A 131,485-nucleotide genomic window follows, 5' to 3' on the forward strand; every position below is an offset into this window, starting at 1 on the left:
TTCTTATGCACTGCATATATGCTCTGAATGATTCATAGTGTGTACACTAGTGGTGTCCACATGTAAGTACATCTGTTAGCAAGTACAGCGCTGAGATTGCCTTTTCATGTTGTATACCATGATTATTTGTGTGATATTTAATTAGGGATTTTTGCCAATAGCTTGTTATACTTTCTTTAAGCAAAACATTTGTTACTAACTTTGTAACTATTTGTACAAGCATCTCTGAAACAAAATGATTTTCACCAATTGTTTTAAATGAGGGATGTAACTTCGATCTTTTTCATCCACAAATTCATCCATTTCATATTGGAAAACATTATTTTGCATTTACTCTGGAAGAGTACGAGGTTATTGTATCTGATTTAAAAATGACTTGAAAGCTTTGATAGCTTTCCAAGTAACTGAAAAAATTTCCTAACAGTCAAAGGGTAGTGGGTAAGAGACAAAAGAATTGCTGGCCCTATAAAATCCAATTTTTAGGTATTCATAGTTGTACTTCCTATTTACATTTCATTTATTTTTTTGCTGCTTAGATGAACTTCCACATTTAAAGACACATCATAATTCACATTCTATATCTGCACTGCAGTCTTGTTTAATAGTTAGCTATCTTTACTACATAACTTTGAATTGAAATACTTTTACTCCCCCCCCCTCCCACTTCCATGTGCTTCTGAGTGGATGATTTTTCTCTTTTTGGTGAATTGGAAATATAACACAACACAACGGTAACAAAGAAAATTTTATTTTTAGCAAATGTAAACAATAATAAACAAATGATGTTAAAATACCTCTGCTGAGACAAACTGTACAGTTAACTAAAAGAGAAATGAATCAATGTAATCTTTGTGGTATACATACAACCTATAAAGATGCAAAGATGCTCAATAGCATAATGGGATTTGTTAAAATCCTAATTAACTGTACATTAAACATGTGAGAAGATAGGACCTCTTAGTGTTAAAACAGGGGGATGGGTGGGGCATGTTCCCAGAGTCCCACTCCTTTGGTGACCCTCCCACACCACTACTTACCAGCTGCGTTCCTCTTGCTTACCCGCTTTGCTTCTGCAAAATGGAAATAATACAGTAATAGAATCGACCTTCTATTGTGAGGATTAAGTGAGTAAATACATATAAAGCAGTTTTAGACAGTGTCTGGCCCCAAGTGTTCAATGCTTCCTATTATTAGAAAATAAATCTGTGCAGTATTCATCTTATCACTTCCCTACCAAAAACCCGTCACTATATCCCTTTCTTTGACCGAAGGAAGTTAACCCACTCCATCAAAATACCTTCTTGCCTTATGTTTTTGACTGTCGGTATCTCCCTTACTAGACTGTAAGCGCCCAGATCCTCTTGCACTACCAGTGCCATAGCAGATATTCAAGAATTACTGAACTTTTTTCACCAGGGACAAAGGTCCTTAAAAGAGGAAAAACTGTAGAAAGTATTACAAATCATCATGTGACGTTTAAGCATTAAAGTACCTAAAGAGGATTTTACAAAATCAGTCATCTGCCGAGTGTCCTACCGGGCGAATCCACCACCAAGCAAAGCTTTTTAGCAAAATTGTTTTTCACTGACGTCTCTCATCGCTGACCTCTGACGCCCAGGAGGTGGGATTAGCGAGACAGCTGACTTCTTCCTCGCCCTCCCTCCTCCACTGGACCGGCTGGTTCAGTGGCCAGCCGGCCTGTGGTCGATCTGGCGTTCCCATTGGTCAGTTTCCCCGAGGAGGCTGGCGGTGGCTACGACTCCGCCCCTATGGGGGCGGGTCTCTCGGCCGTAGGGTCTGGGGACGGTGGGGGGTTGTTGTGGCCGCCATCTTGGATTTCACGGTAGCTGTGGCGGCCGTAGGGCGCCGCGTCTTGGGAGTGGCTCGCCCCTCCCGCTCCCCCCCGCCCCGTTCGGTGGCAGCGGCTCCTCCCACTGGGGGGGTGGCGGGACGGTGGTGGCACCTACGGCTATGGCGGCAACCACTGCTAATCCCGGTGAGGAGACGGAGGACTGGGGCTCCTCTGAAGGAGGAGGGGCTGAAGGGGTTGGCAACTGAGGTGGACCCCAGGGCTGAGGGGCTGTAGTTGGAGCTGAGGGCGCGGGGACGCGCTGGGGCCGTGAGGGGGTTATGGGGGAGGGGATTGACCTGGGGGAGGGGCCCGACCCTGGGGACCTGGGGAGACCCGAGTTGGAGAGGTAGGCAGCGGGCGGGAGTTGGGGGTTCTGTGCCCCGAGTTCTGTTCGAGTTGGTGACGTTCTGGTGTTCCTTATGGTCCTTTTTCCACTCTGCCCACCGGAGGTGCTTGACGCTGAATAGCTGGGGAGAGTGGCTCAGTTTACTGTAAAAGTAGTTTGGACTCATAAACGCTGAACCACGTTGCTATTTGAGGGGCTACTTCTAAACGTTTAAACGTTTAGATTTTAGTTTAAGTGTTAAAATATTTGAATGTATTCTCACAGTTTCTCTAGGGTGTACCTCCGCTCTCCCTCCCCCTCTGCCACGGGCTATCCTTTGAAACTTGGGTTTATGTATTAAGAGGCGCCTCTTAGTGTCTTTAACTGCTGAGGGCGGAGGTTTCTGAAATGGTTGAAGGTTCAGGGCAGATCTTAACAACAGCAAGCATCCAGAAACTCATGTTTTAAATACTGTTAGGTGTTCGTGGAGGCATTTCCCATTTTTAAAGAAAAGTTCAGTTCCATGCCATTTCTCAATGAACATCTCTTCAAAAGGGAGAGCATGGACATTTAAAAAAAAAAATCTAGCCAGTCATGTCTAAGAGATGGAGCGAGGTGTATGTAGTGCATCAGGTCTAGACAGATCAGGTCTTCAAATTCCTAGTCCCAGTCCTCTTTCCACTATATTACAGTTATTTACCCATAGGAAGTAATTCATTTTAGGGGTCCTAGTTTATCTTGCTGACCTTGACCATTCTCTTGCAAAATAAAATCCCTTTTTAGAAATCCCTGTCTTTAATACACTTTTTTTTGTTGTTTAAAGAAGTGAGGATGAATTTCTTGAAAATGTCGCAATGGAAGGGATTCAGTTCTGTCCCCACATTGCAGTTTAAATTGGATTTCTTTCGTGTCTCCAAAGTCTGTTATTTTGCAATATCCAGGTTTTGCTATTAGAGTTGAATCACTGAAATTTACTATCTTTCCTAACCACATTTCTGGGAACAGAACTATTTAAAGAAGTAATTTGTCACACGTCAGTATCATATTTTTAAATCTTAAGAGTTTTTTTTAGAGGAAAAGGAGATAAAATTCCATTGCAGGAAGTGCCGAGTGATGGAATCAAACCGGAAAGATGCTATTATTATGGCCTTGTAGTAAAATAACATAATTCCTAACTGGGGAGTAAATAAACAAGATTTTAAACTGATAAGACATTGCAAAATACTTATATAACCCTAGTCAAGTTGCAAAGCATTTCTGTTATTAAGAGGTGGCCTGGGTAAACAAGTTTAGTGCATATGTCAGAAGCTTTTTTTTCTAGTAGTGGGTGGAGTTGCTCTATTTTGTTGTGTTTTTTTTCCAACAGTAACCAGAATGACAATCACTTGACCACATTTTCATTAGCTGATTATTACCAGCTTAAATCTGTAAGCAGACATATTGTATATTTGTGCCAAATCTTTGCTAATGAAACAGTTGATTTTGTTTATTGTCCTTTGGCAGTACACTTCTGCAATTTTTAGATTTCTTTTTTGATGTTGAAAAATTCTTCAGCTCTTCCAAGTTATTGATCCCATATTCAACACATTATAATTAAATTATAAAATGTATTTTTTCTTCATTTCTTTTGCCACTTTGTATCAGAAGAAAGATCATAGATGCATTGTGGACTTTTAGTAGCCTGTTGCATTTTGGGAGATGAAGACCATGAATGGAGGGACACAGGGTGGAAATGTACTGTGCTTAGTGGGGGGAAAAAAGTAAATGGTTTTCAGGTCAAAATTATTTGTTGCATGGTCAAACCTTTTCTTAGAGCCATTTTAGGGACTAGCGACGTCATACCTATTTCTTTGATTTTTTTTCCTACTTTTTTTTGCTGCTGGTTGTTTCCCTACAGTTCATGTTAGTTCTATCTTTACATATGTCTGAAAAAGGTTTTTGTTTTGTAATAATTATTTAACTGTTCTCTTTAAGCTTCATTTAATTCTTAGCATTAATAACAATGCTTGATCATTTTAATTGTACTTAGAGTATGATTTAGGGACAGTTGGTGGCCCTTTAGTTGCAGGGGACCCGGTTTCTTTGCATCTTCATTGTCTTAACACGATGCTGGATTAAGGGAAAGAGTAAGAAACAGTTTATACTCTACTCTCTTAAGAGTTATGCTAAAGTAATACTTCTAATATGATGATGGCTTTTTTTCTTCATGAATTGATAATTCTTTATATTCTATTATTTTTTACTAATTCTACTTACCATTGGCAAATAGGAGTGGGTGGGTAGGTAGTCCAGGAAGTCTTAGGCTGTATCTTTGTCAATAGAATACTAACAGTTTTGAGGAACACTTTTAAAATTGCATGCATGATTTGTAATGCATTGACTACGATGCTGGTAGGGAAGAGAGTAGGTATTTGATTTACAACAGTATTCAAACCAAAGATGTGAATGAATTTGTAAGAGTATAGGTTTTTCCTTTTTTTTTTTTTTTTAATATATCTTTATTGATTTCAGAGAGAGGAAAGGAGAGGGAAAGAAACATCAATGATGAGAGCTTCATTGATCGGCTGCCTCCTGCAAGCCCCCAACTGGGGATAGAGCCCGCAACCTGGGCATGTGCCCTGACCGGGAATTGAACCCTGATCGCCTGAATCCTAGGTCGATGCTCAATCGCTGAGCCAAGCCCGGCTGGGCGGTTTTTCCTTTCTTAATTCTTGTATTCTCTTTAGTAGAATTCTCTTTTTGTGCTACTATTAGGTACCATTTATATGTGGATGGAGAATTAGACAGCAAAGGAAAGAATTCTGTTTGAGTTTGTAAGGTTGATATTTAGGAAAAATTTTCCTTTTCACATAATTTCGCCTATATAAATTGTAGTTTTAAAAGCATCAACAAAATTCTTACCCATTGTCTTTACTTACCTTTTTTCAAATATAGGAAAATAAGAATTTATGCAGTGTAAAATTAAGATACTAAGATACTTTTTTGTTATATTCTATTGCAAAAAAACTTTTTTTTTTTAATCCTCACCGAGGATATTTTTCCCATTGCTTTTTCAGAGAGAGTGGAATGGGGGGAGAGAGAGAGAGAAATATTGATGTGAGAGAGACACATCTATCGGTTGCCTCCTGCGTGTGCACCGACTGGCTGGAGCCTGCAACCAAGGTATGTGCCTTTGGACCCTTCAGTCCAGGGGCCGACACTCTAACCACTGAGCACGTGGGCGAGGGCCAAAGAAACGTTTAAAAAAGTGCTTATATTTTCAATTTAACAATTGAAATGTAATTAACATTTTTTAAAAAGAGCCTTAATCTGCATACTTTTTATGCTATCAGATTTGTGGCATCAACCTGAATCTTCTCCATTTTCTTAGAAATTAAGAAGTAAATACTTCTGCTTTTTTGAAACTCTAGTTTTCTTGTTGTTTTGAAATAATGGTCACTCAGCTTAGTTTTTTGCATTCCAGCTCTACCCCTCTATCAGTTCAACAGATGAGACTAATAAGTTGTCTTATGGTCGTTTTGTGAAAGTTTTTTGTGATTCTCTGCTATGGATGGCTACCTTCTAAAGTAGTAACAATAGGAATTTCCACAGTAATTGATCTTCAAAAACTAAATTGCAACACTCAAGGAAACAAAACCTTTTTAGAAATTATTTTACTTACGCCATGACATCTTGGGGGTATTTAATTCCCAAACTAGTAAAATTTGAATTAAGCTTTCTTGTATTTTCATCTATTTAAAAGATATCTTTAGTTGAATAATCTTTAACATACTATTTTTTTATGTGCTTACCAGTATGTCCTTTATATCTGTTTCCCTTCTTAACTTTTCTGTATTTTTCATGATGATCATAGTTTTGTATTCTTTTATGTATTTATCTGGTTATCACTTTTTTTTTTGCATAAAAGCATTTTTAAACATATAAAAATATTAAAACATATAAAACATTTAAAACCATATAAAAGAAATATTTAAAATAGATATATTTAAATGTTTAAACATCTATATTTTTAGTTATTTTAATCATAATTATCCATGCATATATTTGACTTAGTTTTTATATGACTTGTTACAAAAACAGCAGTCTTCTACTCCCCTCTCTGTTTCTTCCCAGTGACAACCATTTTTATATATTTTAAGCAAACTTTTTGTTTAAATAAAATGTCTCTGATGTAAAAGACTCCAGTTTTCAAATTGAAGGGACCAGACCGGTGAATGAAAACACAGCCGTATCAAGGCACATTATCATGAAATTGCAGCATCAGATGCAAAGAGCATACTACAAGCTCCAGAGAGAAGAAAAAGTCAGTCCAAAAGAATCAGGAATCGTCTTGTCTTGTTTCTCAGTGGTCACACAGGAAAGTAGAAGAAAATGAATGCCTTCAAAATGCCTCAGAATGCCTTCAAAATTCTGAGACAAAATAATTTCCAACTTAGAATTCCCTATCTAGGCAAACTATCACTTAGTGAAATAGAAGAAAGATATTTTCATACATACGTCCACAGTCTCCCTTATACTCTTTTTTTTTTTTTTTTGGAACTCTAGAGGATGTGCTTCACCAGTAGGAGAGAGTAAACCAAGAAAAAAAAACAGAGTACAGGAAAGAGGCAGGACCTTAGGAGAAAACTGTTTGCACGTTGCAGTTAGTTTCCCAGGTTTCAGTTTGGACCCTCACTTTCAACTTTTCCTGGTGTTCTCCAGACCAGAAGCCCTCTGGTTTACATTCTCCAGAGAATAAATCAGTCGTTTGACAGAGTGGAGGAGGGGCAGTTTTTCTGCTAGAAGGAACCAGGGAGAAGATCTGGGAATCCACCAACTGCTTAAACAGATGTTGAACCAATCCTATTAATTTTGGCTTTTATTCATCCTGCACCCCACCCCAACCCCCACCAGTCACCAGTTCCTGAGACTTTGGAGAATTTCAACATGTAAATTGGGTTTGGTTTTCTTGTTTTTTCCTTGCTGGCTTAGGAGTGAGTTCCTGTGGGTCTACCAAGGCAGTTGTTCCCAGTTTCCAAAAATTTATTGTTCTGTTCTTTCTCCCATTTTTCTATCCATGTTTTATATTGTATAAAATTGTTTTTCTTTTTTATATATATTTTTTGGGGGGAGAGAAGACAGTAAAAGTAGTTGTATACATTTAACCTATCATCCTTATTCAGAAGTTGCATAGTTTACAATTTTAGAGGTTCCTTTACCTTTTCATCCTGCTATCATACTAATTTAGGCCTTTACCACCTCATTTTTTATTAGTCTAATTTGTCTTCCTGCTTCTATTACTTCAAACTTTAAATCTGTCAGATTAATCTTTTAAATTACATTTTCTTTTTGTCACTCTGACTTAATGGTATATTTTGTCTTTCAGTTGTTGAATCAGATCTAAGATTTTATCTTGGCATTCAAAGCCTTCTCACAGTTGGGTAGCACTTGACATCTCTTTTTTTCTCCCATAGATTCTCTCCTCTATGCAGGCCTGTTTCCCTACAACTTTTCACAGCTATTTTCATACCTTCCTTTAGGATTTGCTCATGTCTTTTTTTTCTATGTGGAATGCCTCCTTTATTTTTTTTTGAGGCCCCACTTGACCTACCTTTTTGAAACTTCCTGACTGGCTGCCTGCCTGCCTTGTTTCCTTTGGGTTTTCCTTCCTATCGAGGGCCTTCTCTGTGCTAGGGATTGTGCCAGACCTTAATTTAAACCATGTCAGAGTCATCTTTTCTTTTTCTAAATTCTTCTAACTCTTAGATCCTATTGTAAACCTATTACTAAAAGTATGAACTTTATTTCTTTTATGGGAAAATTTTGCTTTTTCTTAGGAAAGTTACATTAGCTATTTAAAATTTACAGGATGAAATAGAAAAATATACCTATAAAATTAGTAAACATTTGAAGGATTGCCAAAACCCAGAGCTGGTGGAGGTATGGATAATTTGATACTGGTAAGGCTCTTAATTGATACAACCTTTTGGAAGGTAATGGGCAAAGTTTTAAATGTGCTCCCTTAGACCCAGCCAGTCATTCAGAAATTTGTTAATATGGAAATACTGTTGGCACCAGTGTATAAGGATACACGAGGATATTCATTGAAACATAATGATAGTGATAGTTTGAATTTCATAAATACAGGTGTGGGCAAAAGTAGGTTTGCAGTTCATATGGAAAATAATATAATACTTAAATAGTAATACAAGAATAAACTGTGTTTCACGTACTTACAACTGTATACCTACTTTTGCCCACCTTTTTTTTTACATTTGTACTATGAAGTACTGTATAGCTATTAAAAAGAGTGAGCCAACTTTGTATTTATTGACATGGTATACCTTCCATGGTATACATGGAAAAAATAAAGTATTTAGAACAAATATAACATGGTCTCTCCTTTTTTTAAAAAAATATGTCTTTATTGATTTCAGAGAGGAAGGGAGAGGGGGGAGAGAAAGAAACATCAATGATGAGAGAGTCCTCATTGACCAGCTGCCTCCTATATGCCCCTGACTGGGGACTGATCCCGCAACCCTGCATGTGCCCTGACTGAGAATCGAACCTTGATCTCCTAGATCCTAGGTTGATGCTCAACTGCTGAGCCACACCTGGTCGGGCATCTCTCTCCTTTTTTATGTAAAAGTAACCAAAATGCCTATAATATATTTATATAGGGAAAGGACAGAAAAGAGTCATATAAAAATAATAACAGCAGTTACCCATAGGGTGAAAGTGGAATTTGGGTATGTGTGTGGAGGATTTTACTTTTGACTGTTAATTCAGTATTATTTGACTCTCTTTAGAAACTTCTACATTTGATTTTCTGTATACCCATATTGCATTTTAATATTTTACTTTTGTAATAAAATAATAATGGCAAAATCAGTTAGCGTTTTGGTATTTGATATATTTTTATAAAGCTCTGTTTAAGGAGTACTTCAAGTATGTCAGGTACTATCTAAGCACTTTTCACATGCCATATCTAATGTAATCTTCCTCAAAGGTAGGGTACTGTTATTACAAAGAGATTAAGTAATTTGTCCAAGGTTGTACAAGTGCTACGTGGTATAACCCTAGGTTTGGAGTCCAGATTTATCTAACTTCTGAGTTTGATCTGTGTTCTCTCAGATTTTCAGTGTGTGACACACACACACACACACGGATACATTCATTTTTTTGAAATTGGGATCATGCATTTTCTGGTTATAAAAGTAATATATGCTTAATGTGTGGATATACAGAAAATCAAATGTAGAAGTCTCTAAATGCCATCCCAGAGATAACCACTGTTAATAGTTTATTGTATAACATTTGCCCACTCCATCCCAGAGATAACCACTGTTAATAGTTTATTGTATAACATTTGCCCACTCCAAGATATTATCCATACTATTTCTAGAATTTAATAGGCATGCTTTTACCTCCTGGCATTTGCTCTTTTTCTAGAATGCATTTTCCCCAAATACCTTCATGGTTTATTCCCTTAAGGTAATCAAAAGTGCTGAGTATTGACACAGGAGCAGGAAAATATATTAATATAGAAGTATAGAAAGAGATCAGTTATCTATAGATACTTAAAGTGTAATAAAGGAATCACTTCAGATAAGTGTGGAAAGGATGGGCTTTTCAGCAAATGATATTAGAATAATTAGCTATCCATTGGGAAGAAAGTAGAGTCCTATTTTATGCTAGGTAGGCATATGGTAGTAAATTCTAGATGGGTTAAAAATCTAAATGTGGCCCTGACTGGTATAACTCAGAGTGTTATCCCTTTCACTGAAAGTTCCAGGTTCAGCTCTTGTCAGGGTACATACCTAGGTTGTGGGTTCAATCCCTGGTTGGGGCTTGTGTGGGAGGTGGCTGATTGATGTCTCTCTCCCATCAACGTTTCTCTTTCCTCCCCTTTCTAAAATCGATTTAAAAAAAATCTAAATGTGAAAAACAAGCATAAGAAAATTTGGAAATACGCTGGAGGTTAGGGAGCTTTCCTAAGCAAGACAAAAATCCAGAAATTATTTAGGAAAACATTGATAAATTTAACAACATAGAAATGCAAAATGCATATAGTTATTTGTAATACATAGTAGACAAATGACTCAATATATTTTATATACTGATAGATCCTATAATTAGAAAAATCCATATTCAGCATAAAAATATTAAAGATAATGAAGTCAACTCATTGATTTCAGATGACTAATAAATATACAAGGAAACATAATGCAAATTAAAACTGTATTTTTTTATTGACTTTTTGGGGTGACACCGGTTAATAAAGTTACAGGTTTCAGATGTAATAATGTACTATTTTTATCTACCAGGTTTGGTAAAATTAAAAAGTATAATATCCAGTGCTGGTGAGGGAAATAGTTACTCTTTTATCCTGTTAGTGAGAGCATAAATTGTAGCACCCTTTTTGGAATGTAATTTAGCGGTATCCATCAAAATTTTAAATGCTTACGTACTTGGACACAGTGAATTCCATTTCTAGGAATCTATCCTAAAATAGCAAAAGAGAATTTAAAGTATAGGTAAATGTCCTTGGAGCATTATTTATAATAGTAAAATAAAAAGTAAAAAAGTTATAGGTAGAATAACATATAGTATATTTATATAATTGAAATAGTAAAAAAGAATGAGGTATACATGTGTGTGATTTTGTTTGTGTGCACGAATATCCATGATGTATAGAAAACAAGTTACAGATCAGGGTTCCATTTTTATTTTAAAATGTGCCTGTTTTTGATTAGAGAGAGAGGTATATATAATCTGAGGTAAAAATAAGAGACAAGATTAGCTTAACTGTTAACAGTGGTTCTTTCTGGGGAATGAGATTGAATTGGAAGGAGAGGGGAGGGGTAAAGGGGACAGGAAAGGGGGCCATAAGGAGGAACTTAGATTTTTACTCTATATAATTTTTTTGAGTATTGGAATTTAGGTAATATTTATTTTTGGGTTTTCTGTATTTTTTTAAATAAAATAAATGAAAGTAGTTAATGAGTGCAATTTGTGTGCATGTTTTAGATTAATATTATGTAGCTATTACAAGTTTTTAAAAGGCTGTAGAATACATAATAGTACTCCCTCTTCCAAACTCTTTTGAAGTAGGGGGAACTGAAGTATAGGGAAATCTTTTACCCATGTAAGAATTCAAGAAGAGCCATTTGGATATGAGCATTTGTGTTTTCTAGCAAACTACTGTGATTTTTATCTATAGCTTGGGCCTTTCTTCTGGACAACTTGATGATTATGATGGTGATGGTGATTATAAGCAAGGACCATCTTTTTTAAAACACGTGTTTGTTTTTCACCGACAGAAATAACATCAGATGTACCATCATTGGGTCCAGCCATTGCCTCTGGAAACCCTGGGCATGGGATTCAAGGTGGAGGAGCCATTGTCCAGAGGCCTGTTAAGCGGCGACCAGGGTAAGTTTGGGGTATATTGTGTCATGAATGTCTCTCCTAATAACCAGCCTGACTTACTAGTTGCTGAACCCTTTTGGCTATTCCTAACCCTCTCGCTTCAACTGGTTGCTTACCACACTACTCTCAAATAACTCTTTTTAGTCCCTGGACTTAAAAAAAAAAATACAAAATTGATGTTTATGTCTAAGTTTCTTATAAGCAGTTTGTTTTTAAAGCCAAAAATTTCTGCAACTTAAAGTACTACAACTGTTGCTGATGTTTTTGTTAGGCTTTTTACTTTTATGAACTTAGAGAATGCTGAACCCTGGAATATTTCTTTTCTAAGTTATTGATATGTTGCTTGATTGGGAATGCAGAGTCTATTCAGTTCCAAATGTAATTATGAAATGCCTGATTAGCATAAGGCTTTGTGATTGCTAGTAGGATATGAAGATAAATAAGACACAGTCCTTTAAGTTGCTTATGTTCTGAGAGGGATTATCATTCCACTAATACAAGATAGAATATGCTAAGTTTGCTAAGAAAGGTACAAATACAGTGCTGTGTGTTTCACCGTATGGGAAGTATGGGAATACTATAATTGGTTGGTAAAGACTGGAAAAGACTTCAGAAAGGAGATTGCTTTAGAAAGGCCTGGCAACATGGGTAGTATTTTTATCTTTTTTGACATTAAAATTTCCTTTTTTCTTTTCTTTTTAAAAAGTATGTGGTTAACATTGTAGCTAGTCTTTAAATTTTATCCTGCCAATAGTAATGCAAGAGTGATTCCTGGATTAAGGTGGTAACATGAGTAAGATTTGGTATATCTCCATGGGCTTTACACATTTTTACTTCTTTACTGAGACATAGGGTGAATAAATAACTCACCCAGGGTTCTAAAGCAAGTGGAAGATCCGTGATGTGAACCTTGGGAGGTTAGCTTTAGAGTCCACTCTCTCAAACATAGTGCTATGGCTATATCTAATCAATTGCAAACAGTTAGAAGCAATATAAATATCAAAATTAGGGGCTTGGTTAAGTTATAGTATATTTTAAAATGGAATACTGTATAGCTATTAGAAGTGACAAATATGTATCAGTACAGAAAAATGTTCTTGAGAAAAGAGGTTACAGTATATGTAATATACCACTATCAGAAATATATATAACGTGCATAGCAAAAACACTGAAAGGATACTTATCAAATTTCTGGGTTATGGGTTTATGGGAGACTTATTTTTTTCTTTTGTTTTTAATTATTTCCAGATTTTTGAAATGAATGGTGTGTGTATTGGTAATCAGGAAACGATATTAAAAGAAGCAATACACATTCTTCTTTTTTAATTTTTTATTGATTTCAGAGAGAGGAAGGGAGAGGGAAAGATGGAAACATCAATGAGAGAGAATCACTGATCAGCTGCCTCCTGCATGCCCCCTACTGAGGATCGAGCCGGCAATTGGGGCATGTGCCCTGACCTGGAATCAAACAGTGATCTCCTGGTTCATGGGGTGACACTCAACCATTGAGCCACACAGGCCAGGAATTACACATTCTTTTAAAGAAAGATTGGAAAATACAAAAAGTTAGAAAGAAGAATAAAATAGCAATAAATAATTCTACTACCCAAAGTCACCTCTCATCAGTTTTTTAGTGTAATTCCTTTATTCTTTATATGTAGGTCTTTTTTAATAGTTATGTAATTATATAGTTTTATATAGTCTGGTCTTTTCACCTAATCATATATAATCTCTCTTTTTCATACTGTTTCATGTTCTATGTATACATAATTTTTAATAGTTACATAAAGGGATATATTTAATTCCTATTTTGAAACATATAAGTTGTTTTGAAGATTTTGCTATTATATGTAGCAAAGCTCAATGAATATCTTTGTACAAATTTTTCCTCTACTCGTTATTTCTTTAGGATAGATTCTTAGAAATGTTGTTATTGGGTAGATTTATACAGGTATTTCGGGACCACAGAGAGAAAGAGGAACAAACATTTTCAAGATTGATTCTGCATACATATATACCCATCTAGAGGCCCATAATACCAGTTTGTCACACTAGTATAGATGCCAAGAGATCACTGGGTTAAGGTAGTAATGTGTGTAATGTTTAAGTGTAATAGAGTACAGAGATTAATAGGAGACTGGTTTACCTTGTTACCTATAATCTTTCCTAATTCCCTGAAAGTCACCTCTGCCTTTGGTACTTTCATTGAACAACAGTAGCATATTGATTATGCTTCTCACTCAGCACTTTCCCATTCTCACTTGTTTTATATTTTGTATTTGTGTATTCAAAGAGTCTCATTTTCACCTCATCTAGCACAGTGTCTTGAGTGTAGCATATATTACATGTTTATTAGAAAAATGAAGGAAAAAAGCAGTATTTAACAACCTTTTGAGGTCTTAAATCACTCTTATGTAATATCACTGTTTTGAAAGATGCTTCAGAAAGCTGGTAACACAGCTTAGAGTAGACTATAGAAATTAAAAACGGGCCTGAATTATTCATATACTTTTTTTTTAAGTGGGTTCCTACTCCTTTTGTAGAGGTTGTATTCTGATGTAAAACTTTTGCAAAGGTTAACTGCTACCCTAGGAAAATGTAAGGTAGCAGTAGGTACTCTTTTCTGATTGCCCAATTTCTTTATCCATTTTGATACAACGAGAAGAGGTAACGTAGCTTTGTTTGACTTTACTTCCTATTTCCTTCTTCCATTTGGGTGGGTGTTCAGGTAGCTTGTAGGTTGAGAATATTTAATATCTTAATGTTCTGTATTATCAGTAGGCTTACACTATTTATTGTTGGCTTTCCTCAGGTTGGATTTTGATGATGATGGAGAAGGGAACAGTAAATTTTTGAGGTAAGATTTTGAAAAACTTTCTCTAGATTTCTAATACTAAAAATTAGTTTATGATCTTTATATTTCTGACTTGTATTATTTTTGTCTTTAGGCCTAAGGACAATACTTCATTCTAAAACTAAGTTTTTCTATTATATTGTACCCTGTAAAATTTTCAAGCATTCTTTTAATAGCTGCTGAGGAAGGAGCTCTTTGAGAGGAAAGCAGATAATTTACAAGACCATTTGTGTCAGTTATCTATTGCTATGTGTGTTGCTTAAAAACAATGATTTCTTATTTCTCAGAATTCTGTGGATTGGCTAGGTGGGTAATTATTCTGCTGATCTTTCCTAGACTCGCTTATAGGACTATGTTCAGCTGGCTGGTCAGCTGGGAACTTGACTCAGCTGATGTGGCTGTATATCTCTTTCTTTGTGTTCCTTTATCCTTAAGGAAGCCAGGAGGTCAGGCTGAATTTCTTTACATGGTGATGGCTACAATCCAGAGGGTAAATCCTTATCCTTTGGGTTGCAGGTTTTATTATACCTTACGATAAGTAAATGCTTATCAAGCCTGTGCTCTGTATTGACATTTGCTGATCTTCCATTGGCTAAAGCAAATCATATGTCTAAGTCTGAGTCAATGTAGGGGCCCTACATAAGGAAGTAGATACTGGGAGGTGTAACTCATTGGTGGGTCATTCTCTGAAACCCATTGATGAGAATTCTCCTACAGAGCAGGAATTGGAATTTTTATTTTTGAGTATTGACTCTGGTGAAGCACTGAGAATGCACTTTTCAGTATATTGATGGAGTTCATTTAGAGATGGGAAATATTTATTCTTGCAGAGACCAATTCCTTGGCTCTGTTTTTAAGTAAAGAAAGCAGTAAGAGTCGAAAAAAGGAGGATAACTTGACTGCAACCTACCTTTTTTCTTTTTCTAAGATTTTTAAATTGATTTTTAGAGAGGAAGGGAGAGGAAGAGAGAGAGAAACATTCATCGGCTGCTTCCTGTATGCCCCCCCCCCCCCCCGCAGATCAAACCCAAAGCCCAGTCATGTGCCCTGACTGGGAATTGAACTGGCAACCTTTCAGTGCATGGGACGATGCCCAACCAACTGAGCCAGACCGGCCGGGCAACCTGCTTTTTTCTTTCTAAAGTTGAAAATACAGGGCTGGGCAAAAGTAGGTTAATAATAAGACAAGGATAAATTCTGTTTCTCATATACATCTGTAAACCTACTTTTGCCCACCCCTGTATGTACATGCATTCAAGTTTGAGAAGCACTATTCTATAAATTTATTTTTCTTTAAGAAACATATCTTTATTGATTTCAGAGAGAGGGAGGGGGGTAGAGAGAGAGAAAGAGAGAAACATCAATGATGAGAGAGTCATTGATTGTCTGCCTCCTGCATGCCCCCCACTGGGAATCGAGCCCGAAACCTGGGCATGTGTCCTAACTGGGAATTGAACCTCGATCTCCTGGATCCTAGGTCTATGCTCAACTGCTGAGCCACACCAGGCCGGGTGAGAAGCATTATTCTAGATACTAGTAACTCTGACATTGTACCTAGAGTTTCATAGCCTTGACATTCTTAAAAATTATTTCATAGATGTTTGGAGAATATAACAACATGATATATGAACAAAGTGATGACGAGATAATAAATTACAACTTTTAAAAGTAGCATGCACCAGAGATTGATTTATAGATATAATGCAAGTAAGGCCAGAGTAGAAAATTCCAATTATTTAAAAAAATGTATTGACTGTCAAAGAAATTTTGCAATACATCTCTCAGGCATACTGACCCACTTGGTAAGATGAATTGTGATAGCCTTTTTTTATGGTTGGGGAAAGGACAAATGCACTTTTTTAGATTTGCATATATAGTTGACTCTTGAACAACATGGGGGTTATGGGCACCGACCCCCACACAGTTGAAAATTTGAGTATAACTTTTGACTCTCCCAAAACTTAAGTCATTCCTTGGTATCCACAGAGGATCTGTTCCAGGACTTGCCCACAAATACCAAAATCCATGGCTGCTTAAGTTCCTTACATAAAATGGCATAGAGCAATGCATACCTTAAGCCCGTTGCATCATGAATTCCAAACCACGAATCTAAAATACTACTTCAAACATAGTTGGTTGAATCTGCAGATGTGAAACCCAGGGATTTAGAGGGCCAACTCTATATTTATTGAAAAAAATTTACATATAAGTGGACCCACACAGTTCAAACCTGTGTTGTTCAAGTGTCAGCTGTAGTTTGTGACTACCAGATTTTATAGAAATAAAGGCAATGATTCAAGGCTAGAGCTAATTGATAGATATATATAAGACTAGTGGTTACCTCTATGCCATTCATATATACAACACAATTCCACTAAGAGTGTCTACCATTATAATTAGGGATTCCCAATTGGAGGAATTCCCAGAAGAACAGTTTGAAAAAGCCTATCTTCCCCAGACATTAAAACCTCTTATTGATACTCAATTTCTCAAGAACTGTAGAATTATTTTCTCCAGTATTTTGCAAATATTTCTTTATGGTGGCCAAATCACAGCTGTTGTTTTCGAGACTATCTGAAGAGTTCAGCAACTAGTCAGTAGCTAGCAATATAAACCTTAACTTTAAACATTACTTAAAAAAAAAAAAAATCACTGACAGAACTCAGCATTATAAAACTAAACAATGGCAAGCTATTTACAACATGAGCATCCTCTGTGTAAAAACAAAAACTGAGATGATGAGTGTGTGTATGTGCACACATATACATTTAAACATATATGCACTGAATATTTCTGGAAGGATACTCAATAAACTAGAAACTGTAGTTGTCTAAGGGGAAAGGCTCTGAAGGTCTGAAGTAAAATGGAGGTGTATTTTCACCTCATATAACTTTGCACTGTTTAAAATTTTTGCAACAAAATATATTACTTTGTAAATAAAATAAACTAATCAAATCTGGGCACTCACATAATAAAATAATTATTTAAAAAAATAGGGCTCCTTTATTTCTTAAGTAGTTGTTACTCTGCAGTGCAGATACTACCTAGATAATACTATATAAAGAACTCCTACAACTCAATAACAACACCAACAACAAAAATAAATGATTAAAAAATGGACAAAGGCCCAGCTGGGCGTGGCTCAGCGGTTGAGCATCAACCTAGGATCCAGGTGATGAGGGTTAAATTCCCAGTCAGGGCACATGCCCTGGTTGCGGGCTCAATCCCCAGTGGGGGGCGTGCAGGAGGCAGCCAATCAATGACTCATCATTGATGTTTCTATCTTTCTCTTTCCCTCTCCTTTCCTCTCTCTGAAATCATTAGATATATTTTTTTTAAAAAATGGACAAAGGATTTGAATGGATATTTCTCCAAAAAAGATATACAAATGGCTAAAAAGCATATGAAAAGGTGTTCAACACCACTAATCATTGTAGAAATGCAAATTGAAACTACAGTGAGATATCACTTCACACCCATTAGGATGGTCACCATAAAAAAATAATAACAGCCCTGCCTGGCATGGTTCAGTGATTAGAGCATCAGTCTGAGCACTGGAAGGTCATGGGTTTGATTCCCAGTCAAGGGCACCCACCTGGGTTGCAAGTTCAAGCCCCACCCCTGGTTGGGGCACATGTGGGAGGCAACTAGTTGATGTGTTTCTCTCACACTAATGTTTCTCCCTATCTCTCTCCTTACCCCTCCCCTCTCTCTAGAAATCAATAGAAAATATATCCTTACTCCTCGGGTGAGGATTTAAAAAATAATAATAAATAATAATAACAAATGTTGGCAAGGATGTAGGGTATTTGGAATTCTGGTGCACTATTGGTGGCACTGTAAAATGGTGCAACCACTATGGAAAACAGTGTGAAGGTTTCTCAAAAAGTTGAAAACATTTACCATATGATTCAGCAGTCCCACTTCTGGTTGTATATCCAAAAGAATTGAAAGCAGGATCTTGGAGAGATATTTGTACACTCATGTTCATTGCCCCATTTTTCATAATGGCCAAGAGGTGGAAGCAACCCATATGTCCATTGCCAGATTAATAGATAAAGGAAATGTGGTATATGCATCCACTGGACTATTATTCAGGCTCAAAAACGGAAGGAAATCCTGTTACTACTACACGGATGAACTTTGAGGACATTACACTAAGTGAATAAGCAAAAGAAGACAAATATAGTTGACCCTTGAACAACTCAGAGCTTGGGATGCCAGCTGTTGGTACAGTAAACATTTAAGAATAAGTCAGCCCTCTGTATATGTGGATTCCTAGCTATGGATTGAAAATAGAATTGACCCTTGAACAACACAGGTGTGAACTGTATGGGGTCCACCTCATGGCATATATGTGGACCCACACAATTCAAACCTGTGTTGTTCAAGGGTCAGCTGTATTGTATGATTCTACTTATATTAGATATATAAAGTAGTCAAAATCAGAAACACAGGAAATAAAATGATGGTTGCCAGGAGCTGGTGGTGGTGTGGAGGTTTGAAATGGAAAGATGGTGTTCAGTGGGTATAGTTTCAGATTTGAAAGATGAAGAAGTTCTAGAGATCTTTTGCACGACAGTGTGAATATAGTTAGCACTATTGAGCTGTACACTTAAAAATGGTTAAGATGGTAAATTTTATGTTACATGTTTTTTGCCGTAATTTAAAAAAACCTCAAAAACAACTATCCCTAACCGTAGAGTGGTGCTGACAGGGCAGTCAGCTGTGCCCTCATGATGTCATCTTTTTTCCCCTTTTTCTTGAGTGCCTGATAAGTAAGGGTTAAGGAGACATCAGAAACTTGAGCACTTGTAATGGGTTTTTAAAGTTCTATGGGATACTGTTATTATCTCTCTGGATTTATGGTGCTTTTCCACTGGCTTTTTTCTGTTGAATATTTTTAACCCTTTCTAGTTTTCAGTTCAGAGTGAAATGGATATAACAAGTGTAATGCTTTTGGACTAATCCTTTTTTTCTCCTTCAGGTGTGACGACGATCAGATGTCTAATGATAAGGAACGGTTTGCCAGGTAATACAGTAGAACATCTTGGTCCATGTAGTAGGACCAGGCAATTCAAGCATACTGAGTTTTAAATTTATTTCAATGAGAGATAATTTCTCTGTCCAATCTCTTTTCTGTTCTGAAAGCTAACTTAGTATTATAATAATTACCGTTTATGTTCAGGTAACATGGCTTCAAACTAATGGTATATTTCACACAGTGTTTTTTTAAATGTATATGATCCATAGCTATGCATTGTGTTTGTTAGGTGTCCACAGGAACACAGTCCATATGGATTTCTTGGTTGAATTTATTATTAAATAGGTCTACAAAATAAAATGTTTTTATTTTATTAATCTTCATGTGAGGCTATATTTTTATTGCCTTTTAGAGAGAGAGGAAGGGGGAGAGAGAGAAACATCGATGTGAGAGAGCAACATTAATCTGTTGCCCCCCACGTGCCCTGACAGGATCCAACCCTCAACCTAGGTATGTGCCCTGACCGAGAATTGAACCCACAATTTTTCAGTGTACAGGACGATGCTCCAACCTACTGAGCCACCTGGCTAGGGCAGTTTTATTTATTTATTTATTTATTTTTAATATATCTTTATTGATTTTAGAGAGAGGAAGGGAGAGGGGGAGAGAGATAGAAACATCAATGATGAGAGTTATTGATCAGCTGTCTCTTGCACGCCCCCTACCAGGGATGGGGCCTGCAACCCAGGCATGTGCCCTGACCGGGAATCAAACCACGATCTCCTGGATCCTAGGTCAGTGCTCATCTGCTGAGCCACATCAGCCGGGCCAGTTTTTTTCTTTTAAAAATGACAACAGAGAAACAGTTTTTGTGGAGGCAAGTTTTGATTGAAATAAAATTGTTTAAATTATCTATCAAGATGAAAAATACTTTGATTTTTAATAAACAATACATCTGTTTCAACTCAGATATTGGTTTTATTTTTAGAAAATTTATTCTGTATATTAAGTAGTAAATTATTTCTTAAAAGTTGAGTTTACAGCTACCCCAGAAAAATGAAAAATTCAAAATCCAGTCCTTAACTGCACACTTAGTACTGTACTTATTGTTAATGCTGCTGTCTGGGGACTGTACTTCGAGAACCACTGATGTAGAGGCTAAGAAGTATCAGTCAGAGTAGTTTAAAACCTCTCTGAAGCAGTAAAGTGTCATCATAGGCTGTGAGTGAGAGGATACTATATAAAATGCATATGGGATTTTTCTGTAGTGTCAGTATATAGAATTGATAAAAGAGAAGCACTGAAGTCAGGGAGGTAGCTAGGAGGCTATTGTAATAATAAGATAGCTATAAAATCGTGAGGGCCAGGGATAGAGTGGTAGCAATGGCAATAGGAGAGGAGTGAATTTAAGAGGTTTTTAAAGAATTTGTTTATCGAAGTAGATACTTGTAAACACTTTAGGATGTGAACCAGCTCTAAAACGAGAAGTTAATCAAGTATTTGGGAAATAGTTTTTCAAGCTGCATTAGAAAGTTAAGCCATCAAATAGTGGTGGTATGGGTACATGGCCTTGTGACTGAAATTCCAAAAAGCTATGAAAACATGACCTGAACTATTTTAATCTTATTTGCCCTGCTTAATGTGAATATTTATACATTTATATATTTTATTCAGCAATATTAGAGTGGATAAGGGATTTTGGATCTGTAGTAGGAGGAGGTAGTAATAGGAATTTTAGATATTTTAACTTTCAAACAAAACAACTTATTCCTCTAAGATATGGTTTGTTAAGCTAGTTCATCTCACATATTCTTGCGAATTAAGTAGAGGATCTTCAAAAGCTGAAAATGTATGAATTTTCTCAACTTTAAAAAACTGATTTGTAGTTTAAGGAACTATAATAATACAACAAACATGAAACTTTAAGCTACGTAATATCACTCAATTCTCTTTCTCTGCTCATTAGTATTTATAAGTTTTCACATACATAAAAGTTCTCATAGCTGTTATGTTATTTGGGGACTCTTTTTTCCTGCTCCTGTTTTATAGAATCTTTATCATATATTGATAAAGTCATTGTGCTTGTCATTTTTAATAGCCTGTTAATGCCATACTTTACTTAGACATTTTATTTGAGGCTTCTTAATCTATTTGTGTGTGTGTACGCGCGCGCGCGCATTGGAATTGATTTCTGATACACTGGCCTACCAACACCTTGGTGTTTCTTCAGTTGCCACCAATCCGTACAGTATTTCAGTTTTCCACACAAATTTAGTAGCAATCCTTTGTAGCCCTCTCCAAAGGAGGGAGAGTTCGTACTGGAGATCCAACAGTGTGTGGCTTTATTGCAGGGAAGCAGGAAAGTGACTGAATAGAGATTTACTATTTCAGGATCAAATCAATCATAGGTGAAATGCCAGAAACCTAGCTCTTAGTTTGACTTACATACTTTTCCAGTAATACCTGGTTGGTTTTTCTGTCTGTGAGTATGTGTATGTGTCTGTGTGCTATAGAGAGATTGTATTTGTGATCACTTGTTTGACATTGTTGTCATGATTTTCTGTTTGATTATTTGGATATCATTTTCTTTCCAGATTTGGGAACAATGTGTGAGAATGGTACTCCCTTGTTTGGTTCTTTTTCAAGCTGTATATGCTTGGTTTCTATAGAGATTCATTGGCAAAATGCTTTCTGTGTTCAGATTATATTAATTTATAGTAAATATTGGCCTTGCTTTTGTGTTGACCTTTGTCCTATAAGATACTTTTTCTTTATTCTAACACATGGCTTTGTAGAGTTACAGGCAAGGTTCCTCTCCTTAGTTCCATTTTACCTCTGTTCTATGAATCTATTTTGTTCTAGTTCCTTTTCCCTTTCCTTTCCTGTCTTTTCCTATCTTTTCTTCCTCCTTCCTTCCTTCTTTCCTTCCTTTCTCCCTTCTTTTTATTTAAATTTTAGCTTAGTTCATTAATTCTGTTTTTAGGTCGGATGATGAGCAGAGCTCTGCGGATAAAGAGAGACTCGCCAGGTAGGAGAACAGTTACCTTTTAGCATGATGAAGCAGATAATGCTGCTTTTTCTATCCTTTTTCTTACTCTGCTCTTTTCTTCCCCTTTCTCTTTGTGTTTTTCCTTATCTGTGGCAAGAGGGGACAAGATTTTTTAGAAGTTTGTGCGTAATAGGGACGTTGGCTTCCCCCATCAGAAAGTGAGTGGTGAGTTGAGGAAATTTTACTTAGGAATTTAAAAAATTGCTATTAGTTTTATAGTTTTCTCTTTTCCTCTTTTTCCCAGCACTAAGTTTCAGAAGAAAAAACCTTTAGAAACAGTGTAGCTGTGCCAGTTGGTGCTCTAACAGGGAAATACTCTTTTATCAGAAAATTAATAAATATGCCTGTGTTTGTAATTAGTTCGTGGCCTTTAAGCCTCAGCCTTTATTTCACACCTCTGGAAAGCTCACCCTTATTTTCCTGTGTACACTCACAGCCTTGATTACTATTGTCACAGCAGTACTGGTGTTGCTCTGGCGATTGAATCTTTTGTGGTTTCCCAGAAAAATTTCAGCAGCCTTGATGTGGCATTTAAAAGATCAGTTTTCTGGACTTCAGTGTCAGAAATCTGTCAGATACTAAGAAGATAGGTGCTTTAATTTTGAGAGCAGAATTTCATGTTTCTCAGATAAAATAACTATATGTGGACCTCTGTGGTGAGACCGTTTTTCTGTTTTTCTGTTTTCTGGTCTCTGTGATTTGGGAGAATGCAGTAGGAGATAGCTCATTGATCCCAACACCTATTTTTACTACTTTCCTTTCTTATATGTCATTACCTGTTTCCTCTGGGTCACAGGCTTATTTTGCTGCCATTTCAACTCATGCCTCCTACTAACTCTTTCACCCTTCTGAAAACTGATTTGGCATGGTATGGTGGGAAGAGCATTGCATTTATTGGTATGAAGGCAGCCCTTGGAAAAGTTGCCTAATTAAACTGTTTCACCTTAGTTTGCTCTTCTCATAAAAAAGAGATTTATGTTAGATTAGTTCTATTTTTTCTTTTTGTTTTGATAAAGAACTTTTGTTCAAATAGAATCCTTACATGATAGTAGAAGTAAATAAAGCTGCCGAGGTAGCAGAAATGCAGTATGTTGTTTGGTTCTCTCTTTGAGGCATCTCCATGAAAACTCTGAGGAACTATTGGGCTTTTCAAAAATCCAATTTGAAAGTATTGGATTATTATTTTTAACGATACCATCCTATCTTGATTTTGAGGATGTCACTATTAGAGAGATGACCTCCTTACCCCAATGAAACACAGAAGGTCTGTTTACTTACAGGCCTTTTCATCCTCCTCCCCACTGCACTGCTGTGCTCCAGTCCACTTTGTCCCAAGTTGGGGGCCACATCAGGGACCTCTGATAGATAGTCTTACAGTCTCTTGAGCTCAGTGCACTGGCACCACACCAAGATAGAGAAGGGAGGACTTTGTGCATTAGTGGGACAAATAAAACTTCAAAATCTTTTAATTCTGTCTTCTAGTGTTGAGAATAAGAGCGAAGCTTAGAACAAACAACATTTTATAGACCAATGATATCTATACTGTTAATTCTTGTATCAGCTGTTGAGCAACATACTTGTGTTGGAAAAAAATTGGTCATTTTATCTTTTCAGCTTTTAAATAGTTGAATTAGTAAACATGGAGTCAGCCAAGCTGAGATTATTTTGTCTCTCAGGAACGTAAGTGTCTAAAATCAACATTTTTTAAGACTCATTTCTTAAATTTTTTTTTTGTTCTGAAGGAATGGTAATTTGCATAGAAGATGAAGTTTCCAGGAAATAGACTTGCTGGTATCTACTTATTCTCTGTTCCCCTTGTTAGTTTCTGTTCCATGCTTGCTCTGCATGAGAAGGTTGGCAAACCTTACTCTAACTTCTCAGACTTAAGCATCCTTGAATCTAAAGACCACATTTCTTCAGCAGCTCACTTGGCATCCATATCACTCTCCCAGCTTCCAAATGTTGAGATGTGACCACCTGGATGGGACTTCTCCTCTCTCTTTCTATGCAGGGAAAATCATAGTGAAATTGAACGACGGCGACGGAACAAGATGACAGCCTACATCACAGAACTGTCAGACATGGTACCCACCTGTAGTGCCCTGGCTCGAAAACCAGACAAGCTAACCATCTTACGCATGGCAGTTTCTCACATGAAGTCCTTGCGAGGAACTGGCAACACATCCACCGATGGCACCTACAAGCCATCTTTCCTCACTGATCAGGTCTCTGGGATGTACAGCTCTGAGAGTGTCTAGAATCTGTTGAAAGTTTTGATCTTTTTGGAGTAGATGACCATAATTCTGAATAGAGGGTGTCATAGCAGACCTGAATCTATAGATTGTTTAAAGGACAAGAATTCAGCTCTTAAGGAAAAATGCAGACCATGGGAACATTGAATTTTGATCCCTGGCTATAACATTTGTTAGCACTGAAATAGAAGTAGAGACGACTTGTGAAAACTGTTTAGCAAGCTTATAAGTATTGTAGAACTTCACTCATAAATGCAGCCTGTAAGGTAGGAGAAGAACAATGGAATCACTGGGAGAAGTGATGACTGTGTCTATGCAGCCAGTCCTCTTCCTTGGCTTTCAGGTTATGGAAGGTGGAAGAAATGTGTTTCTTGTTCGTGAAGCAGCTTCCAGTTTTAGTGATAAAAGGAGTCTAACAAGCAGTCGTCATTGCTTAATGATTTGTTCTTACATTTGATGCATTATGGAAAGAATTGAGAAGGCAAAAGCATTTCCAGCCTTTCATGAACTCAGCTGAATATGAATATGTGAGTAGCAGGAAACATACAAAAGAGAAAAATGATAGGAAAATGCATACAGAGAAGAAATGCCTTTTAAAAAAAACTTAATTTATATGGGACTAGAAAACAGAAGATGTATACTGGAGAAATTGCTGAAGTGAATAGAATGACCAGGCCTGAGTGAGGATGGTCAGCAGTGACTTCTAAGAGTAAGGAAGCCACGTTCTGTTTTGATTATGAGAAATAACTAACACGGGGTTACTGCAGAAAAATTTGGAAAATCCAGGAAGTATAAGGAAGAAAGAAATTTACCTATAATGCTGCTCTTTTATTCAAAGGATTAAAAGAAAGGAAGGAATATGATTTGGAAGAAAGCAGTAAGAAGAATTTTCCAAAAAGGATGATCTATATGAAAGCACATATAGCACAGATTATATATATATATATATATATATATATATATATATATATATATGCACATTGAAATAATCAGTTCTAATAGTACTCATACAGATGTTGATTCAACAAACTCTAGTTATGTACCTTTTGTGGGCTAACCAGGTGCTTTGTGCTGTGAGAAATATAAAGAATGATAAGAGATTGTCACTGATGGAAATACACATGTAAATAAATGAATCATAAACACAGAATCAGCTCTATAGTAAAAGTTCAGTAAAAAGTTCTATAGAAGTGCAAGTATGGAAAACAAAAAACGAGAACAGTGTAAATTTTGGGAATACTATAACTTGAGCAATGTGAGAACAGAGTCTAGTGAGAGCGATTGAGTTATTAAAGAAAATCAAGTAGTTTAGCATGCCCTGGAACATGATAACAGGAAGGTAGGCTGAGATCCAGTGATTAAATATTTAGGTGTTATGTTAAAGAATTGAGATTTTAATTTTTAAGCACTGGGGAGCCATCACTTAAGACTTGAAGCAGAGAAAGGACATTTAGAAAGGAAACAAAGGTTGGAGTGTGATGCCATAGAAGCTAGGGGAAGATAAAATTTAAAGGATAGAATTGTCAGATTCTGCAGAGATTGAAGAAAATGGTAAAGACCTAGGAAAGGGGCCTTAAATTGGTAATTAGGAGGATTTGACTTGGCCATTAGTAACCTCCTGAAAAATACATAAATGCTATGGTTTAGAGTGAAGATTGCAGTGGGATTAAGAAATGAAAGGTAAGAGACTAGAGCCAGTGAATATAACATTATTCTTGGTATATAATCATGGCACTGAAAAAGATAGGAGTTTGACAAAGTTGAGGGAAGATTTGTGTAGAATTGTATAGATCTGAGGGGCAAGAAAGAAAACAGGAACATTTGTAGAGGAAGATCCTAAAGAGACCAGAGAGGATGAGATAAAGAACTGTTAGTAGTAAGTCTTTTTATTTCCCATCTTGAGTCCTGAAGTAAAAAGGATGAGGTTGGATAGTGTTAGATACATTAAGGAACTATGTATTGGGAAAAAATATCTTGTCAGTGAAGGTAATTACATTTAAGGTGCAGAGCTGTGGGTGTGGATCAGGCAGGAGCCAGCAATTGCGTATGGAGAGATACTTTTGGCCGGGAGTGTCTGTCTTTCCATGAATAATAATTGTTTTCTCAGAGTTCAGTATTAACTTTTATTTCTCTTCCTTGGACAGGAATTGAAACATTTGATCTTGGAGGCAGCAGATGGCTTTCTGTTTATTGTGTCATGTGAGACAGGCCGGGTGGTATATGTCTCTGACTCAGTGACCCCTGTTTTGAACCAGCCACAGTCTGAATGGTTTGGTAGCACACTCTATGATCAGGTACACCCCGATGATGTGGATAAACTTCGTGAGCAGCTTTCCACTTCGGAAAACTCCCTGACAGGTATGAGATACATGGATGGAAAATGAGTGGAAGTCCTTTCTTCTTTTTTCCCCTCAGACAGAAGTGTTTTAACTCTTAAATTTGTTCATTGAATTTGGCAAAGTTGCTGGAATTTTCTTCCTTAATGAATATAACCCATTCTTTTTATTCACATGCAGAAAATATGCTTCGTAGCTAGTTCATCCTTAGAAACTGTTTCATTAGAGACAATGCTCATTAAAAGTTTACTTTAATCTTAATATTAGTGTAAATAAAACAGTAAGCCAGACTTACAATAAACTTTTTCCATTCTAAGAGAATTAAATTATCCATATTTTTGTCTCATTTGTATGGGTAATTATCTGGTATTTTTTCTACTCCCTTGTGCTTGGCTTTGTACTAGATTCTTTGATAATAGATTTTTATTTTAGAGGGTAGTTATCAGTCAGTGTATAAGGTTTTGTTTTAGTTTTAGTTATACTATTTTTCTGTCTCTTTTGGTCCCCCCCCCCCCCATTTTATTGCTATTCAGTCCTTTTGCCAGAGTTTTGCTAAAGGAAACTAGTCACATCTGCTTCTAAGCAACTCTGGAAATTTTTTTAAGTGGAAGCAGATCAAAACTAGTAATTAAAATAAGACCATTGTGGTTTATATTAATGTTGGTATTTAGCTTTCCCCTCTTTTATGTTTTTAATGGATTTCATTTTTTTCTCCAAAAGTTGCCATTGGTTTCTATTTGCTTGACACACATACATGCTTCTATTGCTTATAAAATAGTTTTTAAACCAATAACATTTACTCTGTGTGTGTGTGTTCATCTGTGTGTGCATGCATACGTATAAAAATAATTAGACCCAAGAATATAGCTTTGCCTCTTGCTTTCCAGCCTACCTTCCATTCCTACCTTCCATTCCTACCTTCCTTTGTACAAGGTTATTTCCAGTGCTACTTTTGAACTTAAGAGTAAGATTTATTGATGAGAATTGAGGTATTTTAGGCTTGAAAAAAAATCCATCCCCTCCTTGGCCTATTCTGTTATAAGCAAGAAGATTGGAGGGCATGAATAGGTTACTTAGTTATCATTGCCTTCAGTGTCTCTCCCCCTCTTCTTCATATACAAGAATGCACTCGAGGGTGCTCTTCACATTTTTCTTTAGGGCGTATCCTTGATCTGAAGACTGGAACAGTGAAAAAGGAAGGTCAGCAGTCTTCCATGAGGATGTGTATGGGCTCAAGGAGATCATTTATTTGCCGTATGAGGTGAGTGTCAAGCTGAAGTTTGTGATTTGACATAGGGAAAATTAAGAGCCGAGGGCTTGATTTCTGGTCAGAGGAGTTAACTCTTAAATCCAAGCTCCAGTTGGATTGAATTTAACTTTCAAGACCCACATGGGTTGTAACATACAATAAAGTGTCTGATACGGGAACTAACATTTACTAAACTCCTTTTCTGCCAGACATTATGATAGGTGCATTATGTCTGTCATTTCATTTCACACATCTGTCCTGTAGGGTAGAATCCATGGTTACTATTTTGCTGAGAAAAAGACTCAAAGAAATTAAATTCCCAGGATTGCATAGATAATGTCTGATACAGGATTTTATTTTAATCCGTTGTATTTGGACTCCAGAACCTATATTTTTTCTCAGTACATCATGAGACAACATCCATGTTTTCAGACCTTTGGGTTTTTCTTTTTTTGGTAGAAATTTGCGACTTTGTTATGTCTTTTAGTTAGTATTTAGTGTTTATAAATTTTATGCTGTAATATCTGAGGATTCTGAAGAAAAGGATTGTGGTACTTTCTACATAGATAGAAAAGACCTCTTAAAGTCACAAAATAGCCCGGCTGGGCATGGCTCGGTGGTTGAGCATTGACCTAGGATCCAGGAGATCACGGTTTGATTCCTGGTCAGGGCACATGTAGGGTTGTGGGCTCGATCCCCAGTAGGGGGTGTGCAGGAGGCAGCTAATCAGTAAGGACTCTTTCATCATTGATGTTTCCCTCTCTCTCTCTGAAGTCAATAAAGGTGTATTAAAAAAATAAAAATAAAATATCCTTTAAAGTCACAAAATAACTTCAGGTTGTATAATGGAAATTTAATACTTTGTACTGAGAATATACTTATTAGAAGTGATGAGTAGGATGTTAAGGTTTTCTAGGAAAATTGCAAAATTGAGTTGTGACTCTGGTTTAAAGTAGCTTCAGATCCAGACTACTGGATTTGCCACTTACTATCTTCTGAGATCTTGAGCAGATTAAATGACTACTTTGTGTTTTGATTTTATCATCTAGTATTGGGAGTTATATTAGTATCACCTTCATAAAGTTGTTATGAGGATTAGATGAATAAATATACATAAAGATACTTAACAATAGTTCATGACATATATTCTATGTAAATTTTATCTGTTATTTGATATGTGAGAAAGTAGAAAGGATGGGGTAGAGTGTCCCAATATGTGGACATGGCTAATGGAAAGACATAGGCAGGAACAAGATAAATAATCATGAAATGCAGCAAATAGATTGGGTTGCGGTACAGAGTCTGCAAACCATAACTCTTTATTTGTAAATAAAGCTTTATTGGAACAGTGTCGTCCCCATTTGTTTACATATTGTCTATGGTTGCTTTCATGCTATAATGGCAGAGTTGACTAGTTGCAACAGATTGTATGGCCCACAAAGCTGAAAATATTTATTATATGTCCCTTTACAGAAAAAGTATACTGACCCCTGATGTAGAGAATCTCTGCATTTGAAAAAGATGCAGAAAATTTCTACTTCAAATTCTAGCATAGTTACAAGTTTTGGAAATACCATACCTGACTTCTTTATGCTTGCTTGTTAGAAGCATTGTTAACAATTTTCTGTGTCTGGTTGTATCCAGAACCTATTATCTGGCTGTTAACAGATGAAAAGTTCTTTGATAATGTGGCTTAATTGCTTTTAATTTCTCTGTTCATTGAAACAGGTGTGGCAATAGCTCTGTGGACCCAGTTTCCATGAATAGACTGAGCTTTGTGAGGAACAGATGCAGGTGAGATTCTAAGCAGTGAGAAACCAAAGGGATGGCCAAGTACCTTTAGAGCTCATCACTTCAACTATTTTACTATTGTACTTTCTTCAGCAGTCCTCACCCTTATCCCTCACTCCTGGCAGTGTTTTCCTGAATTTTTAAAGCTGCTTTTGATTATCCTGTTTAAGAAAGTTGCCCTGCCACTTTATCTGCTTTCTCTCATTGTAGTACTTTTAAGTTGCTTTACTTTGGCAAGGGTCAACAGCAATATGATGGTCTCTTTTGGGAGGAAAAGATCCAAATATAGTTATCCTGTTTTCTAAACACCCAAGAGCCTAAAGTTAAGTTAAAGGTTCTAAATCAGCATTATCTTTTTAGTGTTACTAGACAGGGTTTTTCTCCTCACACCTGTAATTCTTCCAGGAATGGACTTGGCTCTGTGAAGGATGGGGAACCTCACTTCGTGGTGGTCCACTGCACAGGCTACATCAAGGCCTGGCCCCCAGCAGGTAGGAAAGTTGGATAGTGATTTTTCTCTTCATATAGCAGGTTCCTCAGAGTTCAAGAAAATTAGCTAACATTTACCATGTACCTAGTATATGAAATGTACTTTGGTATAAATTGTAAGAAAAGAGGAAAGAAAAAGTAGACTCCTTCCCTTCCTTTATGGATTTATATTCCAGTTGATGAGATCATTACTTAGACTTGAAAATGACTCAATGTTGGCTTCTCACAGAATGTAGTTTTTAAATGTGCAAATTCATCACAATGTATAAATACCTATGTTTAAATATTTGTGTGTAAAAAAAGTTGGCCTTGAATACAGTTAATTTGGGAACACTATCTAAATTAGGAGCAAGATTTTGCCATTGGTGAGTGGTTCAGTTGGTTGGAGTGTCATCCCATACACCAAAAGGTTGTGGGTTCGATTCCTGGTCAGGGCACAGACCTAGGTTGTGGATTTGAACCCCAGTCAGGGCGCGTACAGGAGGCAGCCGATCGATGTTTCTCTTTTTCTCTCTGCCCCTTCCTTTCTCTCTCAAATCAATAAAAACATATCCTTGGGTGAGGATAAATAAATAAATTAGGAGCAAGATTTTGAGGGAGAAGGGGGAAATGGCTTGATTGTAGTAACTTATAGAAGGAGTATTCTTTGCTAAGTCTTTAAATCAGGATGTGAGCAGATTGGCTTTACTAGAACTTGAAGTCAAACAGGGAATGTGAGAAAGGTGGTTGGGGTGCAGGGACCAGCCTTTTAAACTGTTTTTTCAGAATTTCCAAATCTTAGAAACTTTATTACTTCTCTGCTGGATGAGTATCATTTGGAAGTGGGTGTTGTAGGGAGACAGTAAGAGAAGAGAGGCAAGGTATTATATTTTGGTAAGAGATTAAACTTTAGATTTGGAAAGCCTGGATTTGATCCTGGCATTGTTATTTACTAGTGATATAACCTTGGGTAAATTGCTTGACCTTTGTAAAAAACCTCAATTTTCTCATCTGTAATTTGGAGATAATATATCCAATATATAATTATTGTGCCAGTTAGATTTAATGTAAGAAAAGCACCCAGCCCAGTGCCTGGCATATGATAGGCACCCAATAAATGGTAGTTAAATGTAATTAACTAATTTTAAGTAGTAATGGCCTTTGAACTTTTTAGTTTATATGCTATTGAAGTCATATATTTGAGGTATATACATGGTCTTTCATACTTCTGTATAGCTCTCAAAGCAATTCTATTTTTCTTGACAAGATAACTGCAAAGAGTGGAGAGGAAATGCAACCTCTTTCCTTTCTACATAAAAAAATGAAACATTGGCTTCTTCAGTCAGAGAAAGACAAATACTGTATGATCTCACTTATATGTGGAATTTAATGAACAAAATAAACTGATAAACAAAATAGAAACAGGCATGGATACATGGAACAGACTGATAGCTGTCAGAGGGGAGGGGAGACTGGATGAAAGAAGATGAAAGGATTAGCCAACAAACATATAGATAACACATAGACTAGACTACAGTGTGGTGATAGCCAGAGGAAAAGGGGGTGGGGACTAGGTGGAGGTGGGAAAAGGGGAGGCAAATTAGGACGGAAAGAGACTTTGCTTGGGACGATGGGTGCACAATGCAGTGTGTAGATAATATTTTGTTGAGTTGTACACTTGAAACCTATATGGTTTTGTGAACCAATGTCACCCCAATAAATTCAGTTTAAAAATAAAAGAAACATTGGCTTCTCTCTTTTCCAAAGGATATAAATAACTGTTGGTGTTTGGTTTTATTTCATTTTTGGTTGTTTGCTTGCTTTAAGTCACAGGTTGGGCAAGGCATCTTTTTTCTGTCTATGATATGGTCACAAAATGAATGGCTGTCTTCATATGTGTTTGGTTTGGCCAGCATAGTTTTTTAGAATATTTTGGGTGCAACCTGTATTCTGCAGTTTATTACAGTTAATATGGATAAAGTATATGAGTTTTATATATAAATACTTAAAACAGTACCTGGCATATATGGTAAATTCTGTGTGGTTGTTTACCTTTATTATTATTTTTTTTAATCCTCACTTGAGGATCTGTTATTTTTTAAAAATTGATTTTCAGAGAGAGAGAAACATTGATGTGAGAGAGAAACATCAGTTGATCACCTCTCACACACACCCTGACTGGGATCAAACCTGCAACCTAGATATGTGCCCTGACTGGGAATTGAACCTGCAACCTTTTGGTGTATGGGATGACACTCCCCAACCAACGGAGCCACCTGGCCAGGGCCCTTTATTCTTTATTCCAAGCACCTTTTTAAAATTTTTTTTAAAACTAAGCACTTATTTTCCTTTAAACTTTTTTGATTTTTTAATTCTCTTTTAAAAAAATTATAGTTCACATACAATATTATATTAGTTTCAGGTGCACAACCCAAAGATGTGACATTTGTATACTTATGAAGTGATCACCATGATAGGTCTAATAACCATTCGTCACTGTACAAAAGTTATTACAATATTATTGACTATGTTCACTATGCTGTACATTATATCCCTGTGACTTATGTTATACCTGAGAATGTGTACCTCTTAATCCCCTCACCATTTTTGCTTATTCCCGTATCCCAGCCCTCAGTGTGTTTTCTGTATCTGTGAGTACCTTTATTCTTATTGTTTAGCACTCTTTATTGTTTTATACCTAGCCTCTTCATACCTACATGTACTTTAAATCTTTACCTATCTGACTTGGAAGGCAGTTGAGTTTGAGATCCCTATTAAATCTTTTTAACTTTGCCTTCCTAAAGGTGTCTCCCTCCCAGATGATGACCCAGAGGCTGGCCAGGGAAGCAAGTTTTGCCTAGTGGCCATTGGCAGACTGCAGGCAAGTATGGATTTTCCAAGTCTACTTCATCCCTTTTCAGTGAGAAGAAATCTCCTTCAGGACTTGTTGATGTTATTTTTCTTTTACTCTCTGAATACAAATGAACAAACAGTGCTGTAAAACTCCACATATTTGGAGGAATATGGCATTCATAGTTAGCATTGCTTCTCTTGGATTTAACAAGCTGAAGAGGATGAGAGAGGGAGGGAGATCTTTTCCCCTTATTTTTCATATATTCAGCTTTTCAATGCTGAGTTTTCTATTTTCAACTAATTTTTTTTGCCTGTACACAAAAGAAGAGACTCCCCCCCCCCCCCCCATTTTATTATTACGTGACTAACAAAAGAGAAGTGGAATTATTTTGATTCTTCTCATAAAATAGATAAGTTTCTTGGTTACTTGGGACTATAATTTCCCAATGTGAGTAATGAACACAGCCTAGCTAAATGAAGATAGGTGGTGGGCTTTGGGTTGAATGAATTTTTATCTTACAAAGTTGTTAAAGAGTACATGTGTGGGTATGGGGCCAGGCCTTAAACCTTCTCTGGTTGTGATTGCCATTTTTTCCTTCCTGCATGAGGTGTGAAAGTTTTGAAATTCCTAAAACTAAGACATGGGAGCCTCATGTCTATGTAAATGACCATGAGGTGGTAGGAAATATATCTATAAAGAATGGTGTTATTTTATCTCATTTTGTCCCTTTACTTTCAGGTAACTAGTTCTCCCAACTGTACAGATATGAGTAATGTTTGTCAGCCAACGGAATTTATCTCTCGACACAACATTGAGGGAATTTTCACCTTTGTGGATCACCGCTGTTTGGCTACTGTTGGCTACCAACCACAGGTGAGGAGCTGGAGCTTGAAGCTATTACACCACAGATACTTTGGCCTCTTGTTTTCCCTTGGCTGTGTTGAGATTATTCAATGATGTAATTCCACAGATAGCCAAACATGTCATCCCCCAGCTCAGAGCTAAATTTATTCTGTCAGCTAAATTTATTCTCAGTAGTTGAATTTATTCTCACCTTCTTACCAAAGTTACCATTCAGTCTAGAAAAATAGGGCTTCTGAAGCCAGGTGCGAGCAGCAGGTGCAGATATATATATTTTTGTTAATGGTATTAATGTGGATGTTGATGCAGAAGTGCTTATTTTAATTAGTTATAATGCTATGGCCACCTTTTGATAATTCATCTAATTTGCCTAGATGAATAGTCACCCACTAGTTGTTACGATTTTATGTAGATTTCTCATTCAGCAGGTCAGGTCATTATATAAACATTCAAAACTATAGTGGCTAGGAGGCAGTTCTGGCTATGGCTGTGTGAAGGGGTTGGTGAAAAAGCGGTCTTGAAAGAGAAGAACAAAGTTGGAGGATTTACACTACTTGGTTCAATACCTATCACAAAGCCATTGTTATCAAGCCAGTGTGGTATTAGTATAAGGATAGGTACATAGATCACTAGACCAGAATAGAGTCTGTTCTCACATGGTCAACTAATTTTCAACAAAGATGCTAAGAGAATTCAATGAGGAAAAGAAATCTTTCAAATAGTAATGGAACAATTGGATATCCATATGCTATAACAAACAAAAACTTAGATTCTTATAAAACTTTTAGAAGAAAGTAGGAGAAAAATCTTTGGATCTTGAGTTGGACAAGATTTCTTATATGACAATAAAAGCATGATTTACAAAAGAAACATTGATAAATTTGATTTCATCACATGTAAAATTTGCCCTCTTAAAAAAGGACATTGAGAAAGTGAAGGCCCTGGCTGGGTAGCTCAGTTGGTTGGAGCTTTGTCCTGATATGCCAAGGTTGTAGGTTCGATTTACAGTTGGCATGTACAAGAATAAACCAATGAATGCTAAAATAAGTAGAAAAACAAATCAGTGTTTCTGTCTCCCCACCCCACCCCCCAAAACCAAGAAAAAAAGAAAATGAAAAGATCAGCCAGCCACAGACTGGGAGAAAGTTTTGCAAATCATATGTCTGAAAAAGGATTTGTGTTCAGAATGTATGAAGAAGTCTTATAATTCATTAAGACAGCCAGTAAAAAAAGGGCACAAGATTTGAATAGACATTTCATTAAAGAAGAAACAAGAATGGCACATAAAAGGATGTTCATCATCATTAGTCATTAGGAAAGTGCAAATTAAAACCACAGATATTCATACCACTGTATGCCCACTAGAATAGTGGTCTATAATCAGGCAGTGCTCTCAGTGTTACTGCAATTTTAAAATTTTAATTAAAAAAGCTCTTTATATTAGTATTGGCAAGAATGTGGAGAAACTGGAACCATTATACATTGTTGGCAGACATATAAAATGGTATAGCCACTTTGGAAAAACATTTTGGCAGTTTCTTAAAAAGTTAAACATACACTTATCCCACAACCTACCAATTCCACCCCTAGGTTTACCTAAGAGAAAAGAACCCATTGGTTCACATAAAAATTTATACACAGATATTCATAGCTATGTTATTCATAATAGCCAAAAAGTGAAACAGTTTAAATATCCATTAACTAGTGAATGGATACTCAAACTGTGGTATATTCATGTAAGAATACTGCTGAGCAGTAATAAGGAATATACTGTTGGTACATGCATGCAGTAACATAGATGAACTTCAAAAATATGTTAAATGAAAGAAGCCAGACATAAAAGACTACATATTGCATGATTCCATTTATATGAAATTTCTAGAAAAGGCAAAACTAAAAAAGCAGAAAGCAGATTAGTGGTTGGCTAGAAAATTGGGAGCAGGGCTTGACTATTAATTGGGCACAAGGGAACTTTTTGGGGCAGTGGACATGTTCTAAAACTGGATTGTGGTAATGGTTTCATAGCTGTACAAATGTACTACAGATCATCAAATTGTATGCTTAGAATGAGTAATTTATATATGTAAATTATAACCTCAAATCTGTAAAAAAATGCAGTTATAATAAACATACAATGTTCTAAAAAAAAAATGCTCTAGAGGCCAGTTGTTTAGCAGATTCCATCTTTTATTTGTTTGTTTGTTTGTTTTCCTTCCACACTTATCTATAGTCCTAGGATAAAGACAGGAGAAATAAAATCCAAGTCACCTGCTAATGGACCAGGAAAGTTAGATGCTCATAAAAGTGTTGATCTTACTCTTTTCCCTTTTTAGGAACTCTTAGGAAAGAATATTGTAGAATTCTGTCATCCTGAAGACCAGCAGCTTCTAAGAGACAGCTTCCAACAGGTAACTTTTTTTCCTGGTTTGGGTCTGAGTAATATTTTTATCTAATATCTGTTATCACATTCATTCGACAAATACTGACCACTAATTAATCGAATACTGTGGCAGACACTACAATTTTACATTTTTCAGTACTTAACCTGTATTTTTAAGGAACAGAAGAGGAACAGTCTTTGAAATTGTGAGTAATGTCCAAAGCATTTTTGTTCGGCTGTGGCTACTCACTGTCTTGAATCTAACTAGCTACATCCAAGGGACTGTCTTTAAAGTATTTAAAATATTCTACACTTTACTGAACTGTGGATAATATTAGAAAATTTCATTTTACAGTTCTTTTATAGATACATGAGAGTTGACTCCTAATTGTAAGATGATTCTTTAATTGTAATTTTCAGGCCCTATATCCTAAAAACATCTGGTGAATTAGCAGTTCTTACTTTATATTAGACCAGTTAATTTGCCTCTTTATGCCTCAACAATATCCTCACTGATACAAGGGGTATTATAATAGTACTTAAATTCAGAGGGTTTTGGGGAAGATTAAATAATACAGTTAAGCACATAGCCCAACTTCTAGAGGAAATCAGACAATGACAGTAAAAAGTCTCTGTCTTCTGAGTTCTCACTATTACCAGTTGCATCCACTCATCTGCAGCTCACAGAAGGATCACGTTTCATGTATGTATAGACTTGGAAAATCTAGTCTGACTTCTGTGGAATCATTCAAAGCTAAGAACGTGAACCAGTGTGAGAAGATATTGTACAGTATATTTTAAATCCATGAAATTTATAATTCTGATGCTTTTCGCCACAGAGTAGTATCATTTTATCGCTTCTGGAAAATGTTTATTCCAAAACAGCTTTAATGGTCCATACATACACTCCATAATCTCAAGGTGGTTATTCTGACATCAGTTGTTGCTGTGATTTTAGAGTATATAAATGAAGGTGCTTTTTAATGTGCGATCTACAGCTGCTTACTTAGTTGCTGCTTTCCAGATGTTGATGGATTTTTATTTCTTTTCAGCCCATTAATTTAGAAATATCCAATGAAGCTTGCTTTTCTTTGTTTTCCCCATTTTGGTTACTTCAGTGCTTTGTTTCACACTTGATTTATAAAAGTTTTAGACACATATTTGAAATGTGCCATTTTATTATTGCCAAGTATGTCCCATTTTCTGCTATAATTATTTCTCAGTCAGTTTGTAACATCAGCAGTTACTACTACACTCATCAGTCAGTTTGTAATATCAGCAGTTACTGCCACACTCGTTTAAACATAAGTGTTTTCACTTTTTCTTAAAAAACAATTTAAAGTGTAGATATTTCGAAGTACTGGGCTTATGCGTCAGTGGAATAGATATATACAGCAATAAGCATGTTTTCAAACCCAGTACTTAGTTTGTGTACAAATGTATTATATTCATTTTATAGATATTATACAGTGAGTACATTTAAGTTTTAAAGGCTGCTTACTATTGTTTAAATGCAAATGTTCACATCACATTTTTTTTATCATGTTAAGTAAATGTTGATGTTCTTAAAAGAAAAAGCACAAGGCCAAGTGGTTGACATATAGAAACTATACAATAAATATTAGCTGCTAATATTACTTTTTCATTGTTAGAGAGGGTCAGAAGATTATTTCCTATTAGACGAGAAACTAAAATCTAAAATTAGTTTCTTTTGAAAAACTAAGGCAAAATAAGACTAAAGCCAATTTAGTTTATAGAAACCTCCATGGGTGCTGTGAGAACAGAAATTCTTAGGTTTGGGGGGAAAAGTATGATTAAGGAGCAACATGTAGGCTATAATGTCATTAAACATAAATTTCCAGTATAGACTTGTCAAGCTAGATCAGCATTATCTTTGAGGGGCTTTCCAAGGGAAGTGGGGAAACATAGTCTTGTCTTTCCTGGAAATAATTGTTGTTCTATTTGACTTTGACTAGAGAGGTCAGATGGCTTGGGATTCTGGGAAGAAACATGATAAATACATATCCTAATTACTTAGTCACTTAGTTTTCACTCCTTATGTTGTTTTGTTAATTACATTGAAAGAGACTGATACTTTAAGGTCAGTGACACAAGAATCTTAGGGTTGTAGAGTGGGAATTTTATTTTTTATTTTTCTAGGGTTAATTTTTTTATGAGTTTCACTGATAGCATGAAAAATTTTTCAGGTGGTGAAATTAAAAGGCCAGGTGTTGTCTGTCATGTTCCGGTTCCGGTCTAAGAACCGGGAATGGCTCTGGATGAGAACCAGCTCCTTTACTTTCCAGAACCCTTACTCAGATGAAATTGAGTACATCATCTGTACCAACACCAATGTGAAGTATGTACCATAAGGGCCTTTCCATTGTTGGGATTTCTCCTGCTTACCTCCTTCTCTTCTTTCCTAGTAGTAAATACCTTTAGTTTGAAGTTCCTCATCTTCTAGCTTCTTACAATTTAGGTAGAATAAGATTTTAACAATAGTTTAGAGACTAGGTTCTGAGATGTGAAGAGTTTGTATTTCAATTTTATGTTTCAGCCCTTGCTAGAAAGGATTTTGTGTTATATACCAGCTTATTGCTATAGTCTGGCAGAATTTTTCTCTACAGCAGATGTCTGAAGACGCTTCCTGTAAAAGGCCAGATAGTAAATAGTTTAAAGGCTTTGTGGGGCATACAGTCACTATTGCAACTATTCAGCTCTTGTTACAGCATAAAAATAGTTCTAGATAAATAAAATGATCAAAGATATCTATGTTCCAACAAATTTTATTTACAGAAACAGACAATGGATAGATTTGGCCCATGGACCATAGTTTGCTTTAGAGCATGGCTCCATCCATTTTTTTGTTAGTCTCTTTTCTCTCTATATACCTTGATTTCTTTCTGTTTGAGCTTTCTTTCTCAGCTTTGTAAAAAACAACAACAGTTTTATTGAAATAGGTTTCACATACAGTTCACTTATTTAAAGTGTACATATTTTTAAAGTATGTCACAGGGTTGTGCAACTTTTACCACAATCTAATTTCATTCCCCCTAAAAGAAATCCTGTACTCATTAAGTCACCAACCCCATCCCAAGACCTGTACAACAACTAATCTCTGTCTCTATAAATTTACCTCTTCTAGCTAGACATTTCACGTAAGTGGAATCATATAATACATGGTTCCTTTGTGACTGGCCTCTTTCACTTAGTATAATGTTTTAAGGGTCACCCATGTTATAGCATGTATCTGTACTTTATTTTTATTGCCAAATATTCTGTTGTATGGATATACCACATTTTATTCATTTATTAGTTGATGGACATTGAGTTGTTTCCACTTTTTGGCTGTTACGAATGCTGCTTGCTATGAACATTTGTGTACTAGTTTTTGTGTGGATATGTTTTTATTCTCTTGAGTGTATATGCAGAAGTGGAATTGCTGGTCACATAGTAACTCTCTATGTTTAATCTTTTGAGGAACCTCCCAACTCTTTTCTAAAGCTCCTGTACCATTTTACATTCCTGTCAGCAGTGTATGAGAATTCTAGTTTCTCCACATTCTGGCTCTTTTTTTTATTGTACCTATCCTAGCAGGTGTAAAGTTACTTCTTTAATCTCTCTGTGTAGAATTGGCTTTGAATCTATCACTTGAAGATCTGATTGTATAAATAATTAGCAATATGAATAGCACCTGGTGATATTGAGTCTGTATCCGACAATTCAATAACAGAACATCTATTGTTTTGTGTTTTCATTTTGTTTAAATTTTGAAGTCTTTTTAAGAACTTTTTTCCAGAAATAATGGCTTTCCTCATTTTCACATAGAGTTTTCCCCACTACAATTAATTTTAATTATTAACATTTAAAAATAAATATTCTTCATAGAAAATTTGGAAAGCATTGAAAACTATAAGAGAAAAAAAATTTACTACCCAGAGATAGTCTTTTTTATGTTTCAGTATATGTACTTTCTGTTTTTTACTTTAGCTTTTAAAAAACACTATGTATGTATATACTCGCACATCCACACAACTAGGTACTGAATACCTAAGAAGAGTGAGAACCTAAACAGGGTGAACCCTTGTGCCATAGGACATAGTGTCTCTTTGTACCATGTCCATAGTATGAATTATTTGTTGAATCTGAGGTCTTAGGTTATCTTTAGGATTGGACTTAAAAGGGGAATTTATTAGGGATCACCTCACCTACAGGTGAATATAAAGAGGTTTATATACAGAGTTAGATACATTTTTTTCTGTTTTACCTACTCTCCATTTTCCCAGGAACTCCAGCCAGGAACCACGGCCTACACTGTCCAACACAGTCCAGAGGCCACAACTGGGTCCCACAGCTAATTTACCCCTGGAGATGGGCTCAGGGCAGCTGGCACCCAGGTGAGAAATTGATGGAAGAATCATTTATTGAGCAGTGACTAGCCCAGGGCTGTTTGCAATCCCATCATTTTTTGTTTATTTTTTTAAGCCTTTTTCCCAGATTCTTGTTAAAAATATTTTTTTCCTATTTCTCTCCTCACTGGCCTTAACATATAGGCAGCAGCAACAGCAAACAGAATTGGACGTGGTACCGGGAAGAGATGGACTGGCCAGCTACAATCATTCCCAGGTTAGTGTGTCTTTGAAGAGGGACCATGAGAAATATTTTTCAGTGCCAGTTAGACTATAAATGTGTCTATATGATTTTTAGAGTTATTGAATTGTCCTATTAAACCTTTCGTGGTTATTTTTGTAATTGTATTCCACAGGTTTCTGTTCAGCCTGTGACAACCACAGGTCCAGAACACAGCAAGCCCCTTGAGAAGTCAGATGGTCTGTTTGCCCAGGATAGAGATCCAAGATTTTCAGAAATCTACTCCAACATCAGTACAGGTATGCTTTTTACTCGTGCTCCTTTTAAATTCTCATTTTAATCACTTGCTGATGGGGCTGCTGCTGCCCAATTAGTAGTCTTCCAACATATTTCCACTTAGTCATAATACCTCATGAGTAAATAGAACTTACTGAACTAATATACTACAGCCCCTTGACTGGCCCTTCCCCCCACTCCTTTTGGTCCACAGATCAGAGTAAAGGCATCTCTTCCAGCACTGTCCCTGCCACCCAACAGCTATTCTCCCAGGGCAACACATTCCCTCCTACCCCCCGGCCGGCAGAGAATTTCAGGTGAGCCCCATATGTGTGTGCTGCTTTAAGGGCAACTAAGGGATTCAGTTGCTGAATCCAAGTTTTATTCTTCCCTAGCTTTCTCTGGTTATTTCAAACAAAGCGGTGAAACTTCCAGGGCCTAGGATGAGGCAAGCTGCTTTTCTTCCTCTTGTTTCTTTTCACCTTGCCTATTCCCATGTTCTAGGTTCCATCTCTGTGTGTCCTGATTAGTGTGTGACTTTCAGTCTTTTCTGATCTTTTCCAAATTCTATTATCAAGTTTTCTTAACCCCAGGAAACTCAAGGGAATCTGAGGATAGCACTAGATTATCCTATGATTCCTAGAATCTGTGATAAACCCATCCTTTTAATCCTTGACCTTAACTATTTGTTCACACCTAGAAATAGTGGTCTGGCCCCTCCTGTAACCATCGTCCAGCCATCAGCTTCTGCAGGGCAGATGTTGGCCCAGATTTCCCGCCACTCCAACCCCACCCAGGGGGCAGCCCCAACTTGGACCCCTAGTACCCGTCCAGGCTTCTCTGCCCAGGTACAGTTTCTCATCTATCTGTCCCGTGTATTGTTTTTTTTTGTGTGGTTGGTTAGGCTTTTTTCCATGAATTAAGTTGTTGTTTATCTTAGGCTCCTTTTCCTTACCCCCACCACCCGCCTTCTGATTTTTCCCTTGCTTGGGAACAACTAGATAATTAAAAACCATGGATAATCCCGACATTTGTGGCATTTACACCCACTTTAAATCAGAATTACTTGCATAGGACATCTTGAGCAGGTATGACTTTCACATGTAGAGTAAATTCTAAGAGGTTTCCACTTTGGTTAAGACTACAAAATACAGGAACAAAGGAGAAAATTAGTTACAAATTTACACATAGTGATGTCTATTTACAAAAAAAAGTGTTGAAAAGTCCTTCTCTACTATATATGTGTATATATACTATGTTAAGCCTAAAGCTGATGCTTTCATATAATAATAAATGTATATTAATATATAATATATAGCATGCATTCATTATATATTATAACACATAATGTATATTAATAACATAAATATAAATGGTAATTTTATTTTAATCCTCACCCAAGAGAGAGACATTGATTGGTTGTTTCCCACACAAGCCCCAAACCAGGGCTGGGATCTCACCTGCAACCCTTCGGTGAGCAGGCCAATGCTCTACCCATTTAGCCACTCACCAGGGCTAAATGTATACTTTTATTAATTTCATGGGTCTTTTCTTTTTGCACTTTTTCACAACTGCTTAAAAATAGTGTCAAGGGAAATTGGGGGTTAGTTGGAAGAAATATACAGTAGGAAGTTGCTGAGCTTGGCTCAGAAGAATACAGTGATTAACAGAGAGTTGACTCTCATAAGAGTGACATGCGCAGTAGTTTTAATGTTCTATTTATTGTTCTCTACTCATTGCTCTCAGCAGGTGGCGACCCAGGCTACAGCCAAGACTCGTTCTTCACAATTTGGTGTGGGCAGCTTTCAGACTCCCTCCTCCTTTAGCCCCATGTCCCTCCCTGGTGCTTCCACTGCATCGCCTGGTGCTGCTGCTTACCCTACTCTCACCAGTCGTGGATCCAACTTTGGTGAGTTCAGACCAGATGGGTAAAAGGAAAATCACAGCACTAAAGAGAAAGGATTTGGTAGTTAAAATGGTTTGCTATGCATTGGGCTAATTATGAGGAAATGTAAGGTATTTGGTATTTAAAACCTACCCACATGAAAAAGACTTTCACACATATAACAAAAACATATAAAGTATTATGAATTTAATAATATGCAAATTTAATCTGAAATGAGCAAAGGATTCTTTGGAACAGCTCCCTAGAGAAGAAAAATAATTTGGGTTGGGTTTTGAAACAGAAGAGGCATTGATGGGCAGAGAGAAGAGCAGAAGGTTTCTAGGTAAAATTAATGACTTGCATGTAGTTATGTGCTAGATTTTCCTCTCCAGTGGAATTAGTAGATTGAAGTTTATTCTTCGTCATTAGCTCCTGAGACTGGACAGACTGCAGGACAATTCCAGACACGGACAGCAGAGGGTGTGGGAGTCTGGCCACAGTGGCAGGGCCAGCAGCCTCATCATCGTTCAAGTTCTAATGAGCAACATGTTCAACAGCCATCAGCACAGCAGCCTGGCCAGCCTGAAGTCTTCCAGGTGAGAGGATGAAAAGACTTTAGAAAATCAGAAACTGAGAGAGAAAAGGCAGGAAAGAGAGGCAGAGGAAGCATGCATGGATTAGGATGTGAGTGGGAGAAGACAGTGGGGACATTGTGGGGATGGATAATTGTCATTAACAGGAAAGATTGTGAACTTAGCATTATATGCACCTTTAACCAGACCATAGTGAGTGATGTGCAGCACCTTGCAAAGATGTCAAAGAAAGTAATCCTAGCCCACTCAAGGAGAACCACATACCCACTTCACAGAAGCTCGGGTGTAAATATACTGATTATAGTTATAAAGGTCTATTTACATAGTCCTAAGGGAACTGCAAGACTGAGTGGAGTAATATTAGGTAAGACAAAGGAAGAGCTAGTTTAAAACAGAGGTTGAAAGAAGGCAAAACAGGTTTTGTTAGAAAACAAAGAGGATAAGAGATACTCCATTATATACCTATAGGGGGGTTATATGAAATGTGGCCAGCAGATTTTTCCCCTTTTGAAAATACTGAGGACTAGAAAAGAGGGAAATGTGGAACTGTAGGGGGAAGACAGAGAAGGGACTAGGCAAAAAGGTGGTCATCTAAAGGAGTCAGAGTTGCTGGGACTTAGGAAGGCTAAGGGAACTCCTCAGCATGGCAGAAACTCATTGGGGCCGGGAATGATGGCTCGGGGCAGTGTCGGGAAGGGAGCTTGGTAAATCTAAGGGATCAAGGTGTGTGACCCAGACTTGTTTTTCTCTTATTAGGAGATGCTCTCCATGCTGGGAGACCAGAGCAACAGCTACAACAATGAAGAATTTCCTGATCTCACTATGTTTCCCTCCTTTTCAGAATAGAACTGTTGGGGTGAGGATAAAGGGGTGGGGGAGAAGAATTACCATTTGTTTTTAAAAAACAAATCTTTTTGTAAACAGAATAAAAGTTCCTCTCCCCTCCCTTCCCTCACCCCTAATGTGTACCCCCTTTCACTTCTGGCCTTTCCCTTGCCCGCCTGCCTCTCCGACATAATTTATAGATGAGATGGAGTGAATCCTCAAGGCTTTGGGGACCCTTTGAAAAATTGAGGCTGGGTGAGGTTAAAAATGCCTTTCCTTATGTCTCCTGACCAGAAATTTGTACGGAGGTGGTTTATGCTAGGGTCAAGGGGCAGATTAGAGAACCTGACGTCCACTATTTGCCTTGTACTATGGCTTGTTTTTGGAAAGAAATTCTGAATAAGGTGGGGGAGAGGAGAAATGTCCTCATATTGGAGGACCATGAAACATGGTAGGTATATATGGGGCTTTAGGAAGTGAGAATGTGTTTGCTGCTGCCTGCGAGCAGTTCCTCTGGAAAGAAATGTGAGTGAGGTGAGGAAGTAAGAGAGAAGAGTGTGTGTGAGTGTGTGTGTGTGTCTACATACGTGTACGTGAGTTTCTGTGTTTGTTTCTCCCTGTTAGGGAGTTATGCAAAATTTGTCCCAGATTTTATCTTTGTCTTTCTCTGTGTTTTTCAAAGAGTCCTAAGGAGTTAAATCTTCCAGGTATTTTCCACTTAGTATTGCAGCCAAAGAGTATTTAAATAAATGTCTTTGCTATACTTACATCTGTGCCCAGCCAATATGCAAGTGTAAGCAAATATAAAAAATTATCTGTTGATATGGTTGGTCTCTCATCAGACATATTTAGTGATAAAGCTGGGTCATTCCTGCTTTTGGTGCTCTCACCTTATATGGAAGATCTGCAAACGTTACAGGAATCGGCTGGCAGGATAAACACTTTCAGAAACCCCATACTTGGCCATAAGGATAATGCTGCATTTTTCTGTCAGAATTACATATGTGTGTTCTATGGAGGTTATTTCTGCATGGAAACTCAACTTCTTGGATTAGCAGTCCCAGTGAAAACCCTCACTGGTGGAGTTTAAACCAAATACCAAGTCTTCTTGCAAAGTAGCCTCTTTCATACTATTCTCAAAAGTATCCAGTCTGCCAAGAAACTGAGATTTAGGTCTTTTCTGGGCCTATAGCTCTTTCCTCTTTGCTCCCTCTCCAATCTTGAGATTAGATTTTGCTTTGTAGTACAAATGTAATAAATCCATGTGATAGATGGGGCCTGGACTCCCATCCTGACAGGGTCACTTAGTAATTAACTATAGCCATATAAATATGGATACAGGTTACACTATCACTCTCTACCTTCCTCAGGTAACAGTTATGTGTATCAGCCGTTGTTTTTTGTTTTTGTTTTTGTTTTTTTAAATTGGCTCAGGCCAGTATTGTAAGTGCAAGACTGAATTAATAAGAAGACATTTTAAATGTAGCCATAGGGGACTGAGGAGCACAGGTGGCCTTGTAGAGGCTGAGAGAATGTCATTATGGGGTTTCCTTCCTTTTGTCTCCAGTCTGGTGCCAGATAGTGAAGTGGAAAAGGAGACAGTTTATTTTTTTATTCTATGTGCACATATACAGTATACATATATATTTATATCACAATTTAAGAAACCAAAAAGTTGAGTTTCCAATGAAATCCTTGTTTTTTAATAATCGCCTGTTTTTAAATGTGATCAGGACTATAATATTGTATAGTTATTATAGGGCTTTGGGGGAGGGGAGGGGAGGGGAGGGAGAAGATGCTCTGGGGGTTTTGTTTCTGCTTTTCCTTCAGGGTTTTATTTTTGATTGTTTTGGGTTTTTTTCTTGTTGGCCATTTCTGTATTGCTGGCATCTGTGCTGAGCCTTACAGTGGCAAAAATAATGACATGTAGCAAGTATTTTAAAACAAAATATTTTTCCTTTTGTAAACTTTGTGTTGTGTCCTCTTGATTGTGGCTCTATTCCTTTGCAGCTCATAAACAACAAACACCTACAACTAGTTGATTCCATGTCTTTAGCTCCAAATATACAAACATAAAGCACAACATGTCTATAATTTCAGAAATGGGAAATCATAGGGCTCTGATCACTCAGCATACCTTGGTTGTCCTCCTGATACTGACTCATTCTGAGTGAGGTCAGTAGGGACATCTGATCGTGGGATGGGATTGGGGATTGCCAAAGTCTTCGTGAGAGGGGAGAATTGGGACTAGAGACCAGTTGGACTTATCTGAATTCCTTCCCCCAGTATGTCACACTCTTCTGGATGCAAAGGAATTAGGGATGGGAAAATTTAAACTATTGCGGTCTGGACCTGGTTTCCCTCTAGGTTCATTAGCAAATCTTAAAATGCATAGGCATAAACTGGTGTTCTTGAGAGTTGATGTATGTAATCTAGCCAGAAACTGAATCTAGATCCCATGTATTATCCTTTCTGCTCTTCCCCCACATCGGTTTATGGAAGAATATGGAGTTTGGGAGTGTGGCTTAGGGACTAGACTAGACTCATGATCTGTCACATGCCTGGATATTGGGGGAAGTGTGTGGAGAAGCTCATGACTGGACCTGGGTTGGGGATTTTAGTAATAGAGACAGATAATGTTCATCAGGCATCCCGTCAATGTTTTAGCAACAAAGAAGTCACATGTGAGTTTGTCAGTGCCGTGGCATTGATTCATGTGCTGTCATAAATTACCAAGAATACTGGTTTTGGTTACTTTTAGAACTAGTTGCATCTGGACTTTCTGGGCATATCCTTCCTCAGCAAAACTATGTTAGGCTGGGAGAGCTATTCCTGTGCATGGAAGCAATGACAGTGGTTAACCAACAAGCTTATAAATACAAATGATTTTGGAGCCTATGGCTTCCCTTATATACTCCTTCCTAGTCATTTTTACTTATTCCCTCATCTCTGATGTGTCAGATACAAATTCAAAAACAAGTTCTAAAGTTGGAGAGGTGGATAACAGGAAAAGATATAATCCACCAATATAATAATAAGACTAGGACTGTCCCTCTATCCACCAAAAAGAAGGCAATCCCCAGCTTGAGCGTGTATTGAGGTCTATTTTTTGTCTACCCTCAAAGACAGTCAATCTAAAAGCAGCTCTCCACCTTGGCTTGCACACTCCACATACAGACACAGACACTGCAAATTCGCTGCCTCCTTCCCTCCTCCCTAATCCCCCGTCTCAGCATTTCTGTCCCTGCCTCCCTCCCCTATCCGAGATTTCCAGCCAACAGCTGGCGCTGACTTCCGCAATTCGGATGGAATAAATCCTGCACTCCTGGTCATCCGCCCACATCAACACTTCCTTGCAGAAACGAGCCCAGAGGACAGATGCCCATTAGCAGGTAACATTTTCAACTCCTAGCTCTTTAGGCTTTTCATTCCTGCCAATTCTGCACTTTCGGGGTGTTAGGGATGTAGTAACTTGGGGATCAAAATGAACTTTGTGGGCTATTGTGCATGAAAACAGTGATGATGCCTGCTTTAGGTCATTTCCTGGCCAAATAAAATCTGCCCGGAAACCTTTAGGATTACTTCTATGATTTGTATGTATACGTGGTTGCTAGTAAAAGCAAAAATACAGGAATCCTTTACTATGCTTCACTTTAAGAGTGGCCTCTGGAGTTTTCTGTTTGCGCCAAGGGTACCGAAAGGGTTAACTTGTGGGAGGTGGAGTGGTGGAGGCAGGTGGTAGCTCAGTACTTCCTACTCTGAGACATCTCAAAGCCCTTAACCCTCCACACATTAAATGTGCTGTGTATTTGCCAGTTTGCAAAGATTATATAAAAATGGGCTATAAATTCAAAAATTATGCGAGCTATACGACTTGGTACAGACTAAATTGTTCTTAAAATGGAGGACACAAAATTAAGCCACTGCAAGGAGTGAAGCTAGAGCAGACTTCTGGAAAGCTGTGTATTTAATGATCACAGAACATTGCTTTGTCTTACATTCTTTTAATAAACTTCAGTTCTGAGGCTTTTTGTCCTGTGAGGCAGTCACAGAGGCTTTTGTCAGAAAAATAAGAAAACCTTCCTGCCCACAGCAGCTGGTTGAGATTAGGACTGCTTCCTGCCTGAGGAGGGAGAGGAAGAGAAAGGAGGAAGGAATGCGTAAGACTAAGGAGACAGCCGGGCTCTCGTGGCTCAGCAGTTGAGCATTGACCTATGTCCTAGGAGATCGTGGTTCAGTTCCCGGTCAGGGCATATGCCCGGGTTGGGGCTCAGTCTCCCATTAGGGGACTTGCAGGAGGCAGCCGATCAATGACTCTCATCACTGGTATTTCTCTCCCGCTCCCTTCCTCTCTCTGAGATCAATAACGATATATTAAAAAAAAGACTAAGGAGACAGTAAAATACTCTCTCATAATTAGGGAATAGGAAATACGGTCAGCTTTTCCCTTGCCTTCTCCTGGCAAGGTCTGGAAAAATGTCAGAACTTAGGCATGGAAAAGAAGAATGCCTTGAAGAATTTATCTGGAAGCAAAACATAGCAGGCAGTCTTTCCTTTTGTGTGTTCTCCGGCCACCGTCATCCACCCTGCACTTACCTACTTAATCTTGCCCATCTTTTCCAAGTCTGCGGATATTGGAGGAGACAGGTGCTGAGCTCATGCTGATTATCCATTTTCTACCCTGTTTCTGGTTGTCAGTGCAAGTGTGTGTGTGTGTGTATGGATTGAATCTCTCTAGTTCAAAACACTTGGAACCAGAAGTATCTGCACCCCAACCAAACCCAGACCCCTCCTGACTATCACTGTTTGGCTTGTCATATGGAAATCACCTTCAGTTGTTTGTCTATCCCCAGTTTTCCTTTGCTTCATGAACTCCCTTGAATTATTGTGTGTGCATGCATTTTCCTGGTGACAGGGATTATATAGTGGCTTGCAAATTTTTATTAGCTTCTCAAAGGTTCCAAAAGGTTAAGAACCACCTGTCTGGGAATATGGCTCCAGGTATTCCTCCTCCTAAGCCAGGCTAGAACTTTCTTGGCAAATAGAAGAGTCTCCCCTAATTATCCCCTTCCCTAGGATGTGGGGGTTTGAGGTTCTGTTGTTGCTGCCCATGGTGAGCTCTGCTCTCTACCCTGAGGAGATACTGGACACCCAATGGGAGCTATGGAAGAAGACCTACAGGAAGCAGTATAACAGCAAGGTGCTGGGTGACCTGGAGGGGAGCATGGTGGGAGGGCTGAAACCTGAGACCTCCAGTCCTAGCTTCCAGACTCCCTTCTATCCAAACGCTTGAACACTCCAACCAAGCAAACCTGCCCTTGTTCCCCGTTAACATAGTTTTTATTCCTACACCTCAAGTCACCATCAAATCCTATCCTTACTTTTCTTGATATTTTTCTTTGGGGAAGACTTCTCACATTAATGCCATAAGCAACTTTTCTATACATCTCTCCAGATCTTTGCATTCTATTATTTGAATTTGTTTATACATTTTTTTGCATGCTCTTAATAATCTCATGGTCATTACCCAAACTAGATTGTATACGCCCAATTATTTTTATCTTTTCTCCTAAATACCTCCACAATATTACATATGTAACTTGGCACACAGGACAGTCTATGCCAGTACTGACTATGCTCTATTTAGGTGGATGAAATCTCTCGGCGTTTAATTTGGGAAAAAAACCTGAAGCATATTTCCATCCATAACCTTGAGGCCTCTCTTGGTATCCATACATATGAACTGGCAATGAACCACTTGGGGGACATGGTGAGTTGAGCCTCAGCTCCTGGCCTACCTGCCCTGTTTCCTTAGCTCCCTGCTTATGCCTGGCCTCTTCCTCTTTGTCCCAGACCAGTGAAGAGGTGGTTCAGAAGATGACTGGACTCAGAGTACCCCCATCCCGTTCCCGCAGTAATGATACCCTCTATATCCCAGACTGGGAAGGCAAAGCCCCAGACTCCATTGATTATCGAAAGAAGGGATATGTTACTCCTGTCAAAAATCAGGTACCTCCTGTCTCCTGGGAATGGGTATGTTAGCGGCATGACCTCTTCCTTTTGCTGTTTCTTTGTTGTTAAGATAGGAGGACACTAGCAAGAAGGGGCGAGGAATTAAGGTTACCTCTCCTCATGCTAATACCTTCTTCCATCATTTAACTCATCTCCTGCTTTGGTTAATCCTCACCCGAGTATATTTTTTCCATTAATTTTTAGAGAGAGTGGAAGGGAGGAAGAGTGGAGGGAGAGAAGGAGAGAGAGGAGAGAAACAATGATGTGAGAGAGAGACATTGATTGGTTGCCTCCCACACATGCCCCAAAGGGGGCCAGGGATCAAACCTGCAACGCAGGTGCATGCCCTTGACTGGAAATCGAACCTGCCACCCTTTGGTGCAAAGGCTGATGCTCTAACCACTGAGCAACACTAGTCAGGGCTTTTAAGGTTTTTTCTGAGTTTTCCTTTTTACAAATAGTGTTGCTGTAAGCACCCTTGTGCATATATTTTTGTACAAATATTTATGCAAAATAAATCCTAAAATTAAAATGGATAGTCCTTTCCAAAAAAGTTTTTACCATCTTACATTCTTATTAGCATGAGAATGCCAGTTTTCCCACAAACAATAATGTTGATTGTGTCAACCAGATGAACAACTGATTTAACATTCATTCAACAACACATTTTTTTCCAGAACCTACCAGGTGTGTGCTAGGATGTAGAGATTTAAGATGACACCCCTGTGTCCCCAAGAAATCCTCAATCTTAAAAAATAGAAAGCCCTGGCCAGTGTGGCTCACTTGGTTAGAGTGTCTCCCCATGCACTGAAAGGCCACATGTTTGATTCCCGATCAGAACACATGCCCAGGTTGCAGTTTCGATCCCCAGTTGGACATACAGAAGGCAACCAATGAATGCTTCTCTCTCACATCAGTGCTTCTCTCTCCCTCTACATCTCCCTCTCCCTGTTCCTGTTTCTAGAATCAATGTAAAACATATCCTCCGGTAAGGATTAAAAAATAATAATAAAAATTAAAAATAGAAAAATCTACAAACACTAATAATATCTAGCACTTTTTATTATCCACATTTTACAGATAGGGAAACCGAGGCACAGAGCTTTAATAACTTACCCAAGGTCATATATCTAAGGGGTTGCAAAGCCAGTACTATGCTCTTATATACTACAGCTAATGGAACAATAGTAACAAAAGTTATCAATAGAAACAATTACAATATGACAATGCAAAAATGTTAAATGAAGGGAAATAGGAAGACTTCACAGCAAAGAGGACATGTGTGCTGGAATTTATTAAATCTATGGCATTTCATCAGGCAGGTAGAGGTAAAAAAAAAGTGTGAACAGCAATGACTGATCGTTTCTGTTATGCTTCTCAGGGTCAGTGTGGTTCCTGTTGGGCTTTTAGCTCTGTGGGTGCCCTGGAGGGCCAACTCAAGAAGAAAACTGGTAAACTCTTAAATCTGAGTCCCCAGAACCTGGTGGATTGTGTGTCTGAGAACGATGGCTGTGGAGGGGGCTACATGACCAATGCCTTCCAGTATGTGCAGAAGAACCGGGGCATTGACTCCGAAGATGCCTACCCATATGTGGGACAGGTGAGACAGTCCCACACAGTTACACAGCTCTCTAATGGCTCCTCCTGCCCCAGCATGATACTTTGTACTGGAAGCAACTCCAGAAATCTTGTTTTCTCTTACCTTATTCCCCTCCCTCCCTCCCTCTTTCCTTCCCTCCCTCCCTTTCTCTCTCTCTCTCTCCTTAAAAAAAATATGTCTTTATTGATTTCAGAAAGAGGGAGAGAGAAAGAGAGATATCAATGATGAGTCATTGATCGCCTGCCTCCTGCACGCCCCCTATTGGGGATCGAGCCCGCACCCCAGGGCATGTGCCCTGATGGGGAATCAAACTGCAATCTCCTGGATCATAGGTCAATGCTCAACTGCTGAGCCACGCCTGGCTGGGCTTATTCTGCTTTCTTGATGGAATAATTGCCCACAGAAGGCTAAGAAGATTCCCATAATCTGGGAGAATTTGGGGAGTTTAGACTACCATAGATTCTATCTGCCTCTCTGCCCCGGAAAACAACAGAGGATAAGTTATTCCATAGATATCTGAGAAGTTATAAATAATAACTCTGTTCAAATCCCACTGCCATCACAAATCTAATTTCATAAATCATATGGCTTTATTTTGTATCAGTGTGAGTTTTGGTAACGTTTAAGCAAATTATATAAATTAACATGCTAACCAGCATAAAATGAGAGAAAAAACAAGTTGCTTCATATTTATTGTAATTTTAGAGATCAACTCAGTTCCTCCTATAAGATCCTTTAGCAATAGGAAGTAGATCTTTCTTATCTAAAATGAAGAGGATCTGAGGGCTTTTTATAAACATGGGGTTGATAGGTGATATAACATGGGGCCTTTGCAACAGGAACCTTTGAAGAAGGGATGGCAAGTTTTAGTAATGAAAAGGGTGGCTACTGTGTGCTAAGCCATGTGCTTAGTGCATTTTCTCATTTAATCCTTTTAACAGCCCTGTAAGGTAGATGTATCCTCACTTTGTAAGTGAGGAAATTGACACTTGAGGTAAAACGGCCTACTCAACTCCATACCACTGGTCATGTAGTAGAGCCAACATTTATCTACCAGATCTGTTTATCTGCTGCAAACATTGCCAGGCATGTCTTCTATGCACATGTGCAAGAATTGTCTAAGTCTTAGGTTATGTGCATCTTCAACTTTACTAGATAGATAATATCAGTATTTTACCAAAGTATTTGGAAAAATTTATATTCTCACATTCAGTGTATAAGAAATCCCATTGATTCACATCTTCCAAAAAAAAATTATTTTTCAATTACAGTTGACATTCAGTCTTGATGTGGCTTCTTCTTTATCCTTAGTTATAGGAGTTCTGTTTAGTCTACAGGTGGTTCTCAAGGGTGGTTGCTCTATAATTTAATTATCATTTTGATGTGGTAGTAGGAAGAGGTGAGCATAGCACTTACCTACTCTGCCATCTTGACCGCAAGTCTCATACCTTCATCAGGGTGTTTATGTGGCTGTCTGCATTTCTTCTTCAGTAGATATCTTTTCACCATTTTAATTAGGTTATTTTTCTCTTTCTTACTGATTTTTAGAAAATTAAAAAAGATATTTGTATACTATGTGTGTTGTAGGTTGATGTTTGCCTTTTCCCTCTCTTTATATCTTTCAATCTAGAAAAGTTCTTAATTTTGGTGTAGTAAAATTACTAATTTTTTCCTTTGTAGTTTGTTCCTTTAAAAAAATCAAATAGTAGTGAGTTTTTATTCATTCATGTTTAGCCATCTGAAATTATGTCTGCTGCAATGAAATGCTCATTAACATAAATGACTTAACAAATACATTTCACTGGATACTCAACAGCCTACATAGTAAAGTCATTCCAACACATCCTCATGACATTGACCACATCAAAGTAGTACTTTATTTTATAAATGCCACCCCATTATTATTCCATGTTATGGGTTTTTAGCTTCACTATTGCAAGGCAGAGAAATTGGAGGTTGTACTTGGAAAAAAATTTATTTAATTCATATACAATTTTCAGAACAGCTGGGTCCCAAGACCATGTTTGAACTCTGGGGATGCTACTATAATGTGCAGCATACTTAGAGCTGCCTAACAGATTAGTTTTTTAATTCTGAATACATCTAACTAATCAAGATAACCTCAATTTGGCAAAATATTCTTTTTTAAATTGTCAAATACCCCTTTGGCAATTTTTATCATCACTTAATATAAAAAAAATAAACCCCAACAGTATATACAAAAAACAGATTTATGCTTATAATTTTTTCATATTGATTAATCAGGAAGCCAACTTAAAAGTTTATGTAACTTAACTATATTAAATAATTTAAATACTATCAGAACTAATCGCTGATCACTCATCCATGAACAGCTTGCATCATTTACTCAGTACTATATTAACCACTTTGTTGAGAGTTAGTTGAACAATTAGCTCAGAGACTGAATAATTTAAGTGAAAATTACATACAGGGTGGGGCAAAAGTAGGTTTACAGTTGTGAGTTGTCAAAACATAGTTTATTCTACTTATTATTATATTGTTTTCCATACAAACAACTGTAAACCTACTTTTGCCCCACTCTGTAATATTCAAAACCCTATTTTGGACTAGCAGGAGCGTTTGACTTCTAATTTCTGTTCTTCCGCCCCCTTCAAATGATCTCTTCAGCATTTTAGAGGAATGTGGAATGATTTTGGTTTTATTATCAATGAAAATGAGAATTAGCCATGTAAGACACATGTTCCATTTTTAACATTGTGAATCTTTGGCAACTGTTCTCTTGTATCTAATTTGCAGTTTTTAAAAGCAGTTATTGTCCAAAACTGAAAGAACTTTCCTTCTCATGTGAACATATGAATGAATGAAAAGGAAGAGATCTGCTAGGAAAGCTACCAGATAGCACAGTAATTTAAGTTCATTCCAGCCATAATGCAGGTTATTTTGACTAAAGTATCATTGCATGACATCCTTTCAAATCCATTCCCGAGATATTTTATTTCCCTTGTAGATCTGTGCAATTTTTGGGAAGGGTTTGGATCATGTGGCAGAGAATAAAGGCATCTTGAGAAAGTATTAAGACAGGGCATCATGTCAAATGCCACAGTTATGGAATATAATCGCCACCCAAGTCAAGGCGGTGTATTCTTTTTGGCAATTCATTATCCTACAGATGACTCTTTCAAAACCCTAAAGTTGTATCTGCAAGAAAACATTATCTAAATATTAACAACAATGGCAGCCCTCTCCAGGCTCACACATACTACAGGGCCAGAAGATGATACATGCTTTTTAAAAAATCTTACTTTAGAAATCTACACTGAGGTAATAAAAATATTCTTTCTCTCTTTTAGATTTTACAGTGTTTGCTTTCACATTTGTTTTAAGGCCACCTGAAAAGGATTCTGTGTATGGTACAAGGTATTCACTTTCCACAGTCTTTTTTACAGTGGCCTGAAAGGGTGAGGAGAGAACAGACCTCTCTGGAGACGAGGCACCACCCCCGTTAGTTCACTGACATCATTAAAGCGTTGGCAGAGCTGCTCAGTCGCCAGTTCATTGCCTGTTGCTTTGTCCTAGTCTTTTTCAACCTTTTTCCTCCCCAGGATGAAAGTTGTATGTACAACCCAACAGGCAAGGCAGCCAAGTGCAGAGGGTACAAAGAGATCCCTGAGGGGAACGAGAAAGCCCTGAAGAGGGCGGTGGCCCGAGTAGGACCCATCTCTGTGGCCATTGATGCAAGTCTGACCTCCTTTCAGTTTTATAGCAAAGGTAAGGAGCTGTTCCCGTAGAGCACAGGGGACCATCTCTTATGATGTGGGCTTGGCAGCTTCTCAGAGGGCACTGAGCATTTTCAGTACTTCGTTTCCAGACTGAGTCTCTGGAGAGAAACTAACAGCTCCCCTGCCCAGGGCATCTCTGATGTAAGCCTAGAGGCTGCCTAGAGTGGGAGGCGCTGTTGGGTGCCCCTTGGATTACAGAAAGCTTAACCATGATTGATTGTTTCCTAGGTGTGTATTACGATGAAAACTGTAATAGCGATAATCTGAATCATGCGGTTTTGGCAGTGGGATATGGGATCCAGAAGGGGAAAAAGCACTGGATAATTAAAAACAGGTAACGATGGGAACAAAACGTTTGTTAGTCACCCTCTTAACACTCAAACTCAACTCCATCTTCCCAATCAGAAACCTTCAGTGTTCCTCCACTATGATGGACCAAGAGTCCAAGTCTTTAGCCTGGCAGTAAAAAATAACTGAACCTGATCTCTATCTACCTTACCAGACATACCTCTCATTACACCCTGTCAGGCGCCCTATTTTTCAGCCACAAGATCTTAAAACATGTCCCATGCTTTCCTGCCTCTGTTACTCATTTCACACTCCTCCACTGGCATCCAATTTCCACAGGTCCCAATTCTATCCAGCCTTTGGGCTCAGCTCAAATGCAACCTCTTAAGTCTTTTCTGTCCCTTTTGACCAGAGGAAATCTCTCCTACCTTTGAGACCTGTAGTATTATGCCTTCCATTTCTTGACTTTAAACTTTTAAAGGTAAAAACTGTCTTATTCATTTTGTATACCATTAGTTCCTAGCATAATACTTAGTGTTTTAATGGATGGCTGAAGATGCTAAGTATTTTTCTTGATTGGTCCTACAGCTGGGGAGAAAACTGGGGAAACAAAGGCTATATCCTCATGGCTCGGAATAAGAACAACGCTTGTGGCATTGCCAACCTGGCCAGCTTCCCCAAGATGTGACTTCAGCCAGCCAACCCTATCCTGCTCTTCCATTCCTTCCGATGATGGTGCAATGAAGTGATATACTTTGGAAGGGAGTTGGTGTGCTTGCTTGAAGCAGATATATTGATACAGAGACTGTCCATTCATTCTCCTCATTTGTTTGTGCTTCAGGTGACACTCCTACTACTCTCCTTCTCTCCACCCAAGGCCTTTATTTTTCACTGTGGCCACAGTAGGAATTTCCCTAACAGGTATGCAATCTTAGGCTAAGAGATGTGACCACAACCTGCCCTGACTGTGTTGTCCTGGGGCTGATGCTGTGCAAACAGAAGAGGGAGATCTTCAGCTAGGTTGGATGCTCATTCACAGGGCCTAGTTAGCTTTGACCACTCTAGGGGGCAAAGGTAATCTGACTTGTCAATCTCCATGTTCACTTCTTCTATATCCCAAGGTAGAAATATCTATGTTTTACACCTCAATTCATAAATTTATTCATCAATTTTTGGTACAAGTTAACATGATAAAAGAAATGTTTCCTTTTTCTTCTTTGCATTTTTAAAATAAACCTAATATTTATCTCTTGTCTATGACTTAATAAATAGCTATTTAGTAACCACTCATTTTGTGTTGGATACTGTGCTAGGTGCTGGAGACAAAAAAGTGAATAAAACATATTCCTTATACTTGATGTGTTCATAGTTTGTTTGGAGAGACCATCACATAAACAATTCATCTTAATTCATTTATTTGTTCATTCCTTCAAACAACTTCTATTAAGTGCTTACTCTGTACTAAGAACTGTACTAAATTTCAGGGATTAAGTGGATATAAGAAGATTTCAATATTTAACTCCATTTTAGGGGGACCAAATTAAGTGGCACATAAACTTGTGTCTTGAAAATTATCTTAGGACACTCTGCAGTTCTGAAAACAAAACTTATGTATGTTGTCACCAGAAGAGGGAATTGAAACTCTTTATAATGGTTTCCAAACAGTATTAATTCTAAAAAAACTTAGTAGGCTAATAATAAATCTATATAACTGGGTTTTACCATTTTTCACAAAATCCTCATTACCACTAGAAAGAATTCACTTATATAAAATGCTAACCATGTGTTAGGCAGTATTTAATTTTATTCCAAGCAAAACTATTTACTTTTGTATGTAAATATTTATTACCATGTGGTAAACAATGTATTTAAAGGAATTACGATGAAATAAATTAGTAAGACTTGGCCCAGACTTCAAGAATGTTATAGACTAGTGACAGACATACAAACAACTAACAATACCAACCATAATGAAATAAATACTAATTATGCAAGTTCAGGAATGAGTCATTAATTCATAATGGGATTTGAGATGAGGCTTCATTGAGAACAGAGCTTTGAAAGATCTGAATTGGCCAAGAAGACAGATAAGGAGTGGAGTGGGAGGAGAGAAGGCATGTAACTTATTCAAGAGGACAAGAACTGGTTGCTGACTTGGGATTGACGCCAGTTTTAAAAGTAGTGTTTTCCCAACAGTATCATTTTGTTTCCCACTGTTTGGAACTTCCTTCTCTCATCTCTGCCTCTTGAAATCCTGTTCCTCCTTCATGTCCCATCTCAGAAGACATTATTTTTCAAAAAACCTTATAAATATATATATATATATATATATATATCTTAATTGATTTCAGAGAGAGGAAGGGAGAGGGGGAGAGAGAGATAGAAACATCAATGATGAGAGAGTCATTGACTGGCTACCTCCTGCACGCCCCCGACTGGGGATCGAGCCCACAACCTGGCTATATGCCCTGACTGGGAATCGAACCGCGATCTCCTGGATCCTAGGTCAGTGCTCAACCCCTGAGCCACGCCAGCTGGGCCAAAAAACCCTTTTTTTAATCTCCAACCGGATGTCTTTTTTTCAGCCTCTACATTACTTTGAGACTCTCTTGTGATAGACTCAGAGATTCTGAGAAGAGAGAAATCACCCCCTTAATTTTCTACCTAATATCACAATTACTTATTTCTTTGCCATAAAACTAGCATCTTAGCCCCCTAAATCCTGGAGTTATGTGTACCTTACCCATCTTGTATCCCCCACAGTATATAATGCAGTGATATAGTAGACACTCATCAAATATTTGCTGACATGGTTTAAATTATTTCAACAGCCTTCAATTCAGTCCACCTTGCAATCTCATACCACGCCAAGTTGTACAAGTAAGACATATTATTTTCATGCCATGTCCTATAAATGCTTTCTGTTGCCTGTTGCATTTCCCCATAATCTAACTCATCCTTGATCACTGTACTCAGTATAGACCAGATTGTTAACTTTCAACCTCTGCTTTTGCCGAGCTTTCTCATGGTCCTCTCACATTGCACTGATTCCCTCCCACCACAGATTAGGAAACATCGGAATGGTGTGGGAAAGGGAAATGAAAATAGAATAAGGAAGCCTAGTGCCTACCAGTGTTGAAGTCATCTCCTGTTGGCTTCATGCACCCTGAGAGTTGGCTGCTTCAAGTCTCTCCAAGGAACTATCTTATTTAGTTTTAAAGAAAAGGACTCAGAGTTTTAGGATGACACCAATGCTAGTTTTAGTCTCTGTTAATTTCCCGAGTGATTAACTTTGTACTGGGGATTTAATAATAGACACTATTTTCTATTATTATAGTTCAAATAGCCCACTTGTTACTGACACTTCTGCCCAAGAAATACACAAAGGTGAGCTGAAGAATACAGTAGTCCCCCTTTATTCACAGGGGATACGTCCCAAGACCCACAGTGGATGCCTGAAACCACAGATAGTACCGCACCCTTTACGTACTATGTTTTTTTCCTATACATACATACCTATGATAAAGTTTAATTTATAGTTAGGCACAGTAAGAGATTAATAGCATACACTTACATACCCCAAAATATCCAGGAGTATCAACTGAAAAATGTACAAATGAAGAGAATTCTAGGTAAAGCAGCTGAGTACAAAAACAGATCTAACAGAAATCAATAGTTTTCAATATATGTCTAATTAGAAATTATATCGGAAAATACCCCATTTAAACTGCAAAAGTAATAAAATATAAATTCCCAGAAAAAAAAATGGTTAGCAAGAAATGAGCAATATCTATAAGAAGGGCACAAAAGGATACTTGAAAAAAATATGAAAGCATCTCTTGTTCTCAGATGGGAAGATTCAATAGCATAAAGAGGTCAATTCCCCTAATTTAAAGTACAAATTTAATTTGATCCAAATAAAAATACTGAAAGGGTTTTTGATAACTTGCCAAACTGATTCTAAAGATCACATGGGAAAAAGGAAAAGGAAGAATATTCAGGGGGAAATAAATCTAGAAAAGGAGAGTATTAAGGGAAAAACTAACTCTATTAGATATTAAAGCACATTATAAATGTGTGATTCTGGTCAAGTATAGACCTACATATTAATATACCAGAACAGAAAATCTAGAAATAAACCCAAATACATATAGGAATGGAGTACATTTGTTGTCCACATATCCATACAAAAGGAACTTCTAAAGGATGTTCTTTAGGCAGAAGGGGGAAAATTCCAGATCAAAGTAACAGAACTGTGTAGATTTGCCTAGCAGGGAGTCTGATCTCTCTCAGACTGCTGACCATGCTCTCTCCTGCCTACGCATTTGAACATGCTGTCCTTTGGATCTGGGATGCCTTTTCCTAACTCCCCATCTGCCAAACTCATGCTCGAGCTTCAGGAAAGTTCAGGAGCCATTCTTTTGTGAGGCGGAAAGAAGTGGAGCACGTGCAGTGTTTGCTACATGTTGCCTTCCCTCCATTTTCTTGCCTCTTCATTTGGTTCATGTGTGTTTGTTCTCTACACCACTGCCAGAGGAATATTGCTAAATATGGACCTGATCCTGTCTCTCTCCTGCTCAGAAATACCTGATGCCTCCTAAATGCCTGTGTGTCTATAAAATGAAGTATATATACACTTCCTGGGACATGGGAGGCATTCAAGGCCTTCCACGATTCTCCTCCAACCTACTTTTCTCGCCTCGGCTCTATCATGTATGCCTTGGCACCCTATGCTTGAGCCACCCCAGCCCTCACCATTCACACACACAGCTTTCCCAGTGTCTTTGTTCACCAAGAACCTTCTAATCTCTTAGAACTTTAATTTCCCCTGTATAAAATGAGGGTAAGAATTTTACCAACCTCATAGTGTTGTAAAAGTTGAATAATAATACTCATTCATTGGCATATAATTGGTGTCCAACAATTGTTAGCTGGGACTGTTATAAAGTGAGTAAAAAGTGCAGAGGATAAGTGTGGATGTTCTGGAAACATGAAAACTAGTTGCTTTGAGTATAGAGTTTATGTGTGAGGATAGATGTCTTAGTCTGTTTGGGCTGCTATAACAAAATAACACAAACTGGGTGGTTTATAAACAATGGAAATTTATTTCTCACAGTTCTGGAGACTGGGGAGTCCAAGATCAAGACTCAGCAGATTCAGTTTTGGGTGAGAACCCCTTCCTGGTTCATAGATGGCTGTCTTTTTGCTGTGTCCTTACATAGTAGAAGGGCCGAGGGAGCTCTCTGGGGCCTCTTTTATAAGGGCAATGATACCATCCATGAGGGCTCCATCCTTGAAACCTAATCTCCTACCAAAGGCTCCACATCCAAATACCATCACACTGGGGATTAGGTTTCAATATCTGAAACAAGTATAATTGAAGTTACCTATTTACGTTTACAGTAGTATTTCTTTTATAAGTATAGTTTTTCAGTGACATTATGGGTTAGGTGGGCCTTTGTAGGCTTGTCTAAGCAACAAATCACTGCTTTATAATACTTTTCTACGAGTGTGTTCTTGGTTCTAAACAGTCTCCTTACAAGCCTTTTAGAGCACAGCTTTTCATAGGTTGGAAACTATGTATAGGCTTGAAAACACACTAAATTGAAGAAAGATATTACTGGGCTTGCACTTGAACTTTACAAATAAAATAAAGCAACTGTCATTCACCTTCAACCTTAACACCACTTTAGATGCTTTCACATCCTTTACCTTCTCTGTTACTGTTGGTTACAAGGACCTAGCTTGTAACCAACAGTAACAAATATGGACAATGGAATGAGTTTTTCATAAAACTAAATATTTTCCACTTCTAAATTCTGAGATGATTTCCTTCCTAGCCTTTTTGGATATTAAAATGCTTCTTCAATGTTGAAATGATGATGAGTGTAGAAACTAATGTCCCAAAGTTCTCCCCCAAAGGGCTGTGCCGATTTACCAAATCTGGCAGGATGTGAAAAAGGGAAATGGTGTAAAGGAAAGCTGATCACTCATTGGGGCCCGGTGCTCATGTTTCCTGTTTGTCATGTTTGTAACACAATGCCCACACTTCCATCACTACTTCCACAATGACCCTGGATGAGCCTCTCTTGGCCCCAGTTTCCTCATCTAAAGAATAGGATACTGCTACCACCACCTCATATGTGCAGCTGCAATTGACGTTCTCAGGGTCCCTGACCATAGACTTACAGTAACTGGGAGCTTCAGAATCCTATTCCCTCCATCATATCTGCAAGCTTTCAATCTCAGTGTACTCCTGATTCCAAGGGGAAAGTAGTGGACCATGGAAAGGCTCTCCAAATTCTAGCAAAGACATTTCTAATACCTTAAATAAGGTACTATGCAGTTCTCTTAAAAAACTGAAGCATCCAATTTGATATTAAGTCACCTTTAGGCATGTATCTCCTACACCTTCCTTTCATAGCTCCTTAAATGCTTCAAATATGTTATCTGTCTAACTATAAAAGATGCCAACTTGGGTAGCTTATACCAGTGGTGGCCAAACTTTGGTCCTCAGATTAGTGTAAGTCCTTCATTCTTTCATTAAATATTAACTGAGTGCCTACTATGTGCCAGATACCATTTTAGGTGCTTGAGATATATCTGCGGGGAAAAATCCCTGCCTTATGGGATCATTATTCTTGGCAATATTTTCATTAGTCTTCAGTTAAATGATTAAAATATGGACAATGGAATGAGCTTTTCATAATACTAAATGTTTTCCACTTCTAAATTCTGAGATGGTTTCCTTCCTATCCTTTCTTGGTATTAAAATGCTCCTTCAATGTTGAAATGCTCCTTCAATGTTGAAATGATGTTGAAACTAATGTCCCTCCCACCCAGAGCAGCAGAGCCACCAGACTGGGGGGTTACCATGGAGACTAGTACCCAACCAAGAAAATTTAAAGACAACTTTAAAGATATATTTTTTTCAGACAAAAGTTTGTGGACCAAGTTACGTACATATGACAATAGTACTTACCCAACACTTTACACTTCATATGGTTACATTGATAGATTGGATTTTTTAGAAACTAATTTTTAAATGTCCTAATTTGATAAACTAAAAAGATAACAACCCTGAGTAAGCCCTCTAATATTTTCTTCAAATTTTATGACTGTGAAATCTGAAATGGAACTATACCAATTCAGGTCCATATCGCAACTTTTTATAATGCAAGTCTTGAACAAAATAAGATTGAAAGAGAAAGGAACTCAAAATAAGTATATTCGATGTCTTCTAAGTCAGCACTGCATCCCAGTCGTATGCCGGTATTCACCGGGCACTCCAGGAGTAGGGGGCAGGGCAAAGCCAGAAGAAGGGGGGCAGATTTGCCTATTTTTCTGTAGTGGCCCATTTCAAACTCCCAATGTAATGCCACTGAAGGCAGACTTAGGAATAAATGGACATAAGTGGTTCTCATGTGCCAGTGCTGGTAGCAGCCAGCCCCAGAACACTACTGCTCCAGCCTAGCGTGAAATACTATGTCTAGTCCAGGCAGCAAGGGGTGTTGAAAAGAGTGTGAACTTTGAGTCCCAATTCTACTACTTACTTCCACAATGGTCTGCTTACTTCCACAATGGTTTTGGACAAGCCTCTCTGAGTCCCATTTAGGCAATATCCAAGAATGAAGGCGGAAAATGTTTATCCATTGCCCAATCACCGTGTTCATGCTCTGTACTGAGTGTAGGTATACAGACCCCATCGTGCAGAGAAATAATGACGGGGGAAAAGATGGACCCTTCTCAAAAGTCATGTACATTTTTCATCTGTTGAAAGAGATTTGTTTTTACGCACATTTCCTCATTAAGGAAATTGAACTATATATGTCTGGGGGTACAAATACATATAAAGCACCAAGGCTGAAAGCAAAAACTCAGGTACAATATCAGCTGTTAAAAGAAGGACATGATTCTTGTACAAATGAAAATTAACATGTGCCAAAGATTTTATTCAACTCATCAATTAATAACTGATCAGTAAGATATTAAAACTGGTTCAGATAAGAATTTAAGTGACAGCTATTTTCGTTCTCTATTCATATAAGTACCGCGCACTAACCGATTGCGCCACTGGAGCTCCTCGTTCTCTATTCAGTGGAATCTACTGGACAAAGTTCATTTGCACTGCCGGGTACAAGAATAATTCCCATACTTATTTGTTTTTTACAAATTAACTCTATCCCTACGGAGCTGTAAAAGCCTGGTCAATAGAAAGTCAAAGTTGCACACCTTTATAGAATCAGAAGACCGTGCCCAGCCATGGCTCCTTAAACAATGCCCACACTCCACTGAAAGGGCACCTGATACTTTCTTTTGCCTGTTTCGAAGTATTGAGATTTTTTTCTTAACACAATGTTAAGTGGGGGAAAAACAAGGCTAAGAAAGGAGGGATACTAATATATACGTATGAACTGCCATTTCACAGAAAACTCAAATGGTCAATAAATGCGTGAAAAGATGGTCAATCTCATCAGTAATTATGGAAAAGCAAATTGTAAAAAATAATAGTTCATCTTGCCCCCGCCTCCACCCAGGTAACCACTCAGCGGTTAGGTGTATACAGATGTCCCTTTTTTCCATGAATGTACTAACATATATTACTATCAATAAAGATATTTTGAATTGATAAATGAAGAAGTAGCTGAGTGAGAATTAGACGAGAGTAGCTCATGGATGAGTTACGTTAACAGGAATAAGACAAGTTTTCCCAGGAAATCAGGAGGAAGCTGGGATTTCAGGAGCTTAATCCTAATCTCTTCATAACTAAATTTTTCCATCTGAAAATTGGTGATTTTTGGTAAAGGGAATTATCAAAATGACGAAGGATTAAAGGATAAAGGGTACTGCTCTTATTTTGCTGAGTTGGTTCTATCAACCTCCTGTACTGGGGGCTCCTTTTGGTGCTTAGTGTACCCACTTTGTCTCCAAAACCGTTGTTGGGACAGGGCTGGAGGCAGCTGAACCAGCAGGTTTTAAATGAAACTGAAATGAAAGTTCACTTCCTCTTCGTGGATGCCTCGTGACAAGTTCCAAACTCTTTTTAAAGTCAGGTTTAGCTGAAATCTCTTCACTGCCTTTGAAATCTTTGGAGAGAGCCCACCTTCAAGCGTTCTTAGTATGGGAGCACCTGCTGGTTCCATTATGTATGTACCGTCTGTTTTTCCCCTCCTGTTTGGTCTTTAAACTGTGTTTTCAGCTCGCTCTGCCTGCTGAGTTTTCAATCTTTGGTTTCAGGAAGTAAACTAGAAAATCATATCGCTCAATTTGCCTCTTCTTTTCTTTGACTAAAAAGAATTTATTTTTGAAAAGTTAAATGTGTGCTTGGACATCTAAGCCTGAGGCTGAAACGTAGCTTTCTTTGGAATATAATTTGAAGATTTACATGGTTACAATTTCAGTTATTCTCAATTAAAAAGAAACAGAAGAGGAAGTAGAATGCAGTTTGAGAAAGAGCTAGTCCTGTTAAAGTCTTTTTGTGTTAAATATATAAGTGGTGTTTTCAAAACAGTTAATTGCTTCCTTTGAAATAGATATTTTGATTGTTGGGGAGGGGAAGTTAAAAAAATAAATTAATAAAATAACCCTTGGATGTGAAAATAATACGCTGGAGTTGTCTTTTAACCACCTCTAAATATAGTGGATATTTAAATAGGCCAGTTAAGATGAACAATTATGAAGATAAATGATTTTTCCAAGGTTTGCTTTCCTCTTAATGAGGAAAGAGGATTTCCCTTAATTAGATTTGTTGGCAAATCCTGGAAAGTCCCTGCTTCCTACAACATCGCCAACCTTGAATGTGAGTTTGGTTTACCAAATATCAGGAAATTTCTGAAAATCACTTTAAAAAGCTACTTAGCATTAGAAACCATATTTCAGACATGAATCTGCAGTTATTCCCAGTGACTATACAGGGTGGGGCAAAAGTAGGTTTACAGTTGTGAGTACACGAAACAGTTTATTCTTTTATTATTATTTATTAATTATTGTATTATTTTCCATACAAACAACTGTAAATCTACTTTTGCCCCACCTTGCATATCGCAGAAAAATTTCCTATCTAATTCTGATTTGTGATAATCTGTCCCTTTGACAGATTTTGCATTGCTATCTTTGGTTACGGAAGATGCGGTCACAATATATGCAGCTAACAGCTACTCTTCCTATCTGACCTTTCCTTTAACAGAATGCAATGGCTGCTTTGGGTTCTCCTGGGGTGCTCCTCTGCAATGGCGATGGCACAGCTGCACAAAGATCCCACGCTGGACCGTCACTGGGATCTCTGGAAGCAAACTTATGGCAAGCAATACACAGAAAAGGTAGATGGGATTGCCACTTGAATGATCTGCCTTTACTCAAGTACTCTGTGCTTTCTCCCTCTCAAATTATATTCTTATAAGCAGTGTTTTCAATAAATGTTCTGCTCACATTTCTTGCCAGATTCTGTTCCTGGTACAACAGGAAACAAAACAAAGTTCCTCTTTTTATGGAGCTTATATCCTAGTAGGGAAGACAGGAAATAAGTAAATAAATAAGCAGGTATGTAGTATGTTAGATGGTGATAAGTGCAGTAGAGAAAAACAAAGCAAGGCATGGAGGGTAGGAAGGGCCCTGGGAGAGGCTGGGAGTAATTATTCTATAGAATGGTCAGGGAAGGCCTCACACATAAGGTGATATTTGAGCAGAGAATAGACAGAAGCCAGGGAGCAAGCAACTGGAGTGAAGGGGAAAAGAGGACATGTTTGGTGAATAAAAGACCCTTATTTCAGTCCCTGGCACATAGAAGTGCAGCCGGATGTTGTTTCTTGACTCTCACTTTCCACTTTGTACTTTTTTTATTTCAAAACATATTTATTGATTGATCTTAAGACCTTAACCCTAGTGCTCCAAATAACTAAGTCCTGTAACTATATAATATTTCTGAGTTTGAAGGCAAACATATATTTACTTCACCCTCACCACTCCCCTATAGACCAGGTCTAACGTCAAAGTCAACTAGAGTTAGATGTGTAGGCAGTACCACTATCTGGTTAAATGAAGGCTACCTTTCTTTTTAATGATTTCACTCCCTAAGGAGAAATAAAAATGACTTTCCATTAGTATCCTACCTTAATTTATTTAATTTATCCTACTTTATTTAGCTCAAAGTTCATTCCTTTTTTCCTTTCCTATACACTTCATTATATTTATTTTTCTTTATTCCATTTTCCCCCCTCGAGTGGTTTGGAAGTATATCTGTGCATGTCCACTACGGGGGTAGTAGTAAAATTTTGCTCCAAGAGAGGGGGCTGCATTTATTTTTTAAAAAATTTATCTTTATTGTTGAAAGTAACACAAATGTCCCCATTTTTCCCCACTGATTCTCTCTACCCTGCACCCCTTCCTCCAGGTCTTCACAACACTGTTGTCTGTGTCCATGGGTTATGCATATAAGTTCTTAAGTTAATCTCTCCCCACCCACTCACCCCTGTCTGTTCCATGCTTCTATGTCTCTGGATCTATTTTGTTCAGTTTATTTTGTTCATTAGATTCCACCTATGAGTAAAATCACTTGATATTTGATTTTCTCTGACTGGCTTATTTCGCTCCAGGTCCCACCGTGTTGTCTCAAAGGGTAAGGGATCTTTCATTTTTTATAGCTGCACAGTATTCCATGGTGTAAATATCCAAGATGCTTGATATGATTTCAATCTTCCTGAACTTGTAGAGAATTGTTTTGTGTCCTAACATGTGGTCTATCTTTGAGCATGTCCCATGTGCACTTGAGGAGAATGCATGTTTTACAGCCTTGGGGTGAAATGTTCTGTAAATGTTCTGTGAATTAAATCCATCTGATCTACTGTGTCATTTAGAGTCACTGTTTCCTTGTTGAGTTTTTGTCTGGAAGATCTACCAAGTAAAGTCAGTGGAGTGTTAAATTCCCCTACTGTGACTGTATTGCTGTTGATCTCGCCTTTAAAGTCCTCCAGAAGGTTTTCTTTTTCCAGCTGGTGTCTTTCGTTTGAGGTGAGGTTCTTGTAGACAGCATATATTTAGGCCATGTTTTCTTATCCATTCAGCTACCCTATGTTTTGATTGGAGAGTTTATATTTAAGGTTATTATTGACAGGTACTTATCTATTGCCATTTTATTTCTTTATGCCTATGTTTCTCTTTCTATTTCAACTTCTTATTACAGTGGTCCCTTTAACATCTTGTTCAATACTGGTTTGATGGTGATAAACTCTATTAGCTTTGTCTGGAAAGCTCTTTATTTCACCATCTACTCTGAATGATAGCCTTGCTGGGTAAAGTATTCTTGGTTTCAGATCCTTGTTTTGCATTAGCTTGAATACTTCATGCCATCCCCTTCTAGCCTGAGGGTTTCTGATGAGAAATCAGCCGACACCTTTATGGAACTCCTTTGTAGGTAACAGATTGCTTTTTTCTTGCTGCTTTTAAGATTCTCTCTTTGTCTTGAATTTTTGGCATTTTAATTATGATGTATCTGGGTGTGGGCCTCTTTGGGTTCTTCTTGTTTGGGACTCTCTGTGCCTCCTGAACTTGTGTGACTTTTTCCTTTACGAGGTTAGGAAAATTTTCTGCCACTGTTTCTTCAAGCAGGCTCTTTAATCCTTGCTTACTTTCTAGAGCTTCTGGCATTCCTATGATGTGAATATTGTTACATTTTGTGTTGTCCTACAGCTCTCTTACACTGTTCTCCTGTGTGTTTTCTTTTGTTTTTATTTATTTATTTACTTACTTATTTAATTTATCTTTATTGTTGAGAGTATTACAGGTGTCCCATTTCCCCCCCAACTGACCCCCTCCACTTCGCTCCCACCCTCTCCCCAGGCCTTCACACTGTTATTAACTATGTCCATGGGTTCTGCATATATGCATATAACTTCTTCAGTTAATCTCTTCCCACCCTCCACCCCCCCTTCCCTCTTTCCTCTGAAATATGATCGTCTGTTGCATGCATCAATGTTTCTGGATCTATTTAATTCGTCATATTCTTTTGTTCATTAGCTTCTTCTTAAAGAAGACTCTTCAACTTTTCCTGTAGTGCTGGTCTGGTGGTGATGAACTCCTTTAGCTTTTTCTTATTTGTGAAGCTCTTTACTTGACCTTCAATTCTAAATGATAGCTTTGCTGGGTAGAGCAATCTTGGTTGTAGTTCCACATTTTTCATCACTTTGAATATTTCTTGCCACTCCCTTCTGGCCTGCGAAGTTTCTGTTGAGAAATCAGCTGACAGTCGTATGGGTGCTCCCTTGTAGGTAACTAACTGCTTTTCTCTTGCTGCTTTTAAGATTCTCTCTTTGTCTTTAACCTTTGGCATTTTAATTATGATGTGTCTTGGTGTGGGCCTCTTTGGGTTCCTCTTGTTTGGGACCCTTTGTGCTTCCTGGACTTGTAAGTCTATTTCTTTCCCCAGGTAGGGGAAGTTTTCTGTAATTATTTTTCCAAATAGGTTTTCAATTTCTTGGTCTCTTTCTTCCCCTTCTGGCACCCCAATAATATAAATGTTGGGCCTCTTGAAGTTGTCCCAGAGGCTCCTTGTAATATCTTCATATTTCTGTATTCCTTTTTCTTTTTGCTCTTCTGGTTGGGTGTTTTTTGTTTCCTCATGTTCCAAATTGCTGATTTGATTCTCAGTGTCCTCTACACTACTGTTGATTCCATGTAAATTATTCTTCATTTCAGTTCCTGTAGCCTTCATTTCAAATTGGTACTTTATTATATCGATTTTCTCAGTTATTTCCCTAATAGTCTGTTTAAACATCCTTATAAACAAAATTCTGAACTCTGTATCTGTTAGCTTGCTTGGATCTATTTCATTTAGTTCCTCTTCTAGAGATTTCTTCTGTTCTTTCCTTTGTGACATGTTTCTTTGCCTCCACATTTTGGCTGCTTGCAGGTGTTTGTTTCTATGTATTAGGCAGAGCTGCTATGTCTCCTGGAATTTGTATAGTGGCTTTGTGTAGCAGGTGTCCTTTAGGGTCCAGTGGCTCAGCCTCCCCAGTCACCTGAGCTGGGCCTTCTAGGTGCTCCCCTGTGTGGACTGTGTGCACTGTCCTGTTGAAGTTGAGCCTTGGTTGCTGTTGGCATCCCTGGGAGAAATTGACCCCCCCGGCCAATCGGCTGTGAGGACCAGCTGCAACTACAGCCAAAGAGCTGCTGTGCTGGGGACACCCCTAAGGAGCAGGATTTACTTCAGTGGAGCTTTGGTGTTCGCCAAGTGCACCCCTTGAGTGTCACTCATGGATGTGGTAGGGTTGTAATCCAGCATGGTAGAGTCTGACCACCAGGTGCACTGTCTCTGGGGCCTCCGGGGAGGTGCAAAGTCAGCCTCTGCCAGTGCCTTGCCCAGGGCCACCCAGCATGAACTACATAGCAAACTGTAGTTGGCTGCTACTTGTGCTGGGCTTGGCCGTGTCCAGGAGAGGCCAAGCTATGAGCCAGTGCAGGCTGCCGCTAGTGCCAGGCCTGGGGCCCCTTATCAAGCTGTATGGGGGACGCTGCTGCTTGTTTGAGAGATTTTAGGAAAGTCCTAAGCATGAGGCTCGAGCAGCTACTTGCATAGAAAAGCCACAGGAAATGGCCTGGATGAGCCTGCAGGTGGGGAGGGGCCTCCAGGAATCACGGGGCGGGGCCAAAGGTGTGAGCCAGGTGCTGGCGATTCAAATATGGCACCTGCCTGCCGGCTCTGTGGGGAGCACTCGCCAAAGGAGCAATGGCCTCTGTCAGCTCTCTTTCCTGGGAGAAAGCTGCCCCTCCACCTCTCACCCTGATTTCAGGCAGGTTAGTTCCTCCCCAAGTGTCACAGGGTCCTTTCCAGCTGCTGCCCGGTGCTGGGGCTCAGAGGAAGCACGCCCAAGTGAGTGCCTGTGTGGGCCCTTTAAGAGGAAATCTTGGGGCTTCCGCAGACTCCGCGACCCTCAGCCCCAATCCTCCCTGGTTTTCACAGCCTGGAGTTGTGAGGATGTCTCTTCCTGGCCCTGGAGCCCTGGGCTGGGGGCGTGCTGTGGGGCTGGGACCCCTCACTCCTCCAGGAAACCTCCGCCACCAAGATGTCCCTCCCGGGTTTAAACCGCAGTACCAGGTGTGGGCCCTGGTGAGCCTCCAATTCAGCCCCGATCCACCCTCCTACAGGTCTCGGTGCTTTTTCAGTTCCCTGGCTGTAGGGCTTCTGTGCAGCCAGATTTCAGGAGGCTCTGAGTGATGGTGGTTCTGTATTTTAGTTGTAATTTTGATGTGGTTGTGGGAGGCGGCGGGTGCAGCTGTTACCTACGCTGCCATCTTGTTTCCTCTCTCCCTCTCCTGTTTTTTAATTGTTCTTTTCTTTTTGGTTCTCTGATTGAGTGATTTTTTTCTACCCTGTCTTTTAATTCCCTGATCCAATCCTCAGCTTCTCCTAATCTGCTGTTTATTCCTTCCAGTGTTTTTGTGTGTGTTTTTAATTTCTAGTACGTCATTCTTAATTTCCTTCATAGTTTCCATTTCTTTTCTCATGTTGTTGAGCATCTTTATGATCAGCATTCTGAACTCTATAACTGATATATTGCTTATCTCCATTTCATTTAGCTCTTCTTCTGGATAATTCTTTTGTTCTTTCATTTGAGGCTTGTTTTTTGTCTCTACCCTGCTGGAAAACCTCTTGGCCCACCCTGTGGAGTTTCTACAGCCTGAGGCTAAGAGACTGAATAACAATCTCAAGGTGCTTTGAATCTTTGCCTGATTGTATTTGCGACTTTAGCTGCCAGTCTGGATTTGTTTCTGTGGATTAAGTAGATCTGCTAGGACTCTGACTTTTTGGAGGATCTCTGGTGCAGGCCAATGTGACTGCTGTTTGTAACCCGCCTTGAGTACCCTGTTTGAAGTTTTCCACACTCCACAGCTTGTGGTTCCCTCTGCTGGGGCTGGGTGTGTTTGGACAAGACCAGGATGCCCACCAAGGTCTGCTTTTCCAAGCCCTGGGTCCAGAAGCAAATCAGTCAAAGAATCAAAGCACCTGGAAGCTGTTATTCAGTCTCTTAACAGCCTCAGGCTGTAGGAACTTCACAGGGCGGACCAAGAGGTTTTCCAACAGGGTGGGGCAATTGTTTCCTTTCCAGGTAAAATGTTTGGAAGGTAAAAGGAAAGATGTCCTTAGCAGTATGGGGCATGACTCAGCACAGGAATGCAAATGCCTATCCTCTAAGTGCTATTCCACTGCCAGCACCCTGAATTCTCTTCACATACCTCTAGACCATTCTCATCGCTGACTCTCATCCCCACCCCCCAGGCTATAGTTTCCAATAAGCGATGATCAGCTGAGGAGCTGGCAACAACTCTTTTCGGCCTTATTTCATTGAATGTTAAAGACCATGCATGTTGTATTCCATGTACATTGGTCCTACGTAAATTAAACTTCCCAAGGGTAACAAATTCAGCAGTCAAAATATGAATTCACTCTGGATAAAATTAAAATAATAGAACCAAAATGATTTTAAGATAAAAAATATATAGGTATAACAAAATAACATCCACACAAATGAACAAGAAATTGTAAACTAAATTAGAAATCCAATTAGTAATCTTGAAAATAAAAAATATAGTAATTGAAATAAAAACTCAATAAAAGAGATATAAACTCCAGACTAGAAAGAGTTGGATAGAATCAGCAATCTGGAAGATAGTACTGAAGCATTCACCCACAAGGGAGCACATGAAAATAAAAAGAAAAAACTATGAAAATGCAGGTAAAAGAGATGATAAAGAGTTTGAGGCTCCAAAATATAACTGATAGAAGTTTCTGAAAAAGATAAATGGAATGGTAGAGAAGCAATATTTGAAGAGATACTAGTTGAGAATTTTCTACATATAAAGAAAAAGTCCTTCATCCTTCAACCAAAAGTATCCAAGAGAGGAAATAAAGAAACCTACACCCAGACACATGTAATGAAGCTGCAAAATATCCAAGAGAAAGAGAATCACAAAAGTTACCAAAGTTAAAAGCAGAAGTACAGCAATTAGGCTGACATCTGCAATAGTAAATACCAGAAGACAATGGAGATATATCTTCAAATCACTAAAGAAAAATAGGTAGAAATGTATAATCAGTTAAACTATTTTTCAGGAGAGTAAAAAAAAAATTTTTCTTTAAGCTTATAAAGATTAAGTGAATTTACCACCTACAGAGGATATACTTCAGCCAACAGTAGTTTGTAAAAAAAAAAAACAAACCAACTTTTTAGCAGATTGAGGAAGTTCACTATATATATCAGAAAATAATATTAATCACCATCAAGCAATTAAGAGCAAGAGTTAAGATTAATATGCTGTTTTAGTAGTTATATTGAATATACAGTGGCACCTTGGTTTTCTAATGTGATCTGCTCCAGAAGCCCATTCGAGTTCTGAAATGTTCAAAAACCAAGGGATCAACAGCTGGGCCTCAGGCTTTTGCCCTCAGCAGAAGCTGTGTGGCATGTTCGATGTCCGAGGTGTGTTCGAAAACCGAGGTGCCACTGTATTCATTTATTTGCATGTCCCCTGACAGATCCACATTTGGTAGAATGCTTTGTAATATGTTTAATTTCACTATTGAACATTTATTTGTGCAGGATTCAGTAGAATTAATGATCTTTTTCCTTGTATTCTAGAATGAGGAAGTAGCACGACGTCTCATCTGGGAAAAGAATCTAAAATTTGTGATGCTTCACAACCTGGAGCATTCAATGGGAATGCATTCATTCGATCTAGGCATGAACCACCTGGCAGATATGGTAGGTAAACTACAAATAATCCTACTTTCATCTCTGGTAAGCATGATTTCTGTCTCTCCAGAAGCAATTTGAAAGTAAACGGCAAAGGTAAATTATCTACATGTGTACAAACTTAGAAAAATATAGAATTTAGAGACAAGAATTTGTACAGATTCTTTTAGTCCTACTGTGACCTCTTTCCTTAACAAATCCCTTCTTTATTTTAAACTCACGGGTTAGAAAGCATTGCCCAATGACCACTCACAATCTTTTATAGTAGTTACCAGACTTATTTAAGTCTAAATTGACAATTTAATCTGCTTTCTTAATTGGGAATGTGGGCTTTTAATGTCACAATCTCCCATTTTAGATTCTGTTCTACCCTGAAAAATCGTACCACTGTGACCAAAATTAAGAATCATAGGAGCACTTGAAATCTTGCTCCCAGGCATATGTTGTCAGTTTGGCTCAAATAAAATCTTATTTTTTTAAAAAAGGATCATAGTACCCCTTAGAAAAGAACACCTAGGTAGATTAAATTTCCACTTAAGTGTAGGACTCTCCTTTGTAATTCTTTCTCACAAGGAAAATCAGTTCAGTCCAATTTTTAGACAGGTATTTTATAAAATTATGCCTTGCTTTGAACCAAAAATCTGTCTCCTGTTACTTCTAGTTTTTACAGTTTTCTTCTTCTCCTTCCCAATGTCTAACTGGGATACTAATGCAAAGTGTAAGAGTAAAGAAAAGACCCAGATAACTCACCTACGAGGTCATTAGCAGTATGTATGTTGGTCACAACTACCAATGGTTTTTCACAATTGTTAAATATATTCACAGTTACAGTTTTTAGAATATTGAAAAACAGGATATAAGTGAAAGGAGATATGTATATTTGCCTTGTAGACCAGTGAAGAAGTGGTGTTTTTGATGAGTTCCCTGAGAGTTCCCAACCAATGGCCAAGAAACGTCACTTACAAGTCAAATCCTAATCAAAAATTACCTGATTCTCTGGACTGGAGAGACAAGGGGTGTGTTACCGAAGTGAAAAACCAGGTGAGTATTATCATCCCAAGCCTCTGTACCCCAGGTACAGTTCTCTCTTCCTTAAATACTTACTCTTGCTACATAATTTGGCAGTGAATTTCCCTTATGTTACTTTCTAACTATTTTTGTTATTCTGTCTTCCCAACTAAATTGCAAACTTCTTGAGGGCAAGCACCAACCACATATCGAACTTTATTTGTATTCCCCACAATGCTTAGAACACCACTGGTTAGAAACACATTATACAAAAACTGAACTAAGCAAGTCAGTCAAGACAGACTTTCAATGCTCATGCTGTCCACCGACTGCACTGCACCCTCCACCAAGCTAATTGCTTGGGAAACGGTATTGTGTGTGAGAGAATATCTAACAGGAAGTTTCTCCATCCATCTCACTTACAAAATTCAGGTTTGAAGAAGAGGAAGGAACTAGAGCTCAGACTGGTCTATAAATAATACCAGTCAATTAATTCATGATTAGGCTTGCATTGTTAGAATAAAAAATATGGGCTTTATATTTTGTTTCTGTTTTTATATTTCCTTTAGTTTGCTTATAAAACAAAAAAGCTACAAAAATCCTAAATTAAGGATATATAAGAGTAAAATACATGTATCACTTTAGAGGTCTGGGTAAGGAAGGATCAGAGAATTCTGAGCAGCTGCCCCAGCTTGTGACCCATGAAAAATGTAAAAATTAAGAAGTGAATGGTATTGCTAATCTCTTATTCCACCTAGTTATTTTTCTTTCAACTAGTTTTGGGTTTCTTACTGGAGCTTCTCTAAAATAATAGTTTGGGAAGATCTGATAAACTACATATTTAGGTGTTGACTATAAATAATTTAATGAGCTTCTTTCCCTGGGTGCTTGCATTTTAATAGGTGGTTTTGCTTTAACCTAAAGCAAATTCAATTTGCTTCCTTTGGGTAGAGGGCAAGGTGGGATGAGAAAAGAAGAGAGTGAGAGCAATTATGATAGGGCTTTGGACCCTCTGCCCCTTTTGTGTTTTGTTTGTAAAGTATCTTTTGATTTTAAAATTCTGAAGCTAAAAGAAATTTTGACCTTATGTTTCAGGCATTATTTGGCAGGAGAAAGGGTATTTTAGGTCAAGGGAATCACCCCAGCTCCTCTCCAAGTCATTTTAGTGTAGGCGTTTATTTCCTTTACTTATGGGTGAAGATAGCTTGAATTTAGTATGTGCTTAATAAGTATTGTTTCTTAAAATGTTTGAATATGGCAGTTATGCTCTGAGCTCAGCCATTTGCAAATCTTTATCAAGGTTTAACCTTGGCCAGAGAATGAGCAAACATTTAGTCTTCATTCCCATGTCTAAGACAGTGATTTTCAAACTTTTTCATCTCATGGCGCACATAAACTAATTACTAAAACCTGTATCACACCAAAAAATGTATTGTATTTTTTACCAATCTAACAACAAAAAAAAGGTATAATCGATTCATTCACATCTGACAGCTATTGTGTTGGCTGTTGTCATATTTTAAAAATATGTTTTTATTGATTTGAGAGAGAGAAACATGGATCGGCTGCCTCCTGCACACCCCACACTGGGGATCAAGCCCACAACATGGCCATGTGCCCTGATCGGGAATCAAACCGGCAACCTCTAGGTGCATGGGACCACGTTCAACCAACTGAGCCATGCCAGCCAGGGCCTCTGCTGTCATTTTTTTATTTGACAATCTAAGGGAAAAGAGGTCAGTGACCCTTACTAAATAGTCAGGTATTACATGTTTTAAAAATTCTTGCGGCATATCAGTGTGCTCTGGCACACCAGTCGAAAATCACTGGTCTAAAAGAAGAAATTGTAGTGGGGGAGCTCTTCCAGTAACTACTGACAGGGATGACGTGTTGGGTGTTGCCCAGTTTGTGTTATGAAGTCATCCTTACTGACTTTCTATGGTTGCCTTTATGACCTTGTCTCTGCTTTAGGGTTCTTGTGGTTCTTGTTGGGCTTTCAGTGCTGTGGGGGCCCTGGAAGCACAGCTGAAGCTGAAGACAGGAAAGCTGGTGTCTCTGAGTGCACAGAACCTGGTGGACTGCTCGACTGAAAAATACAGCAATAAAGGCTGCAATGGTGGATTCATGACACGGGCTTTCCAATATATCATTGACAACAATGGCATCGAATCAGAAGCTTCCTATCCCTACAAAGCCACGGTGTGTCACAAGCAAACGTTTTGGGCTGCCCCGTGATCTTATACCCCTTGACTGACTATACTAGATTCACCACCAAGCCAATGGCTTGAGAAATAGGGTTGTGTGTATGTGAGAACCCTGATTAGTAATTCTAAATTCTCACGGGTTCTCTTTCTTATGCAGGAGCCCTCTTAATTTACCAGTGGCATATTGGTTTTAAACAAGCAAATAGGATTCATGCTTGAAAATGGTTTTGCAGCAAACCTTCCTTAAAATTCTTTCTATATATCTGCCTGGTATTTAAACTCTTTGTCCTGTAGCCTCCCATGCTCACTTTTATTCTCAGATCATCAATCATATATTTCTTCTTTCTACTATAAAGCTAAGTAATGCTCTCTTCTTCCTCCTTACAAGTTCATTATGTATTTTATTAAATAATATAAGTAATATATCCATATTCCAGAACATTTAGAAAAGATAAAAAAGTCACTCAAAAACCTCTAACCTTATCCACTGTTATTTTGGTTTATTTCTTTCAAGTTCTTTTTCCTACTAAGCATTTTAAAAGCATAGTTGTATAAACCAACATGAATTGGTAACCTCCTCTTTCCCATATGAAACCTACTCTAAGTGTTTTTTATGTCATATGGTCTTTATTAACCATCATTTAAACTGCAGATCATCTTGCAGGCATTATATCACCAAAAAGGTTCTAAAGTTCTAGCCTAGAGTTTATGATCTTTATGTAGTACACCCCTACAATCCACCTTAGAGTCTGAGGGACATTATCCTGGCAACTTCTGCACGTGTGACAATGTGCACAATGTGAAACATTAGAATAGGTCTGTATTTCCTCTGCTATTCTGGAACATAAAACTGTCAGGCTTTGGAAGATCTGATTTTTCTTTCTTCAAAAAGAGGAAGGCACCATAGACACTTGAAAAGGCTAAATGAGGAAAGAAAACATATTTGAAATCCAAACTTAGGATATTGGTGATTTATAAAGGAAGTTGAAGTATACTTCTTTATCTGACTTATACTTTTTTGTAGGATGGGAAGTGCCAATATGACTCAAAATATCGAGCTGCCACGTGTTCAAAGTATATTGAACTTCCCTTTGGCAGTGAAGATGCCTTGAAAGAAGCTGTGGCCAATAAAGGACCTGTGTCTGTTGCTATAGATACGAACCATCCTTCTTTCTTCCTCTACAAAAGTGGTAAAAACTCAGATATCCTATCCTCTAGTTATATTCTGCCCTTGCACTATAAAAAAAAATAAGTTAGCTACCTCTGAATGTTTTGAGTAGAATAAACAGAATCCTCCATTTCATATACATATTTTATACCCAGTTGTAAATAGTAAAGTAATACTTACCAAAGTTTACTAACACTATATGCCAAGTACTATGATGAATTCTTTCTGTGCATTATTTCATTTAATCCTCACAATAACCCTATTTTACAGATGAAAAAACTAAGTCTTAGGTTAACTTGCCTGAAGTCACACAGTCTGAAAATGGTCAGCTGGGATTAGAAACTGTGCTACTTGACTCCAGTGCCTGTGCTCCTAAGCACTGTAGCCACTGTGTACTGTAGGTGCAGCACAGCAGTGTGTAAGGGCACCACAAATGGGGCACATTGTATTAGATGAAGGGCAAGGCTAAAATATTTTTTCTAAACCTCACCTTAAAAATCATTTAATCTAGTAAAAGATGAAATTGTATGGAAGAAACAATTTAGGAATATATACAAAGAAATACAGTAGGCCCTGGCCAGCTAGCTCAGTTGGTTAAATCGTCATCTGGATATACCGAGGTCGTGGGTTCGATCTCTGGTCAGGGCACATATAAGAAGCAACCAATGAATGCATAAATAAGTGGAACAAATTGATGTTCCATTCTCTTTCTCTCATAAATTTAAAAAAAAAAAAAAAAGACAGTGACTATATGTAAGTTAAAAAATAACTAGAAAATGGTGGCAGTTTATCAAAGAAAATTTTGAGGGAGCTATGATTAGATTAATGCCAAAGTTGGCAAGAAAACTGACAAATACACCATTGATGGCAAAGAATTAAGAAATCTAAATAGTTTAAAAATTAGAGTATATGTTCCTAAAATTTTAATTAACCTAGCCATATATGCAAAGCAGTCTAATAAAAATGATAGCATTTTCAAATGTCCTTCATTGTCACATACCATTCACTCTTTTTCTCCACCCATTTTATTCTCAGGTGTCTACTATGAACCAGCCTGTACTCTAAATGTGAATCATGCTGTATTAGTGGTTGGCTATGGTAACCGTGATGGGAAAGACTACTGGCTTGTGAAAAACAGGTAATATATTTGTACTTTAATGTATATTTAATTAAAATCAGGAATTAGTGGGAGCCTCAACAAATGCTTTCTTGTGATTATGATGATCATGATATTGACAATGATAATATCTTATAAAGTGACATACTAAATTACTCAGTGCCCCCATTTCTTCACTTCCTATTGTGCCTTCAGCACATTGTTTTCATGACTGATCTTCATGAACTGAAGTTTCAGTTCTCTGATCATTCCTTCTTGATCTCCTTTATGAATACCTACTCCTCTGCTTAGCTTGCAAATGTTGGCCTTTCCTCCAGGGCTCCATCCTTTGCCCATTACTCTCCTTATTTTACATTTTTCTTGGGTACCATCCTTGTGTTCTTAGGGTTTTAGCTATATACTATATACTTTCAAATCTCTAGCTCTAGCTATGACCTCTGCCCTGAACTTCAGACTTATTTATCTGGACATATCTACTTCTGTGTATCTTAGTTTCTCCAGACTCTACATGTCCAAGGAATTCAGTACTCTCTCCACCCTACTGTTCTTCCTAGAACTTCCCATCACACTAAATGGCAACACCACACACAGTCACCCAATTAGATACTATGGATTTGTCTTACACCCCTCCAGATCCAATTAAGCAAAAAGTCAAATTAATTTTACCTCATATCTGTCCATGATTCTGTTCCCTCTCCATTTCTTCTATTATTGCTCCAGTTCAGACATCTCTTGCTGGGACTATTCCTGTAGCCTTCTAACTTTAATCTCAAATCCATCTTTCATACTGCTTCCAAACTGGCTTGTCTAAAATATGAGTCTGGGCTTAAAACTCTTCTACTTACTACCATTCAGTATAAAATTAATGTTCCCTAGTAGAGAAGACAAGTTGTCTATGCTGTGGTCCCTACCTCCCTTACCAGCCTCAACTCCTGGCACTTGTCTGACACTTCTGATTCTAGTTATATTGAACTATATGCAGTTACAGTTCCCATTCATAATCTTACCTTTAATATTTTCATGTCTTGGTTATGCTGTTCCCTCAGCCTGGAACATCATTTCTCCTCACTTGGTTTATTCTTTCCTTTCCTTCAAAACCAGCTCAGGCATTATCTGTACCAGAAAGTTCTCCCCAAATCCTTGGGCTGGGGTAAAAAGTCTTTTTTAATGCTCCCCAAATGTCCTATGCATACTGGAATATTTTACACATTCCAATTAAATTGTATCTCATCTATCACTCCAATATTCTGTATGTGCCTTTGGGGTAGAGATTATATTTTGTCATTATATCCTTAGCACAGCACATGGCACCTAACAGTCCCCCAGTACATGAATTAGTCGACACCTATATAATCCACAAATAAAAGGAATGTGGCATCTAGAGGGGAAAAAGAGAGGTATGAAGAGCTAAGACAAGCCTTTTGAAGCTTCTCCTTGTGTTAGTTTTCCAGGGCTCTCACAACAAAGTACCACAAACTGAGTGGCTTAAACAACAAAAATGATGGTCCTCATGTTCTAGAGGCTAGAAGTCAGAGATCAAGGTGTAGGCAGGGTAGGTTCCTTCTGAGGGCTGTGAGAAAGAAAATTTTCAATGCCTTTCTTCAAACTTCTGAAGGTTTACTGGCAATCTTTGGCTTTTCTTGGCTTGTGTAAGTATCAACCCGATCTCTGCCTTCATTTCCACATTGTGTGCATGTCTATCTCTGTACAATTTACCTCTTTTATAAGACATCAGTCATATTGGATTAGGACTCGCCCTAATGACCTCATTTTAACTTAATTTATTAGATCTGCAATGACCCTATTTCCAAATAAGGTCACATTCTAAGGTCTTGGGGGTTAGGATTCCAACATATGAGTTTTTGGGGTACATAGTTCAACCCATAACACCCCTCAATTCTTTACCGGAAGTAAATATTTTACAACCCATAAACAAAAAAAGGTGCTTCCTTCATCTCACATAGAAGATGGTAGTATTTATATGGCCCATTGGGAAAATAGATGAAGGGACCAATATCCTAATATCTTGGTTCACTGGTAACCCATTCACAGCACTAATCAGCTTAGGTCTAGACCAATGATAGCTTTTTTATTTTTTTTTCAAAATTTACAACATTTATGCCTGTGTTTCTTTCTTATTTTTTTTTTTTAAGAATAGTTTATTGATTTTTTTTTTATTTTTATTTTTTAGAGAGAGAACAAAGGAGAGGGAGAGGGAGAGAGAAACATTGATCGGCTGCTCCCACATGCAACGCTGACATGTGCCCTGACTGGGAATTGAACCAGCAACCCTCAGGTGCACAGGGGGACAAACACCCGAGCCACACTGGCTAGGAAAAATTATAGCTCTTTTAGATGCAGCAATATTTTCACTTATATTTTGTTGACTCCTTACAGTATTTACCTTTAATGCTAAGTATTCTAAATTCCCTTCTCTATTGAGAGTGCTCTTCTTGAAGATTATCTATTTCTTTTAGTGTTTAAATCTAAAACCTCTTTTTCAGTACTTATTTATTCAACACAAGCATTTACTAGGCATCTATAACATAACAAGCATTATCTAGGCCATGGAGATAGGAAAATTAATAAGAAATTATCCTTCCCTGAAGGAGCTCACAGTCCAACAGGTAATTAGATATATATTTTTAAGATTTATCCTCACCCAAGGACATGCTTTTATTGATTTGAGACACAGAGAGAAAAACATCGATGTGAGAGCGAGACATCAACTGGCTGCTTCCTGCATGCCCCATACGGGGGCGTGTGTCCTGACCAGGAATCAAACTGGCAACCTCTTGGTGCACAGGTGACACCCAACCAACTGAGCCATGCCAGTCAGGTCTAGAATATAAATTTCTTAAAGTTGACAGAATGTTCTCTCGTTCCTTTTTTCATCTTCATTCAAACATTGATTAAAAAACTATGTCGAGCACCGTGCTAGGTACTGGGTATTTGGCAATGAAAAATATAGCCTTTCTACCCTCCTTCAAGATACAGTCTTATGGAGTCAGGCAAACAAGTAGGCGCATGTACAGACCACAGCAACAGAATAGGATAAATACTAAGATGGAGGTATGCATAAGTTGCAGTGGAAGCACAGAAGAGTCCTTGGCACTGGGGAGTCATGGAAGGCCTGTTAGCTAGGTTATTTAACAGTCTTGAAGGACAAGAAGGAATTCACCAAGTGAAAAGGGCAATCAGAGCAGAGGAAGCTAAATGTGCAAAAGCCCAGATGTGAGAGAAAGTAGATGAGTTAATGGGAACTGCAAGTTCTTTCATAAAGGTTGTAGTATAAGGTGCCTGTTAGAGACATGAGTTAGAAAGGACCAAATTATGAGACCACGGTGATTGCTGGCACAAAGTCCTAACAAGGACAGATTGCACATGGACATAAATTCCAGGCTCCACAGAGGCTGATTCAAACAAAACCCTCTTCTATCATCAAACTTGTTCTTATTGAGCTCTTAAAAGATTAAATGATGTGTCATTTCCAATGCTACTAATTAACCTCATGTAAAAGAATGTGGAGTCTTCCTCTGTTTGGCTGCTGCTTTGACAGTTTCCTTTTGTTTATACTTTCTGGCGGGGGTATATCATTGATCCATGGTCTTGAATTTTTCTCCCCTTTATGCGCATGGGTATTCAGCTTCTTTATACAATACAGTATAGCATAGTGAGTGAAGGCAGTAACTTTGAAGCCAGGTAGACCTTGGTTAGAATCCTAGTTTCCTTTACTGTGTGTGTGATCTTAAGCAGGCTATTTAACATCTTTAAAGGAATTTAAGTTTGATAGAAAAATCATCACCTATGATCCTATTATGCAAAAGCATTTAGAGGTGGGGCATTGGAAAGAATGATACACAAAGAGTAAGGCATATTTACAGTGTAGGAGGATTAGACCTTATATTTGGAATGGACCTTATATTGTTTTCTTTACATATTAAGTCTATTCATCAGTACAGGATGAGGCAAAAGTAGGTTTACAGTTGTTCATGTGGAAAATAATACAGTAATTAATAAATGATAATACAAGAATAAATGCTGTTTCACGTACTCAAAACTATAAACCTACTTTTTCCCCACTCTCTATAGCACTAAAGCCTTACAAACTTCCTTTGAAAACTGCCTAAAATCCCTTGGGAAATTATTATATTATTTTGTTCTAATTTTGTTTTACAGTGTTTTATATGTAGTTGCTTTATGAGAAAAACAATCTAAGAGATAAAAAATTGATAATGTGGCATTCATTTGTAATTTTGTGTTGTTTGTTTTTCTAAAGCTGGGGCCTCTACTTTGGTGAACAAGGATATATTCTGATGGCAAGAAATAGAGGAAATCATTGTGGGATTGCTAATTATCCCTCTTACCCGGAAATCTAGAGGATCTCTTCATTACATAACAAGTCAAGAAAGATAAAACACTTTCTCTTCACTTACTTTTACCTACTGTAACCAGTAGAAATGTGTGTCATACGATCAATGTAAATATATAGTTTGACTCTTCTACTTTTTTAACTTTGCAGATCTTGAAAAAATTTGCTAAGTAAAAATTAATAATATACTATAGGTATAATTGTATGAGAATTAGTCAATCTAATACAATTTGCCTTTGTCTTATTTTACCTCTTTGTCTTTTTATGTTCCCTAATATCCTTTTGTAACTTGATGGCATATAAATGCTTTATAATTATCTGTCTTTTTAACTTTGTATCATTACTACATACTATTCTTATTCTTAGGTAATATTATAATCTATCATAAGAATGTAAATTGTGGTATGCTGGTGATGCGCTATGGCAACTTCAATGGAAGAAACTATTAAATTATTAATGTGGCTCAGATTGTATCTTTGCACATAAAAGGACTCAATAAAATTTTTAAATGAAGTTAGACACTTTGTAAGAATTATTTTAATGACCAACAATTAATATACTGATTCAATTATTTTTTCCTAGTCATTAGCAATTTGGCCAGGACATTTTTGGAGCAAATAATTAAGTCAACCTGAATAAAATAACCAAACTGCATTTCTTTTAATATTTAATATTTCATTACTCATTTTTATCTGATTCAGATTGATCTTCTTCACAAATGCTATAGATTTGTAGATGGGTTCTGAAAAGGCAGCAAGAACTTTAAGTGTTATAAGTTCATACCTATGACATAAAAATGGGGGGGGGATGCTCAGCTGGGCGTGGCTCAGCGGTTGAGCATTGACCTGGGATCCAGGAGATCGAGGTTCAACTCCTGGTGAGAGCACGTGCCCAGGTTGCGGCCTCAATCCCCAGTTGGGGGTGTGCAGGAGGCAGCTGATCAGTGATGACTCTCTCATCATTGATGTTTCTATCTCTTTCTCTCTCCCCTCCTCTCTCTAAAATCAATAAAGATATTTTTAAAAAATTAAAATGTGGGAGGGATGATGTCATTAGTATATCTTAAACTGAACTTCAACTAATTTCACTATCTCTTACACCCTCTCCATAAAGTACATTTTAAAGAACAAGAATTGCTAATTATAAAAACATGGTTATACTGTATAACTATCATCAAAAGTATAGAGAAGTATTGTAGTTAAAAAGTATTTAGTTGATTATTTTTTAGCTTTTATTTTGCCCACAATTTTTCAAGCACTGTAAGTGGAACAATAATATGAGTTCTTTACCTTTGTCAGTCTGATGAAGCCTATGGATACCTTCTCAGAATAATGTTCATAAGTGCATAAAATAAAAATGCATAGGATTACAAAGGAAGCTGATTAAATTGAAATACAGTTATTAAAATGTTAAAAGATAAGTTTGTGCTAGCCCAGCTAGTGTGGCTCAGTGGTTGATCCTCGAACTAGGATCCAGGAGATCGAGGTTCAATTCCCGGTCAGGGCACATGGGCCTACAGGAGGCAGCCAATCAATGACTCTCATCATTGATGTTTCTCTCTCTCTCTCTCTCTGAAATCAATAAAAATATATTTTAAAAAATAACTCATAAATTTGAAGTAGTGATGAGTATAAATGATAATTGAAGATATCTGCAAAAACTAATGTGATAGGAAAATATCCGAGTTTTCTTTCAGTTATAAAATTACAAGTATTGCTAATATTATTGTGGTTTATGGACTACATAAAGGAAATGCTAACTTTCAGTTACAGATTAGTGAAAATAAAGATGTAATTTTTTCCCATACATATTCACAAATTCTCTGAATTCTATCCATGGATCCTTTAGGAATTAAATATTTAATAAAACTCTTCATTGTGTAACATAAGGGAAAATTTTAGCAATAAGTAATTTCAAACCAATAGACACAAAACTTTTTTAAAAATAAAAAGTTTAAAACAAGAAATTTAAGAAAAAATTTATTCTGGAACGCGTATATGGATAATTTGAATAAAATAAAAGGGATGCTAGCTAGAAGATATCACAGTAAATATATATATAAGGCAATAAAACAAGCTTTGAGGGGAAAAATTTTTTTAAATAAACAGCAAATCTGCAAGTCATTATAGAGTAAAAGTTGACAAAAATTTTAACTGGATAACAAAGGTAAAGAACAGAGGTTTTAAACATTGCATAACTAGAAGTCCACTAGACAAGTGGTTGAGTGTTAACCTATGAAATTGGTAAGTAAAAAAATAGCAATACAAATATATCAGAAACCTGAAGGTAAATATTAGAAGAAACAGCTAAAAAATTATAATTGATTAAAAAATATTACTGATTTTTTTGCCCTGGCCAATGTGGCTCAGTTGATTGGGCATTGTCTTGCGCACCGAAAGGTTGCCGGTTTGATTCCCCGTCAGGACACATGCCCGAGTTTGGGGCTTGATTTCCGGTAGCGGGTATGCAGGAGGCAGCCAATCATTCACGAATACTTCATGGAATACTACGCAGTGGTAAAAAAGAAGGATCTCTAACTCTTTGGGACAGCAGGGATGGACCTGGAGAGGATTATGCGAAGTGAAATAAGCCAGTCAGAGAAAGACAAGTACCACATGATCTCACTCATGTGGAATCTAATGAACAAAATAAACTGGTGAACACGACAGACAGAGACATAGAACTGTAGAGCAGTCAGACGAATTTCAGAGGGAAGGTGCGGGTGGGGAGTAGGGGGGGAGAGAGAAATCAACTAAGATGCATATATACTTGACCTATGAACACAGACAATAGTGTGGAGAAGGGGGGCAGGGGATGCCTTGTGGAGGGGTTCAATGGGGGGGAAGGAGGATACCTGTAATACTTTCAACAATAAAGAAAATATTATTATTATTATACTAGGGGATTTTCACTATTTTTGACCCAAAAAACAGGGTTCTAGTCTCCATTCCTCTCCTATTTGACTCTGGCAAATCTTTTCATCTATGGGGTGACTTTTCTAATTGGTAATGCAGACACATCAAAGTTTATGAATAATTACAATATGTTTATACTACTAACACAATTTACTTGAATATATAACAATCTGTAAACTAAAAAGCATGTACTGCTAGACAATCTCAAATTACCCACCAGCTCTGATTTTATTATTTTGTTTCTAAATACGACATTAATTACATTCAAAGCTCTCTGCTGTCCGCAGACATATAGCACAGTAAAACTATCTCGGTAGGAGACTGCTAGAGGAACTGGTTTCCTGAAGACACAAGAGACTGTAAGGTGGTAAGCACTACATGGTAGACTCAATAACAAAATTGAAGAAAGCAATCCTAAATTAATATGATTATTTAAATGGCGGCTGAGAACAGTTTGGTCATGGCAGGAAATCTATGCTTATCGGCAAAGCTTTGCACACGCACTTACCTAACCTTCCCCTGAGGCTTCCCGCTTTTCTAATGGAAACACAGCACCAGGTCCTTGGGGTTCCCAGCCTGCCTTGCGCTGCTCTTGGCGGGAAAGCTGACCTCGACATGGGGTCAAAAGGCACCTTCGCTCTTCCTCCCCCGCAACCGTTGAAGAAAGCGCATGCGCACTGGGCAAAGCGCGTCCTTCGCGGTGCTGCTCTCCTGGTCGCAGGTACCTGTCCCTCAGACCTTATGTAATATATGTCTTTGTCTTTTTTTTCTTTATCAATCTTATTATTATTTGCTTTTAAATCTCTTTTTCTGTCACCTTCTGCCAACTTTTAAGTTTCTTAGAGTCTTAATGGCGAAACATTCAGGGAAAAATGTATACCTAGTTAACTCGCGTCTGGGCCCAGCTTCATCAGGATAAATGTAAATATTTACAGTGAATAGACTCTCCTATGAACTCTTCTAGTTGAATTGTCTGATTAAGAAAAATGAAATTGGGACCAAAAAATGGAAATATCAAAATAAAGTTATAATTGAGAAATCAGAATCAGTAAAAAAATATATCTAGAATATTTTGTTTTCCTTTTATAGTTGTTCCACAGAGTAGGACAATACGTTATATCCAGAGCCGTGCTAAAAGTTCAGTGAGGAAAGTAACCTGATTCGCTTATTTTGAAACTACAAATTTAAAACAAAAATTAAAAGATTATTTTAAAGGGCTTGGCAGGGGCAGTTTTTCATTACCTAATACCTACCTGTAGAATGTTGTCAATGCATGAATACTGTGAAGTGCAGACAAATAGAAGATTATGCTTTTTGAAAAAGTACCTTTTAGCACTGGCCGGTGTTGCTCAGTAGTTAGAGCTTCCGCCCGCGCACCTAAGGGTTCCATTCCCAGCCGACGGCACGTACCTGGGTTGCAGGCTCCATCTGCCCCAGTGGAGGCGCGTGAGGGAGGCAACCAAATGATCTCTCTCTCTCTGTCTCCCCCTCTTCCTCTCCCCTCTCTCCCCCAGCCCGTCCCTCCCCACACTCTGTCTAAAATCAATGGAAAAATATCCTCTGGTGAGGATTAACACCAAAAAAATGTCTTTTAAAGAGCTTTCTTAGCCCCCTTATGTGAGGCTTGCTAGTCAGTCAAATGGCTTAAAATTAGGACCTTACGGGTACAGCAAAATGAATGTTTTTGAAGATTAAATTTTAAGTAATGGAATCCTCTTAGTCACATATAATTACTTCTGCCTTTGTATGTAGTAAACTAGAATAGGATAAAAATAAGATCTGAAGTTAAAGCTTGCATTTGTATCACAAGGTTGAATTAAAGAAAATACTTCATCAGAAGATGGCCACTGCACAATTGCAGGGAACACCCATGGTATGATTTTTTGTATTTTAATACATTTTAATTTAGCTAATTTTATTTTTCTTGAAGTCTCAACTATTTTTATATTTGAAAATTAGAGCCAACTGTTTGAGGGTTTAGTGATATCAGGAAACTCCATGTTTTGAGAAATGAAGATTTTTGCTAAACTATTTTGAATTACTGGAGAATTCTATTGGATGTGTGATGCAGTGCCTTCAATGGCTGGTTCAAGTTCAATTTACATTAGGTATTAATGAATGCTTTTCTGTTGCTTTGATGAAATTGTCATTCATAGCAGTTCACTCCTAGAAAATGAATGTCCATGCCCCACAAAGACAAAATTGTCATCTTTGCACAATCTTGCATTACACAGTGTTATCTATCTATGTTTTATGCATTTACAGACAGTTAACCTGCAAGGGGATTTTTAACACTATTGTTAAGCGCTTTTTACGTATTACCTTTAGGCTGCTACCCTGGAAGCACCCTCACATCTTAGAAACCACACTGACTTCCTGGGGATTATTAACCACTATAGTTAGGAATTCTTTGGGAGAGTACCGTGCTTTTGCAAAATTAGGTCTACTACAAATTCAGGAGGATTTTATTTTTAATAAATCTAAATAAAATGTTTTAATTTCCCTTGAATTTAGAGTGCGTTGGTATTTCCCAGTAAGATATCAACTGAGCAGCAGTCTTTGATGTTAGTGAAGAGGCTCCTAGCAGTTTCAGTATCCTGCATCACGTATTTGAGAGGAATATTTCCAGAATGTGCTTATGGGTCAAGATATCTAGATGGTAATATAATGTTTATTTTAAAAACTTTCTTAAACAGTTTTTATTTTGGCTTGCTCTAAAACTATAATTTTTGACTTGGAGATTTTGTTTTTTTAATAACAGCTTTATTGAGATATAAGTCACACACCTGACAATTCACTCATTTAAATTGCACAATTTCAGTGATTTTTAGATGTCCAAAGAGGTATGCAACTATCACCACTGTCAATTTTAGAAAATTTTCATCACTACAGAAGAAACTCCATACCCATTAAGTCACTCTCATTTCCCTCAACTTCTGCAGTCCTAAACAACCACCAATCTGCTTTCTATCTCTATGGATTTTTCTATTCTGGGCATTTCTTGTAATTGCAATCATACAATATGTGGCCCTTTGTGACTGGCTTATTTAACTTAGCACAATGTTTTCAAGGTTCATCCAGCTTAGCACAATGTTTTCAAGGTTCATCCATATTGTAGCATGGAATAGTACTTTTTTTTTTAATTGCTGAATGATACTCCATTATATGGTCCTATCATGGTTTATTTATCCATTCATCAGTTGATCAACATTTGGATTGTTTCCACTTTTTGGCTGTTATAAATAATGTCACATTTGTGTACAAGTTTTTGTGTGGACATCTAAGTGATTTTTAAAAAGTATATTCAGTACCTTTGAAAGCACTTAATCATAAATGTTTTCCATAGTTTCTCAAGTATAATTTCACCGGACATTACTCTTACAATGATGAAGTAAATAGATGAAAATATTCTATTATTTATAGCTTTGTACAGTGGTAGTGAATGTTCTTGTGTAAAAATAATACAGCCAGTTTATATATTATACTGCCCATAATATGTACGTAATCTTATGTAATATTATGCCTAATGTTGTGTACCAACTATGTGTTGGGTGATATATAAAGCACTGTGTTATGTATGATATCTTGTAATTCACATTACAGGCCTGTGAGTTAGATATTATCCCTGTTTTTCAGATAAGGAACCAGAGATTGAGAGATCTCAGTCCTTTCCATTGTATTACATGTTGCTTCTTTGCAGGGCTCTAACCAGTTAACTTCTTGGCCTTTTACAAGTATTTTCCTAGGATAAGGATCCATAGCAAATATTCTAAGACTCTTGAATAACAATGGTGTAAAAGCATCATGTCTAACTTTAAGTATGCCATAGCTTTTAAAAATGAAAAATTTCTACCTATCAACATGCACCCTAATCATTATGATGCCATTTTATAATAAGGATAAAAAGATTGTTTAGTTCCATGTAACCTTTCTTTTTTAATTATATTAATACTAATCTGGAATTTCATTGACAATAATATACTGATAATACACAGCTGAAGAACATAATCTTCACTTTACATTTCTAGTTGTTTACTAATCTTAAGTAGCTCTGTATTTATATTATAATTCTTGTATTTAGATCTTTGTGTCAAAATTCTGAGAGAGGATAAAAATTGCCCAGGAGCTACACAGTTAGTGAAGTGGTAAGTAAAAGAATACCTCACAATAGAATTTTAAAAAATTAAATTGTTTTTTGTACCATGGATACATTTCAATGTTTAACCCATTTTTAACACTGGATACCATTTTTGCAGGTTTTTCCATGAAAATTTTCCTTTATTTTACGCTCCATGTGAGTGGACTTCATTTTCCTATGAGTGTTCCCCACAAATACTAGCTGTCAGATATTTTATATATTCCCTTCCATCCATATCAACATTTTATGTTTCTGCCACATTGTTTTATTTTATTATTTTAAGCTAGTTAATAAGACTGGAGCTTTAATAAGAAGATTTTATATTATTTCGTCTTAAGATAATATGGGGATTTATTAAAAGAACTATTTTCTGGAAATGCATTCAATCTAAAAATGAATCCTTGATTATTTTTAGGATGCGAGGATGCTATGATGCTTTACAGAAAAAATATGTAAGTCAGCATCTCTTTATCCTTTCTTTCCACAATTTATTCTACAAATGTAACATCAGGTATCATGTAATAAAACATTAATTTAAACTAACTTGGGCATAGGCCAATCCAAATTACTAAAAAGCCTGAACATTTGAATATTTTAAAGACTAATATTCAACTCATTTAAAACTAATAGAATTAATATTTAACAGATTTTGCCAAGACATTTGTGGTGGTTAACACTCATTTGTATTAATTGCACATATTAATTTATAAAAACAATGCATTAAAAGTCTTTAAGTAGTTTATTCATTAGTTTCACATGCCTTCTATAACATCTTATTTATACTAATTTAATAAAGTATTTCTTTATGAGCATACAAAAATAAATTTCCATGTAGTCTAAGTTAAATTGTCACAAATTCTTAGTGAAATTTCAGTTAATAAAGTTTTACTATATACCATGAGCCTTTTTGTACACTTAGCATATATTTATGTCAACATATATAAAGAAGTGAAATAAAATTGTGAAAAAGATAAAATTCATCGTCACTACCTTCCCTCATTAAGGCATTAAATATTTAATGTTTATTAAATATTGAGTGCCTGTTATGTGCTAGGCATATATTCTAGGTAGGAGCTGGGTGGGCTAACAGTGGTCAACAAGATAAAGAGGGTTCCTTCTGTGGGGGGAAAACAGTCAATAAAAATGCAAGTCAGATAATTTCCAATAGTGTTAAATACCATTAAAATTTTTAGAAAAAGTATGTGGCAAATGGAAAGGTAAGGTAACTTTAGATGGGGCAGTCAGAAGAGCTACTGTGAGGAGGTGACATTTAAGCTGAGACTTAAATGAGAATAAACCAGGCAGGCATTGATATTAGGGAAAGAACATTCCTAGCAGAGCAGCAAATGCAGAGTTGGAGGGGAGTTTGGAGAGTTCATGGAACTAAAAGGTCAGTATGATTGGAGTGCAATGAACAGTGCAGGAGAGTGGCAGGAGATGAGCCTGAGGAGATAGGCAGGGCCAGAGCATTACAGTTGTGTAGGTAAGGAGTTTGGATTTTACTTTAGGTGCAAATAAACGTCATTTGAAGGTTTTAAGTAGAAATGTAACATTATTTGATTTATATGTTAAATTATAAATCACTTTAGCTGCTATTTAGAGAATATACAGTAGAAGAAGATTGAAATTAAGGAGAATAGCACTTTAATCTATTACTACAGTACTGGTAAAAACAAATAAATAAACAAACTGGTGGCTTAGACCTTGATAGCAGAAGAGGAGAAAAAAGAAAAGATTTAGGATGTATTTGACAGTAGAACTGATCAGACTTGGTGGTGGACTGGTTCTGGAGTATAAGCAAAAGATCTAAATCAAGGATGACTCTTAGATTTTGGCAGGTTACTTGAGTTAATGACTTCCTGTGATTCTCTTCCTGTGGTCTCCAAAGCCTCTTCCCTTTAGTAAATAAGCAGGGCCCTGACCTCTGTACTTTTTCTCCTTTCAAAATCAGTTTTCACATTGGTAAAGTTTAATGTGTTCTTTCACAATATGTATTTTCCTTGTAACTGGCAGTAATGCCTCTGTTTGCTTAAGCAAATAACATGAACTTCATCCTTCAGAAAGGCAAATGGAAATAGATATTTTACTGAATAGAGAAAGATATCTAAGGTAATATTGCTCTATGTGCTTCATATGAAGTCTGTTTTCTGCAAGATTGTTTCTTATTAGGAATAAATGTTGAAATAGGACAGAATTCTTATGATCCATCGTGAAAAAACATTTTATATAATAAAAGTAAGATTTTTGTTCTTTGTTGTATTTCAGCTAAGGATTGTTGTTCTAGCTGTAAGTATTTTTAAATTGTATGTTATTTTTTTAAAGACAGTCAAATTCAGCCTTGCTTTATTAAATATTACTAAAACCATCCATTAATTATGTCACTTTATTCAAATAACTGATCTGTTCAATGGAAAAAAAGTAACATAAATATTTTAGGGGGTTGTTTTGTATTTTATTTTGCTGAGTTCATATAATAGTTTAGTCTAAACAACTAATTTAATTCTCCTTTAATACTCAGTCGTGTATAACTCAATTGTAAATTATTTTTAAATAGGTATACACCAACCCAGAAGACCCTCAGGTAACTGCTTAAGTTAGTAAAGAAACATAATGCCTCTAATATCTAAAAAATAACTTAAATTATAATATAATATCTTATGCTTTTAATTGTGCTTCTTTTTCTTTTTTTTTTTTCTTTTTAAAATATTTTTATTGATTTCAGAGAGAGGAAGGGAGAGAGAGAGACAGAAACATCAATGATGAGAGAGAGTCATTGATTGGCTTCCTTTGCACGCCCCCTGCTGGGGACTGAGCCCGAAACCTGGGCATGTGCCCTGACTGGGAATCGAACTTTGATCTCTTGGATCATAGGTCAGTGTTCAACTGCTGAGCCATGCTCTCTGGGCTGTAGCTTGTTTTTTTTAATTGTACTTTAATCAATGCACTTTCACATATTATTTTCATGTTTGAACCTTTTTGAAGTAAAACAGGATTTGTATTGTTATCTTTATTTTCTTATCTTTGTTTATTGTATTTTTAAAAATTGGGATATAATTCATATGCCATAAAATTCACCCTTTAAAAGTGTAGTTTTTAATATATTCACAAGGCTGTGCAATCATTACCATTATCTAATTCCAGAATATGTCCATCACCCCTTAAAGAACCTCTATAACTATTATCAAATATTCCTCCATTTCCCCCTGCCCCTGGGAACCACTAATCTCCTTTGTTTCTATGGACTTACCTGTTGTTGACATTTAAAAAAATTTATTGTTGAAAGTATTACATATGTCCCCCATTTTCCCCCCTTTGCTCTCTTCCACCCATCTCCCACACCATCCCAGGCCTTCACCTGTCTATTGTCTGTGTCCATAGGCTATGACTAATTTGTACTTCTAAATCCCTTCACCTTTTTCACCCATCCCACCAACCCCTCTCCCATCTGGCAACGGTCAAAATGTTCTCTGTATCTATGAATCTGTTTCTGTTCTGCTTGTCCATTTATTTTGATTTTTAGATTCAGTTGTTGATATGTATTTATTGCCATTTTATTGTTCCTGTCTTTGATCTTTCTTCTTCTTCTTAAAGAGGACCCTTGACATTTCATGTAATACTGATTTGGTGGTGATGAACTCCTTTAGCTTTTTCTTGTCTGGGAAGCTCTTTATCTGACCTTCAATTCTAAATGATAGCTTTGCTGGGTAAAGTAATCTTGGTTGTAGGTCCTCACTTTTCATCACTTTGCCACTCCCTTCTCGCCTACGAAGTTTCTGTTGAGAAGTCAGCTAACAGTTGTATGGGTGCTCTCTCATAAGTAACTAACTGCTTTTCTCTGGCTGCTTTTAAGATTCTTTGTCTTTAACCTTTGGCATTTTAATTATGATGTATCTTGGTGTAAGCCTCTTTGGGTTCATCTTGTTTGGGACTCTGTGCTTCATGGACTTGTATGTCTATTTCTTTCACCGGGTAAGGGATGTTTTCTGTCATTATTTTTTCAAATAGGTTTTCAATTTCTTGCTCTCTCTCTTCTCCTTCTCCATGATGCGAATGTTGGTATGCCTGAAGTTGTATGCCAGAGGATCCTTACACTATCTTCATATTTTTGGATTCTTTTTGCTGTTCTGATTGGGTATTTTTTGCTTCCTTATATTCCAAATTTTTTATTTGATTCTTGGTGTCCTCTACTGTTAATTCCCTGTAAATTTTCTTTTTTTTAGTTAGCATATCCTTCATTTCTGACTGGTCCTTTTTTATGTTGTTGATGTTCTCACTAAGTTTCTTGAAGTTTTCACTAAGTTCCTTGAAGTTCTCAGTAAGTTCCTTGAGCATCCTTATAACCATTGTTTTGAACTCTGTATCAGGTAGTTTTCTTGCTTCCATTTCATTTAGTTCTTTTTCTGGAGATTTCTCCTATTCTTTCATTCGTGACATGTTTCTTTGTCTCCACATTTTGGCTGTTTCCCTGTGTTTGTTTCTATGTATTAAGTAGATCTGCTGTGTCTCTTGGACTTGGTAGAGTGGCCTTGTGTAGTAGGTGTCCTGTAGGGCCCAGTGGCTCAGCCTCTTCAGTCCCTGAGCTGGGCGCTCCAGGACAATCTGTTGCAAGGATCAGCTGTGACTACAGCGGAAGAGCTGCTGTGCAGGAGCCGACTCTATGGAGCAGGACTTACTTCAGTGGGGCTTTAGTGCTCACTTATTCCACCTCTTAAGTGTGTCACTCGTGGAGGTGGCAAGGTTGTAATCTGGCATGGCCAAAGCTGACCACCAAGTGCCCTAGCTCTGGAGCCTCCCAAGAAGTGTAAAGCCAACCACTGCCTGTGCTCTGCCCTGGGCCACACAGCATGAGCTACAAAGCAATCTGCAGATGGCTGCTATTTGTGTTGGGCTTGGAGATGCCCAGGAGAGGCCAAGCTATGAACCAAGGTGGGCTGCCACTAGTGCTGGGCCCGGGGCCACTTATTGAGAGGTAAGGAGCACGCTGAGGCCAGCTGCTGTTTGTTTGAGAGATTTGGGGAAAGTCTGAAGCATAAGGCAAGAGAGGCCAGTTGTATGGAAAGGCCACTGGAAATGGCTTGGATGAAACTGCAAGTAGGGAGGGGTGGAATCTCAGAGAATCACCAGGGCAGTGGGGAGGGGGGTTGTTTGTTAGCCAGGTTGACGGAGATTCAGATATGAGGCTCTGCCTGCCTGCTCTATGGCAGGGAAGGCTCAGCAAAGGAACAATGGCCTCTGCCAGCACTTCTGTCTGGGGGAATGCTGCCCCTCCAGCTCTTTCCCTGATTCCAGGCAAGTTAGTTTCAACTCAAATGTCCCAGTTTCCTCTCAAGCTGCTGCCTCAGCGCTGGAGCTCAGGGGAACAGAGACTGAGTAAGTTAATGGCTGGGCCCTTTAAGAGGAACTTTCTGGGGCCAGCAGTCTCCTTGTCACTCAGCCACAAGCCCCTCTGGTTTTTTCAGCCAGAAGTTGTGGGGACTTATTCCTGATACTGGAACTCTGGGTTGAGGGGTTCTGGTGTCGGGTGGGACCCGTCACTCCTCAGAGAAACCTCCGCAGCCAAGATATTCCTCCTGATTTTAAACTGCCACTTGTGGATGTGGGATCAGCCAGTTCTGAGATTCGGCCCCAAGTTTCTGCCCCTCCTACCAATCTCGATGTGCTTTGTCTTTAATTCCCTAGTTTTAGGACTTCCATTCAGCTAGATTTCAAGTGGTTCTGAATGATGGTTGTTCTGTATTTGAGCAGTAATTTTGATGTGGTTGTGCACTGCCATCTTGACCAGAACTCTATTGTTATCTTTAAATAAATTAATACGCTTACTGCAAGAGTTATTATGTGACTGATCCTAGGTGACAAAGCCACAGACCATTTGAAATAACTTGAATATCCTAACTTCTGGTTCTTTACAATATTCCTTTTATAGAATTATGAAAGGGATTGAGTTTGAAAAAAATAAGAAACTCCTTAAATTTTGGCTGTTCATCCCAGTTTAGTCACATCCACCAGTTTATCTGAAAATTCAAGTGGGGATTATAAGACATGAAAAGAAAAACCAGAAGACAAGAAACTAAGAGGGGGGGAAATCTCTTGATTGCTTACTATTATTAGGCTCTGTTCTTTGGGGCTTTCTGTGTGTTATCTCATTGACTTATCACAACTTTTGTCATAGAAAAGCAGTATACCATTTTCACCTCTACTTTATAAATAAGGAAGCCTAGACACAAAGTTTCTTGCCTTTGTTCACAGTGGCAGAACCAGAATTTGGACTTAAGAAGTCCAGTTCATGATCTGGGTGCTTAACCATTACATTATAGCTGTTATAATACAGTGTTTTACTCAGTCATGGAGAAGCAGATTTTAAAAAAACAAAGAACTAATCCCCATCCCTATGGAGCACTGAAATGTAATAGAAGTATTAGAGCTTCAAGAGGGCCGAGAATGTGTCTTTTCTTTGATACTCATGCCTTAATATATGTCCATGGTGACAAAGAAATTAATGCTTAATATATGTCCTTGGTGACAAAGAAAATCATATTGGCAAAGGCAATGAATTAGTGGATTGTTCAGAAACTAACAGTTCAGAAAAATGTTCATTTATTTTCAGATGTTTTACAGTTGCACCTTTTTTTCTTTCAATAAAAGAGAAAATTTGCTTATGAACTAATATTTATTGAATGCTTGGTATGCCAGGTACTTTATTAAGGGCTCTGTATAAATTATCCCACTTGATAAATACAATGCCAATGAGATAGGTACTATTTTCAGTCCCTTCCATTAGCCGGTTAAACTGAGACTTAGAAAGCTTAAATGATTTGTTTATGGTTACAGTATAGCAAGGATTGAAGCCCTGTGCTTTGTCATTCTTCTAAAGTAAGATATGCTGCCTCCCTTCCTTACCTGTCTGCTAAGGAATTCCTTCTCTCTGGTATATCTAACATACATTGCAATGAGTGGGGGAATAAATGTCTCTCCAAGATTGAAGCCCCAAATCCCAAACCATGGTAATCAACTATTGAGGCTTTAAAGTTTCAATGGGACAATAGCGATTAATATGGCAAAAAAAATTATTAGGTAAATATTAAGAGTCATACAAAAGTAGTATATAGCTACTTGGCTGCCAGGACTGTATATCGGATACATAACTGCGTGTTTTCTATTTAAGACAATTTCAGAATGTTACCAATTTAAATTCAAGTACACCAAGAATGGACCAGTCATGGACTTCATAAGGTATTGTTCTATACTTTTCTTTTTCTATGACAGATTACCATTTATTCATATTAATAGTATATAGCTAAACTTCAGGATTAATTTTGAAACTTTTCAGACATCCCCCATTAACCATCAAGGTGTGGCTGTACCAAATATCCTTCGAGTAGCTGCAAGCCAGGATTTGGTAGCTAAATATACACTATTTTAATTATGAAACAGAGCCAACGAGTAAGAAAGCTATTGTATGCTTGAGTGATTATAAATATAATTAAAACTCATGATTTGTTTCCTTTAAATATCTTATATAAAATGCATATAAATTTATGTAAAATTAAGTTACTAGTTTATAATAATTTTTTTAAATGACATTTTATGGTTCTTTTCGACTTAACAACTTAATGCTATAAAAGAAATAAGAATCTCATATAGTAAAATGTGAAGCCATGTTATTAGAAGCTATAGGTGTGATAAAATAATGTGTGATTCTCTTCTAGTAAAAATCAAAGCAGTGAATCTAGTATGTCATCTGCTGACACCAAGAAAGCAAGTATTCTCCTCATTCGCAAGATTTATGTTCTAATGCAAAATTTGGAACCTTTACCTAATGACGTTTGTTTGACCATGAAACTTTTTTATTATGATGAAGGTACTATTTGCAATACATCCTGTTTTAGTTGGTATCTGCATGTTTTATTATTATCGAAACTATTGGTTTTCATCCCAAATGTTTGTAAGGGCCTAAATTGTTATATATTTTTTGAAATTACAAAATTTACATCGAATATATTTGAAAAAGATTTGAAAAAATACACAGACTTCCCCAGTGATAACAACATAGCTATGAGAGGTACAGTATTACTCATAATTAAAGAAATGAAACAGTAAGGTACCATTTTTCACTTATTAGATCAGTAAAATTTGTCAACCCATTATTGGCAAGGGGTGGGGGAAGCAGGCATTTTTATACACTGTTGAGAGAATATATGTGGCATTTTTAGATGACAATTTGGCAGTATTAAAATTTTAAGTGCACATGTCTTTAATCCTGAAATTCTGTAGCTAGAAAAGTATCTTGGGAATATACTTACACAAATAAGCAAGTTATTTATATATAAGGATTTTCATTATAGCATTGGTTAAAATAAGAACAAACTGGAAACAACCTGGAGTGTCCTTCATTGGAGGATTCTGTAAATAGGTTATGGTGCATCTATAAAATAGAATACTGTGCAAGCTATTAAAAAGAATGCACTGATAAATTAACTTACTCAAGAAATTTTAAAACATTTAAAAGATGTTAAAAAATAGCTAAGCACAGAATAGTATGATCTCATTTGTGTTTTTAAGGATATATATATGAATATATGTGGAATATTATACATTTTACATGCATCATATGTTCTAAAAGAACATAAAGCAACAACATAACAACTAACATTTATTGAATACTTGCTATATGCCAGTTCTGTTCTAAGCATTTTGTACATTTTAATTCATTCAATACCCACAATTACTCTATGAGGTAGGTACTGTTATTTTCCCCATTTTACAGATGAGAAAAACAAATCAAGGATGATAAATCATTTCCTCAAGATCACACAGACAGTCAAGTGAAGAAAAAAAGGTTACCTTTAGGAAATAAAATAATAACTTGGAGACAATAAGAGAGTGATTTTTACTTTTTATTGTATGCCCTTTATTACTATTTGAAATTTCTTCAATCTGCATATATTTTTATAATAATATTTTCTTCAATTTCATGAACAGCACAGTTTATACTTACTCTTTTGCAGTTACACCCCCAGATTACCAGCCTCCTGGTTTTAAGGATGGTGATTGTGAAGGAGTGATATTTGAAGGGGAGCCTATGTACTTAAATGTGGGAGAAGTCCCAACATCCTTTCACACCTTCAAAGTGAAAGTGACCACTGAGAAAGAACGAATGGAAAATATTGATTCAACTGTATTATTTCCAAACCAGTTAAAAACACCATTTCAAAAAATTCTCATGGACGAAGATGATCCAGAAGATGAACAGGAGCATTATACATCTGTAAATATATTTAAAGAAACATAAAGTACAGTGATAATAAATGTTTGTCTCAACAAGAACTTTAATAGCTCTTGTTAATATTTGTATAAATACTGTATCAGAATCATAAACCCAAAGATTAGAAGGGACCTTAAAGATGATGCAGGCTTGTTTTAAAGAATAAATGATAAAAATATTCAACTTTCTCAAAATGTATGCTGGTTCTAAGAACCCCTAGATTTTATTGTTGTTTGAGAGCAGAGTTAGACATGTTCACACAACAAGCTGCCACTTCCATAGCTCTGGAATTTCCACACAGATGTTAGCATACACTCTGAATATGCCCCAACCCAGTTTAAAACTTCAAAATGTTTTAAAACTTTTTATCTTTATGCAAACAACATTATTCTCAAATTTAAAAGCGCAACGATTTTTAATGAAGTCAGGAATGATCCTAGAGGCCCAGTCAACCACCTGACCTCCCCTCAGTGTGGACTCTGAGGAAACCCCTTGGTCTCTGGAGCATAGTTTAAAAACCACTGACCTAGTCCAATTCCCCAACTAATGCTGGAACCCTTTTTACAACATCCCTACTAGCTCATTTTACAGATGAGAAAAACAAATCCCTTATCCTGAATTTCTTCAGGGCTTGGAAAGTCACTGTCCTGATGTAGCCTGGAGTTCCTGGAAGGAAAAAATGTGTACAGGGTATTATTGTCGTCCTCCTGTACCTAGCACTTAGATTTATAGGTGTGCATTTTCAGTATTGGTTGAATGAATGGATGAATATAAGTATAACAAAGCTTTTGTTGTTGTTGCCTCACTCCCAGAAAATCTTGCATCATTAATGTGATCGTTCTTTAATCTCATCTTTGTTGTTTTCTCTTACCTTATTTTATGCTAAAGTATGACCACAGTACTTACGTATAGAGACTGACTATTCTGATTTAGGCTCTGTGGCCACATCCTTACAAATAGAAAATTCCATTTTTGACCAATACAGTCAAAGAAGAAATCTTTTTTCTAAAACCTAAATCCCAGTCTTGCTTTATAAACAGATATGTCTGGGATTTATGTAGCATTCTTTAAAATATTTAAAGCTCAGCCCTTGCCTGTATGGTTCAGTTGGTTTAGCGTCATCCCATACACCAAGAGGTCACCAGTTCGATTCCCAGTCAAGGCACATACCCGGGTTGTGGCCTCCATCCCCATGCAGGAGGCAGCCGATCGATATTTCTCTCCCTCTCTCCCTTTCCCTTCCTTTCTCTAAAATCAGTAAAAACATATTTTTAAAAAAAATATTTAAAGTCTTTTGACATATGTCACAAAGGGAATAATAATTACAAGGTAGACATTAAACCTGTTATTTCTACCATGACTGAGCTTTCCTTCACAAACTCCCTGAAGAGTTCTGGGGCATATTCAGAGTGTATGCTAACATCTGTGTGGAAATTCCAAAACTATAGAAATGGCAGCTTGTTATGCGAATATGTCTAATTCAGTGCCCTCAAACAACAGTAAGATCTAAGGGTTCTTAGAACCATCATACATTTTGAGAATGTTGTATATTTTTATCATTTGTCCTTAGAGCAACCCTGCAAAGTAAAGTAGTATTTTATACTTTGTCTGGATAAATAAGTTGCCTTGTTATAGTAATTATAGGACCACTTTATTTCTAGCAAGCATAAGGTAGCTGTAGTCTTGTTATATTTAACCTTCACAGAAAACAAATTGTTCATAAATATGTCTACCAAGTTGTTTTAGTTTCTTTTTGAAATGTGTCTCTTTTTTTCCCCATGTAATTATGTAGGATGATTTTGACACTGAAATGAAAATGGAAGAGCAGAAAAAAAACCCTGGATCTTCCGAACTTGGAGGTACTTGAAGTCAATGAAAATGTAGATTAGTTCACTTCCAGTTCTACTTTATACTATTTTAACTTTTTGTTTTTTTACAGAACCAAGTTTAGTTTGTGAGGAAGATGAAATTATGAGATCTAAAGAAAGTTCAGAGCTTTCAATTTCTCATTCTCAGGTATAAACTTGTAGTTCCATCTCACTTTTAACTTTTTCCTCCCAAAAGACTGTTGTTTATATGCTTATTTAGTTATTTCTCAGATTTTCTTAATCTAGGTCTTTAACAGTATCTGGGAATTATATGTTGAATGTTCTAAGTGGATTTGTTTAGTAATAAATCTAAATACTGTTCGTAGAATCTCAATATTCAGAGCTAGATAGAATCTTAAACAATTATTATCCACCACCCTTTGTATATACAAATGGAATATATAACATATTTTTGTTGCCTTGGAGCAGAACATGTTTAATTTTCTTTTCCATTTACAGTAAAATCTAGAAGTAGCATTTAGATAAAATGAAATTGAAAATGGTACTGATGATTGTCCCCCTTTGCACAGTCCCTTTCTCCAATGGCAGTGGGTTAAAGTTTTTATCTTCTAGAAGAGTAGGCCTGGTGATGATCATTTGGGACTTCCTCAGCTCAGTGAATGGTCAGTTGTGAACAGTGTCAGTTGCCCTATCTTTATCTTTGTGCTTTTTGTGACAGTAAAGATCAACTCAAAATTATTAATTTCATTACCTCAACAAACAAGACCCGAAATTTTATATGATTGAATTTTTAAACCCCATCTCTGTGGTATGAGAAGCTTTTATTATGTTTTTTGTAATTATTTTATTTTCTAGGTTGAGCAGTTAGTCAGTAAAACATCTGAACTTGTTATGTCTGAAAGCAAAACAAGAAGTGGAAAAATTTTTCAGAATAAAACAGTAAGTGTCTCGTTAGATTTGTTTTCCATTCTAACCTTATAATTTTTCCCCAAATGTGAGTTTATTTCGCTTATGAACACTTCATTTATTGGACCAATATTTAGTAAGCACTAACTACGTGTCAGGTACTTTACTAGGTGCTAGAAATATAACATAAATAATACATAGTTCCTGTTCTTAGATAAAAGAGAGGGACATCTAGAAAAGGCTTTGAGAAGTGACATCATTATCTAGACTCTCAAGGAAATGCCAAAATATTCCATGTTCTATCTTGTAAATGGATTATCTTGTTAATAAGATACCTAAAAAGGAATGTTTTGTATGTATCTTGCATAAAATGAATCTCATGTTCTTAAGCAAAAAAAACAAACACTGCTTTATTTTAGTTTTTGGTATAGATTGTACTAAATAGAAATTTGTATTTTATTTTAAACCTTTAAGTTACTCTCAAAGGTTCAGAGGTAAAGAAAAAGCATTTTGTAAAATATACAAAATATTATATCAAAAAGTAAGAAACAAACAGCACACTCTAACAGTGGTATGCTGGAGCATTTCTTCCCACTCCTCATTCAATGACATCATGTTGGCAGCTTGTAATTGGACATAAGAGTATTTACAGCATGGATATCAGCAAATGCCTCAACTCAGGATTTGTTTCTCCCAGAGAACAAGTTATTAAACATTTACCGGCACAACACTGATTATGGTGCCATTTTTAGGTGTCTCTCCCGCCCGCCACCCCCCCCACCCCCCCCATTCTCAATGGGAAGTTAGAACTGGCAGAAAACAGCACTGAAACTAGTATGTTGATGAAAGCAAGAGAGAAAAGAATTTCAAAAATTACTATCTCTAGCAGTAAAATGTTCTTCCTAGGGAGCTTCTTTTTAGGATGAGTATCCTTTTTTAGGATATAAGGAGAAAAGCCAGCATAAAAAAAATTATTAGGCAAGATTTCCTTGTAATGTAACATTGGATGCTTTGGGAACATAAATTCACTTCTGAAATTGCCCATGTTTTTCTATATGAACTTTCTGCCAAGAGTACTCCTGATTTTGAGACTCATGACTGAATTATGGTTAGGAAAGGGCAAGAAATGAAAATATTTAATAGTTTATATACTAAGGAAGTTATTATTGAAGAATACATTTCAAGCATCATAAAATTAATATGTCCTTTTAAAGAATAGTAATATGATAGCTAATAATTTGTCATCATTCAATACTCATTTTAAAAACTGAATATATGGCATTATTCACAGTAGCCAAAGGTGGAAAAAACTGAATAAACAAAGTGTGGTATATCCATACAATAGAATATTATTCAGCTATAAAAAGAAATGGCATACCAGTACATGCTACAACTTGAATGGACCTTGAAAATATTATACTAAGTGAAAGAAGTCAGTCACAAAAGTCCACATATTATATGATTCCATTCACATGAAAGTCCAGAATAGGGATTTCTATAGAGACAGTCGTAGGGCTGGTGGGAAGATGGGAGAATAGATGAGTGATAACTATAAGGGCATATCGTTTCTTTCTAGAGTGTTGAAAATGTTCTAAAATTGACTATGGTGATGGTTGCATAGCTCTGTGAATATATTTTAAAATCACTGAATTGTACACTTTTAAATAGGTGAATTGCATGGTGTCTGAATTACATCTCAGTAAAACTGTTTTTTAAAAAAACTTCATGTAGTACCTATGGTTAAAAATCAAGTGTTATTTGTTCTTTGAGAAGTAACCAATTAGTGATTATTCTATCTTTTTGGAGGTTAATGGAAATAAACCAGTAAAATCTTCTAAAGAAAATCAGAAGAGAAGTCAACTTGAATCTGGGAAGACAGTAAGTCTTATAACATATGGGTTGAATAAAATGGCAAGTATCAGAATATCATTATTATGGTTTAAATTTAAGATGACAAATATAATATATCTTGATATACCTCAGAGCTCTGATATCCAAATCTTTTAAAAATGTATTTGGTTACCCGAAAATAGGATGATTTTAAAATAAGATGCACTATGTTGGTTTATTAATTTTTCCATGTAAATATTTAATGCCTGGTTCCATGAATGATTTTAAGTAGTTGGAGGAATTTACAAAATAAATAAAAATCAATATGAGGAAAATATGAATTGAATGAGAAAATGAGAGTACAAGAATATTCAAGCCATTTTATTTATTATAGAGCTAAAATTGGGCCACAAATTTGATCTGAGCTTTCTAGAGATCAAAACTAAAGTAGAAACAAGACAAGTTACCAAATCCACATGTTCCTCAAATATATAGCATTTCTTCCAAGTACCTTAGGAGAAAAAATTTTTCCTGACCTAAATCCTTTAACAGTTGTTTTATATTTGGAATCTTATTTTACTAAGTGAAATAATGTATTTGTCATTTTGGAGATAAATATTTATACTTTTAGTATTTTAGAATTTAGAATTTTTAGTGTTATTAGTAGGCTAAAATTAGGCAACTGAAAACTTAAAACTATTTTTGAAAATCAAATATTAAAGGGGTAATTTCAAAAATATAGTTGGTTAGTACTATTATCAAGTTACATATCTTAAGAAGGGAATGGAATAATCTGACATTTCACTAATATATTAGATTCTTTACTTTTTCCCGATGTATTAAGGCTTGATTTTTTTCCCCCTGCAAAATCATAATTCAATTTGTATCCTTTATAAGTTTCTCACAGAAAAATCAAAGTTCAGTAACTCAGGGAATCTCGTTAGGAATTTTCCTAGGTTGTCCTCCCGTTCTTTCAAAAGTGTACATTGAATGTCTACTATCTATTAGGCACTGCTAAGTACCAGGGATACAAAAACAAAACATGATTTAAATCTTACATTGTGCCAAGGTAGAGTGTTTTTTATTTGAAGCTCATTTTATAATCCTTTTTCCCTCTCTCAGTCCCCCAAAATATTTTACTATTTTAAGGGCATAATGTTAACCCTATCTATCTACTACTCCTACAACCCTAATGAAGAGCTTATTCTTTGCAAGTATATACTTTCAGCAGCCATCAGAAGATTTAAAGAACCCAGGTAACCTATCTTAGTAGGACATAGGTATACTTTTTTAAAAAGAAGAAGAAAGAAACTTCAGAAACATGAAAAGATATAAAATTAAAGACATTTAAACTATAAAATACCTATTCTTAGTAGCTGTTTTCTTTTTACAGGTTCATCACTTTAATTCTGCTAGTCGAGAGTCAGTGCCAAAAAGAAGAAAATTTAGTGAACCAAAGGAACATATATAAAAATTATTTTTCTTCTGCATGTTTGCAAAGTTCATCTCAACATTTAAAGGACACTATATTACTATTTTAAGGTGTGTTTGCCCTATCTCTGAAAATTTATGTGTAGTCTTAAGCGGTTAGTACACTAAAATGAATTCTTAGCTATCATATTGTGATCCTTAAACTTATCTAAGACAAATCCAAGAGAACTTCTGAATAACACCAAAAGTACCAGTGTCATAATTGATTGTTTATTACCCAATATTGATCTATCTTCCATTTTGGTGGACACTTCTTTTAAACAAACATTAATTTTTTTAGGTCCTCTAAAGCCATTTTTGAAACAAATAATGTTCATTTTGGTGTTACATTTTGGAAGGAATTAACTTTTTACTTATGTTAAAACTATACCATTTAACTGGCTGTGTTTACAATTGTGTTATTAAAACAATGTTCTTCAGTACTTTGATATAGTGTATTAACATGATAATATATAATGTACAATTGAACACTGATGCTTTACCTTTTTTAAAAATATTTTTTTACTACAAGACAAAATGATGACTGATTTTTAAAGTCTGACATTTTGCAGTGCATAAATAAAATATTGTTAAGCATCTACACTCTTTCATGGCTTTCAATTTTTATATAATTAGCAGAAAATGTTTAGCCACTAATTTTGAGGTCATTTCAGTAGATGTTACATTGCAAGAACTTTTGAGTGGTAGTGTGAAAGATACTGTGCCTTTAGTGAGAAACCTGGGACATGGTTTCAGCCTTGACCATTTCGTTTGCTTCAGAAAAGGAAGACTTAAAACTTGGTCTGCTTGCCTCTTGCGGTTTCAGCAGACATAGTCTAAAAACATACATTATACATGGTTTTGCCAGTAACAAGTGCTAAGTACAGAATGTTGGTATGTATGCGATAGTAGAAATGTACCCATTCTGTTTAATGTAAACCAAATAAACGTCCACAAATTGACCCACATCGGGTTTTTCTGGAACAGGACAGTTAAGAATAAGATAATTGTCGAGAACAACCAATTTTAAAATGTTTATTTATTATTAGCTTTATTGTATCCCAACACATCTCACCTCATTGTCCCAGTATACATTGCTACACTGAGACTGACCAACAGCAACCTCTGTCGATCAGCAGCTGGAGCTAGCTTACTGAACGCTTGGATTGGCCGGTTCGATGGGGTTGGGGAGCGCAGCCCTCTTTCCACTCTTCTACCAAGGTTCCTTCATTGGATTGACCAGCTGTCAGGTTGAACCCAAACCTGCCTCCTTTTAGTGGTGTTTGTCTGGATCGCAACACAATAGCCGGGGGAGAGCCTCCCCCTGTAAGCTCCAATTGGCTGAACTCAACCTTGGCGGTTTCTGATTGGTCCAATGAAGAAACACCAAGGTAGGTTGCCTAGTGATCCCGAGGAAGCTGATGTGTTATTCCTTCTCTGCAGCGAAGAATCAGGAAGTTTGTGCTCTCTCGGTGGCTGGGAAGTTTTTCACCTACTAGGACGGGGGTGGGGGACGGGGGCGGGGGCCAGGTGTTCTCCCAAAGTAGACCGCCAGCTGCAGCCTCCCTCGGGCCGTAACCCAAGAGTAACGTCAGGTAAGCAACTGGGGAAATGCATTTTCTAACATCCAGAAACCCCCTCCAAATTTTTTATTTTATGGGAAGAGGGAGGTTTTTACTTATTTATTTTGGCCCCCCTTTTTTTTCTAATAGGATTTTTAACTAGTAAATACCCTGGGGGGGGGATTCATTACTCAAAGAAAATCCCACTTTATCCCCCTCGAAGATTTAAAGTTTCTTGGAATGGGTTAGGAAATAAGCCCTATTCACAGCGCCAGATAGGGTTACGGCCGTAAGCATTTTATTTCATGGCTCTCTTCGTCCTTCACTCTTTCCACCTCCAACCAAGAATTATATTTGAAATGCAGCCCTGTATTTACAAAAGAGTCTTTTGTAAGTCACTTAATTTGTATTTCTATTTTAAATGTTCACATGCATTTCTGAGTATACATTTTAATCAGTATATATTTATTGAGCAGTTAACAACGTTAAAGACATTGTGCTAGTTGCTATGGAGAATTAAAAAAACCTAAGAAGACAATATCCCTGCCCTCAAGAAGTTTACAGTTGAGAGACAGCCAGACTATAATAAATTCTTTAAGTAAGTATAAAGTTTTGTGAAAGTACAGCTGAGGGAGAGACCAGTTCTGGCCATGGGACATGGGTAATGGAGGAGACTCACTTAAGCCTTGACGTGAGTCCTCAAATGGTCTTTGAAGGGGAAAGGGATAGAACCCAGCATGTACAGAGGAGCAGAGGTGAGAGGCATGCCACGTGTTTGAAAAATTGTTTGTTCACAGTATGTAATTGGAAGTAATGGGAAATTATTGCAAGAAGGCAGAGTGGGATCCAGTCACAGAGGTTCTGAATGCATTCTTTTTTTTCTTCTTTTTTTAATCCTCACTCAGGGATATGTTTTACTGATTTCAGAGACAGGAAGGGAAAGAGTGAGAGAGAGAGAAACATCGATTGCCTCCCTTAAGTGCCCCCACAGGGGATTGAACCTGCAGCCTCTCTGCATGGGACGACACTCCAACCAATGAAGCCACACTGGCCAGGGCTTGAACGCATTCTTTTGATGTTGCAAAATATATCCTTTTAATAATTGCTGATTAAAAATATTTATTGTAGCCCTGGCCAGTTTTCTTAGTGGTTATAGCGTCCGCCTAACCACTGAGAAAGGACTGAAGGGTTGCGGGTTCGATTCCCTGCCAAGGGCACGTAGCTCTGTTACAGGTTCCCTGTCCCTGGGGGGCTGGGGTGGGGGGCACATGTGGGAGGCAACCAATCGATGTATGTCTCTCTGTCTCTCCCCTCACTCCTCTCCCTTCCATTCTCTCTACAAATCAATGGAAAAAATATCCTTATATCATCAACTGGCTTTTAGATTATCTCAAAGTAAGCTAACTTAAACAATCACAGATCACAATGCAATTTCTTCTGAGTTTAGATTTTTAAAACAACTGTAGTGCTTGGTATAAAAGGTACTGTGCTTTGATTTTTTTTAATTGAGAATTTGCTAATCTTTTAACATTCTCTTGCCAGTATTTTTTTGTTGGCAGCTGTTATAAATTATTTTATGCATATTTGGGCTGGATGCTCACAATTTTTTTCTGTCCCATATTATTCAACTTGGGGAGGATCCATTTTGTGAAAGAGGAGTCACAGTGATAGACAGTCACTCCTGGGTTATAGATTATGCACAAGGAATCAACAGATTTAAAATATGATAATTTCTACTGGACTTTAAAATTACTGATTTGATTTCTTGCCAGTGCCTTGTGTACTTAAGCTATACATTTTAGAAAGATATTGTGTTATGTTACCCACTTAATTTTTCTTATCGTTACTCCTTTCTCTAAATTTATAAATATTTCTTATTCATATACATTTTTAGTATTCATGTATGTGTATCTATATGTGTTTTTTTACATAAGCACACATATAGATATTTTTTCATCACCCTTCCAGAAACAGTTCAGAATGACCACTTTAACCCACCGCGCCCGTCGCATGGAAGTAGGCAAGAACTCTGAAAAGAAGGTAGAAAGTGAGGAAGACACTAATCAAGACAGGAACCCAGACAATGAAGACTCTGGAGACTCTAAGGATATTCGCCTCACCCTTATGGAAGAAGTATTGCTCCTGGGACTAAAAGATAAAGAGGTAATGTAGTCGGGTTGGCTAGGCCATGCCAAAGACTTAAATACTGAAATGTTTTTAGGAAGTAATAGAATAGAATATTTTGATTACTGTTAAGTTGGCCTTAGAATTATGCTGTAGACATCTGAGTGGGGAATGGGGAGTTTTGGAGGGTAGCTGATACTTGGAAGGTAAAATCCACAAGTGTAATTACTTAAAGTGTAATTTAATTACAAAATTATTCCAGAATTTTAGAGAATACATGAGAGGATATAACACAGTGTAAAGTTTTTGTACTTATAGTTTCCCAAGTGAGAATGATGCTGAAATAACCTCTTATTGAATTAAGAGAGAAGGCCCAGCCTTGGCTGGGTGGTTCAGTTGGTTGAAGCATCACCCCCTACACCAAAAGGTTGTGGGTTCTAGTCCATTCAGGGCACATACCTAGGTTGCAGGTTCCATCCTGGGTCGGGGCGCATTCGGGAGTCGTCTATTGATGTTTTTTTCTCTCTCTCCCTTTCTCTCTCTCTAAGGTTAATTAAAAAAAACAAAAAACATATCCTCAGGTGAGGATTTAAAAAAAAGGTCCAATAAATGAAAAAGCAAAGCTGACTCTCCAAAAGAATGTCAGAGTATAATGTTATAACTTTGAATTTCCTAACTTTCTCAGGTCACCATCATGTGATTTTAAATGACTTTTTAATAGACTGGTGTTGGGTTTCAAAAATAATAATAATGTTGGAGTAGGTCTGAAGATTAGGTGGTATAAGTACTGTTTTGAGATGTTTACACAGTGCAGAAGAAATATTCACTGACTATAGAGGTAGAGATATTAGAACTAAAAAACTATTTTGTTTTAGTTTTGAATATAAATTATTAATTTCCTGCTGACCCTGGATACTAGAATTTTTGCTTTTGTCCTGTACAGAAACTTCCTTTGGACTTGTCTTTGTATGTTTTATTTATAATAGTTGATATAAACTTAAGGAAACAGAATTAAGAAAATAAAGGAGCTCACCCTATCCAGTTTTGCTCAGTGGTTAGAGCTTTGGCCTGTATGTACCAAGGGCACATACTTCGGTTGCAGGCTCGATCCCCAGCCCTGGTTGGGGTGCGTGCAGGAGGCAACCAAGTGATGTTTTTTTCTCTCTCTCTCCATTCTACTCTCTGAAAAGCAATGGAAAAATATCCTCAGGTGAAGATTTAAATAACTAAATAAATAGGAGCTCATTTAGAGCTATAATCATAGTGGGTACTCAACATATTGGTGAGATGCTGTACAAAGATGGGCAAATGATAATTGCCTTTTAAATTTTATTTTTGAGTATGGTAAATTAAGTTTTTAGTTTTTGTCTCAAGAAGAATAAAAAAGGATAAATCATTAGGTACAAGTAAATAGGAGAGGTCAAGCCTTTGGATATGTTAAAGTAGTAGTAGTAGTAGCAATAGTTTTTCAAAATGTCAGTTACATAACTATGTCTAAAAATGTTACACTGATTTCCAGCTCTACTTATTTTCTTCTCATCTCCCAATGTACTTGTAGATTTATTTAATCAATATTTAGTGTGATTGGGGACATCCATTCTGTGCTTAGCATTATGCAAATATTAAGTAAATATAAAGTAAGTATAAAATAGTATATATGGTCCCTTACCCCAAGAAATTTGTATTCTAGCTTGGGAGACAAGATATGCATACTTAAGTTAAATAACCCAAAGGTCCATCAACAGTAGAACGGATAAAAATGATGTCTGTTTCTTTAAATGACTATAAGTATATTTTTAGAATGAAAATGAACATTGTTACAAAACATGTAAAATTCTCATGTAATGTTCAGTAAAGGAATCCAGACACAAAAGAATACATACTATATGATTCTATGTATATAAAATTCAAAAAACTATAGTATTTGGGGTTGCATGTTATAAATGGTAAAATTATAAAGAACAGCAGGAAAGGGATTATCATAGTTTTTAGGATAGTGGTTACATTTTTGTGGGCCAAGGGGGAGGGAAGTTTTAGTGATTAGAAAAGAGAATGGGGGGCTTTCTGGGTACTAACATACTAAATATGTTTCTGTACTTGTGGGAGGTTTCATGGATATTGACTTAAGGATAATTCATTGTTTTTCTCTTTTGTGTACTCTTCTGTGTATGTGTTATATTTCACAATTCAAAAGATTTTTAAAGAAGTAAAAAAAGCAAAATTTTCCATGTTAGAACAGTAAGAACCGAGAGAGTTGGAGGAGAGATCATCATGGGTTGGAATAATCTGGGGAAGAATAGAGGGGAGTAAAGCAAGCTGGGCCTTTAAGAATGGGTAGGTCTAATAGAAATGGAGAGAAGGGAATACATTGTGGATGAGGGAACCTGAGTAAGCAAAGGTATCATGAACTTGATAAGTTTGGGAGATAACTGACTAACCAGTAGGATTAAAGTAGGTTGTGTTCTTGGAGGATAATGAGAATCAAAAGTGGCATATTAGATTCAGAGTATGGAGGATTCTGACTTCTAGGCTGAGACATTGAGACTCTTACTGTCATCTCTTTTCATCCCTTTTTTAAGCAAAAGAGGATTAGCCTAATGAAAACAGCAAAGCTCATTTCATTTTTGTGTCCAAATTAAGGACTTAGTGATATTTTTGCTTTATTTCTGAGTATATGTTTTGCTATGTATATTATTTCTTTTTCTTTCTTTTTTTATCCTCACTCGAGGATATTTTTCCATTGCTTTTCAGAGAGAGTGGAAGGGGATGGAGGGAGCAAGAGAGAGAGAGAGAAACATCGTTTGGTTTCCTCCCACACACACCCCGATGTGAGAGACACATTGATTAGTTGCACATGCCCTTGACCGGAATCGGACCTGGGACCCTTCAATCTGCAGGCCGAGGCTCTAACCACTGAGCAAAACCAGCTATGGCATGGATAGTATTTTTTAACTCTTTTTTTGCAAAGCTTTCTCCTAGTAATGCCATTTATTGAATACTTACTATGCACTGGGACAGAAAAGCTTCTCATCATATTTTTCATGTCACTGGAGTAAAAGTTGACAAGAAGTATTATTCATTGGAATTATGAAAATATATTTTCATTCATTTGGTCACCAAAAATTTATTGAATGTCTCAGACTGTCAAGTGCTAGATATTGAAAGAGAGCAAGACAATAGTTCCTGCTTTTGAGATCATTTCGTCTATGACATGGGAGTGGCTGGAGAGGTGGGAGGGGGGGTGGGAAAGTCAGCAGACCATTGCAGTATGGCGTGATATGTGCTATGTTCTTGGTACTGAAGGAATGAAGAGGAAAGAACCTAACTCAGGTGAATGGTGGAAAGTGGTAGTAGGAGAGGGAAGAAGAGATATTGGGAGACTTCTGGGTGGTGATAAATCTTAACCTGAATTCTGAAGATGAGCAAGAGTTAGTCTGTGAAGAGAGACAGGTTGTAGGAAAAAAAGAACATCAGTTGGATGTTTGTGATAATTTCAGTGATTCGCAACTGGAATCACCACCAATATTTGAAAACATCCTATTTGTTTTAAATAAACTCAGGTGTTTTGAAATTTAAGTACCAGAGTTGTCCATGCAATTATATGTTTTATTGTTTAATTTTTCTAAAATTGTGAAATGTAGCATATCTAGAAAAGTGTATAAAACACTTATGTACAATTTAACAAGTAATTTTAAAGTAAACACTCATGTAACCACCACCAGTAGAGTGCAATCAGCATCCCAGAGGCAGCCTCTTGTGCCTTTCTCTAAGCTCCTGCTGCCCTTCCTCCCTGTGGTTTTATATGTGTATATGTCCCAGAACAAAATATTTTAGTTTTGCCTGTTTTTAAACTTTATGTTATTGGGTTAATACTGTTATGTATCTTTTTATTTAGTATGATGTTTGAGATTCATCCATGTTGTTGCATATAATTTAATTTAATTCAGTTCACTGCAATATAGTATTTTGTTATGTGAATATATCACCATTCATTCTACTGGCTAGTGGACCTTCAGGAGTCCATTATCAACAGTGCTGCTAAGAATATTTCAGTACTTATCAGTTATGTTCTTTCAAACAATGCCACTATTCATACATATAGAAAAATGATAAAGCAGACTGGATAAAACTTTTATCTTAAATTATAAAGCATGTTAATGCTAAGCTTTTTCAAGCTACTAATGATTTTCCACTGGGTATAATTCACTCATTGTAATTTATTAGCAACGGGAAACTAGAAATTAAAGCTTTTTTAAGCTGGTTAAAAAAAAAATTTTAGCGAACTAATCAAGATATTTTATTTTTTTAATTTTAATTTTATTTTTTTAATCCTCACCCGAGTTTATTTTTTCCATTGCTTTTTCAGAGGGTGGAAGAGAGAGAAACATTGACATGAGAGAGACACATCAGTTGGTTGCCTCCTGCACACTCCCCAACCTGGGCCAGGGATCGAGCCTGCAACCAGTCAATACATTTTTAAAAATCAGCAAGTCAGTACACAACTTGTCAGTGAATGGCTATAGATAGAGAAAATGCTACTCTTTGAAAGTTTCTCAGTTCTAAAACATTTTGTTAAAATTAAAAATTCAAAGTTTAATTTAGATCACTACCTGACCTTTTAGTTTCCTGATTGAACAAAGTAGTTATTGCTGACAAGTGTGAATAGGGCAAGTGTATCAGAAGGACTCGTTTGTCAGGTTTTGTGGTTTTTATTACCATAAACTGTTAAAAAAGAACTTCTGTTTTGTTTTTATTATATCCAGTCAAATAACCCCAAAGAATTATTTCCTTTTGATAGAAAAGGAAATAAACTGAAAGACCAAAGTCCTATTTTAACAATAGGAAAATATAGTTTAAACTATTTCATCGAGAGCCTCCCTTTCCCTCTACCTTCCAACCGCCTAATGCACACTATTCTGAAATATCTGGAATCGAGATTATGTCAGAAATGACCCAATTAAATTTAGACCTTTGGCTGTTATCACTGAGCCTGTAAACTTGTTGTGAGCCATTTAGTTTCTTGTTTCCTTCATATGTTGTTTGTATAACTTAGAGTGTTCAAAACATTTTGCACTTCCTCTTCTTGATCTTGCTAGGCAAATATTTTCCTCTCTTTAAAGGAGTCAAAGTTAAATGGTTAAATGGCCAAGAAGTAGTGGAATTTATGTTGAAACTGACTGAAGTCAAAAAAAGACATGCTTGCAAGACGAGTACCACATATTTTTTGCTAAGCAAAGAGAATTATTCAGGATTGTTAATTGCTTAGTGTGACCCCAAGAATTCCCTCTCCTTAAAGCTTAAGACCAAATGAATTGACAAGGTTTTCTCGCTCCCTCCCACTCTCTCTGAAAAGCAATGGAAGAAATGTCCTTGAGTAAGGATAAAAAAATAAAAATTTAAAAAATTTAAAAAGAGGTGTTGTGATCATGTTTTCTTAAACACAAGATTCCATTTTATACAATATCCAATTGACACCCTGTTATAAAAGATGATGAAATTACCATTCTCAGTTTCTCCTACCTCTACTCTCCACCATTTTATGAAAGTTTATAATGTATACATACATTCTATTCCATAATTTTCACACACTGATGTTCTATAAAGGAGAGCCTCAAAATTGAGGTTGGGGAAGAAACAGATGGGAAAATTGGTGGGTAGGAGACAAGATATGTGTATTATGTATATAAATAAAAATCTGGTTTTATATACACCCAAATAATAGTAGAATGATGGAATTTATGAGTAATTTTTATTTTATTTTTTTATTCTTTTTTCTTTCCAAATTTCTAAAATATATGTATACTATTTAATCAGGGAGAAAAAGCTATTTGAAAATAAAAGCCGTATCTGCATTTACCTAGTTTTGCTCTTCTGAGGTGTGAGCATACCATAATTAACTTTGTTTCTAAATCTGTTTTAATTTGAGGAGTTGCAGGGTAATAGATTTAGAGCACTAGGCTTGTTTCCAGGTTTTTAACTTCCCTCCCCCTTCTCAACTCTCTCTTTTCTTCTCTTTGTATAGTGGGTAGCAATGAAAGTTCCATTCTCATAAATAACAGATTGTGGAAAAAGAAAGGCATATAAGTTATTGTGTTTAGTGCTACAAATCAATCTTAAATTTTTTTAGAGTATAAAAAGTAAGGATATGTGACGTGTGTTTTAATCTATGGCTGTCAGAGTGAACTAAAGAGAAAAATGTAATCCCTATTTATTTATACACCAAACTCTGAAGATACAGTTATAATAAAATAAATATTATTTACTGCCTTTTAAAATATTTTTTGTTTTGCAAATTGAGTTATTTAAATTTCTTATTTACTTGGACTTTTGTTCCTTATGACCAGAATATCTTGTTTGAGGGAAGAAAGAGAAGAGGGGGAAAAATGTATAGAACTTTCATATTTCCTTCTTACAATCTGAGGTAATAGGATGAAAAATATAACTAACAATGACATCATTCAGAATTGCTTATTCTGACATTATTGATGTCAAGTTACTATTTTTTTATGGTATCCCAAATCTTTAGGAGTGAGCTTTCTACAGTATTAAACATTAGAATAAGAAAGTCTTAGATAAGATTTGAAAAAGCTTCTAGAAGACACAGTAAGAGTCCTTCTCTCTTGGAAAGTGAGGCAATTTTAATGTCAAATCTTCAGGTTTGGGGGAGGGAAGAATTTTTTTCTGAGATTTTTTCCCCCCTAAAAAAGTGATATAATTTGTAGATAATTTGGAAAAAATTGAAAATCATTTTAAAAATTAGAAAACCATTTTTTAAAGTATTTTACGTAATTGTGGTAACCTTGAATACACAATTATATATTTAGCTGCTTTTCATTTGACTTTATAATAAGGATTTTCTGACATTTTTTAAAACTCCTTATACGCATTAAAAACAATGCTTTAAGTTTCTTTGCTTTTTTCCTCTTTTTACCTCAAGTAGGCAACTTTAAAATTTTTAACCTTCAGGGTTGTTTTAAGGTTTATCTTCAAGGAAGTTTGAATAAAGAATACTTGACTAGGCAGAAATTTGTCATAAGGTATTGACTGTCAGAATTTATTGAAATCTCATTGCCCTGCCTTTTACAAGAGCAAAACGATGTTATCAAAAATTCAAATATGTATAATCTTCGACTCAAAAATTTCTTCTAGGAATTTATTCAACCAATATACAAATGAATATTTCTTTTATTTATTCTAGAGAGACAAAGGGGGAAAGATAGTTTTTCTCTCTTTTTTCCCTCATGTAGATGAAATAATTAAATTTAATGATTGAATGGTAAACTTTAGCATGTATGTGCTAGATCATCCTGTATACTAAAGCATTGGCCCTTTAACACAGAACCTTTATTATAGATTGTTTGAGAATTCCCCAAGGCAGGTAGATATATTTAGAGGGAAGTGGACCTTAGAATTATAATTATTTTAAAAAACTCTACATGTGTACTTTCATGCTTTTTTTCATTATGATATATGACAATAAAAAGAAAGTTTAAAAACTCATTTGAAGAGTTTTGTGTGTTATGAGCTACTGTGATGGGAAAGGGTAATATTAAAAAACATACAGTTTCTAGATCCTGGTCTTTATTGTTTCTTTACTTACAATGCTTCTCAGTTCTGTTGACAATCTGACATCACTGTCACTGAAACAAAAGCTGTATGGTTAGGAAGAAATGAGAAAGCAAAGGAAAACTTTCCTCTAATTGCTTTAATACCAGCTGAAATGTTTGCACACCTGTTGATACAGTCACCAGGATTATATAAAAGTTATGGCCGTAAATTATTTATTCTGACATAAGTTATAGTTTAACCTTAATTAGGCTGCTAAATTGTTTAAAACCAAGTATTAATCTTAAAAAAAAACTTACTTTATCCTCAAAGAGGAGTTACAAATATAACTCTTGTAACCATGAGGCAGGCAGTGGAGGGAAATAATCTCAGCTTTGAGTCTCAAATCAGGCCCTCAGAAAATTTAGATATGTCTAAGGATGTTTATGGTTCAAGCTGAGCTTTTAACATATTTCAATCATAAATGTATGCTTTCAAGAAACATTTATTGGGAAATACTATGTATCAGTGAGATACTCTCTCCTTAAGGAATTTATAGTCTTCTGAGGGCAATGTGATATAATAAATGATAGGGGAGAAGTATATATACTTAGGCACACCCAGGTGAGGTACCTAACCCAGAGGGTGGGGTGGAGGGAAAGACAATGTTAGAGAAGGTTACGTGGAAGATGTGAGTCCTATAGGCAATCCTTAAGAAGAAGGGGGAGTAGGAAAAATAAATGTATGGGTTCTTCTAGACAGAAAGAACTTGGTGTGCAAAGGCCAGTAGGCAAAAATGACACATTAAGAGTACTTAAAATAGTTTTAGAAAGATAGAGCATAGTGCTCTCGGGGAAAGAGGCCAGAAAGAGAATAGTAAGCAGCCTCCTAGTTTGGGTGCTAAAGAGTAAACCCTCAATTTTGTGGACCTCAATTTAATGGACTTCAGATTTAACCGGATTTAATGGACAAAATTTCTGGTCCATATGTCATATGTGAAAATTATCACGCTGTTAATTTAAAAATGCTTTTAACCAAGATTTGCTCATAATTAAATTATTTTTTGTTATTAACTCACTGTTATTTTTAACAAACTTTAGCGAATAGGCCATATGTTGGAAAATACATTGTAGTAATTTCGCCAACATAAATAAATACTACATATCTACAACTGTAGTCTACCTATAATCTATTTATATTTAAATCCAAGAGTCCTCACTCGTTAATAATGTTTGGTAAGTGATTAGCACGTGATCAAACCACAAGGATCACGGTAATTGGTTCTGTTGTGGTGGTTGTGACTTTCTGCAGCAGTTTTAACACTGGCAGCGGATGTTCCAACATGTGCTAAGCCATGCCCCAGCCGAGTACATTTGTTTATTCTTGGTGGCTAGTGAATGCACACATTTACTAGACCTATTCAGTATAAATTTAAAATTACTGTAATACATATAGAAAACTTTTCTGTAAAATTAAACTTTTCATACATGCTTAATTTTAATTATACAAACGTGGCTACATAAGTAAAAACAGATTAATTTGTCAATTTTTTAACAGGTATTCAGAAAACTTACTTTATTATATAATGGACTTTCAGCTTTAACGGACACCCCCTCTCCTGAATTATTCCATTATATCAAGGTTTTACTGTACTAAGGAATTTGGTCTGAGAGGAGTATTTAAGAAAATTTTAAGCAGGGGGGAAGGGAGTTATAGAATTAGATTTGAGCTTAAAGATCATCTTGGATAGAGGAAGAGTGGAATTGGAAACCCCCTACCTCTGGCAGTATAGTGGTCAGAAATTAAGTCTTGAGTAAACTTAATTTTAAACCTGTAATGGAAAGTAAAGGAAATCTTCAGGGCTACCAAACAAACACCAAAATTAAAATCCTAGAGGTAAGCAATAAAGAAACTAATTTGCCCTCAGACAAATTGCCAGATCAGTTCAGAGATTCAGGAATAAACCTTGGGGTTGAGATAAAAGCAGGAAACTAGATATATAAATATGGTCCCAGTTGTGTGACATTCCCCCAAACTTCTTATGCCCAACTCTCAGCAAAAGCAAATGCGGATCTTCCTCTCTAGAGGAAGACATCCTCAATTAGGTCTCCACAATCTTGTAGATTCACAAAAAATTAAATATAGACCTCTTAATCAAATATCATCAGGCATACAAAGAATCAAACATCCATGAGAAAGAATCAGGAAAAATGAGAAATAATAGCTCATTCAAGGACCTCAGATCAGACAATAAAATATCTGTGACATTTTTTAAGGAAATCAAATGTGCAACAAAAAGAAATGATCACAAATGACCAGGCAAATGTAAAAAATAACTACATTGAATTTTAGAAATGAAAAATAGTTGAAATCAAAATCTCAGGGTTAGTTTAACATATTAAATACAGATGGCGAGAGTAAATTGCAAGCCAGATATGAAATGACTCTTCAGAAAGCAGTATAGAGACAAAAGAAATGGAAAATATAAAAGAGAGGTTAAAAGACATGGGGTTTAAAGAAGTTAAAAGGCTTTCCAGAAAGAAAGTGTAAAGAAAATAGAAGAAAGCCAAAATTCTTAGAGATAAGAACTGAGAATTTTTAAGACCTAAGAAATGAACCTACAGATATAGGAAGCATATCCCAAATAAGATAAGTAAATTCACACACAGTCATTTTGTAGTCAAACTGCAAAACAGCAAGAGAGAAGATCTTAAAGGACCAAAGAAAAAAGGCAAATCACCCACAAAGAAACCACAAGCAATAAAGGTGATAGATTTCTCACTTGCACAATGAGAAAGCTAGAAGAGGAAGACATATCTTTAATGTGATAGAGCAAACTATCAAGCTAGAATTTTATATCCAGAGAAACTGTCTTTCAAGAACGATGGTAAAATAAAGACATTTCAGATAAACAAAATAGAGTTTGCCTCCAACAGACATTCACTTTAGGAAATTCTACTTTAGGAAGAAGGAAAATGGTACCAGAAAGGAGGTCTGAGATGCGAGAAGGAATGGTGAGCAAGGAAATTGGTAAGCATCTGAGTAAATCTAAACAAGTGCTACCTGTGTAAAGTAATGATGCTGCTAATAATGTCTGATTTGTGAGGTTAAAAAAGGATAAAATACTAGTCAACTAAGACAGCGGTTAATATATTGACTCATTTAAAAAATAAATTTGATCTTGTGTTAATTTCAAATTGCCATGCATGTTAAAATGTCAAGGGTAACTTATTTATTTATCTTTATTGAAAGTATTACAGATGTTCTCTTTTTCCCCCAATGTCCCCTTCCACCCCGCCCCTCACCCCTCCCCATAAGGGTTCCTGACTACTCTAGCCCAAAAGTGACTTATAACTTGAAAAACTATCATCTGAACCTAACTTAACAACAGTCATTTATGCCTGTCTCTTCTGCTTTTACAACTGAGCTTTTATTTAAATATTATATTATCACAGAATTTTGCTGAAGTTTGCATGGTCTTTCCAGCTAGATTTTTAGCTTTTTAAGACAGTGGCTGTTTCATACATGTCTTTGTATCCTCTGTAGCACCTAGGGAAGGGAAACTAACATTTAAGTGCCTACTAAATGCTTTCTTGTATATAACATCTCACTTATTCCTCACAGCAAACTTATAAAGATAGATATTAGTGTCCCTGTTTTACAAATGAGGACATTGCACTTGAAAAAGGTTATGTCACATACCCAGGGAACTTAACTAGTCAGTGGCAGAGCTGGGTCAACTACACCACCCATCAAAATAGCTTGTATCATTAATTCATATTGTGGAGGAGTAAAAGACTCAGATGGTTTGTGCATTTTTCTATTGACTTATTTGTATCCTACTCTGAAATTTGGAGTGTCATGGAAACAAATTTCAAAGAAACCCAAATTCTTCTCAAAAATTAAAGTTTGACGTGCCAGTTATTAACTAACAGCCAAATACACAGAGAACTTAAAGTCAGACAGAAAATCGTATAGGGTGGGGTAGATTAAGGGAATTAAAGAGTCTTTTATTCTATACTTTGCTTTGAATTCATGAATTATGACGTGAAATGAATCACAACAGAGTGTACCATTCTTAGGGTGCTTGCTGCAAGTCCATATCCCTTTCAGAACATTCTTTCTCTTTTCCCTTTTTAGGGTTACACATCTTTCTGGAATGACTGCATATCATCTGGCCTGCGAGGGGGCATCCTGATAGAGCTGGCCATGAGGGGTCGAATCTATCTGGAACCCCCCACCATGCGTAAGAAGCGACTACTAGACAGAAAGGTACAGCATCCTCTGAACATTCTCTGAGCTTACGAAAGGGCAGGTGTCAGTGGTCCATTTTGGAGGAATAGAAGATTTGAGTAGTGAGACAAGATCAATATCACTGACTCAGCTGTCCCATGGTCTAATAGGTTTATTCTGTATCAGAGGGAGAAATGCAAGGATCCATAGTCGTTAAAGAGTTACAAGAGATTCATGCTTTTGTCCTGCATTTTTATGCAGGAAAATCACACTTAGGATGCTGTTGATTATTTCTCCCTCTGTAGCTATAGCTCTGACATGAAAGAGAGTATAGAGGATGTAGACATTCTCCTATATAATACTAGGGTGAGGTGCAATCTTTGCTGAACTCTGGTCATCCTCAGATAATCGTTAAATTTCTCTCCTTCCACATACTGCAAGTTCTCTGCAGCATGTGAGCCATGCTCCTGTCTCCATTTTCTTACTCCTTTTTCCACTCACAATTTCACTGTCACACTTAGCACTCTGAGCACTGAAACCACATTCATATGTGTCACCAGGTTCTTTTCTCTCTTTGTCTCTTTTAACCTGTATGTGGCATTTGACACTTGACCACCTCCTACTTGAAACTTTCTTCATTCTTGGCCTATGTTATGTTACATTCTCTTGCTTCCCTTTGCATAACTTCTATCCTTTTAAAGACATCGTTTACCTTTACAGCTTCATCCGTTACCTCCATGATACTAACTGCTAAATCCTAGGCCTGTCTTCTTTTGCCACCCCCAGGAACATATTTATAGCTGTTGGCTAGGCATTTCAACTTGTCTATCCCATGTCAGTTAAAACCAAACTTAACTTTTCCCCCAAACTGGCGTATTTTCCTGATTTTCCTACCTTTATTAATTGTTTTACAAGTAGGTTTTCCAGACTAAAAGAATCATTATTGAATCTTTTCTCCATTATCACTTATATCCAGTTCGTCACTAGGGCCCACATCAAATGTTATTTGTCTCCCCACTATCACCCCATACTAGATTTTTCAACTTCTTAAGAACAGGGACAGTATATTATGCTGCTTTGCATTTTCTACAACATTTAACCAATAATGTATATATGGTATATTGAAAGATTTTTATTTGAATGAGTTGAATGAACCAGGATCCTTTATTTCTTCTTTTCTGAAAGGTACTGCTGAAGTCAGACAGCCCAACGGGTGATGTTCTACTGGATGAAACTCTCAAACACATCAAAGCCACTGAACCCACAGAAACTGTCCAGACATGGATAGAGCTACTCACCGGTAAGGTGGCTCAGATAATTCAGAAATCCCACACTTTATAATCTTTATCCTACTCTTAAGGTCAGAAAAAGAAGTACAGAAATTCAAGGGGCAGGATAAGGTATATACAGTTCACTGTTTAACTGTACTAATGAGGAACAGAAAAGGCATGATTAATTAATACCTAAAGTTTTCCAAAGCTTCACCTTACTTTCTGCCACCCTGTTTCATAAGCTCTTTAACAGTATTCTTCACAAATTTTAGCAGCTTTATTGATATATAATTCACATACCATACAGTTGACCCATTTACAGTATAAAATTAAATGGATTTTAGTGTATTCACACAATTGTGAAACTATTCATCACAATCTTAAGTTTAGAACACTTTCATCACTCCCAAAATAAACCCCATACTCAGCAGTTTCCCCCACATTTCCCCCAACCCTCCTGCCCAGCTCTAGGCACTCACATTTTGTCTTTATAGATTTGTTTATTCCATATATTTCATATAAATGGAATCATATAACTTAAGTGTTTTTTGTGACTGGCTTCTTAAGATAATGTGTTCACCCTAGCCGGTTTGGCTCAGTGGTTAGAGCGTTGGCCTGTGGCCTGAAGGATCATGGGTTTGGTTCTGGACAAGGGCACATACCTCGGTTGCAGGCTCACCCTGGTCAGGGTGCGTGTGGGAAGCAACCAGTTGATGTGTCTCTCTCACATCGATGTTTCTTTCTCTCTCTCTCTCTTTCTCCCTTCCACTCTCTCTGAAAAGCAATGGAAAAAATATCCTTGGGTGAGGATTAAAAAAAAAAGGTAATGTGTACAAGGTTCATCCATGTTGTGCAGCCTCTATCAATACTTCATTCCTTTTTTCTTTTTTAAGAGCAATTTAAAAAACTTTAATGTCTATTCAAGTTCTTACTCATTTTTAAATTGGGTTCTGTTGCTATTGTTGTTTGAGTTTTGTCAGATTTGCAGATACTTTCATTCTATAGGTTGTCTTTTCACTTTCTTGATAGTAACCCTTGATGTATGAAAGTTCTTAATTTTGCTGAAATTCAGTTTATCTATTTTTTTCTCTCATGGCCTGAATTTTTGATGCCATATCCATGAAAACACTGTCCTTTCCCCATTGAATGGTCTTGGTAGCCTTATTAAAAATCAATTGACCATACATGTGAAGATTTATTTCTGGGCTGTCTATTCTATTGCATTGATGTATGTGTCTGTCCTTATGCCAGTACCATACTGTTTTACTTACCATAGCTTTGTAGTAAGTTTGAAATTGACTCTCCCAACTTTATTCTTCTTTTTCGAGATTGTTTCGGCTATTCTGGGTTCCTTGCAACTCCATATGAATTTGAAGACTGGCTTTTCCATTTCTGTGGCAAAGGCTGTTGGAATTTTGATAGAGATTGTGTTGAACATGATGATCTCTTGGGTGGTATTGACATTTTAACAGTGTTAAGTCTTCCTATTCATTAAAATGGAATGCTTGAGTGTTCCTTCTCTTCTGTCTCTTTGAAAGAGTTTGTGAGGGATTGGCATTAATTCTTCTTTAAATGTTTTGTAGAATTACCAGTAAAGCCATCTTGGCCACACTTTGTTTTGTGGGAAGTTTTAAATTCCTTATTCAGTCTATTCACTTGTTGTTGACTTATTCAGAATTTTCTCTTTCTTCTTGAGTCAATTTAGATAATTTGTGTGGTTTAAGGAACTTGTCCATTTCTTCTGTTATCTGATTTGTCGGTTGTATAGTATCCCCTTATTACCCTCTTGATTTCTTTAAGGTCGGTAGTGATGTCTCTCTCTCATTCCTAATTTTAGTCATTTGCGTCTTCTCTCTTTTTTCCTGGATCAGTCTAGGCTTGTCAGTTTTACTTACCTTTTCAATAAATCAAACCAACTTTTGATTTATTGATTTTGTCTATTGTTTTTATTTTCTCTATTTCCACTCTAATCATTATCATTTCCTTTCTTCTGCTTACTTTGGGTTTAGTGTGCTTTTTTCTTCTAGTTTTTTAAGGTACATTAGGTTATTGATTTGACATCTTTTTTAGAATAGTACTTGGAGTCATACATTTTCGTCTTGACACTGCTTTAAGCTGCATCTGATAAGTTTGGTATGTTGTGTTTCATTTTCATTCAACTCAGAGTATTTTTTAAATTTCCCTTGTGATTTCTTCTTTGACCCGTTGGTTATTTCAGAGTGTGTTGTTTAATTTCCATACATTTTTGAGCTTTCCAAATTTCCTTCTATTAATAATTTTTAATTTAATTCCATGGTTGGATAGCACACTTTGTATATTTTTAGCCCTTTTAAATTTATTAAGGCTTGTTTTAAATTTATTGAGGCTTAGCATATGATTTCTCCTGGAGAATGTCCCATGTGCACCTGAGAAGAACGTCTGTTCTGCTGGTATAGGGTGGAATATTCTGTAAGATGTCTTGTTAGGTCTGGTTAGTTTATAGTGTTGTTCCAAGTTTTCTGTTTCTTTCCCCATAGGCGAGACCTGGAACCCCTTCAAATTACAATACCAGCTGAGAAATGTAAGAGAGCGAATTGCAAAGAACCTAGTAGAGAAGGGCATTCTAACCACTGAGAAGCAGAATTTCCTCCTATTTGACATGACTACTCATCCAGTGACCAATACAACTGAAAAACAGCGACTAGTGAAAAAACTTCAAGATAGTGTTCTAGAGCGGTGGGTAAATGACCCTCAGCGTATGGACAAGCGAACACTAGCACTCCTTGTGCTAGCCCACTCCTCCGACGTGCTAGAAAATGTCTTCTCCTCTCTGACAGATGACAAGTATGATGTGGCAATGAATCGAGCCAAGGACCTAGTAGAACTGGACCCTGAAGTGGAGGGGACAAAGCACAGTGCCACAGAGATGATCTGGGCTGTGTTGGCAGCCTTCAATAAATCCTAAAGCCAGCAGGTGGGTTTCTCCTTTTCCCCCTGCTGGCCTGGTGACTCAGAGACACTATCGCTGAGTTTGGTGTGATGAGATGCTTTTCATCATTTTTCTTTTTTTCTCTTGAATCAGACTTGTGATTTGGGGAGAGCAACTTCAGGGCTTCTCCATAGACCTTGACCTTTATGAGCAGGCTTTATGTCTCCCTATACCTCCATTCCAGGGGTGAATAAACTGGGTGAGCCCACACACCCCCAGTAAGCGTTTTCTCTCATTTCTTAGTTTACTTCCATCTAGTGTGCTTTTGGATAAGCAAGATTATTTAAGTGGGATTTGGTGTTCTCCAGCCACAGAATGTGAATGAGATGTAGAGCAACCATTTCTTACGTTTTTAAAAGTCTGTTTTCTATCTCAAATACATGTCTTCAGTCTTTGTCTCTCAGACTCTGCTGGGCAATGTAGCTCACTGACGTAACTGCCTCTTGAATAAGGCTCAATGAAAACAGACCAGTTTTTGGAGCAGCTGTTCTCTGGGATTATATGTCCCACTAGTGATGTTCTCACTTTCTGGTTCTAAACTAATGAGAATACTCCAGATTCGATTACCCAGTTTGTGTAGCCCTAGCACCAGAAATACAGTCTACCCTCTTTCCTAGCATTATCCCTTTCCATCACTAGGACAGAAGGTCTATGAAAAAAGTATATCTCTCAGCCACCTCCTTCATGCAGTCAGCATTGCAATTCGTAAGGGAAGGAGGGGGTGGCAGAACTTCCACCCTTTAGCACCTGACTACCCTGATTCCTCCAGACAATTTTAAATCTCTCTGCTCTGATTGAATTGAGAGAGTTGTAAATTTCAATTGCTGAATAGCAGCATCCTGAATCTAAATACTGTATTTACACTCCAGGTCTTCTTCTTCCCTGTTTTTGGCTTCCTGTATAAATTAATAGATTTTCCCTATATTTAAGTATTCTGGAAGTAGTTTTGTTTATATTTAATCCACAGATACCTTCCTAGTCATTAGTCTTTTCTCAACACAACCATCTTTCTAGCCAGATTTCTAAAATGTTTCTCCATTTAGTAGTAAGGGCAAAGAAAAGCTTATTAAGAAAAATCCTATTTGGAGGGTCAATTTAAAAAGCATGCTTTTTAAAAAAAATTTTCAAAAGCTTGCTGATATAAAGTTCAGTATTTGGGAATGGAAAGAGGACAGGCACCAACTTGTGTCAAGCATTTATTATGCTAATACTTGTAATGGATCCTGCCTTTTGACCATTACAGAGAAATAGACTGTTTAAGGGCTAATATAGGTAACTCAGAGCTGATATTAAGTCTTCCTGATCAGAAATAATTAAATGATTTGTAACTTCCATCTCCTTTCCAAACCTGTTTAGCCCCCTCAAAATTGCGTGACTCAGTCCCCCCCCCCCACTTCAGGTATCACTTAGGTAACTAGAGAAATAAATTTTAACATGAAACAATTTCTCAATGTGAGGTTAAGTAGAGCTTTAGTCTGGTTCTCTAAAAATTCAAAAACCAGTCCATGTGTTGTCTCTACCTGACTTAGTTTTTCTTTCCATTTGAACAATTCAACATGAAATGAAACCAGGTTTTCCTGTGGAAAGTTTCAGCTTGATGGGGGGCATGGAAGTTGAGTTCTTTCTTGAAATGCTTGGTTATGTTTAGTTTTATATTGTATCTCAGTAAGATGAGGATGTCTTCAGTTTGAATCTGCACAATGTTCACTGCAAATCACCTTCTCATTTAAAGCATATGGCCTTCACATTTCTGTATAATAAAGATAATTATTGGCTCTCTGGTCTCTCTGTGCAGTTTTACAACTTCAGTTAATTTAACTGGCAATAACTTTCCATACAAGGCCTTTACACTAGGATACCAACCTCTGTTGCCACTGCCCCTTGTCAATCAGCCAAAACTGGAGTCATGAGACTGGAAAATTAGCGGTGGTTGGTGATTCTGGGCAAAAATATGAAAATCGTTTCCTATACTCCTTTATGCCCCGTTTTATTATTCACTCACTTCCCTGAAGCTGGTGAAACTTAAACAGAGGGGGGTTTTGTTTGTTTTGTTTTCGTTTTTGTTTGTTTTAGCTTAAGCCTTTCGTTGAAATATAATATACATACGGAAAAGTGCACAGCTCAGTTTTCACAAACTGAACACACCCATGTAACCAGCAGCAAGATTAAGAAACAGAACATTCCTAGCACTTCAGAACCCTTTGTGCTCCCTTCCAGTCACTAGATACGTAGAAAAGGCTCAGATGGGGGATTATTTGAGGAAAAGCACATCTTAGAAGCCTGAAACAGAACGGAAAAGAAGTTGCGAAGAAAAAGGAAGAGGGAATGGGGGAGGGGAAGAAGTTTGGAGAGAATCATGCTGCCTGGTTGGCTGCTGGAGAAGCCCACCTGTGGTACTCTTCTTAAGCTTGTCTTCTCTTCCCCTGCTCCAGCCTCCCACCTCTTCCCCCACCTCCACCCCGCTGACCTGATCTTAAGAGTGAAAGCCCTGTGCTCCAATCCTCTCTCACGTCTTTAGGTGACACATTAAATTTCATTAGTGATCCATTCTTTTGGCTTAAAATTGCTCCCTTTTGGCTGAATACTTTTAAAATACAAATATTCAAATACAAATACTACACCAAGAAGTAGGCTCCTGGCCGGCCACTGTGGCTCAGTGGTTGAGTGTCCACCTATGAACCAGGTCACGGTTCAATTCCAAGTCAGGGCACATGCCTGGGTTGCCGGCTTGATCCCCAGTGGAGGGTGTGCAGGAGGCAGCCCATCAGTGATGACTCTCACTTCATTGATGTTTCTATCTCTCCCTCTCTTCCTCTTTCCCTCTCTGAAATCAATAAAAACTTTTTTTTTTAAAGACATAAGCTGCTGACACATAATAGTTGCTAAATTTTCTTTCTGTGATTTTCTCTAAGGCCTTCCCTGAGCCAATATTTCATAGTATAACTGTTAAAGTTGACCTGATTACTTAATCCAAGTTTAAAATGGCAACTGATAATGTCTATTTTGGTATCCTCTGGGTAATATATTTGCATTTTAATCGGAACTTGAAAGCAGTGAAAGGCAGAGGTGAGATATTTATGAGAAGAGAGGCTTTTCTGTTCTCAGGGGGAAATTTATAAAAGACTTTACAATGGACAAAACATGGTTGGGTATTGTCTAGAGGAGTCTTCGAAGTTATCTGACCTATGCCTTTCATTGTCTTTGAACTGTCACTGTCTGGGGACCTGTGTGGAGCTGGTTGGCCTTGGCAGGCTGGTAGTGTGTGGGTTCTTGACTTCGTGCAGGAAAGATTTCACAACACAATCTAGGTGATTTTGAGAGTACATTTATTAAAGCTAGGGACAACCGAACAAAGGAAGGACTTAGGGTAGAGGAAGCAGCAGGACAGACCCTACCTAGGCTGTGCTCTGCTTTGGCTCTTGTAGGAAAGAAGTGAGCCGCGGCAAGGCTGCTTTAAGCACACTAGAAAGTCAGAGAAAAGGAGGCCTTGGAGACAGGATCAGGGGGTAGGCCCAGGATGAGCTGCCGCTTGTCCATTTCTCCCCCAGTTGCAAGTCTCATTGGGACCCTTTGAGTTCAGGAGGAAGTAAAAAGTTCATGCCAGACGTGGGCGTGCTCTAGAGGGAGCCTGTGCTGGTATTCTTTGTCTTGAGGGTTTTATTTCTCTTCTGGGGGCAAGAATCTTAGGGGAGGGTCTCAGAGGAATATTCATCAGCTTTCCAGGTGGTTTTTTAATATGCTGATGCATCAAAATAGGAGAGTTCGGGATTATTCTTTGGTCTGCTTTGCTGTTTTACTTTTATCTTGGGTCTGTCTGGCTTTAATGGGGTTTCTGTTGTTTCCCTGACTTCATCTGTCCTTGGGTTAGCTGGCGCAAATGGTATTAATTGGGTCTCTGTTCTCTATCTCCCTGACCTGGGTGATTTAAGTTATGGATTCTCTGGTTTGGGAGGAGAGGTATAAACATTTGCTCACAAGTGTCCTTCGTTAGGGAAAATAAGGTCTTGTGATTCACTAGCTGGCTATAAGTTGTTCAAATTATTTGGCCTTGTTTAATTATCTTGTCCAGTTTCCCCATTCCACTTGCCCAGGAATTTTCCTAGCTTCTTAACTATCCTCCCTCAGAACTATTTTACAATTTGTAAGTTGAGAAAACTAATGGCAATGCAGATGATTCTTATACATAGAAAGACGAATGAATTTTGTCCAGTGAGATATAATTGATTTCTACCCTGTGAAAAAGGTAATTCTAAACAATATGTTTTATGCCCTATCAATGTTGACCAACTTTACATCTATCAGCAAATTCATTTCATCAGTTTTAAATGCCTACATCTGTGTCTTCAGATTCTCTTTTGAACCAGTTTAACACCATCTAGTTCCCTCATTTGTATGTGTTATGATTTCATTTTTCTGAAAATCCTCTTAAACACTGTATTATTCTGGTCACTTAGCTACTTTCCCTCCACTACACTTAAATCCAATCCTAAGAGCATAAATTTGTAGAGGAGAGGCCAGAGCTTGGTTGATTTCCTGGTATTGTTAGTCTGACCATCAGAGGGCGCTAATGGCACGTGTTTTAAACCCAGTCATTTTTCCAGTCTCACTTTTTTTTAATCGCCATTTTTCTGTAAAATGTAACTTACCCACTGGCAAATTGTACATTGTTATTTCCAGCTATCTAATCTCATACTCAAAAGATTTAGGTCCTGCCCTGAAAAATTCAGACATAAGCAAGAGAAAAGACCAAAAGACAGAATAAACATGTAAAAAGTTCAGGTCCTCTTCTCGCCTTACTTTTCCCTCCTCCAGTCTGCTCTTCTCCATGCTTTTCTGCAAATGGCACCACCCCTCACTCAGGAATTTGGGATCCATCCTTGGTTCTCTCCTCAACTTTATTCACCACAATATCATTTGTGTCTTCAGGTCCTCTCCATTTGTCTGGCCTGTGCCCTTGACCAGGCCTCCCTAGTCTTGCCTAGATGCCCACAATCCTAGAGATCCAGCTGGTTTTCCTCTCCAGTCCAATCTCCACATGGCTACCACAGTAAAATCTTTCTAAATCCCAACCATAACAATACCACTTTTCTGCCTGAAATCAGACTCTCTCATCATTGATGTTTCTCTCTCTCTCCCTCTCCTTTCCTCTCTCTGAAATCAATAAAGATACATTAAAAAAAAAATTTTTTTTTAAAAGATAATGTGGTCCTCTAAATTAGCTCCCTTTCCCCTCTCCCTCTGCCAATCTCCAACCTTCTATTTATCCTCATAGTCCCAGCTTAGGTACCACCTTGTCTGAAACATTCCTCGACCAGCTCAGCCA

General features: G+C 37.1%; 5 protein-coding genes across 10 annotated transcripts; all 5 read left to right on the forward strand.

The window, feature by feature from the left end:
* Positions 1-1,847: 1,847 nt before the first annotated feature.
* ARNT (aryl hydrocarbon receptor nuclear translocator) lies at positions 1,848-44,965 on the forward strand. Of its 4 annotated transcripts, none has more exons than XM_016215526.2 (22): positions 1,848-1,996; positions 11,480-11,591; positions 14,401-14,445; positions 19,430-19,474; positions 22,410-22,454; positions 24,487-24,700; positions 26,872-27,085; positions 28,222-28,324; positions 30,041-30,106; positions 30,509-30,594; positions 33,376-33,452; positions 34,164-34,298; positions 36,620-36,694; positions 38,874-39,025; positions 40,953-41,063; positions 41,220-41,292; positions 41,432-41,555; positions 41,747-41,849; positions 42,233-42,380; positions 43,279-43,441; positions 43,847-44,013; positions 44,767-44,965. In XM_016215526.2, the coding sequence occupies exons 1-22, from the start codon at positions 1,972-1,974 to the stop codon at positions 44,854-44,856; spliced, it is 2,373 nt and encodes a 790-aa protein (XP_016071012.1). In that variant the 5' UTR covers positions 1,848-1,971; the 3' UTR covers positions 44,857-44,965. The 4 variants fall into 4 exon arrangements, with proteins under 4 accessions (XP_016071012.1, XP_016071013.1, XP_016071014.1 ...); XM_016215527.2 differs by having other exon boundaries at positions 1,917-1,996; positions 43,282-43,441; XM_016215528.2 differs by lacking the exon at positions 22,410-22,454 and having other exon boundaries at positions 1,917-1,996.
* A 3,178-nt stretch (positions 44,966-48,143) lies between these two features.
* On the forward strand, positions 48,144-57,849 carry CTSK (cathepsin K). The gene is made up of 8 exons (XM_016215530.2): positions 48,144-48,227; positions 49,912-50,035; positions 50,483-50,605; positions 50,689-50,844; positions 52,229-52,447; positions 56,032-56,197; positions 56,437-56,542; positions 57,085-57,849. Exons 1-8 carry the CDS (start codon positions 48,214-48,216, stop codon positions 57,182-57,184), a joined length of 1,008 nt encoding a protein of 335 aa, XP_016071016.1. The 5' UTR covers positions 48,144-48,213; the 3' UTR covers positions 57,185-57,849.
* A 7,605-nt stretch (positions 57,850-65,454) lies between these two features.
* Positions 65,455-84,622, forward strand: CTSS (cathepsin S). Its single transcript, XM_016215491.2, has 8 exons — positions 65,455-65,642; positions 66,683-66,815; positions 74,127-74,249; positions 75,132-75,281; positions 77,220-77,447; positions 78,477-78,642; positions 79,656-79,758; positions 84,017-84,622. The coding sequence occupies exons 1-8, from the start codon at positions 65,617-65,619 to the stop codon at positions 84,114-84,116; spliced, it is 1,029 nt and encodes a 342-aa protein (XP_016070977.1). The 5' UTR covers positions 65,455-65,616; the 3' UTR covers positions 84,117-84,622.
* Positions 84,623-88,864: 4,242 nt separating this feature from the next.
* Positions 88,865-106,460, forward strand: HORMAD1 (HORMA domain containing 1). 2 transcript variants are annotated; one of them, XM_016215499.2, is made up of 14 exons: positions 88,865-88,897; positions 89,539-89,683; positions 91,106-91,169; positions 91,578-91,614; positions 93,428-93,448; positions 93,717-93,743; positions 98,325-98,392; positions 98,869-99,020; positions 100,168-100,427; positions 102,217-102,283; positions 102,364-102,440; positions 103,109-103,192; positions 104,966-105,037; positions 106,383-106,460. In XM_016215499.2, the coding sequence occupies exons 1-14, from the start codon at positions 88,865-88,867 to the stop codon at positions 106,458-106,460; spliced, it is 1,185 nt and encodes a 394-aa protein (XP_016070985.2). The 2 variants fall into 2 exon arrangements, with proteins under 2 accessions (XP_016070985.2, XP_016070986.2); XM_016215500.2 differs by lacking the exon at positions 93,428-93,448.
* Positions 106,461-107,966: 1,506 nt separating this feature from the next.
* On the forward strand, positions 107,967-126,384 carry GOLPH3L (golgi phosphoprotein 3 like). Of its 2 annotated transcripts, none has more exons than XM_016215551.2 (5): positions 107,967-108,054; positions 109,990-110,184; positions 121,831-121,962; positions 123,109-123,223; positions 125,711-126,384. In XM_016215551.2, exons 2-5 carry the CDS (start codon positions 110,002-110,004, stop codon positions 126,136-126,138), a joined length of 858 nt encoding a protein of 285 aa, XP_016071037.1. In that variant the 5' UTR covers positions 107,967-108,054; positions 109,990-110,001; the 3' UTR covers positions 126,139-126,384. The 2 variants fall into 2 exon arrangements, with proteins under 2 accessions (XP_016071037.1, XP_016071038.1); XM_016215552.2 differs by lacking the exon at positions 107,967-108,054 and adding an exon at positions 108,327-108,411.
* Positions 126,385-131,485: the final 5,101 nt, after the last annotated feature.

Source organism: Miniopterus natalensis, chromosome 19 (assembly GCF_054644295.1).
Source record: "Miniopterus natalensis isolate mMinNat1 chromosome 19, mMinNat1.hap1, whole genome shotgun sequence".
Lineage (NCBI taxonomy): Eukaryota > Metazoa > Chordata > Mammalia > Chiroptera > Miniopteridae > Miniopterus > Miniopterus natalensis.

What these genes read in the sequence shown, in the direction of transcription:
- ARNT (XM_016215526.2), top strand. Translation starts at nt 1,972, where the DNA reads ATGGCGGCAACCACTGCTAATCCCG. An exon ending in GATAAGGAACGGTTTGCCAG is followed by an intron (nt 19,475 to 22,409) that starts GTAATACAGTAG and finishes TTCTGTTTTTAG; the next exon opens with GTCGGATGATGAGCAGAGCT. An exon ending in CAAGGCCTGGCCCCCAGCAG is followed by an intron (nt 30,595 to 33,375) that starts GTAGGAAAGTTG and finishes GCCTTCCTAAAG; the next exon opens with GTGTCTCCCTCCCAGATGAT.
- CTSK (XM_016215530.2), top strand. An exon ending in CTTTCAGTTTTATAGCAAAG is followed by an intron (nt 56,198 to 56,436) that starts GTAAGGAGCTGT and finishes ATTGTTTCCTAG; the next exon opens with GTGTGTATTACGATGAAAAC. An exon ending in CACTGGATAATTAAAAACAG is followed by an intron (nt 56,543 to 57,084) that starts GTAACGATGGGA and finishes TTGGTCCTACAG; the next exon opens with CTGGGGAGAAAACTGGGGAA.
- HORMAD1 (XM_016215499.2), top strand. Translation starts at nt 88,865, where the DNA reads ATGGCCACTGCACAATTGCAGGGAACACCCATG. An exon ending in TAAGGATTGTTGTTCTAGCT is followed by an intron (nt 93,449 to 93,716) that starts GTAAGTATTTTT and finishes ATTTTTAAATAG; the next exon opens with GTATACACCAACCCAGAAGA. An exon ending in ACTTTTTTATTATGATGAAG is followed by an intron (nt 99,021 to 100,167) that starts GTACTATTTGCA and finishes ACTCTTTTGCAG; the next exon opens with TTACACCCCCAGATTACCAG.
- CTSS (XM_016215491.2), top strand. Translation starts at nt 65,617, where the DNA reads ATGGGAGCACCTGCTGGTTCCATTAT. An exon ending in TTTCTTCCTCTACAAAAGTG is followed by an intron (nt 78,643 to 79,655) that starts GTAAAAACTCAG and finishes TTTTATTCTCAG; the next exon opens with GTGTCTACTATGAACCAGCC. An exon ending in TACTGGCTTGTGAAAAACAG is followed by an intron (nt 79,759 to 84,016) that starts GTAATATATTTG and finishes GTTTTTCTAAAG; the next exon opens with CTGGGGCCTCTACTTTGGTG.
- GOLPH3L (XM_016215551.2), top strand. Translation starts at nt 110,002, where the DNA reads ATGACCACTTTAACCCACCGCGCCCGTCGCATGGAAGTAGGCAAGAAC. An exon ending in TGGGACTAAAAGATAAAGAG is followed by an intron (nt 110,185 to 121,830) that starts GTAATGTAGTCG and finishes TTCCCTTTTTAG; the next exon opens with GGTTACACATCTTTCTGGAA. An exon ending in ATGGATAGAGCTACTCACCG is followed by an intron (nt 123,224 to 125,710) that starts GTAAGGTGGCTC and finishes CTTTCCCCATAG; the next exon opens with GCGAGACCTGGAACCCCTTC.